General features: G+C 41.0%; 1 protein-coding gene and 2 long non-coding RNA genes across 3 annotated transcripts; 2 read left to right on the top strand and 1 right to left on the bottom strand.

The window, feature by feature from the left end:
• Positions 1–27,268: 27,268 nt before the first annotated feature.
• Positions 27,269–36,650, bottom strand: LOC131403844 (uncharacterized). Its single transcript, XR_009219566.1, has 3 exons — positions 36,591–36,650; positions 29,705–29,752; positions 27,269–27,369 (listed from the first exon to the last, which is right to left on the bottom strand). It is a non-coding gene; the product is annotated as an uncharacterized LOC131403844 (long non-coding RNA).
• A 5,105-nt stretch (positions 36,651–41,755) lies between these two features.
• On the top strand, positions 41,756–109,813 carry LOC131403834 (centrosomal protein kizuna-like). Its single transcript, XM_058538097.1, is given in 9 exon segments — positions 41,756–41,761; positions 44,632–45,235; positions 45,680–45,867; positions 91,720–91,893; positions 92,520–92,571; positions 92,574–92,678; positions 93,807–93,872; positions 108,508–108,612; positions 109,737–109,813. Coding segments are annotated over 9 exon segments (1,323 nt in total). The 3' UTR covers positions 109,760–109,813.
• On the top strand, positions 45,935–83,760 carry LOC131403832 (uncharacterized). The gene is made up of 4 exons (XR_009219556.1): positions 45,935–45,995; positions 53,452–53,590; positions 75,831–75,944; positions 83,648–83,760. It is a non-coding gene; the product is annotated as an uncharacterized LOC131403832 (long non-coding RNA).
• Positions 109,814–141,305: the final 31,492 nt, after the last annotated feature.

Genomic DNA, 141,305 nt, shown 5'->3' with positions numbered 1-141,305 from the left:
TAGCTGCAGACACACAATGACAGCCAAAGGTAACGTTCAGATTTTCATTATCAAATTGGGTTTTGGGGTTCCCAAGAAGACAATAGTCTTGAAAGCAAAGCCTTACAAGATGCATATATTTTGGGAGTCTAATGTACAAAATGGTAACTATAGTTAACAATAGTGTACTATATACTTGAAAGTTGCTAAGAGTAGATCTTGAATGTTCTCACCACAAAAAAAAAATGGTAATTATGTGAGGTGATGAAGGTGTTAGCTAATGTTGTGGTGGTAACCATTGTGCAATATATAAGTGTATCAAATCAACATGTTGCATGCCTTACATTTGCACAATGTTATATCTCAATTCTATGTCAATAAATGTTTTTTTCAATAGCCAGGCTTGGAGGACTGGAAGATAGAGATTTCATTAAGCTGTGGCGTAGAGAGGACTCAGGATATGATGTAAGGGAAATACCTATTATATAGGAAGGGTGAAAACTGAAGGAAGCTAAAAGAGAGCTAAGACGAAGAAGACTCACCAGGATTCCTGCTTCTCTGCCATCTCCCTTCAAGGCTAAATATAAGTGGTGATGGGTCACCTGAGAGATTTCCAGATAGGAGTGGGTGAATTTAGAGGCATCAAGGCTAAGGGTTAACTTCTCCCAACAAAAGCTTTCTTTCTGCTGTTGCCACATCCAACGCGGTGTGGGAGCCAAGGATTAGAACAAGCAGACGGAGAGAGCTGGTAGGTGACCCAAGAAAACTCTTATGGTTTCTGTAGCCTGGACATGGAAACCAGGAGCTACTGCATGGACCCCTTGGAGATGCTGAGCTTCTGAGAGGATTGATGGACAAGCAAGAACCAAGATGGGGCCATGCTCCATCTGTAGACAAAACACCGCACCTGGAGTCCACAGTTCACAGCTACAAGATCCCATAAGCTGCCCCTATGCCAATACCCAGACACCGTCTTGGGAGGAACAAGGGTAGGGTGGGAAATTTTGAAAGATTAAGTCTTCATACAATATAAACGGGGTTTCCCAAATAAGCTAAACCAAGAAACTGAGACACTGAGAACACTGAGAAAACTAACACTGTTTTCCTCCTCTATCCAGTAGGAGCTTATATGGAAGATGAGAATACTTAATGAAACATTAAAAAAATGCATTTTTTTCCACATTGAGTTGTAGTTTGAGTAAATTTCATGCCCATTCCCACCACGCTACCATTTATGAAGCTCTTATCACGCACACCAGGTGGTTTAGAAAGTTACCCCTTTTGACTCAAGCTTCACAACATCCCTGTGGGATAGGAACCTTGTTATCTGTACTTCATAGCTGAGGAAACTGAAGATCAGAGAGGCAATGTGACTTGCCTGAGGTCACACAGCAAGTCCAAGGCACAAAGGAAAGAGCCTGGAGTGGGAACCAGGAGACCTGGAAGTTATCCCTTGTTCTGCCACTAACTAGCTCTCAGCAAGTGACCAGCTGTCAGCCTCTGAACAAAAGAATCTCCTCTCCAGAAGACGTCCTCCCACCACATTGGACATATGGATTCTCTTGGACCAACTTACGCCATGCCACTGATTCCAGTGGGGTTAATGTGACTGTTTCACAGCTACATATACCACAACACCCTGTGTAGAAAGAAAAGAAAAATACCATGAAGCAGCAAGAAGCTTTTTGGGCTCAACCTTAAAAATTACTCCTGGCATGGCCTCAGGTTTGATGAGCTTACATGAGAGACCCAATTGAGTGAGAAACATACATTACTGCACATAATCTTCACAGCCACCATTCCTGCTTTTCTGCACTTTATTTTGGTTTTTCATTTTGATTGTATTCATTTTCTTCTCAATTACAAAAATAGCTCCAGCCAGTTTTCAAAGATGTACAATAAAACACGCATTCTCAAAAGGAATGACATCTCCCCCAAAAGGGCAAAACTTGGTTCTTTTGGGAAAGATGAAAAAAATCTTACTCTTTTATGTATAATACACATATAGATATACATATAATACACAAATAGATGTACAGTCTATCTGTGGTATTAAAATTTCATGAAATGGTAGGGCAATTAGTTTTTTTAAATATCTAAAAGGCAGTGTAGTCCTCCAGCATTTAGCTCTTCTCCAACATCATCATCATCATCATCATCATTATCCCTCACCACCGTCATCATCACTATCATCACCACCACCATCATCATCATCACCACCATCATCACCTTCATCACCACCACCATCATCATCTTCATCAGCACCACTGCCACCACCACCACTACCATCATCATCCTCTTCATCACCACCACCACCACCACCATCATCATCATCACCACCATCATCATCACCACCACCACCATCATCATCTTCATCATTACCATCACCATCACCACCACCACCACCACCACCACCATTATCATCACCCTCACCATCAACATCATCAAAGTCATCATCACTACTCTTTGCTGGTTGACTTCAGGGCATAACGAGGGGTGCTAATGGCTAATACCAGTGCTGACACCCCAAAGCAACAACTCTGCATTCCTGCATTTGGAGTCCATGACTTATCTGCTCCTTCTGATGAAGCCTTCCAGTCAACCAGTTCCACAGACCCAAACTCCCAACACTCCAACTCACCATCACTAACTGAAATTCTCTTGCTCATGAATTGTCTTAGAGGCAACCGAGTATCGTATTTAAGCATACCAAATCTGGCATCAAAATATGCGGGTTTAAAAATCTGGCTTCACCAATTACAGACCATGTGGCCTCAGGGAAGTTATTTAATATCATCATACCTAAGTTTCCTCCTTCATAAAATAGGAGAAACTCTACAACAGCAGAGGAAACCCACACTTGTCACTTAGAAAAGATCCCTCATTCTTAGATTTGAACCCATGACCCAAACTCACAAGACATGTCAAGGAAACCACAACATAGAAGATAAACAATACCAAGATAAACTGACGCCTAAAGAAGAAGCAATAAGAGGACAGACAGAAAGTCTCCATCTCATTGTTCTGATCTTAGCACAAATATCACCCCCTCAGAAATGTCTTTCCTGACTTCCACCTTCAATACAACCCCCAGTCACACTCTATAACAACTTCTTTCATAGCACTTATTATTACCTGAAATGCTTTTGTTTATTATTTGGGGTAGCATAGTGTAGCGATAAAGCATACAGACTCTGGACCAGACTGCCTGGTTTTAAATCCTGGCTCCACCCCTTACCAGCTAAGTGGTCTTGAGCAAGATATTTAATCTCTTTTGCCTCAGTTTTCTCCTTTGTAAAATGGAGCTATTGATGACCCAATATCAGAGAAATTCTGTGGAGGTTGAATGCATTCTATATTTGAGGAACTTAGAACGATGGTAAGTGAGTGGTTGCTGTTACTGTTAGTAGATTCTTTTCTGCCCACCCCCTCTCACTAGGATGTTAGCCCCACGAGAGTAGGAACCTCGTCTGTTTATTCACTTCTCTATCCTCACTACCTAGAACAGCTCCTGATACATAGTAGGTACTCAGGAAATACATGTCAAGTGAATGGCTATAAAGGAATTCTGCTCTGACGGATGGAATTCCCTGAGCTAGAGTGATTTTTGTCGACGGTCCCCCAATAAAGGTGTTTGCAGTGTCCAACCTACATTTATGACCTCTTGGCTGGACGGTCCATGGCCCTCCCTTTTTCCTACAGCCTGTTTCCAGCCCAGGCTTCCCCGAGTGCCCCATTCAGCCTCACACTCACCCCAGAAGAGGAGCAAGCTGAAGGTCCACATCGTGCTGCGTTTCTGTCACTCAAAGAGGGGAAACTTTTCTCTGTTCTCCGAGTTTTCAATTACAGGAAGTGTGGGAAGAGGGCAAGGGTGGAGCTGGAATTGCTCAACACTGTGAGAATATCATGACCCTTTTTGCTGAGTTGCTCCCACTAAATGAGGACAGGGTGGCAAACCCCTTATTTTCTCCTCTCATCACCGTGAAGAAAAATTGGTCTGGCTGCTGTCTCACCATGTTCTCTCTCTCCTTCCCTCCTGCTCTCTTTTTCCTTTCCCCACCAATATCTACCTCCCATCTCTCATCACCTTCCTCCATTGCACCCAATGATAAATGGGCTTCCACCACTTGACTCCAATGAGGCAAGCCCCAACTCAAGGGTCTCTTCCCAGCCTGCTCCATAAAAATAAGCACCATAGCCATCATGTACCAGGCACTGTGTAGACACATTGCCAACAAAATTTAATTTCATCATCATGTCAACATCATAAAGTAGGGATTCCCACCCCCACCTATTTTACCAAAAATTACAAAAGGAAACTGAGGGTTGGAGAAGAGATGTGACTTGTCCAAGATTACTTGGACCTGAGATTTGAATCCAAGAGCCTCTGAATCCAAAGTCTAGAGTTTACTCATTTCATGTGCCTTCAGCTCTCCACTATATCTGATCATATCCATCATCACCTCAATGCACAACAACGCTCCCATCCCATTCCCAGCTCCCCAAGCCAACCCAACACACACACATGCACAATCTCATAAATATGGAGGTCTAGTAACACCTTAGTTCGGGTCCTCCAGAAGCAGAAGCTGAGACAAGAATTCTGGTAAGGGTAGTTCTGCAAAGAGGGCCACCAAAACTCCAGCTAGTGAGGGGGGAAGTGAGATACGGAAGGGAAAGAGCCCACAGCAGGTGTGTTATCAAGCAGGTTACACAGTGAGAAACTGGATCTTAATCTCCCTGGCACCTCTGGAAGGCAGCATAGAGTGCACTCTTCAGAGTTATCCCAGCTGAGGGGCGAGGGAACTGGGGTGTTTATCCACCAGCTCCTGTCACTCACAGATTGAGGCTCCAGAGTGTAACCCTCTTGATAACAAAATGCAGTGGCTGGCAGATGTCAGTCTAGTGTGTCCTGAGGGGTTGAGGGTCACGGGGGTGGGCAGGCATCAAGAGTATCTGCTAAAAAATGAGATGGAAAGACCAGCCCCAAGTTTGTGGGAAGAAAAGCCCCACTTGTCTTTGCATTCTCCCTTTTGATCTGTGCAAGGCAAGATACCCATCCTGGAGTTATGATCACTGAAGCAGATTCATCAAGGGACCCTGCCCCAGTGAGGCTGCAGTTAAGAGCCAGCATGAAAATGCAGCAAATTCCACCAAGAAGGAGGATAAACAGAGCTGTGTTGTGTTTGAGAAGCACTGGAGGGTAAAAGCAGGCTCTGGAACCAGCTTGCTGGGGGGTTCAAATCCCATTTCCACCGCTTGCCAGTCATGTGTTGTCCTGGGCAACTTCTCAATCTCTCTATGCCCCAACATTCCCATCTATGAGATGGGCCCAGTAATGGTAGGATCTACTCCGTGTGGCTGACATGAACATCCGAGGAGTGGTCATATGTGACGTGCCTGGAACAGAGCCTGGCACACAGGAAATCCCCCAGCGTTGGCTATCACAGTGATAGGGTCTGAGGTCAGACAGACCTGGGATCAAATGCTGACTCTGCAAGATATTCCCAAAGTGACCTTGGGAGATGATTTGCCTGTCTGGGCCTCAGTTTCTTCATCTGGAGAATAGGAATAGCAATAGGTCCTGTCCCAAAGGATCGCTGTGGAAGGGATGCAGTAATGTCTGGTAACATTGCTACCTGGGAGGGGATGCTGGGACTTGCACTTTCTTCTATAATCCTTGTTCAATGCATCCAGGAGTATGGACCCTAGAGGCAGAAAGACCAACGGGGTAGCTTTAACAGATGTCCACAAATTCTCTGATACTCCTGCGTTCAAGAGGGGGAGCCTAATTCCTCTCTTCTTGAGTGTGAGCTGGATTTAGTGACTTGCTTCTAATGAACAGGAAAAGGAGGATGTGACATTGTGTGACATCTGAGACACCTGAGGTTGTAAGAGTCATTGTGGCTTCCTCCGTGTTCTCTCTTTCCAGGATCACTCACTGAGGTGAAGCCAGTCACCATGCTGTTATGACACTCAAGCAGCACAGTGGCGAAGCCCCTGTGAGGAGGAACTGAGATCTCCAGCCATCTGTTTGACTGCCACCTCATTAGAGACCCCAATCTAGAACCACCGAGCTAGGCCACCTCCAGATACCTGACCCTGATACAGTATAAGAAAATAAAAATATGTTGTTTAAAGCTGTTAAGTTTTGGAGTAATTTGTTACACAGCAAGAAGTAACTAACACACTGAGAAGCAACGTTTCCCCATCAGTAAAATGACGATAATAACTTCATAAGGTTTGAGGTTTCATGTGATAAAATCAAAAAATCCTGCATGACAGATTAAATGCTCAAGAGTATTAGTTACTATTGTCAATATCATTATCCCACTATGCCAAATGGCTACAGCTACTCATAGGAGGCATGGTACCAGCCACAATTGAATTGAAGAGGTCGCCAAAGATCATTTCATCCAGTATCTTCTGAAGTGGGTGAAAGGGTTGAGGCTTTATCCTCAGGACAATTTAAGGAGGTTCAGGAAGGGAGTAATGGGCAGGTTGGTGTTTTACAACACTTGTGCTGTGTAGAGTGGGTGTTGCACAGGATGTGGTCATGGGTGGGGAGACAGGGAGAAAGTGAGGCTGATCCAAGAGAGAGAAAAGAGTGGTGGTGGTCTGGTCTAGGACAGGGGCTGTGGAGATGGAGAGGAATTTGGGAAGTAGGAAGAGAATTGGGGTAACATCAGGATGTGGGTGGGGAGTCTGAGACAGAAGGAAGAGTTGACTTTTGGAGGTTGCATTAAGGAATTGGAAGGTTTTCTGATCAAGCCCAGATTCCTCCTGGGGATGGGAATGGGATGAGGTGATGAATGAGTCTTCTGCTGCTGCCATAATGAATCACCACAAACTTAGAGGCTTGACACAACACAAATTTATTATGTCACAGGGCTGGAAGTCAGAGTCCCACATGAGTCTTATGAGGCCGAAATCAAGATGGCAGCTGGTCTGTGCTCCTTCTGGAAGCTCCAGAGGAGAATCCGTTCCTTGCCTTTTCCAGCTTCTGGAGGCCACCTGCATTCTTTGGCTCAAGACCCCTTCCTCCAGCTTCAAAGCCAGCAGTGTAGCCTCCTCAAATCTCTCGCTTCAAATCTCTCTCTCTCTCTTCTTCTTCTACCTTTTCCTCTTTCTCTCTCTCACCCTCTCGATAGATAGACAGATAGATAGATACACACATATATACATACATACATACATACATACATATATAGATACATAAATACGTAGAAACATAGATACATATATAGATACACAGACACATAGATCCCAATCTCTCTCCCTCTCTCTCTCTCCCCCTCCATCTCCTTCTCTTATTCTCTCTCTCTGACCCTTGTGCCTCCCTCTTAAAAGGACCCTTGTGATTACATTGGACCCGCCTGGATAATCCAGAAAAATCTCCCCATCTCAAGATCCTTCACTTAATCACATCTGCAAAGTCCCTTTTTCTGTGTAAGGTCATATATTCACAGATTCTAGGGATTAGGATGTGGGCAACTTGGGGTGGGGAGCCACATTATTCTACCTACCGCAGATGGGGTCTGGGGTCTTAGTGAGTGATTGAGCACACAAGATGCCATTCACCCTTCAAACCCAAAAGAGGTGACCAAGGCTATACAATCTGGACCACAGAGGTTCTGCAAGGATGAGGGAAGGCGTAAGGGGAGAAAAAGGGGAAAGATGGGATGGAGGAAATGAACCATTCTAGTCAAGCGATTGCAGAAACCTAACCCCTTGTGACTTTCCCAGCAAAGGGGAAATCTAAGGACACTCAAGACGGAAGAGGTCAGCCTGGAGGAGCCCCAGAGATGTCACTCATCCTCACACTGTGTGTGGGGGGCTCCAGGGAAGCCCTGCCCACCTTGACTATGCTCCTTCTGTGTTCTAAACCCTCCCATGGCTCCCTATTACCTTCAGGATGAAGTCCATGCTCATTAATATGGCACTCGAGACCCTCCCTCATCTTACACTGGTCTCCCCATCTAGCCTCCCCACTCCCCCAAAACCCCAGTCATCCTAAACTAATTGAAGCCCCCTGTAGCAGACACTGTTGATGCCTCCCTGTCCAGCCACCCTTGAGCAGCTGGTGCACCCATCCCCCAGCTTCCGGGGGTGTCGCCTGCTCACAGCTCACAGCTTCCGCTTCCCCAGAGGACTGCTTTCCAGTCCAACAGCTGCACAAGCCCTCTGACCCAGCCCACAGCCAATAACTGGTGGTCACAGAAGTACAAAAAGCCAGCCCTCGCCCCAAGGTGAGATCAATTCGGTGGTGTTGTTCAGGCTACAGGGCTCCCCATGGGATTAGGCTGAGGCTAGATTCCAACTGAGACCACCTCCTTGCTCAGCTCCTCCCTCTGTCCTACCCTGCTCCCCTCACTCCTCCTCTGCTAAATGTCCTCCCTCAATAAACCCAGTGCACAAGAATCCTCATGGCAGGGTCCAAGTACCCAGACCCCAACCAATGGCCAATTATGTTAATATTTTTCTGCACAGGTGATATTCAAAGTATAGGATTCCTGGTCTGGGCAGGGCACTGACCATACAGAACGGACACTGGCTATGAGCCTCAGACAAGATCCTAGGGGCCACCCCTGGTGCCAGCCACTAACTCATCAGTAGCTGGATTGTGGGATATCTTATGGTAAAAGCTAGATATGCAGCTGGACTGAAGTCGTGATTTACCAACTAGAATGGAAATATATCCATACACTTTTTTAAGTTTAAGATGTACAACGGGTTGATTTGATATATTTACATATTGTAACATGATTACCACTGCAGCATCAGTTAACATCTCCATCATGTCACATGATTATCAATCCTTTTTTGTGGTGAGAACATTTAAAATCTAGTCTCTTTGCAACATTAAAGTAAACAATACGGTATTGTTGACTATAATCACTATGCTGTGCTTGAGATCCCAAGAACTTATTCATCTTATAACTGCAAGTTTGTACCCTTTGGACAACATCTCCCCATTGCACCAACACCCCAGCACCTGGAAACCACCATTCTACTCTCTGTTTTTACAAGTTCAGCTTTTCTTAGATTCCACCTATAAGTGAGGTCATACAGTACTTGTCTTTCTCTGTCTGACTTATCTCACTTAGCATAATGCCCTCAAGGTCCATCCATATTGTCACAAATTGCAGGATTTCCTTCTTTCTCATGGTTGAATAATATTCCATCATATATATGTCACATCTGCCTTATCCATTCTTCTGTTGACAGACAGGTTGTCCCCACATCTTGGCTATTGTGAATAATGATGCAATAAACATGGGGGTGCAGATATCTTTTCAATATCCTGTTCTCATTTCCTTTGCATATGTACCCAGAAGTTGGATTACTGGATCATATGGTATTTATCCAAGAGAAATAAAAACATACCTCCACAGAATGACTCACACACAAATGTTCACAGCAGCTTTATTCACAATCACTGAACACTGGAAAGAACCCAAACGTCCATTGATAGGTGATATATCTACACTATGAAGCGCTGACTTGCTCAATGATGTGGATGAATCTCTAAGACATTATGCTGAGGAAAAGAAATCTGACGTAAAAGACACAAAAGAGTAAATGCTGGAATAGTTCTGTACTAGTCAGGGTTCTCCAGAGAAACAAAACCAATAGAAGAGAGAGAGAGAGATCTTAAGGAATTGGCTCATGCAGTTGTGGGGGTTGGCAAGTCCAAAATCTGTAGGACAAGCCAGCAGGCTGGAGACTCAGGTGAGAGTTGATGCTCTAGTCTTGAGGCTGAAGGCCAGACACTCAGGCAGAATTTCTATATTTCTACATTACTGTCTGGAAGAAGAATTCCTTCCACTCTGGGAAACCTCAATCTTTGCTCTTAAGTCCTTCAACTGACTGGATGAGGCCCACCCACATTATGGAGGGCCATCTGGTTTTCTCAAAATCTACTGATTTAAGTGTTAATCACATCTGAAAGATACCTTCACGGCAACACCTAGACTGGTGTTTGACCAAACAACTAGTCCCCACAGTCTAGCCAAACTGACACATAAAGTTAGCCATCACACAGTCCAACAATAGGAAATTTTAGAGGTTGCAAACCATATATAGGGGAGAGAGGAGGAACAAATCAATGGTGGCCTAGGGTGAAGCAGAGGGAGGGATGTATCAGAAAAAGCCTCGAGGAAAGTGAGGGGGATGATGGAAATGTTATCTTGATTGTGACAGAGGTTGTCAAAACACAGCAAATTTTACATTGTGAAAGGAAGCCGTGTGTTGTATGTGAATCATCCCTCCAAAAGTTGATAAGATTGGCTCCAAAATAAAGAGTGCCCACCATTCTGCCAAGTTATTTTATTGCCCATTCTATATAAAGGGACAAAATTATTTTATGCTATACAAAGGGACCAAAAGACATGAGTTTTGAGTTTCTCCAGAGAATCGCGGTCTCTTAAATTTGTTTTCATATGGGGCTTGATCTCATTTCACAAAGATAAATACATTTGACCTTAGAAAGCTAAGATACAACCTCTAGCTATACTTCCTTAAAAATCAAGATAAAACAATAAAAATGTGTACAGTTTCTATTTCCTAATTGCACACTGACTGATAAGAAATATTTCTTGGAAACCCCTTCCTTAGCAATAATTAGAGCTCGGCCACACTCTTTTCAATCTACATTGTGTGCTGTTCTGTGAATGTGTCACAATTTGCTTTCCCACCCCCTTGGAGCAGATTCCTGGTGTTTGCAAGCCCTGCTGGACACACACGCTCCCTCTGCAGATTACTGCAGAAACTCAGATCCACGAATGCTCTTACTTATCATTCCATCTCAAAGGCAGAAGGAACAGCTAGAAGAACTGTCACCCTAGACCTTCAGACACTCCCAGAAGTAGAACCAGAGGAAGATGTGAAAGTGCAGAAGCTTGGAGAGGAAAATAATACATCATCACATTTGCTCCCCAAGCACAGGGCCCATGGGCCAGAATTTCAGGGAAGTGGATCTGCAAGAATCTAGAGAAGAAAAAACATGAGCCTCCAGGCCTAAGCCTCTGAGAAGGAAGAAATTCTAGAAGGAGAGGGACGTCTGAAGGGTACAGCCCAAATCAGGGACAATAAATTCTGTGAGCTTAGAGGACTGGCTTTTCTGGCAGATAGCATGAGTTTCACAGTATTAGTTTGCTAGGGCTGCTGTAACAAAATATGACAGTCTACGTGGTTTAAACAACAGACATTTATCGTCTCACCGTGCTGGAGTCTGGAATTCTGAGATAAGGTGTCAGTGGGGTTGGTTTCTCCCGAGGCCTCTCTTCTTGGCTTACAGACGGTCACCTTCTCCCTGTGTCCTCATATGGTCTCCCTTCTGTGCATGTCTGTGTCCTAATCTCCTCTTCTTATGAGGACACCACTCATATTGGATTAGGACCCACCCTAATGACCTCATTTTACCTTAATCACCACTTTAAATGCCTTGTCTCCAAATACAGTCACATTCTAAGGTCCCGGGGGGTTAGGGCGGCAACATACCAATTTGGGGAGATGCAATTCAGCCATAACATCCGCATTCCAGATCCAACCATGTAATATGTGACCTTAACAATTGACAGTCTCTTTGACCCTCAGTTTTCTCATCTACTAAAAAATATTTGTCTACTTCACACAGTTATCTTGAGGACTAAATGAAACAATGCACGGAAAGCATTTGGCAGAGTAGGATGTACACAGTAAATATCTATCAGCTACTATCACTATTACTATACACTGCATACAAATATGTACATATATTATTTTTACAGGATATTACAATGAGGCTCTCTCTTAATTTGTCTGCAGCCCGCAAATGTGGGAGAACATAATAAGAGGAAACAAGAGAGCATTAATATTTCATCCAAGCAGAGCTTGCAAAGGAGGTGACTAATAATGAACCTTCTGATTCCTTCACCGAAGGTTCAGCAACTGTTTCTGTAAAGGGCCAGGTAGTAAATATTTTCAGCTTTGCAAGCCATAGGGTCACTGTTGCAACTCCAGTGTTATAATGTGAAAGCAGCCATAGATGTTGTGAATGGATGTGGCTGGGTGCCAATAAAACTTTATCTGTGGACAACAAAATTTGAATTTCATACACTTCTCATGTGTCATGGAATATTATTTTTCTTTTGACTTTCTTTCACCATTTAAAAATGTAAAAACCATTCACAGAAGCACTATTCCCAATAGCCAAAAGGTAAACAGAGCCTAGATGTCTATCAATGGATGAATGAATAATCAAAATGTGACATAGCTATATATTGGAATATTATGCAGCCATGGAAAGGAGTGAAGCAATCCACAAACAAAATACAGGAAGATTGGCAACAGATGTTAGCTCAGGGTGAATCTTCCTCAGAAAATGAAAATATATATATATATATTTGTTAAATGCCCAATAATCTAAAACATTCTAGTTATTAGAAAATTAGTTAAAAGTCACAGCTGTTACCAACAGGTATCTGATTATCTCCAGACTTCATGCTCCTTATGCAGGGAGAATTGTAGTCCTGGATTTAGGAAGAGCCCTCAGGAGAGAGAGGCTTTCTGTTGTTTTCACTGCACTCCCTGCCCAGAGAATGAGATTTCCAATGAGACAGGTGAGTATATGCCTTACAGAGACTTTCTCTACCTCTCTGTTATGTCCGTTATTCATCCGAGGAAATATTCTGGATGAGAACTGCAGAGTTGAAATGCTTCCTTAGTCAATTTAGTAATTGACTATTATAACAGGCCACTCTCCTTCTTGAATTAAGTTCATGTATCCTAAATAAAAATCAAATCAGCATTCCAAATCCAGATATATTTTATAAGAAGGCCATATCATGACTAAGCTTGGGTCATGCCATGTAATTCAGTACTCTAGTCCCTGAAAAGGGAGAAATAATAACCTCGATAACTGCAGAAAAGGACATTTAATTAAATTCAACACCATTCGTGTATTAAAAAATAAACAGCAACAACAAAAACAACTCTTACAAAATCAGGAATAGAAGGGAACTCTGTCAATCTCATAAAGAGTATTTACAGAGTCAAACTTTATGGTGCAATGTTGAAATCAAGGATAAGAGAAGAACGTTCATTATCATTGCTACTACGAAACACACACTGGAGGCCCTGCTTAATGCAATATTGGCAGGAAATGATACAAAAGGAATGATTTATTGGAAAGGATGAAATAAAACTGACATTATCTTCAGCCGCTCCTCGGCTCAGCGGTTCGGGTTCGTCTCTCTCCGATTTCGCGGCCACAGTTCGGCTCTTTCCGTCTCTCCCCGCCAGGTCCCGGGCTCCGCCCACAGCCTGGTCCCGCCCACAGCCCCGCCTCTAGAGCTGGTTTCCACCCACAGCCCCGCCCCTAGACCTGGTCCCTGTCCCTGGTGCTGACCCAGCCCGCGGCCCGGCCTCACATTAACTCTAGAAACTAGACACCTCCCCCGAGGCTGGGGTGCGCGGCCCCGCCCTGCCCCGCCCCTCACGCCGCCTCAACCCGGAGCCCCCAAACGTCCGTCCTCCCCGAACTTCCCTCCTCCCAGAACGCCCACCCGAGACCGGAAGCGGAAGCGCGGGCGGCGCCGTGGATGGAGCGGGAGGTCTGCGCGGTGTGTCCAGTCTTCTCGGCGCGGACCGCATTCCCGTGGCCCTTCGGCCGAAGGGGCGAGGCGCGGTGAGTTGCGGGCGGTCCCGTCTCCGGTCGCGGTCCAGGGAGGGGCCTGGGCCGCGGGCAGCCCCGTCACGGCCCGGCGTCCCTCTGTCCCCCCGAGCCCCGTGTCCCCCGGGCTGTTCGTCAGGGCGCCCGAGGCTTCTGTTCCTCCCGGCTCCGGGCGCCGCCGGCCCCTCCTCAGAGTCTCCGTCACCGTCCTCCGTGTGATTTTGTCCCCAGGGGTCTTATCCGCGTCTGGAGGGTTAGACTGGAGTGAGGGTGTGGGAGTGTGTTCAAGAGAGCGTTTCAGACAGAGGGACCCGCATGAGGACACCCCTGAAGCAGAGAGCCTGGTGTGTCCATGAACTGAGAAGAGGGATGGCTGAGCCGAGTCAACACAGGGGGAGGGGTGTGAGCCACGCCGGCGAGGGGGGACAGGCAGGACCAGATCAGGGGTGACTTGGGATTCTGTTCTAAGACCAGTGGGAAGACTCTGGAGAGATGCGAGTAGAAGGAGGATGTGATTAGCGTTTGGTCTAAGCACGTTGGTTCAAATGGACTTCATGGTTAAGAATGTAGACTTAATAGGCAAGATGGGAGGTGCTGGGAATAAGATTAGGAATAAGATGATTGTTCCCTAGGCCTGGGTGATGGCTGTGGAGTAGGAAAGAAGTAGAAAGAAAAGACCTCGGAGTGGAGAACCGAGAGAACGTAACGGTACTTTCTTGCCTGGATGTGTCAGATGGCACAGGGCAGTGACTGTGCTCCTCGCTGCTGTCCGTGCAGACCTGCAGGCGCCCCCTCACCCAGGTCTGTGTGTTCACCCATCTTTGTCACTCACAGGCCCCCCTCCACATCCTAAAGGAAGTCAGGCCTTATTTGTGAGGGGGTTGTCTCACATGGGAGACACCGAGGAGAGCCTCTCCAGACATCAGAGCAGCCCCTTCAGCCTCTCCCTCAGCCTCCTCCCTTCCCCTCTCTCGCTTTCCACACCCAGAAGGACCCCTGCTCAGTATTCCATGTCCCCAGGTTCTCCCTCCCCCAGGCTTGAGAAGGGTGGGGCAGCCACTAGGGAGGACATCGTCTGCACCTTCCACTCTGACCCCCACTGGTCCCGGGCTGAACAGAGAGTGACTCTACTGTGAGCTGAGCCATGAGACCCAGGGCGTCACCCACCTGGGCTCCCTCACCCTGGACGGGGACAGCCTCTACGTCAGTGGTGAGGGGCTGGGCTACAGCCACACTCTCTCTCCCAGTCAGAGTTCTGTGTTGCCTCCGTTGCTCTAAAGTGAGCTATGATCCATCTCTCTATGCTCCTGGTCTGGGATCAGTCTTCTCATCACTGTGTGATCACTGGGTCCAGCCACCTTCCACCTCGTTGCCTCCCCCCTGAACACCACTCCCCACTTCCCCTCTGCTTTCCCCACAAAGCTCCCTACATCCACCCTCTCCCTTAATCCTTTATGTTCACCCCAGCTCTTGCTCAGCTCCTCTCGCCTTCTCTCCACAGATTACACCTATGGAGCCGCAGCCCCGACTACCACCAGTGAGTATTCCTGGCCCTGACGTCCTGGGTCCCGTCCGCATTTGGGGTTGGGGAGCACTTGTTCTCCTTCACCCGCTGTCCTTGGTGAGGGAAGCACCTGGAAGGGCCCTAATTCATCCCTTCTCTCCCTCCCGGGTTCTGGTGGAGAGTCCCAGCCCAGGGTGAGAAAGCCTTAGACACAGACGTGTTCTCCACCACATTCTGACCCCACGTGGTTTTCACTTTAATTCTCCTGAAGCCCTGCCCTTGGTCCTCCTTTTCCAGGTGTCCCATCCGTCTGTCCAGTTTTCTGCCCGTCCATCTGCCTCTCCTCCGAGTTCAGTCTCTCTTGTTCACCTATCTCTCTCTCTTGGGCTCCTCTCGTCCACAGGCTTGCTCATCCCTCTACTCACACAGTCACCCGTCCCCTCACTCTCATGTATGCTTCACCTGTGAATGGTGGTCCTGGCACAGCCACTGCTGGAGCCCGGGTGAGCCTGGGGGCTCCTCCCACTCTGTCCCTCCCTGAGACAGCCCTCGCCACAGCTCCCGAGCCGGCCACCACGTCCCTGCATACTTCATCATCACCTGTGCCACCAGAAGCCACCACAGGTATCTGGGGGCCCCTTTTCCTTCCCAAGAGAAGCTCTCCGGCCCCACTCCTCCACCAGCCAGTTGTGATCCAGGAGCTGGGAAGCCAGGGTGTGAAATTCTGGTTTTAGGGCAATCATGCTGATCACAAAGATTATACCGACGATTCAGTCTCAGGCCAGCCCTCAGAGAGCCCCTAGTCTTGTGAAATTAACACACCATTATAGTACAATGTGGGATGTTTCGGGGAGAGGCGCCTGGCGTAATTTGGAGGGGAAGAGCTTGCTAGAGAAAGTTTCACCAGAATGGAGTCTTTAAGAATAAGTAGGAGGGACCCTGGCAACTAGAGGATGAAGGGTTTTCCTGGCAGAGAGGATTCCATGATCAAAGGCTCCGGCCTGAAACAACATGCCGTATGGGGAGAATTGAAATGAATTTGGGTTGCGTGAAGCATGGAGTTTAACCCGCAGTAGATGGATAAAATGAGACTGAAAGGTCAGCAGGAGCCAGATTGAGTAGAGCCTTGAGTGCCAGGTCAAGAAGGTTGAACTAAACACTGAAGGCCATAGGGAGCCACGGGTGGTACTAGAGCAGTGGTGGTCCTAGTGAGGTATTCATTTCAGAAAGATTCTTCTAGTGGTGCATGTAGAACATCCTTTAGACAGAGCATCCAGTGAGCCTGCTGGGGTGTTGATCCGGGTGAAGGAAGTTAAGACCTGAGCTGGGACAGGGCTGGAGAGAGGGAGTGTATGTGAGGACCAGTGTGCAAGTGGAATTGGTGTTACTGGGAGGGAGGAGGAGCTGAGCAGATATGCTGGTTCTGACCTGGGTGACCACACGGGTGGGTGGTGGTGCCCCTGGGAGAGAAGACGACAGATGATAATGAGTGCAGGACTCTGGTGTGGTCTCAGGCCAGCTCTCAGTGCTGGCCATCGCTCTCCCTCTCGTCTTGCAGCTTTGGGACACAACCTGAAGTCCCTCACAGTCACCTTCCCCATCTCCACCCTCCAGTATTCATCAGATAGGAGCAACAGCTCAGCCACGTTCAACTCCACTGAGAGGGTCCTGCAGAGCCTGAGGAGACCCTGGTTCCAGCAGCTCCCACCCAGCCCCTCCCCCACTCCCTGTCCCTCCTGCTCCTCCTCCTCCTCCTTCCTCCCCAGCTGGATCCTTGTTCAAGAAGAGCAGCCTGGGCCTCTTCTCCTTGAGTTGCAGACTGGTCTCCCTCAGGTGAGACCCTCCTCTGAGTATTTGCCCCTAATGACCACTTTTGTGACCACCCCTCTCTCAGTCTCCCCCCTGTCCTCCCATTTCCTCCTTCCTGTTCTGGCCCCCACCCCAGAGGTTTCAGGACCTCTCTCTAGAGTCCCCACGTCCCTCTCTCCCCAGGCCTGAAAAGAATGGGGAAGCCAGCAGTGTGGACACCGTCTGCACCTACCATCCTGACCCCGTGGGCCTCCATGCCTCTGTGCTGGGAGTGGAGAGTCTCCACCTGTCTGCTTTTCCTCTCAGTGGCTCCAGGCTCTGCAGCCCAGAGTTTATCCATCCAGAGAGAGCACCAGCTACATTTCCACATCATCAGCTGGAACCTCAGCAACCCGGAGCCCACATCCTCGGAGTACACCGCCCTGCTGAGGGACACCCAGGACCAGGTGGGGTCTCCCCTGTCCCGTCTCTCCTTGCCCTGAGGGCACCCTCATTCCTCCGTCGGACTTACATCTGTTACGTGATTGTTTCAACCCTTCACTTTCCCTGTGTGCCTGGGTTCTCTCAGTGTCCAGAGGTGATGTCCTAGCTGCCTTCCCCATTTCTCACATGGGTAAACTGAATCTCAGAAAGGGGATTTTCGTGCCTAAGGTCACACAGTGAGTTAGGGGCAGAGCCAGGATTTGAAGTCAGGTCTCCCTTGCCCCAAGGTCTGTGATCTTTCACTGGCTCCAGTGGCCCCCTGCGTCTCCAGGAGACCTCCATCTCACCCACTCTCCCTTGCGTTTGTTCTAGGTCACCAAGCTCTACAGAGGCAGCCAGCTATGAGACATATTTCACTCCTGCCTGGTCACCGACTTGATGTGGGTTGAGGAGATTGGAAGCATTGGCTGAGCAGGTGGCTGATGGCTCTGAGCTCCTGTGACACATCCTTGATCTGGAAGTCACTGACATGGTGCCCATTCTGCCCCACATCCCTGTCAGCTAATCCTACCATCTCCTTCCATAGATTTTCGGGGGTTGAGAAAAGCATTAACATTTGGGGCCACCAACCTCCAGCATCCTCCTCCTCCTCCTCTTCTGGAAAGGTTCAACAAATATTAGCGGTCTAACTGTGCTCTCCAATATTGGAGCCACTAACCAGATGGGGCAATTTAAATTTATTATACACGTATTGGGATACGATGCACATATTGTGTGTGGGGGGGTGGTATTTTTTAGGTTTTTCTAGATACAATATCTTCTCATCTGCAAAACAAATAGTTTTACGTCTTCCCTTCCAATCTGGGTTTCTTTTATTCCTTTTTCTTGCCTAATTGCCCTCATCAGAGCCTCTGGTGCCTGTGATTAACATGTGAGATGAGGGAAGACATCAATGTCTTGTCCCTGGTCTTAGGGGGAAATTTTCAATCTTTCACCATTGAATATGGTGTTAGCCGTGGGTTTTTCATCGATGCTGTTTATAGGTTGAGAAAGTTTTTTCTATTCCTAATTTGTTGAGTGTTTTCTTTTTTAGGCATGAAGGGCACTGTATTTTGTGAAATTCTTTTCTGTATATGTGGTCGAGATTGCGTGGTATTGGCCGTTATTCTATTAATATGGTGTATTACATAATCAAGTTTTCAGATATTAACCCAACCCTTCAACTAGAGGTGAGAGATTAAGATGTTCTCAAGTCTTTCCTGGGCGTGCCACAGGCCTGAGCCCTTGTGGCCTTCTGGATGCCCGGAAATACCCTGGAGATTTTCAAAGCCCCCTGTGGACATCTCATTCCCCCAATTTTTCTTCTAAGTTGTTGGCTCACCTCTTGCCTGCCTCAGCTGGTATCACTCCCTCAGGCAACTACAATAGAAAACAATTAGCCCTGATTGTTTTTAGCAAGTGCCCTGGGGACAGACTTTCCTCCCTGGGCAAGCTCTGAGTCTAGTAACAACAAGCCCTGAACATGGGGCGTTTTCGGGGAGCTGCCAGGCAGGTCAGCTAGTTGCAGTTGGGTGGGGAGGGGTCTTTTCAGAGCTCCACACCCATTATGGCTGCTGTGCTGCGGGTTGTCTCAGCCACCATGGTTCTGAGACTGACGGTTTTCAAAGTTATGGAGGATATTGTGAGAGCAGGATGGGAATAGTGCAAGTTATAATGCCACAAAGTTTGCTCCCTTTATCAAGATTCCACCATGTTTCTTCACTAAACCCTCCTCAGATTCTTGCAAGCCTTTGATTAATTTCTAGACTTCTGAAAAGTTGATTTCGACCATTTTTACCAGTGTTCTCATTGTTTTTATGCATTTGAAGACGTCCTTACTCCAAAGTTTCAAAAATGTTCTCCCTGTGGTTATTTATTTATCAATTAATTACTTTAAATGAAATTACATGAGAAATTCAGTTCCTCACTCACACACACTAGCCACATTTTAAGTGCTTGATAACAACATGGGGCTAACAATGAGTGTATTTGGTAGTGCAGGCAAATGTTGACATTATTGCAGAAAGTTCTCTTGGACAGGACCCAGAATCAGGGAATCTAGAATCAGGGTAGAATTCCAGACACCCTTGTTCATCCCTTGTGTCCTTCCAGGTCGGTCCCCCATGGTAACCACACTGCAGTGGACTCACTGTGTACCCAGCCGCCTTGGCACAGAGACTGGATAGAGTTGCCATCTATGAGGAATTCCTGCGGCTGACCAGAAGGGTACCCAGCTGCAGAACTTGACCCTGGACGGAAAGAATGTCCTTGTGGATGGTAAGGCTCCCTGGTCATTGGGGAAGAAAGTGAGGCCTTTCTAGGGACTCTGGAGGCCTGGGGCTGAGAGAACACTGAACTTGCTCAGGCTGGCAGGAGGTGGCATAGTCCCCCAGTCTTTAGCCACCATTGAGAGAGAGAAAAGCACACCAGTGTAGTATGGGAGGCCCTCAACTTCTCCTAAACAGCTCAGTGACCTCAAGCTAGTCACCTCCCCTCTCCGGACTTTTGTTTCCTTATCTCTGCACTGAGAGCCACTGGGCCCGATGGTCAATGAGGGCCTCCAGCTGTGTGTGAAGCAGACTTACAGGTTTGGGGGTGGATGTGGTTTCTGATCCACAGGCTATAGTTTGCCAAGTCCCGCTCTAGATGAGCACCAATGCACTAGAACTTTCTGCAGTGGTGGAATGTTCTGTATCTGTGCTGTCCAGTGCATAGCTGCATGTGGCTGTTGAGTGCTCGAAAGATGGTATTGTGACTGGTCTTTATTGTTACTGATTTTTAATGTTACTGAGGTTAGAATTTTTATTTTATTTAACTAAAATTAATTTTAATTCAAAAAGAGACTTGTTGCTGCTGCATATCAGACAGCACACCTCTAAGAGGTTGTCTGGGTAGAGGCACAAGTAGGGGGACCTGCACCCCTCCCCCCATGCCCACTCCCTCCTGGAGTTTATGTTGTTGCTGGCAATAACAAGAATAGAGAATTGAAACTTATCAATTATTTGATCTGAACAAACTCATATTTTTAGGGGGTAACCAGAGAAGACTTCCTGCAGGAAATTACATTGTAGGTTAATCCTAGAAAATGAATATTAAGCAAATAGATAAAGGAGAAGGGGATGATGTGTTTCTAGGCACGGAAGAACAATTTTGAGTGGGAATTTACGAATTTAGAGAGATCACATAGGCTTGCCAACTGTGATGACCCATTCTCCCCCCAGCCATCATAAGATAGTCCAACCCAAATTCAGTCCTCTGTGCCCAGAGGTATTAATTTAGTTTAATTTATTACACTTTTGTTCTGTGATAATGGCCTTGAATTTTGTAGCAAAGTGTGCTCACTTTTTAGAGATGGAAAGTAAAATGGGGTGAAACATGATGATGTCTACTTGACTTTAATATTTCATTGAAAACATGGGATGAATCAAGGGCGGCAAGTGTTAATAATTTATACATTGATGAAATATTGTTTTAATTGGATGGAATATGCATTGTTAAATCTAGATGATGGATGTTTATGAGACTGTTCCCTTTATTTTTCTGTGTCTAAAAAGTTTTATTAAAAAGAGTGAAACACACTCACATGCATTCTCCATTTCATTCACTTCCAGAATATTCTCCCAACAGAAATGACACCTTGACTGAGAAGCATGGTAAACCTGCAGAAAACCCAGGCCCACGGTAGGGGGCGAGTATCTTGATGCTGTGCCTCATCGAAGAGAACTATGCGCACAGGGTCTTGGATGATGAGGAAAGTTGGCCAACCCTTGTCAAGGACGGTTGAGGCACAGTGGGGTCAGCAGGAGCCCTGGGGCGATGACAGGAGGTGGCTCACCCCACCACTTGTCTCCCCAGACCTCTCCTTCTGGGCCCTCATCCTCATCTGCTGGCGGGCTTCCTGGTGCTCATCACAGGCCTGATCTGCTGTCTCCTGGTAAGCCATGACGTGTTGATTGTCTTCTTACCATTGGGTTGTAAGAGCTCTTTATATATTATAAGTACACGTCCTTTTCTAGGGATATGTTTTGCAGATGTTTTCTCCCAGTCTGTGTGTGGCTTGCCTTCTCCTTCACAACATGAGTCATTGGGGAAATATAAGTGACAGTCATCATGAGATTCTACCACACTTGAGAATGGCTAAAATTAAAAAGACTGACTATAGCAAGTGTTGTTGAAGATGTCAAGTCACTGAAACTCTCATAGAGTGCTGGTGAAAAATAGCTTGGATGCGTCTTTAATAATTACATACGTCTATCCAGCCATTCCTCTCCTAGGAATCCATGCAAGGGAAATAAACTCATATGTCTATACACAGACTTGTACACACATGTTGATAACAACCTATTTATTCTAGACAAAAATGGAAAACAAACAAAATGTCCATCTACTGGTTAACAGATACACAAAGTGTGGTATATCCCCATGGTGGAATACTATTCAACCATAAAAAAGAATGAATTATTTTTTTTCTTTTTTAATTATTTTATTGAAATTATAAAGGGTTTTAACATTGTGTAATTTCGGGTGTTCATTATTATTTGTGAATTTCTTTATAGACTGCATCATGCTCACCACCAGTAGTCTAACTATTATCCATCACCATGCATATGTGCCCCTTTAACTCTTTCACTCAATGCCCAGCCCCCATCCCCTCTGGTAACCACTGATTTGTTCTCTTTATCCCTGTATATGTTTATCTTCTGCGTATGAGTGAAATCATGCATGTTTGATTTTGTCTGGCTTATTTCATTTAACATCCTACCCTCAAGGTCCATCCAGGTTGTTGCAAACACGATGATCTTGTCTTTTTTTTCTGGCTGAGTAGTATTCCATTGTATATAATACATACCACCTCTTCTTGATCCATTCATCTGTAGCAGGGCGCTTGGGTTGCTTCCATGTCTTGGCTATTGTGAATAATGCTGCAGTGAACACAGGGCTGCATAAATCTCTTTGAATTGTTGATTTCAATTTCTTTGGATAAATACCCAGTAGTGGGATAACTGGAAGGTATGCTATTTCTATTTTTAATTTTTTGAGAACTCTCCATAGTGTTGTCCCTAGTGGCTGCATCAGTTTGCATTCCCACCAGCAGTGTGTGAGGGTACCCTTTTCTCCTTATCCTCTCCAACATTTCGTACTTTTTGTCTTGGGAATTATAGTTGTTGTGACAGGTATAAGGTGATCTCTCATTGTAGTTTTGATTTGAATATCCCTAATAATTAGTGATGTTTTACATCTTTTCATGTGTCTGTTGGCCTTCTGTATATCTTCTTTGGAAAAATGTCTGTTCATATCCTCTGCCCATTTTTAGATTGGATTATCTGTTTTTTTATTGTTGGGTTGTATGAGTTGTTTATATATTTTGGAGATTAACCCCTTGTCAGATATATGATTTGCAAATATTTTCTCCCAGTTGGTGGGTTGTCTTTCCTTTTTTTTTTTTTTTTTTTTTGGTGAAGAAGATCAGCCCTGAGCTAACATCCATGGTAATCCTCCTCTTTTTTTCTGAGGAAGACTGGCTCTGAGCTAACATCTATTGCCAATCCTCCTCCTTTTTTTTTCCCCCAAAGTCCCAGTTGATAGTTGTATGTCATAGTTGCACATCCTTCTAGTTGCTGTATGTGGGACGCGGCCGCAGCATGGTTGGAAAAGTGGTGCGTTTGTGCGCGTCCGGGATCCGAACCTGGGCCGCCAGTACTGGAGCGTGCACACTTAACCACTAAGGCTCGGGGCCGACCCTGTCTTTTCATTTTGTCCATCGTTTCCTTTGCCTTGCAGAAGGCTTTTAGTCTCATGTAGTCCCATTTGTATATTTTTTCTTTTCTTTCCCTTGCCTGAGTAGACATGGTATTGGAAAAGATGCTGCTAAGACCGATGTCAAAGACTGAACTGCGTATATTTTCTTCTAGGAGTTTTATGGTTTCAAGTGTTAGATTCAAGTCTTTTATCCATTTCGAGTTAATTTTTGTGTATGGTGGAAGATAATGATCTACTTTCATTCTTTTGCATGTGGCTGTCCAGTTTTCCCAACAGCATTTATTGAAGAGACTTTCCTTTCTCCATTGTATGATCTTGGCTCCTTTGTCAGAGATTAACTGACCACAGATGTGTAGTTTTCTTTCTGGGCTTTCAGTTCTGTTCCATTGATCTATGAGTCTGCTTTTGTGCCAGTACCATGCCATTTTGATTACTATAGCTATGTAATATATTTTCAAGTTAGGATTGTGATGCCTCCAGCTTTGTTCTTTCTTCTCAGGATTGCTTTGGCTGTTCGAGGTCTTTTGTTATTCCATATATATTTTAGGATTCTGTGTTCTATTTCTGTGAAGAATGTCATTGGAATTCTGATTGGGATGGCATTGAATCTGTAGATTACTTTAGGTAATATGGCCTTTTTAACTGTGTTTATTCTTCCAATCCATGTGCATGGAATATCTTCCCATTACTTCAGGTCATCATTGATTTCTTTCAATAATGTCTTATAGTTTTCATTGTATAGGTCTTTAACCTCTTTGGTTAAATTTATCCCTAGAGATTTTTTTCTTTTTGTTGCAATTGTAAGTGGGATTGTATTCTTGAGTTCTCTTTCTGTTAGTTCATTATTAGAGTAGAAATGCAACTGATTGTGGTAAGTTGATTTTGTACGCTGCAACTTTGCTGTAGTAGTTGATTATTTCTAATAGTTTTCTGATGGATTCTTTATGGTTTTTTCTATTTACAATCATGTCATCTGCAAACAGCAAGAGTTTCATTTCTTCCTTTCCAATTTGGATTCCTTTTATTTCTTTTTCCAGCCTAATTGCTCTGGACAAAACCTCCAGTACTATGTTGAATGGGATATGTCCTCTTGGTGGAAAGTCCCCTTTAGCATTATATACTGCCCCTCTTTGTCTCTCATAGTCTTTTTTATCTTGAAGTCTGCTTTGTCTGATATGAGTATGGCAACACCTACTTTCTTTTATTTGCCATTTTCTTGGAGTATTGTCTCCCATCCATTCATTCTGAGCCTGTTTGTTTTTAGAGCTGATATGTGTTTCCTGGCAGCAACATATCATTGGGTCTTGTTTTCTAATCCACCCCACCACTCTGTGTCTGTTGATTGGAGAATTCAATCGATTTACATTTAGAGTGATTATTGATACATGAGGGCTTAATCCCACCTAATCTATATTTCCATTGTTCCTCTTCCTTTGTGTTTCTGACTACCATTTCATTTTGGGGGTTTTCTGTGGTAGTTTTCTCTATTTTTACGATCTATGGCTCTGCTCTGATTTTTTGTTTGCTGGTTACTCTGAGGTTTGTATGAAGATCTCATAGATGAGACAGTCCATCTTCTGATAGCCTCTTATCTCCATTAGCCTAAGCAGGTTCCATTCCTTTCCTCTTCTCCTTCTGAGTTATTGTTGTCACAAGTTATTCATTTTTGTGTTGTGCGGTTGTGACTAAGTTGAAGTGTTTATAGTTACTTTTGATGCCTTCCTTCCCTTCTTCTTTTAAGTTATAATTAAGTATTTGCTACCCTGTTGTGAAACAGAGCTGTAGCTTTCTGATTTTGTCTATTTATCTCTTTGATCAAAGCTTTGTAGACATTTGCCTTCTTTTTGTTTCAGGTATGAGGGCGTTCTTGATCATTGCTTGTATGGGAGATCTCGTGGCGATGAATTCCCTCAGCCTTTGTTTATCTGGGAAAACTTGTATTTCTCCATTGTATCATAAGGATCATTTCACTGGATAGAGTATTCTTGGCTGAAAGTTTTTTTCTTTCAGTATTTTTAATATATCATTCCATTCTTTCCTTGCCTGTAAAGTTTCTGCCAAGAAATATGCTGAAGGCCTGATAGGGGTTCCTTTGTAGGTTATTTTCTTCTGTCTTGCTTCCCTTCAGATTTTTTCTTTGTCATTGTCTTTTGCCAATTTTACTATTATACGCCTTGGAGAAGGTCTTTAAGCATTGATGTAATTAGGCGTTCTGTTGGCTTCATGTATTTTTAAGTCCGGTTCTTGCCCAGGGTTGAGAAGTTCTCAGCTATTATTTCTTTGAACAAGCTCTCTGCTCCTTTCTCCCTCTTTTCTCCCTCTGGAATACATATAATTCTTAGGTTGCTTTTATAATTGCGTCATATATTTCTCCAAGAATTCCTTCATTTTCTAAAAATCTGAGTCCTTTCTCCTCGTCCACTAGAAGCATTTCTATATTTCTATCCTCTAAATCACTTATTCTTTCAACCTGATATCAGCTCTATTTTGTAAGGATTCTAGATTCTTTTTTATCTCATTAATTATGTTCTTTATATCCAGAATTTCTGCTTGTTTTTTTTTTTTTTAATAGCTTCAGTCTCTTTGATGAAGTATTCCTTTTCCTCATTAATTTTATTCCTGAGTTCATCGAACTGTCTGAACATTCTTGTAACTTGGTGAGTTTCTTTATGACAGTTATTTTGAATTCTCTGTCATTTAGATTGTAAATTTCTGTGACTTCAAGGTTGGTTTCTGGAGATTTGTCATTTCCTTCTGCTCTGAATTGTTACTATAGTTTCTTATGGTGTTTGATGAACTTATCTTTTGCCTGCGTATTTGTGGTAGTATCAGGTCGCAGACTGGTGAGGGTGGGCCTCTTTACATAGTCTATGGAATTGAATGCTAATCTCTTCCACAAACAGCCATGTGAACACATCCAGAAATAATGCTTAACTAGCTTTCTGGGCATCCCTTAGCTCTGTCAAGTTGACACCTGAAATTAACCAAAAAGGGTCAAGTTACAGAAGTGAGATGGGGGGATCTTTCACTGGGTCAGGAAGGGAAAGGACTGAGGTGGTTTTGGAAGGATCTGGAATTTTCTGGACTTTCTTGAAGAGCTTTGATAGAGCAGTCTTAGCAGTCATGGGGAAGGAAGCCTATTTCAGAGGGTCAAAGAGTGACTGAGAAACGGAAGGGCAGAGAGGGAGTGGAGGTGGACAGCTGTGCCTTGTGCCTCCTGACAATGGCCTCTGGATTTAACACAGTGATGGCTCCCTCCCGGATCCCACAGCTTTGGTGTGGGGCTGACTCCTCCCGAGGACTAGGGTGTTCTAATTCCTCAGTGTGAGCTACTCTGCATATTCCAAATCCCCAATGTCCTAGCAATGGGGTGTCAAATGGCCCTCTCTGGTCCAGCAGGATCCAGGCACAGGACCCTTTATGGGACAGGAGGAGGAGCCGGGTGTACACGGGGTTCTTACCTGCCAGACCTGGGGTTCTGGGGAGTGGAGCTGAGCGAGGTCACAGCATAGGAGCCGCTGACAGGGTTTGAGGCCACCTGGGAGGAGAGCAGAGTAGGGTGGGCATCAGGGACGGTCAGGACAAGACCTGCCCCCTCATTTGTATGCTGCATCTCTGTGCCTGGACACAATCTGCTCCTCAAGTCTCGTTACCAAGAGCTGATTTCTTCCCTCATCGAATCTTTTCTTCCTTCTTCTTATATTGTTAAATTATTTTAAGTTAAATTTCGCTGGGTTTTCTCTCCCATACATTTAAAATTATTCCTTACTGATTCTTAGATGGAGACTATGATTTCAGTGAGTTACAATGAGAAATGAAGGAGTTCAGGGGTGATAACTGTGGACCTGAGAAATTTAAATGATGGCATCGGGCATGGTCCATGATCTTCAGGACAGCCATATGATAAGCCACATGATAATCAGAATTTTTAAGACAAGGTACTGTTAGGTTTTATGGTTTGAGTGAGAACAAAGGGAGAGGCCTACAACTGACACACAGTTTACCAACAGCAGAGAATCCTCCCTCACCTCTTCCAGCTCCTGATGGTTCCTGCTTCCCTGTCTTGTGGCAGCAGATCTCCAATCTCTGCCTATGTCTTTCACATGATCTTCTTCCCTCCATGTCTCTGTGTCCTCATCTCTTCTTATAAGGATGCCAGTCACTGAATTGAGGGCCCACTCGTTTAATCTTCTCAGCAATCCTGGAGGTAGATACTGTTGTTATCCTCATTTTATAGGGAGCCTCAGAGGGGTAAGTTAACTTGTCTAAGACTGTACAGCTAGGCAGAGGCAAAAATCAAACCCTGACCATTTGGCCTCAGCTGCCATACTGTTAGCCATCTTGCTGCACTGCCTTATAAGTGAGCATGGGTGAAAGGCTCTTCAAAAGTTGGGAGGAATTCCTGATCAGATAAAAACATCCTAGCTACATCATGTGAAATATTTCAATTATTTATTTAGATTCTGCATTTTTATCTAACTCTGGGAGCTAGTGAAATGGTCTCCCTTAGTGCTGTAATATTCCAGCTGAATCAGGTGAGCCATGAAAAGCAGAGTGCCCATCTCTAAACTGCTCACATTTCCAATAAAAGGAGCATCCATTTGAGTTGGCTTTTTTGGAGAGAAGAAATACCTTCAAGCTCCACTGAAGAAAACTTCAAGCAAGAAGACAGATGTGTGCCTAGTGTGCAGTGGCTTTGGCTGTGGATTTGAGCCATGTCAGGAGAGGTGGTGGAGCTGTGAGCGGAAGAAGCCCCACGGCAGGAGAGGCACCAGACGAAGACACCCCAGCGTTACACGGTGGGAAGAGTTCCATCCTGAGAGGGCAGCCTGCAGCTCCCAGGATCTGAGTAGTATTCATAAGACCAAGGCAGCCACTGTAGAGCCCAGGCTTATCTCCAAGGGGTGAAGTGACCCGTGTTCTGGAGGGGACACCTGGTTAAAATAAACATCCTAGCAAGGGGAAAGGAGTCATAAGACTATCCTGAAGTGCCCATATTTAAAGAGGAAATGACTTAGGTTGGAATTGCCGGGAAGCAGATCCTGAGACAAGGATTTGAGTATAAGTAGTTTATGTCGGAGGTGGTCCCAAAAATCCCAGATAGAGGAGAGAGGAAAGTGACAGGGCCGATAAAGAGTGTGACTGAGTAGGTTACCTCTGTGAGCAGCTGGAGCTCAGTCCCCTTACGGAACCTTGGAAGACTGTAGAACATGCCTCAGAGTTATTGCACACGGGGGTGGGAAAGGGAGGCGTTTACCGTTCCCCTCCCGTCTGTCACTGACTGAGTGTTGTGCCTGGCTCCACTTCTGGCAGCTGCACAGCAGCGAGGGAAGTGCTCCGGCCAGGAGGCATGGGTGCTTGTAGGAGGACACTGTGGGCATGTACTGGGGTGGTGAGGGCCCCAGGGATTTGGGCCTGGCCCTGTCATACTTGCTACAGGAAAGAACAGTAGGGGAAGGGGGTGAAGGAGTTGGATTCTTACTTAAAGTGGTCTGTATAAGCCTCAGTTTCTTATCCTTGCTAGCCCACAGTGCTTCCTTCACCAACAGTCCCCTTGAATCACTGCTCAGTTATACACAGTGCACAAGAATCTCCCTAATGTGGGGCTCTGAGCGGTTGCCCAGGTTTCTAATACCAAGCCATTGTGCCTTCACGGGGATGGTGACCCCTCAGCTCTGCCATCCTCAAAGATGTGACTTCATTTGACCCAGAGCGATGACAAGTCGAAAGGTAGTCTCTCTGTGTTCAGCTGGACCTCTTTTATCTTAATAGCTTTTAATTCATGTGTGTTTCTATTCAGAAAACAATTAGAAATTAAACTGAATACACAAACAGTTTTTCAAGTCCTGGCCCTAAAACTAGATCTGCAGGCCTGTTTTCAGGAGAGGGTAGTAACTGCTCTTCTCTCCAGGCTCGCTAGACCATGAGCTCCCGTGGGGCAGGGCCCAGGGCCCCTTCCCCTGCTACACCTGGTGAATGAGAATGGCCCGCTGACTTCAAAGAGGGAGAGGAGACAGCTGTTCTCTTTGAGCCAGGTGTGCATGCCTCCCATTTCACATGGAGTTAGAGGGCAAATGAAGTTTGAACTCTCCACATCCTGCTTCCTTTTAGGGGTGCCTTCCAGGTGGGTAGTGGGGAATGTGGCTCATATTTACAGCTAACACTTACATTGGTCTTACTGTGTTTCAGGTACTAAGGTCTTTATATATGTGTGTATATAAATATTTATAAATATACACACAAACATAAACATATACACACTCTCATTGCAACAACCTTACAAAGTAAGAACTATTTTTGTACCCATTTTACAGATTAAGAAACAGAATCCAAAGAAGTTAGGTAACTTGTTCCCAGGTCACACAACTGGTTGGTAGAAGAGCAAACCTCAGCAGACGGGTTCAGAGCCTTAATTAATAAATATATCTACTCACTTTTCAGTTACTGGAAGAAAGATTTCACTTAGGAAAATGATCTTTCTTTAAGGGATTTAGCTTCTCTCGTAGTCAAGAAAGAAAATAACAATAAAGTCTTACCTTTTGTGGAAATGTTTGGCTACCCAACTATCGTTCCTTTCGCCTTCTCTGTGGTGAAATTATGGGACAAGTGTGTTAGGTGTCAAGGCTCTTACAAGCGAGAAAGCTGTGTTCATACATATAGGTGCACATCTTACAGTGGAGTGATGGGCAAGAGAGGAAAAGTGAACGAGAATGGGAAAAGGAAACATAAGTCGATTTTGCATGAGGCAGATAAATTTTGTGAGTAACAGTTTCTTTTCTCCTTTTGATAGTACAAGGGATTACAGAAGCCTCCACAGGAGAACAAATATTGATTTCTTGTTCCTTAGAAGACGTTCCAAACTTTGTGTACTTATGTTCTATGAAATACTGTATTAGTAGAAAAGGACAGCCTGCTTCATATAGTCTGAAAAAAAATGTTAGTGCCTAGAACTTTTTTTGGAAAGGAATCTAGCAATAACCATCACAGTTAATAGCCATATATACTTTATCCCAGCAATCCAACTTTTGGTAATCTATGCTCTAGGAATAGAAGCTCTAGTTAATGTAATAATGTTAATATAGTGAAAAAAAAATTAAATATATGAGGAAGGAATGGACAGGTGGTTAATCCATTTTAGGAAAAAGGAGCCTGCCTGTGGATGAGATTGCTTTTTTAATTGTGGTAGAGTATGAGTTGCTTTTATCTTTACTCAGGTCTCTCAGAAATAGAAAATGGAGTTGGTGTTCTGTCTCTCTGTGGTAATTCTTTAGTGAACAGGGAACTCTAAGAGACGTAGTTATATCCTGAGTCACCCTATTTGGGAATTTCCGAGCAGATACAGGGCATATTAAATTGTATTATAAAAGAATGAGCAGTTGCCTTGATATTCTCAGACACTTGTTAAGCTTCTGTTCTTTACTTGAAACCAAGACTTAACTTGTATTGTTTTGATGAAGGCAGTTGCTTTGGCCTAGAGGTATTGGGGAAAATGTTGAACAAAAAATGTTCCATCATTTTTTGAAAATCACCTACTGGTACAATTTAGGAATGCTGAATTTCTCCTGAAGCTTCTGTCTGCTTTTCTACTCTTCCCATTTACCCTACAGGGACTTGGTTTTATTTATCAGGTACAAGTTCCATTTAGAGTCTATTTTAGTAGATCTGGTTTTGTACTGGTTGTATTTAGTAAGAAATTAGACATAGACTTCAGATTCATTATTAGGGATTTTTATTTATTTTTTTCAAAAAAGCTATGGTTCAGTAACACAATTTGAGTTTAAATGATTCAGTTTTGAGAATTGTAGCATAAGAAATGGGCACTTGAGTGCTTGTGTCTGGGTTTGAATCCTGTGACAGAGAGCAAATTGTTCAACCTTGCTAAATCTTGTAAGAGTGGGGATAATAATAATGGTTGTTTTGAAGATTAAAAAAGGTAATAGATATCTGCTTGACATCTGGTAAGTGCTTGACAAATGTTCACTGATCTTGTCACCACCACTCTTACCACTGTCACCATCATCACCATCTTTGTTCTCCACTAGGTTAGCCATACTTTGGTCCTGGCTTCTTGCCGCTGATCTAGGATAGTGGAGAGGCCAGCTATGGGGGTAGAGAGGCTAGCTATGAATTAAAGAAATGGGAGGTAAAGCCCCCTGGTGGTAACAACTCGTAATATATTGATTTTATAGTGATTTATCCTACAAAATAACTTAGAATACATCCTTTGAAGCCTCAATTTAATGGCTCCATTTTAAAATTTAGATAGTTCCAATGACTATTGGATTTAATGGCCAGAGACATCTCTTTGTGGCCTCAGTTGAGAAAATTTGGTTGTGTCTATAATCTATCACAGTGGCAAAAAGGAAAGAACAGTTACAAATCACATTGGTGTGGTGTCTTAGTTGTGTCAGGCTGCCATAACAAAATACTACAAACTGGGTGGCTTAAACAACAGAAATGTATTTTCTCCCTCTTCTGGAGGCTGGAAGTCCAAGAGCACGGTGCCAGCAGGGTTGGTTTCTGGCGAGGCCTCTCTCCTTGTGTTGCATGTGGCCACCCTCCTCTGTGTCCTCATATGGCCTCTCCTCTGTGCCTGTGCGTGGAGAGAGAGCGATCTCTGCTGTCTCTTCCTCTTCTAAGGACACCAGTTCTATCAGATTAGGGCTCCACCCTTATGACCTCATTTAACCTTAATTACCTCCCTAAAGGCCCTGTCACATTGGGGATTGGAGCTTCAACATAAGAATTTGGGGCCAGCACAATTCAGTTTATAACACATGGTAAAGTAAACTAATTCCTTCAGGATTGTTATATGTGTTTTTATTAAGGGATATTTTTGAAATCTTCTTAATGTAATTTAAGGACTTGTTTATGTGGAAACTAAAAAGTGATAATTATACTGTGTGAAAAGCTGAAAATTTAGTCTGACAGCTCTGTTTCCATTCTACATTCACCTTGATGCTTCCCAATTCCCTTGTCTGGGGAAAAAATATATTAAGAAAAATTAAAATTTCCTCAGCATATTGTAAAACGAAGTATAACAAATATTTTTTCAAAGTACAGTAGTGGTCAAGATCCTCTTGCTTTGAAAATTCCGGTTAGTAATTATTAACCGAGACATCATTACAATAATTCTAAACTTGCTGATATCTCCTTATATATGTCCCCTCTTTTCCTCCAGCAAAGAGGAATGCCTGATTGAAGAAGTTACCTTCTGTTCCTTAATAAGTATTTTCAGTTGTGTTTGTTTGCTTTGCTATCACTTTCCCCAACTCTCAATATTTTTTAAGAAATTGCAGATGGGTAACTGTGACAGGAAAAGGAAGAACTGAACTAAAATCTTTGATTATAGATTTACCTCAAGCACTCAACTACAGAAAGTAATAGGAAGGCGTAAAAAAGTTGATCATTATGTCAGATCCTTAAATTCTGATACACGGTCCTTCTTTCGGCAATAACATCTGTCTCTCAAAAACCTGTCAATTCCTAATATTATTCTAGTGTCAACAATAATGTGAAACGTGACATTCTCTCTTCAGCTTCCCTGGTTCAGAAACTGCTTTGAGAAGACACATAATTATGTTCAGAATTTTAAGATTCAAGACCACCCTATTTCCTGTTGCTAAGCAAACTGACAGACTATTTTAAAAAAGAAAAGAGACACCTGTCTTTGTGCCTGTTCTCGGCAAGTGGGAAATCTGCCAACCTGCAAAAGCCCAGCTTGTATTTTACTAGAGCCAATATTTTACTTTGCAAATGTTGAGCCCGTTCAAATGTAGCATTACCTTATGGTGAGCAGGAGTTAATTTTTGCAGATTTCTTGTACATTTTTTGTTATAAAAGTTTAAAGTATTGCTGGTGGGAATGTAAAATGGTACAGCCACTTTGGAAAACAGTTTGGCAGTTTCTCAGAATGTTCAACATAGTTACCATATGACCCAGCAACTCCACACCTAGGTATATACTCAAGAGAGGTAAAAACATATGCACACAAAATCTTATGTGCAAATTTCAAAGCAGCAGTATTCATAACAGCCAAAAAGTGGAAACAACTCAAATGTCCATCATCTGATAAATGGAGAAACAAAATGTGGTATATCCATGCAATGGAATATTATTTGGCCGTTAAACGGAAGTACTTATAACTGCTACAGCATGGATAAACCTTGAAAACGTTATGCTGAGTGAAAAAAGCCAGTCAGGGGCTGGCCCAGTGGTGTAGCGCTTAAGTACACGCGCTCTGCTTTGGCGGCGCCGGGTTCGCAGGTTTGGATCCCAGGCACAGACCTACGCACTGCTCATCAAGCCATGCTATGGTGGTATCCCATATACAAAACAGAGGAAGATGGGGACAGATGTTAACTCAGGGCTAATCTTCCTCAGCAAAAAGAGGAAGATTGGCAACAGATGTTAGCTCAGGGCCGATCTTCCTCACCAAAAAAAAAAGAAAAAGAAAAAAGTCACTCAAAAAAGACAGCCTATTACACCTATTGTATAATTCCATTGATATGAAATGTCCAGAGGAGGCAAATCTTTAGAGACAGAAGGTAAGTGGTTGCTAGGGCTGGAAGTTGGGGAGGATGGGGAGTGATTGCTAAAGGGTATGGAGTTTCCTTCTGGAATGATGAAAATGTTCTAAAATTGATTGTGGTGATAGTGGCACAGCTTTGTGAATAAACTAAAAAACTGCTAAACTATAAGTTTAAAAAGATGAATTGTATGATCTGTGGATTATGTCTCAATAAAACTGTTTTTAACAGTTTAAGTTAAGTTAAATTTGTTAAATTGGAAAAAAAAAAGCCAAGAAGACAATGTTCATTTTCCTGGCATAATCCTGTACAAGCAGATTTTGGGTAATTTCTTTTTCCTGTGTTTAGATTGATCTTTACATAGGTATAAGCATACTGAATATATAATTTTTTTTCATTTACCATATTTAAGCATTTCCCTTGATGTGACATAGTCTTCATTTGCCTCATTTTTATGACTTCCTAATCTTACCTATTTCATTGTCATATAGGTCGCTTCCAACTTTTCATGATTATAAATAATGCTGCAAATGAACTTGTTTGTCCACGTAGCTTTTTTTTTCTGTTAGGTTTATTTCCTTACAATGTTTCCACGTAGAATTACAGAATCAAAGGCAACAAGGATATTTAGGACCCTTAATGTCTGACTCTTTTCCAAGAAGATTCTGCCTGTTTATTCTGCTACCAAGAATGCAAGAGCTTCTATTTTACCTATCATTCATCAATACTGGGGGTTATAATTTTTTAAGTGAACTTTTCATTCTAGAATAATTTTAGGTTTGCAGAAAAGCTGCAAAGATAATATCAAGATTTCCCTTGAATCCCTTACTCAGTGTCCGCCATTGTTAACCTCTTACATTATAGTGCCACACTTGTCAAATCTAAGAAACCAACATAGGTACATCACTATTGACTAAACTCCAGACTTTATTCAGATATCACCAGTTTTTCTATTACTGCCTCTTTGCTGTTCCAAGACCCAGTCCAGGATTGAGTGTTATAATTTTAATTTTAAAAAATTTAATGTAATGGGTATAAAATGATATTACATTGTGGTCAGTCTTGTTTTTTGTTTTTTTAAGCCAAGTTTTTAAGGGAATATTTCTAACTATTTTGTTTGATAGGAGAAAGATTGGAAGTTAATTTCCCTCCCAATAAACTTAGTTTATCAGGGCTGGCCCGGTGGCACAAGCGGTTAAGTGCGTGCGCTCCGCTGCAGTGGCCCGGGGTTCCCTGGTTCGGAGCCCGGGCGCGCACGGACGCACCGCTTGTCAAGCCATGCTGTGGCGGCGTCCCATATAAAGTGGAGGAGGATGGGCATGGACGTTAGCCCAGGGCCAGTCTTCCTCAGCAAAAGGAGGAGGATTGGCAGATGTTAACTCAGGGCCCATCTTCCTCACAAAAGAAAAAAAAAAAACTTACTTTATGAAAGTATTATTCCTGTCACTTGAAAACTAGAAACACACTTCTGTGGTCTTCCTGCCAAAAATGGGTAACCAGAATGTAACCATGAGGAAACATCAGTCAAACACATATTGAGAGACAGTCTACAAAGTAGCCAGCCTATATTCTTAAAAAGATGTCAAGGTCAAGAATGACAAAGGCAGACTGAGGAGCTGTTCCAGATTAAAAGAAATTTAAGAGACATGACCCTAGATTGGATCCTGAACCTGGAAAAAAGTTGGCTACAAAGGAGATTATTGGGCCAATTGACAAAATCTGAATGTGGACTGTGGAATGAAAAATAAGATTGTATCAATGTAAAATTTCCTGATTTTAGTCATTGAACTCTGCTCATGAAAGAGAATGTCCCTGTGGACATTTGGAAATACATACTGAACTGTTTAGGGGGAGAGAGGGAAGATGTCTGTAACTTACCTTCAAATGGTTCAGGAAAAAATAGTATGCATATATATAAACATACTCACATGCATGTATGTAGAGGGAGAGAGAATGATAAAACAAATGGGGCAAAACATAAACAATTGTTAAATCCAGCTAAAGAGTATTAGGGAAGTTTCTTGTATGATTCTTGCAACTTTTCTGTAAGTTTGAAGTTATATCAAAATAAAAAGTTACCCTTCTCCCCCTCCAAAAAAGTAGAACTTTTTTCCCTATTGAGTCTCCTAAATAATTTTCTATTTATTCCTATTGGGTCTCAGCAGATCCTCAAATACAAGTTGCCTCCTTTGATCCTTATGGGGGAATAATGCAGCAGACTGATTTTTATGCATAATTAAGGGTAATCTTTTTATAACTCCTGATTTATTACATGCCACTAAAATATAATGTTCTCATTAATTAGTGTATTACTAGAGTTTGTTGAGGACCCAGAGTTCCATATTCTAAAAAGTCTGGAATTCTTGGCAAAATGGCACTTAATAACTACTTGCTATCACAGAGAATTGTAACTTCTCCTGTTTTTAGGAAGTACCCACTGTTAACAGTGCTTTTTTGAATTGGTCATTGTTTTCAGTTCCTGTGGTTACAGAAGCGTTTACTGTAAGTTAAATCATGGTTTTGTGCTACTTTTGTTGATCGCACAGGTTACCATTTAGACTCTTGTTGTTTCTCTCCGCTTCTTGGCTCTCTGCATTCTTTGTCCAGTGGAAATGGGCCTGGAGTCTTCTGCCTCTCTTAGTGGGTCAGAGGAGTTTGAGAACTACTGGTTGCAAGGAGTAACTCAAGGCACTTCCTTTGGCCCTCCCAGGTGGCTTTCTCATCTCTGAGACAGGCCTACACCTTTGCTTTGTCTTGGCCTTTAACAGACCAACAAAGAGGGAGGGACTGCTGTGTACTCCCTGAGCTGGGTTAGTAATTTCTCTGGTATTGGTTCATCAACACTCCCTAAATGGGTCTTGAAAGTGAAATATCAAAGGCCTTCCAAACTCACAAGTCTGGTCACTGATTTGCCTCAGGTCTTCACTAAATGACCGCTATTGTGTACCTACTCTGAGTCCTCACATGCAGCCAGCTGAAGCTCAAGCACAGTAGCACGTCACTTGGAGCCATCTTTATAAATAACTTATTTTGAGAACAGGAAAAATGAAAGTAGTTGTTACATTAGGGTACTGGTAATAGGTGATTTTTGCCTGTTTTAAAATTTGTCTTTGTTATTATATCAGCTTTTCAATTACAAAAGGAATAGAAGACACATTGTATCACAAATACTGTTCATATTGATAAATCAGAATGTTGATTAGTATAATTTTGCTAATTAAACCATATGGTATAATGGAAAACTCTTAGGAATGACGTAATGTCCTCTTTGGATGGTGAAATTGCAATATCCTCTAAGGCAATCTTGACCCAACAATTTTATTTCTAGGAAGCTGTCCCACTAGTATTGTCATGTTTGCAGATAGACATACACTCAAGGATATTGTTACAGCATGGTTTGCAGTGGTAGATGGTGGGAAACAAACCAAGGTCCATCAAAATGAGACTGGTTAAATAAATTATGGTGCATCTATAGAACAGGATAATATGCAGCTGTTAAAATTGCAATATAGTCTCTTTGCCAGTCCAACAAGTAAGAAACTTAGAAGTCACCACTCCATCCTAACAAGTAAAAACACAAACAAACCAAAAAATCAGCAACTCTTCTTCAGTCTGTCAGAGAAGTGAGATCATAGGGCAGTCCACTACTCCTAAAATTGGAGGGACCGCCAGGTGCATAGAGAAAACACAACTTACCAGAACAGAGCTGAAACCTCTACAATAACCAGTGCTGAGGGAGAGAAACCTCAACTGTAACTGACAAATTGCTGGAGGCTCAGTGTAAATAGTTTCAAGAGATTAAAAACTCCAGGGGGACTAGTCATAGGGAGACTCCCCTCTTTTGTGAGTTTACAGGTCCTCACAGTGAACATCGGAGAAAAATTCCCTCATAATTCAGGTAGAGGAATGGGGAAAAGGAACCATTTTTGAAATGCACTAGAGCATTCTGTTCTTAGCAGTATCTGCCCTTAGGAGAAGCTATTTAACCAGAGCCTAACTGATCTAGGGAAAGGGAAATACCCAACTCCAGAAGGCCCTAGGCTTCTATGTGGAGAAAAGGAAATAACCAATTCCAGCCCCTTTTAGCCTTGAACCTAAAATTGCTCTAAAAAGATGATGTCTTAAAAATCAATTGACTTAGATGCATGGATTTATTTCTGGACTCTCAGTTCTGTTTCATTCATCTGTATGTCTGTCCTTATACCAGTACAGACTAGAATTACTCTAGTTTTGTAGTAAGTTTTGAAATTGGGAAGTGTGAGTCCTCCAACTTTGCACTTCTGTGGAAGATTTTTTTGGCTATTCTAGGTCCCTTGTATTTCCATATGAATTTTAGTATCAGTTTGTCAATTTCTGCAAAAATACCAGCTGGGATTTTGATAGAGATTGCTTTGAATCTGTAGATCAGTTTAGGAGTATTGTTGTCTTATCAACATTAAGTCTTACATTGCTTGTACACAGAATGTGTTTCCATTTGTTTAGGTCTTCTTTAATTTCTTTCTTCAATGTTTTATAGTTTTCAGTGTATTTGTCTTGCACTTCTTTGTTAAATTTATTCTGTTGTATTTTATTCTTTTTGATGCTATTGTAAATGGAATTGTTTTCTGATGTCAATTTCAGATTGTTTATTGCTAATGTATAGAAGTACATTATTTCTATTTATATATTGATCTTGTATCCTACAACCTTGCAGAACTTGTTTATTAGCTCTGTTTGTTCCTTGTGGAGTCCTTTATATAAGATCTCGTTATCTTCAAATAGAGATAGATTTACAGTGATGCATCACTTAACGATCGGGATATGTTTTGAGGAATGCATTGTTAGGCAATTTCACTGTTGTGCAAACATCATAGAGTGTACTTACACAAATCTAGATGGTATAGCCTACTACACACCTAGGCTATATGGTACTAGTCTTTTGGAACTACCGTCGTATGTGCAGTCCGTCATTGACTGAAACCTCATTATTCAGCACGTGACTACTTTTTCTTTTGCAGTTTAGATGCCTTTCGTTTCTTTTTCTTGTCATACTTCCTGGCTAGAATCTGCAGTACAGTGTTAAATAGAAGTGATGAGAGCAGACATTCTTGTGTTAATCTGAATCATAGGGAGAGAGCTTTCAATCTTTCACTGTTGACTGTGATGTTAGCTGTGGGTTTTTCTTAGATGCATTTTATCAAGTTGAGGGAGTTCCCTTCTATTCCTAGTTTGTTGAGTGTTTTTTTCTTATCATGAACACGTTGGATTTTGTCAAATGCTTTTTCTGTATCTATGGAGATAATTATTCAGAGGGATTGTCTTTTATTCTATTAATATGGTATATTACATTACTTGATTGTCATATGTTGAACCGACTTTGCATTGCTAGGATAAATCCTCCTTGATCATGGTGTATAATCCCTTTTATATGTTGCTGAATTTGGTTAGCTAGTATTTTATTGAAAATTTTTACATCTATATTCATAAGAAATATTGGTCTGTAATTTTCTTTTCTTGTGACATCTTTGTCTAGTTTCAGTGTTAGGGACTGGCCTCATAGAATGAGTTGAGAAGTATTTCTTCCTCACCTGTTTTTGGAAGAGTTAATGAAGGATTAGTGTTAATTATTCTTTAAATGTCTGGTAGAATTCACCAGTGAAGCCTTTGGTCCTGGACTTTTCTTTAGGGGAAGTTTTTTGATTACTAATTCAATAGCTTAACTTGTTATAAGCCTATTTAGATTTTCTATTTCTTCTTGAGTAGGTTTTGTTAGTGTGTGTCCATCTAAGAGTTTGTCCAATTCATCTAGGTTATCTAATTTGTTGGCATACAATTATTTTTAGTATGCCTTTATAATCTTTTTTATATCTGTAAGGTAGGTAACATAGTACCCATTTTCATTTCTGATTTACTTAGTAATTTAAATCTTCTCTCTATTTTTTTTTTTTTTTTGGTCAGTCTATCTAAAGGTATCTCAACTTGTTGATCTTTTCAAAGAATCAACTTTTGGTTTTGTTGATTTTCTGTATTGCTTTTCTCTTCTCTAATTCATTTATTTCTGCCCTAATCTTTATAATTTTCTTCCTTCTGCTTGCTTTGGATTTAATTTGCTCTTCTTTTTCTAATTTCTTAACATGGAAGTTTAGGTTACTGATTTGAGTTCTTTCTTCTTTTTTGATATAGACACATACAGCTATGAATTTACCTAGTCTAAGCACTGCTTCTGATAGGTTTTGGTATGTTGTGTTTTCCTTTTCATTCATCTCAAACTATCTTCTAATTTCCCTTGTGATTTTTTCTTTGACCCATTAATTATTTGAGTGTGTTTTTAAATTCCCACATATTTTTGAATTTGCCAAATTTCCTTCCTTTATTGATTTCTAATTTCATTCTATTGTCAGCAGAGTTCATACTTTCAATCCCTTTAAATTTATTAAGACTTCATTTATGGCCTAACATATAGAATGTTCCATGTGCAGTTGAGGAGAATATGTATTCTGCTGTTGGGTGGGTTGAGTCTTCTGTATATGTCTATTGGGTCTCATTGGTTTATAGTTGTTCAAGACCTCTGTTTCCTTATTGATCTTCTATCCAGTTGTTCTATCCATTATTGAATGTGGGGTATTGAAGTCTCCAACTACTATTGTTGAATTGTCTATTTCTCCTTTTAATTCTCTCAGTTTTCGATGCAGGTATTTTAGGGCTTTGTTGTTAAGATATGTGTAGATATATAGATATAGGTATAGATATCTGTTTCTCATTGTTATAAATTTGTCATAAACTGATCCTTTTATCATTATAAAATGTCCTTTGTCTCAAGTAACAATTTTGTGTCTTAAAGTCTATTTTGTCTGATATTAATATAGCCGCTCTAGCTTTCTTTTGGTTACTGTTTGCATAGTATATTTTTTCCATGAGGCTTTGTTCATATACCCTTTTCTGTCTCTTTGCTTGGAACCTCTTTGTGTCTTTGAATCTAAAATGAGTCTCTTTAGACAGCATATAGTTGGATCATGTTTTTTATCCATTCTACCAATCTCTTACCTTAATGGTAGTATTTATTCCATTTAAACTTAATGTCATTATCGAAAAAGTAGGATTTGCATTTGCCATTTTGCTCTTTGTTTTCTATATATCTTTTTTTGTTCCTTTAATCCTCCATGCTGCCTTCTTTTGCACTAAATATATATTTTCTAGTATACCATTTTAAATCTCTGTCATTTATTTTGCTGTGGGTACCCTACTGTCATAATTAATATCTTAGCTTATAATAATCTAGTTTGGATTAATACCAATTTAATTTAAATAGCATACAAAAACTTTGCTCCTATATAGCTCCATTCTTTTCCCACTCCCTTGTGATGTTATTGTAATACAAACTATATCTTTATATCTTATATGCTACTCATCAACATAGATTTATAATTACTACTTGATGCACTTGTCTTTTAAATTATATAGGAGAAGAAGAAGAGTTACAAACAAAAAATATATTTATGCTTTTTTTATATTTCCCAATGTAGTTACCCTTACTAGTGCTATTTATTTCTTACTGTGAATGTGAGTTACTGTGTAGTGTCCTTTCATTTCAGCCTGAGGGATTCCCTGTAGTATTTCTTGTAGGACGGGTATGGTAATGAAAATTTTCTCTGTTTTTGTTTAGCAAGGGATACCTCAATTTCTCCTTCATTTTTGAAGGAAAGTTTTGGTAGATATAGAATTCTTGATTGACAGTCTTTTTCTTTCAGCACTTTGAGTATGTTATCCTACTGCCTGCTGGCTTCCATGGTTTCTGATGAGACATCAACTGCTAATCTTATTGAGGATCCCTTATATATGAGGAGTCACTCCTCTGTTTTCACTTTCAAGATTCTCTCTTTTTCTTTGGCTTTCAATAGTTTGATTATGATGTATCTAGGTAAGGATCTCTGAGTTTATCATACTTGGACTTTGTTGAGTTTCTTTAAAGTGTAGATTAATGTTTTTCGTCAAATTTGGGAAGTTTTTGCCATTATTTCTTCAGAATTTCTTTCTGCACCTTTTTCTTTCTCTTCTCCTTCTGGGACTTTCATTGTGCCTATGCTGGTATGCTTGATGGTGTCCCACAGATCTCTCTCTGTTCATTTTCCTTCATTCTTTTTTCTTTCTTTTCCTCAGTCTGATAATCTCAATTGACTTATATTCAAGTTTGTTGATACTTTCTTCTGCCTATTTATATCTGCTGCTGAACCCTTCTAGTGAATTTTTTATTCTGGTGATTGTACTTTTCAACTGCAGAATTTCTATTTGGTTCTTTTTTTTTTTTTTAATAATTTCTATCTCTTTATTGATAATCTCTTTTTGGACATTGTTCTCATACTTTCCTTTATTTTTTTAGACATGATTTCCCTTAGTTCTTTGAACGTATTTAAAATAGCTAATTTAAAGCCTTTTTCTAGTAAGTCCAACATCTGGGCTTCCTCAGGGATAGTTTCTTTTGACTGCTTTTTTTTTTTTTCCTGTGTATGGGCTTTATTGTCTTGTTTTTTTTCATGTCTCATAATTTTTTGTTACAATTTGGACATTTGAAAATAATAAAATATGACAACTCTGAACATCTGATTCTCTTCCTCTCAGAGTTTGTTGTTGCTGTTTGTTTACTGACTTTCTGGACTAATTATGTAAAGTATTTTTTTGTCATGTGTGGTCACTGAAGGTTCTATTCACTTATTGGTGATCAGCTAATGATTAGACAGAGTTTTTTGAAATGCCTAAAACCAGTAAGTTTCACAGTCTTTGCCAAGGGGCTTTAAGTGTGTCTTCGGGCACACCTTCAGCCCTCATCCAGGCAGTTTACAATTCCACCTTGACCTTTACTAAGTGCTTGCACAGAGCCTCCGGGCAAGCCTGAGGTGAGAGCTTAGGCCCTTCTCAGGACTTTTCCTGAGCATGCCCAAGGCCTGAGCGTGCAGGTGGCCATCTGGATTTCCAGGAGTGTGTTGGAGCTTTTCAAAGCCCCCTATGGACATCTTGTTAACCAGCTTTTCCTTTTAAGGTTTTTGGTTAGCCTGTTGTTTGCCCAACTCTTATCTACTGCCCAACTTTTATATACAGCCTTGATGTTAAACAGTTGTCTCTGATTATTTTTTTTTTTTTTTTTTTGTGAGGGAGATCAGCCCTGAGCTAACATCTGATGCCAATCCTCCTCTTTTTTCTGAGGAAGAGTGGCCCTGAGCTAACATCCATGCTCATCTTCCTCCACTTTATATGGGACGCCGCCACAGCATGGCTCGACAAGCAGTGCGTCAGTGCATGCTGGGGATCCGAACCGGCGAACCCCGGGCTGCCGCAGCAGAGTGCGTGCACTTAACCGCCTGCGCCACTGGGCCGGCCCCTGTCTCTGATTATTTTTGACAAATACCCCCAAGGAGAAGGCTTTTTGCACTGTGTGAGCTCCAAGTCAAGTCAAAAAAAGACAGTCTTGTGAGTGTAGCCTTCCAGGAAACCACCAGATAAGTCACGTAATGACAGTTCTCTGAGAATGGGGCGTTGAAGGAATTCCATCTCTTTTCCACTCCTTCCAGTAGCTGTTAGACTGCTGGGTTACAGGCTGTGGATTTTCAAAGTTACCGCAGACCTGAAGAGTGGGAAATGAGAATAGGACAAGATAAAGCACCATAAAGTGTACTGTTCCTACCAAGATTCAGTTGTTTTTCTTGAGTAAATGCTCCCCTGATTGCTGCAAGCCTGTGGTTAATCTCCGGAATTCTAAGTTATTTTCCAGTGTCGAAGATGTTTTCCAGTGTCACTGTTTCTTTTATGAAACATAGAATTTTGAGAGGTTCTTATTCTACCATTTTCTCTGACATCTCTGTTCATTTGTTTTTAACATCAAAGTTGTTTCTTTTATTTTTTGGAATAGAAGAGATGGTATATTTGAAGAGAAGCAACACCTGATTCTGTTTCAGCTGTGTTTATGGCATTTTCTGTCTGAACATTTGGGCCTCAGTTTTTCCATATGCAGAAAAGGGGTGCAAATACGTCTCCCCATCTATTCTGTAGGGCTCTGTGAACTAAATGCTACTGTATATGTGGAGATGCTTTGGTCTCTTTGGAAGAAAAGCACTTAAATTCCTCAAGGCTTCAGGGTTGTTACTTCCAGTTCTGCTTCCCACTGTGCGTCCTTGATCAAGCCACTGAACCAATTGCTTCTGTTTCTTTTTCCACCTCTCCCCTCCCCTCTCTCTTTTCAAGGAAGAGACAATGTTCATTCTCCTGATAGACATGCCAGTAAATTTAAATTGCTTTAAATGTATTTAAAATTATTTGAAGATGTTCAGGAAAAACTGTTGTTGTTATTTGAGGTTGACTAGAAATTATGGCTGTTTGCACATATGCAGAATATTATAATGCAATCTTGAATGTGATTATTGGAGGGTTTTTTATATCACACATAATACCAGAAATAGAGTTTTGAAACCTCTGGTAGTCCTTTGTATGCATCTCTTTCTCTCCCTCTCCCTTTTTTTTTTTTCATCAGGTACCTTCCTAGCTCCATCAAATCTGAGCATCTCTGAGGAAAGTGGCTAGAACTCACAGCTTTTTTTTTTTGCTTGTGCTAAAATGTACATAACATAAAATTTACCATTTTAACCACATTTAAGTGTACAATTCAGTGGTGTTAAGTACATTCACATAGTTGTGCAATGTATGCATTTCTTTTTGAAAAATATAGATTCCATAGTTCCTTGACAATATTTGCTTTGTGAACCAACACTGTTTTTAAAATTAAAGAGTATGGACTATACCAGTTTTTTGCTCATTCATTTTGTAGGAAGCCATGAGTTTTATAAACATAGTAGCTGTTGATTTCAATGGTGATGCTTCCTTTACCTCATTTCATTTCTGAAAACAACCTAAACAACCTAATTGTTCATACACAATACATTTAACTCACGTCTCTTTTGGTGCTGCAGGTTGCAATGCAGGCAGGGATTAACTTGGGGACAGCTGTATCAAGAGGATTGTATCAACCAGCAACAATCTTTATGGGCCGCCAGATGTCAGCCATCTCAAGCGCTGGAGATGTTAGTACAGAGCAGAAATCTCCCCAACCCACGAAGAACTTCAGAACAATTCCTGACCCACGTTCACAGCAACAGACAGCCCAGAGCAGTGATGTGACAGACAGCTATGTAGTCTGCACTAATAGTGGCACACAGTGCTTAAATAAGTCTGACAAAATAGATGGAAGGACATCTCTTCAGATTGGTGAGAAAACGCCAGTCACAGCCAGCCCATTGTCTGAGGAGGAACAGACTCATTGCTTGGAGATAGGAAGCAACTCACGTCACGGCAAGAGTAATTTATCTGAAAGCAAAAAGTCTGCTGAACTCCATTCCCTGTTACGGGAAAGATTACGTCCAGGGAGCAGAACCACTGATTTAAAGTGTGACAGTTCCAGCAGATCAGGGGCATCAGAGGGAGAAATACTGACACGGGAACATATTGAAGTCAAGGAAGACAGTGCCAGACTACCAGTCGCTCCGATATCCGTCTCAGAATACTGTGCATCTGAAAGTAAGTGTTCTCAAGAGAAGCATTCTGCTCAGGAAGGTTTCTCAGGTGGGGTGAGAGGCTGAGATTGTTTGCTGATTTTTGTTGGTATTTAGTTTTTCTGGGTGGTAGTGGTCTTATGTAAGAACAAAGTGTACTCTCTAATTTTATCTTTTGTCAAAAAACAAAGTACAGTGGTGACTTTGCCAACAAATTCCATTCTAATGAATTCTTAAATATGTATGTGGAAATATTCTTACAAGCGAATTCTCTGATTTTTAAACTCATTGTTATATTTTTAATATATTTAATAAAATATTTTTAATGAGTTTTTAAATACTGTAATTAATCATGGATTGTTTCTACATGTTTTAACTGATGAATAATCCCACTCCGTGAGGTGGAACGTCTTACCTCGCTTCTCCCTGCACTTAGTGATCAGTAGTCTCTTCATATCCCCTCTTCCAGATCATCCTCCTCACCGGGACCCCGAGGCACAGAAGCCCTTCAGGAAAATGCAGCAACAGCAGGAAGAGGAAAGTCTGAGCAGCATCAGTGACCTCACAGTTGCCGTAAGTGAAGATGATCTGATTTTAGAGAGTCCAGAACCACAGCCAAATCCGAGTGACAAGATGGAGGGAGAAGATGGAATAGAGGCCTGAAAATTAATCCACTCTGAGCAAGAAAGAGGTGCCCTATCCACCGAAAAACATAATTGTATTTTGCGAACTCTAAGCCCTCCTGATTCAAAAAAGGAATCCTCCACTAACTCACCAACAAGAGAGTAAGCCATTGAATTTTTTTTTACTATTCTATAAATAATTATAGACATTTTTAGAGATCATTCCACTGGGAATGTATTGTCGAACACTCAGTCATGAATGTATAAGTTCCTTACTCATAAATAATCTGTTAGCAAAGGTCTAATTTGCTTTCTTTTCTTTTTTTATAAAATAGCTTTAAAAGTCTGAATATCATTGAAATCATGGTGATTTGCAGTTTATAATTATATCCAAACAATCCCTGGTTAATTCATAAGTCATTCCCCCCACCCCTACCCTCCAGCCTTTTAAGAAAACAAATCATTTTGAAGTTGTGGTAACACAGAAGGTGACAAACGGTTAAACTTACTAGGAATTCAGCTTTAGAGGCTAGGAACTTTGTATCTAATTAATTTGCTTAATCCTAATATCCCTTGCCATGGTGTCATTTTTGTCATACGATTAAATATGAGTTAATAAGTTCTTCTAAGTGTATATCTAAGACAGCTTTCCTTTTCTGAATGTAAATATGAGGACACTGGAATCTTTAATGTTAAATAGGAACAACATCAGTGTTATACATTTTGAGCACTTATTATAATATCCAACTCATGAAAGCTCATGTATAATTTTTTATTATTGATTGGAGGTACTAGGTGGAATTGTGTAGAAAACATGGAAACTGTTGAAAACCAATTCTGCAATGAAAAATAACTCTAATAGCATCAAATCTCTTTTAGGAGTGGAAGGAACCTACGTAACAAACTAAGGTAGATCTCGCCTTTTAAAAATGAGGAAATCAAGGCTAGGGGCATAGGAATGACACGGAGGCCGTTGGGGCAGACCTTCCATACAGCCTGCCTCCCCAACCCACATGCCACCACTAGAATTTTCTGTTACACTGTGATGCCGTCACTCTTTCGCTCCAACAGTCCCAGCAACAGTGAAAAGCCAAGTGGGCATCCTTGTATATGAGGGGATATGTTCTCTTTTAGAGCAGCGTTGCACCTTTAATGTATTGCCTCTTACCATTCATTATCTACTTATGGTGAAAATTTTAATTTATAGTCTGATTGACTTTAAAGTGATGTTCAAGAAATATTTATTAATAGCACATCCAAGTACAAAGTACTTGTACTGTGGATGGAAGAACCAACATGGTTCCTGTCATTGGGAAATTTGATTTATTAGAGTGGCAAGCCAAATGGATTTTTTTGTGCGTGTGTGAGGAAGATCGGCCCTGAGGTAACATCTGCCAATCCTCCTCTTTTTGCTGAGGAAGACTGGCCCTGGGCTAACATCCATGGCCATCTTCCTCCACTTTATATGGGACGCCGCCACAGCATGGCTTGACAAGTGGTGCGTCAGTGCGCGCCCGGGATCCAAAGCAGCGAACCCTGGGCCGCCGCAGCGGAGCGCATGCACTTAACCGCTTGTGCCCCCGGGCTGGCCCCCCATTGGATTTTTCTAGTAAGAATACTTCTCTCGTCAGAGAGGTACAGGTATTATATACTACATCATCAGAAACTTTATTACTAGAGATAGAATGTATCTGTTTTGGGTTTCGTATTTGTAGGCTTCTTTTTATAGCAATTCATTGGACAAGTAAGTAGTTTGGTGGATTAACTGGGGGACTAGCGTGCTTACCCAGGACTCAGGCTTTTTCTGAGATGAAAAAAGTTGGGTATGTGTATAGAATTAAGAATGTTCTCTCTCTCCTTCTCCTATATGACTGACTTTTTCCTATGATCTTAAAGCCAAGTTCCTCAGAATTTTGGGATATAGTTTTCCAAAATTTGTTAGAAAATATGGGCATTTGGGGAATTTTTGAATAGTTTGTCCTAATGGAATGGTCCCAGAATGAAAGGTCAGTCAGCAATAGTTGTTTTCTGTCTGTTACCAAATTTGAGCCCTTTGATTTTCTGTGGTAAAAGTACTACCCAGGGGCCGGCCCTGTGGCTTAGCGGTTAAGTGCACGCGCTCCGCTGCTGGCGGCCCAGGTTCGGATCCCAGGCGCACACTGACGCACCGCTTCTCGGGCCATGCTGAGGCCGTGTCCCACGTACAGCAACTAGAAGGATTTGCATCTATGACATACAGCTATCTACTGGGGCTTTGGGGGAAAAAATAAATAAATAAATAAACAAACAAACAAAAAAAGTACTACCCAGGAATAGGTTGAAGGTGGTTTAAATGATCCTGGTTAACCTGCTGACATCCTCACCGCTTTTGAGGCGCTGCGTTCTCTTATTTCCTCTTTAGCATGAGCTCTTCTCCTTGCTCTGAGGGTTAATTATTCATCTGAGACTATAGTGTCATATTTACAGAGCTAATACTATGACCTCAAAGGTTCATTATCTCAGTTTACTTTAGGGTCTGTTGGGGGCCTGGAGAAAAGTCACTTGAATGAATTTTAGTTAACAAAGATCGAGAGATGGGACAAAGGAAGACACATAGAAGGATCTGAACAGGAAAGCGGAACCTCTGATTTGATGAGAATGATGATAGATACTATGTTTGAGCACATCTATGTGCCAGCTGAGTTGCTGACCTTGAACATAAAACTTGGTCTTAAGCTTCCTGGCAGTGAAGGGAAAATAGATGTGCAGTATGCAGCGTAGTTTCCATCTGAGGAGAAAAGTGAAATCAAGGGTGACTTTTGGTGGTGTTTTCTCTTGTTTTTTGTTTGTTTTATTTAAAAAAACTTTTTAACAGCTTTATTGAGATATAATTCACGTACCATACAATCCACCCATTTAAAGTGTATAATTCAAGAGTTTTTGGCATATTATATTATTAATATTTAAATGCTGTGTTAAAATGTATATAACATAAAATTTTCCATTTTTAAGTGTACAATTTAGTGACGTTAATTATGTTCATGATATTGTACAACCATCACCACTACCTATTTCCAAAACTTTTTTGTCCCCCTTATATATTTGTCCTTTTGGTCTATTTCAATTCACATAACATTTTCAAGATTCATCCATGTTGTAGCAGGTATCAGAACTTCATTCCTTTTTAGGCTAAATAATATTCCAGTGTATGGATATACCACATTTTGTTTATCCATTCATCTGTTGATGGACATATGGATTGCTTCTCTGTTTAAAAGCCAAGCATCTTTGAGAAGGTTCATGACCCACCCCCATGGATATTTCCAGATAATTGAAGACCAGCTTGTGCTTCCTGCACAGTTCCCTCATTGCAAGCTATAATTCACATTTCTCACAAGAAAGCATATTAGAATGAAGCTGAGTAAAAGCAATGTTGTTAAAAAGGAGGACCTTGAATCTCATTCTTAAAGAGTAGTTTGCTGCAAACATTGGTACAAAGCTCCATGACCTAAAACACCAGACATTTATTATTTTTCAGGTGCCAGGTGGTTGGCCCAGTGTCATTTGGGGCTACAAGAATTATTTGGCCAGGTGTCCCTCATCGTCCAGTAGAGTAGTCCAACCTCAGTCACCTGGTGGGGGTAGCAGGGTTCCCAGCACAGCAAGAGGGCAAGCCCCAGTGCACAAATGCTTTAAAGTGTCTGCTTGTGTCAGGTTTGCTCATGTCCCATTAGTTAAAGAAAGTCACAGGACCCAGCCTAGAGTCAAGAGGTGAAAAAATATAATCCACCTCTTGATGGGATGAGTGGCAAAGTCACATTGCAAATGATTGCACACAGGAATGGGAAGATTATGGTTGTTTTTTGCAATCCACCACAGTACTTGAGGACAAATTCAAATGAAGATAACCTCAGTGTGAGTCAAAAGGGTCAGGAAAGGTTTTATCCCGGTGTTGATGCAGCATCTTGAAGGCTGTAAAGGCTTGAATAAGGAGCAGGGAAAGGGGTGAATGAGCTCTGGAGGAAGAGTGCAAGAAGGAATGCAGATACAGAGAACACAAAGGGCATGTGAGGGCAGAGCAAAGCGTGTGACTAAGGGCTCATTGAGCAGGGCTTGTTGGAGTAAAGGTTTAAAATGTTGCCTGGGTCATGTTTGAGAAAGACCTTGAATATCAGGGTAAAGAATTTAAAGTTCCTTCTCTGTGTTTTCCAGAACTATTGAAGGTTATTTTAAGAGAAGAGTGGTATGGTGAGTAACTTGATTTAGGAGAATTAATCTGACATCATTAGTTTCATCAGGATTAATTGTATACACTGGTGGGCAGAATTCTGAGATGGCCCCTGAGGTTCCTGCCCCCTGATGTACACTCTGTATAATCCCCTCACTTTGCGTGCGGGCAGGACTGTGAGTTTGAAGGATTTCCTTTCTGTGATTAGGCTATGTTATGTGACAGAGATGAAGAATTTTGCAAACATAATGAAAGTCCCCAAATCAGTTGACTTTGAGGTAATCAAAAAGGAATTGTTAGGAGTGGGCCAGACCTAAACAGATCAACCTTTAAAAGGGACTGGGCACTTACTGAAATCAGGTTCAAAGCAGCTGAGATAGTCTCCTGTTCACCTGAAGAAGCAAACTTGCCATCTTGTGATGAAGGCCACATGGCAGACGATGGTATGTGCCCTGTGGGAGCTGAGGGCCTCAGTCCTGTAGCCACGAGGACCTGAATTCTGCCAACAACCAGTGAACTTGGAAGAGGACCCTGAGCTTTAAATGAGATTGCCTATGAGGAGATGATGAAGATTAAATGAGATCATAAGGGTGAACCGTTATCCAATAGGGCTGATCTCTTAAAAGAAGAGGAAGAGACACCAGAGCTTTCTTTCTCTGCCATGTGAGGACACAGTGAGAGGTAGCCATCTGCAAGTCTCACTAGGAACCAAATCAGCTGACACCTTGATCTTGGACTTCCCTGCCTCTAGAATTGCAAAAAATAAATTTTTGTTGTCTAAATCACCCAATTTGTGATATTTTGTTATGGCAACCTGAGCAGACTAATAAACCTGGCTAGAGGTTTATCCACTTTGTTGGGTTTTTCCCCAAAGAACCAGCTTTTTGTTTTTTGATTTTCTTTATTGTTTGCCTATTTTCAATTTCATTTATTTCTGCTCTAAGTTTTATTACTTCTTTACTTCTGCTCACTTTGAATTTAATTTCCTCTTCTCTTTTCTAGTTTCCTAAGGTGGGAGCTTAGATTATTGACTTTTAGAGCTTTCTTCTTTTCTACTGTGTGCATTCAGTGCTATAAATTTCCCTGTAAGCACTGCTTTCACTGCGTCCCACAAATTTTGATAAGTTGTATTTTCATTTTCGTTCAGTTCAAAATATTTTTAAATTTCTTTTGAGACTTCCTCTTTTACCCATGTGTTTAGGAGTGTGTTGTTTAATCCCCAAATATTTTGAGATTTCCTAGCTATATTTCTGTTATTGATCTCAGTTTAATTCTGTTGTGGTCTGAGAACATACTTTCTATGACTTCTGTTCTTGTAACTTTGTTGAGGTGTGTTTTATGGCCCAGAATGTGGTTTGTCTTAGCAAACGTTCCATGTGACCATGTGTATTTTGCCGTTGTTGGATGAAGTATCTTATAAATGTCGATTAGATCCAATTTAATGGTGCTATTCAGTTGAGCTATATCCTTGCTGCTTTTTACCTGCTGGATATGTTAGTCACCGACAGAGGTGACTAAATAGTCAACTATAATAGTGGCTTTATCTATTTCTCCTTGCAGTTCTATCACTTTTTGCCTGTGTATTTCAATGCTCTGTTGTTAGGTACATACACTTTAAGGATTTTTGTGATATTCCTAGGTGTAGATTTTTTGGGTAATTATCCTACTTGGTGTTCTCTGAGCTTCCTGGATCTGTAGTTTGGTGGTATATGTTGTTAACTTTGGAAAATTCTTAGCCATTACTACTTCAAATATTCCTTCTGCTCCTTTCTCTCTTTCTCCTCCTTCCGGTATTCCCATTACTTGTATGTTAGACCCTTTGTAATTATCCTACAATTCTTGGATGTTCTGTCCCATTTTTTTTTCATTCTTCCTTCTCTTTGCATTTCAGTTTGGGAAATTTGTACTGACATATCCTCAAGCTCACTGATTCTTTCCTCAGCTATGTCCAGTGTATTGGTGAGCCCCTCATAGATGGTCTGTTTTGAGTTTGATGTTTAGTTTTTTGGTTTTGAAATTATGTAGACCATTTAAAATTAATTATTTTTTATAAACCCCTGTATTAAAGAACCAAACTGTTCTCTCTTCTAGTTATAGTACTTTAGTTGAAAATCTCATTCTATAATTCCATTTTGAGTCAACCAAAATTTCCTGAATACCTAGTAGGCCCAAAGCTGTGTACTGTGAGGTATGGGGTTGTAGCAATCTGAAATATGGCTACAAATTCTTCAACACTCCTCTTATTAAAAGATGGGATCTCTCTCCCCTTCCCTTGAATATGGATGGGCTTATGACTGCTTCAACCAAGTAGAGCATGGTAGAATTGATCCTCTGTGACTTCCAAAGTTGAGTTATAAAAGGCCATGCAGTTGCCACTCTTTTTGCTGGAACATGTGTTCTTGGAACCCTGAACCACCATGTAAGAAGTCTGACTATTCTGAGCCTGCCGTGGTAAAGAAATTATGTGTAGGTGCTCTAGACTGTGGTCCCAGCTGTGCCCATCCTTGCAGCTATCCCCTCCAAAGTACCAGACATGTAGGCGAAGCCTTCTTGGACCCTCTACCAAGTGCATCCACCAGCTGATATCACTGAATAACCTCTCTCAATAATACCTAAAACAGAAGAATCCACTCAGCCAAGCCCTGACTGATTTTCTGATCCACAAAGTCATCAGATATAATAAAATGGTGGTGATTTTTTTTTTATTATTATTGTTTTGTGTGTGTGTGTGTGTAAGGAAGATCAGCCCTGAGCTAACATCCATGCCAATCCTCCTCTTTTTGCTGAGGAAGACTGGCCCTGAGCTAACATGCATGCCCATCTTCCTCTACTTTAGATGGGATGCCGCCACAGCATGGCCTGACAAGCGGCGCGTGGTGCGCGCCCGGGATCCAAACCCAGGCTGCGAGCAGCGGAGAGCGCACGCTTAACCACTACACCACGGGGCCGGCCCCAAAATGGTTGTTGTTTTAAGCTACAAAGCTTTGGGGTAGTTTGTTACGAGTCTATAGATAGCTAGTATAGGACTTTGTTCATTTAACATTAAATATTTACTGAGTGCCTACTCTGTCCCAGGCACTACTCTTGCTCTTATGGTATTTATGATCATGCGTGTGGAGGGGAGGAAGAAAACACAAACCAATAAACAATCTGTGTGAAAATATTATGACAAAGAACGAGCAGGTTAAGTGGATAGAGAATGCATAGATGCAATTTAGTGTAGGATACTCAGGGAAAGTCTCTGTGGTGATTTGACATTTGAGAGGAGATCTAAAGTGAGTGAGAGTAAGCCACATTAAATTGTACCCATGCCTTCTCTGTCTATTTAACCTGATTTATTCTTTGTTACCTTAATTTTCACCCTGGTATATTTGTTTGTTTATCAATTTATGTTTCATTTCTCTCCTTCAGTGTCTTGGAGATGAGTGGGATATATCTTGAGGAAGAGAATACCATGCAGCAGGAACAGCAAGTACAGAGGCCCTCTAGTGGGAGCATACGTGGTGTTTCTAGGAACAGCAAAGAAGCCAGTGCAGCTGGACCACAACAGGTGAGTGAGGAAGGTAGGAGATGGAGTGAGAGAAATATCAGTGGGCCACATCACAAAGGGTCTTGTAGGCTGTAGGAAGAACTTTGGATTGTGCTTCAAGGGAGGTGAAGAACCACTCTGGCTGCTTAATGGAAAATGAACTGTAGGGGACAGGGTGGGAGCAAGGAGACCTGTTTAGACAGTATTACAGTAATCTAGGGAGTAGGTGGTGGTGCCTTGGTTCAGGGTGGCAGCAGTGAGAAGTGTCAAATTCTGGATATACATATATTTTTTGTGTTTAAAAAAAAATACAGGGCCAGCCCCGTGGCTTAGCGGTTAAGTGCGCGTGCTCCGCTGCTGGCGGCCCAGGTTCAGATCCCGGGCGCGCACCGACGCACCGCTTCTCCAGCCATGCTGAGGCCGCGTCCCACGTACAGCAACTAGAAGGATGTGCAACTATGACATACAACTATCTACTGCGGCTTAGGGGGGAAAAATAAATAAATAAAATAAAATAATACATAACATGAGATCTATCCTCTTAACATTTTTTAAGACTTTATTTTTTGGAACAGTTTTAGGTTCACAATAAAATTAAGAATTAGGTACAGAGATTTCCTATATACCGCCTGCCCCTACACATACATAGCCTCCCCCATCATCAATATCCTACACCAGAGTGGTACATTTGTTACAACTGATGAACCTGCATTGACACATCATAATCACCCAAAGTCCACAATTTATATTACAATTCACCCTTGGTATTGTACATTCTATGAGTTTGAACAATGTATAATGACATGTATCCATCATTATAGTATCATAAAGAGTATTTTCACTGCCCTAAAAATCCTGTGTGCTCTACCTATTCATACCCCCACCCCCACCCCCTGCTAACTACTGATCCTTTTACAGTTTATAGTTTTGGCTTTTCCAGAATGTCATATTCTTGAAATCATATAGTATGTAGCCTTTTCAGATTGGGTTCTTTCACTTAGTAATATGCCTTTGAGGTTCCTCCATGTCTTTTTGCGGCTTGATAGATCATTTCTTTTTAGTGCTGAATAATATTATGTTGTCTTGATGTACTGCAGTTTATCCATTCAGCTACTGAAGGACATCTTTGTGCCTTCCACATTGTTGGCAATTGTGAATAAAGCTGCTGTAGACATCCGTGTGCAGGTTTTTGTGTGGATGTAAGTTTTCAGTTCATTTGGGTAAATACCGAAGAGTGCAATTGCTGGATTGTTTGGTAAGACTATGTTTAGTTTTATAAGAGGCTCCCAAACTGTCTTCCAAAGTGGCTGTACCATTTTGCATTCCCATCAGCAATGAATGAGAGTTCTTGTTTCTATAATCCTTGTTAGCATTTGTTATTGTCAGTTTTTTTGGATTTTAGCCATTCTAATAGGTATGTAATGATATCTTCTTGTTTTAATTTGCAGTTCCCTAATGACATATGATGTTGAGTATCTTTTCATATGCTTATTTACCATCTGTATATCTTCTTTGGTGAGGTGTCTGTTCAGATCTTTTCCCGTTTTTTAGTTGGGTTATTCGTTTTCTTATTGTTGAGTTTTAAAGAGCTCTTTGTATATTTTGGATATAAGTCCTTTATCAGATGTGTCTTTTGCAAATATTTTCTCCCAGTCTGTGGCTTGTCTTCTCATTCTCTTGATGTTATCTTTTGCAGAGCATAAGTTTTTTAATTTTAACGAAGTCTAGCTTATTAGTTATTTTGTTCGTGGATCATGTCTTTAGTGTTTTATCTAAAAAGTCATCATCAGGGCCGGCCCCGTGGCTTAGCGGTTAAGTGCGCGCACTCCGCTACTGGCGGCCCGGGTTCAGATCCCGGGCGTGCACTGAAGCACTGCTTCTCTGGCCATGCTGAGGCCGCGTCCCACATACAGCAACTAGAAGGATGTGCAACTATAACATACAACTATCTACTGGGGCTTTGGGAAAAAAAAAAAAAAGGAGGAGGATTGGCAATAGATGTTAGCTCAGAGCCGGTCTTCCTCAGCAAAAAGAGGAGGATTAGCGTGGATGTTAGCTCAGGGTTGATCTTCCTCACAAAAGAATAAAAAATAAATAAATGAATAAAAAGTTATCACCATACCCAAAGTCATCTAGACTTTCTCCTATGTTATCTTCTAGGAGTTTTATAGTTTTATATTTTACATTTAGGTCTGTGATCCATTTTGAGTTAATTTTTGTGAAGGGTATAAGATCTGTGCCTAGATTCATTTTTGTTCATGTGGCTATCCCGTTCCAGCACCATTTATTGAAAAGTTAACATTTTTACATGTACAGTACAATATTGTTAACTGTAAGCACACTGTTGTATAGCATATCCCTAGAACTTTTTCATCTTGAATGACTGAAACTTCATACTCATTGAACAGTAAATCCTCATTTCCCTCTTCCCCCAGCCCCTGGCAACCGCCAAGTAGAAGTAGAATGCTACTTTCTACTTCTATGAATTTGACTACTTCAGATATCTCATATAAGTGGAACCAACCAGTGTTTGTCCTTCTGTGACTGACTTATTTCGTGTAGCATGATGTCCTCAAGGTTCATCCATGTTGTAGCATCTGACAGGATTTCCTTCTTTTTATGGCTAAATAATATTCCATTGCATTTATATACTACATTTTTTTTATCCATTCATCTGTCGATGACATTTAGTTTGTTTCCCCCTCTTAGCTATTGTGAATAATGCTGCAGTGAACATGGGAGTGCGGCTATGTCTCTGAGATCCTGATTTCAGTTCTTTTGGATAAATACCCAGAGCGAGATTGCTGGATCATATAGTAGTTCTATTTTTAATTTTTTGAGGAACTTCCATGCTGTTTTCCATAGCGGCTGCAACATTTTACACTCCCACTAATAGTGCACAGGGTTCCAGTTTTTCCACATCCTCAACAATACTTGTTATTTTCTTTTCTTTCTTTTTTTTTTTAATAATGGCCATCCTAAGTATGAAGTATGAAGTGATATCTCATTGTGGTTTTGATTTGCATTTCCCCGATGATAAGTAATGTTAAGCATCTTTTCATATACCTGTTGGCCATTTATATATCGTCTTTTGAGAAATATGTATTCAAATCCTTTCTCCATTTTTTAATCAGGTTATTTGGTTTTTTGCAATTGAGTTGTTAGAGTTCCTTTTGTATTTTGGATGTTAACCTCTTATCAGATATATGGTTTGCAGATATTTTTCCCATTCTGTAGGTTGCCTTTTCACTCTGTTGATTGTTTCCTTTGCTGTGTAGAAATTTTCTAGTTTGATGTAGGCCCACTTATCTATTTTTGCTTTTGTTGCCTGTGCTTTTGATGTCATATTTAAGAAATCATTGCTAAGACCAATGTCAGGCAGCTTTTCCCCTATGTTTTCTTGTAGGAGTTTTACAGTTTCAGGTCTTACGTTTAAGTTGATTTTTAAGTCTATTTTGAGTTGATTTTTGTGTATAGTGTAAGATAAGGGTCCAATTGTGTCCTTTTGCACGTGAATAACAGCACCATTTGTTGAAGAGACTATCTTTTCCCCATTGTGCCTCCTTGATGCCCTTGTCAAAGATCAGTTGACTATATATATGTGGATTTATTTCTGGGTTTCTATTCTGTTCCATTTGTCTGTGTGTCTGTGTTTATGCCAGTACCATACTGTTTTGATTATTGTAGCTTTGTAATATGTTTTGCAATCAGTAGATGTGACTCCTCCAGCTTTGTTCATTTTCTCCATGTTATTTTGGCTATTCAGAGTCCTTTGTGGTTCCATATGAATTTTAGGATTGGTTTTTCTATTTCTGTGAAAAATGCCATTGGGATTTTGATAGGGATTGCATTGAATGTGTAGCTCACTTTGGATAGTGTGAACATTTTAACAATATTAAATCTTCCAGTCCATGAATATGAGATATCTTTCATTTGTCTGTGTCTTCTTTAATTTCTTTCAGCTATGTTTTGTAGTTTTTAATGTACAAGTCTTTTGCCTCCTTGGTTAAATTTATTCCTAAGTATTTTATTCTTTTTGATACTATTGTAAATGGGATTGTTTTCTTTGGATTGTTATATAGAAATGCAACTGATTTTTGTATGTTGATTCTGTATCCTGCAACTTTACTGAATCATCAGAGTATAAATGCACTTTAAAGCCGTGGACCCTGAGAAGAACATTAGGCAATGAGTGTGAATAGGAAAGCAGCCCAAGGCCTGGCTCCACATTCAAGGTCAGGAAAATGAGAAGGAAACAGCAAAGGAGTTTGAGGCGAAGCTGCAGGGAAGAATCAAGAGAACCAAGAAGAAGTTGTGCTGCAGATGCCAAGTGGAGTATTTCAAGTGAGGTTTAGAAGGATTAAATAACCTTAGAGGTGCAGCTAGCATTCGAACTGACAGCCGGATGCCAGAATTCATGCTCTTAATTTCTGTGCTCTACCATGCAAATCACAGTCATAATGGTGATGTACCCTTCAATAGCACCCACTCTGTGCCAGGCACTGTTGTGAAGAGCTTTGTTTATAATAATCCATTTAGTCCTATCATCATTACCCTTTTACAAAGGAGAAAACTGAGACACAGAGAAGTTATGTTCAAAGTCACAAAGTGGCTCAGTGTACTTTGAGCTCGGCCGTCTGGGTCCAGAGTCTGTATTCTTAACTGATACCCTGGGCTGGTTCCCAGTAACTCTCTACTGCCTAAAAAACTGGAATATCAGAGATAATATTTCATTAGGTTGAATAAGGAAGCTCCAGAAGCAAATTAGATTATTTAATTAGGAAAAGAAAAGAAAACTAAGCGGTGGCAATTTGACCTTTTGCTCTGTCCGTATTGATTTTTGTGCCTTCCAGCCTCAAATAAGCTGAGGAAGTGCTGTGTGCCCTTCTTCAAGCTGAGCAAAGCACTCGCAGAGTTGCTTTGTTCCTTCCCCCCTGGAGTATGGCTGACAGCAAAACGTAATGCTGCCTTTTACACTAAATAAATGAAAGCCTTGGTTTCTCAGGGTCATAAAAATGTGATCACATGAAGTGAATCTCCTCTAGTGATTTTAATTTAGCCCCTCTTCAAAGTTAAATATGGGAAGGAAGTTCTTGCATCTGAAATTCTTGCATAAAACTGTGTTTCTTGTAGCATTTACCCGCAAGTCACTCTAAGCGGAGCTGGAAGCATGTTTATGGATTCAGTGTTCCTTCAGATGTGATGACGCCTTCAGGTGTCTGCTTCACTTGCTTTTTTTCTTCACCACTGTCTCTTGTTTTTCCTGGACCTGACCTCTGCCCCTCAACAAGTGGCCCCCTGAGCTTTTTCTTGCTGCCCCACAAATGATCGCTTTTGTTCCCAAAGTAAGGTTGTGCATTACACTTTTGAAAAGATAACCTGGTGCCAGCAGGTGGGGCTGTCAGCGTATCCCCTTCCTGTTCTGCCTGGCACTTCATGCCCCAGTCTTGCCTGTGCCTCTCCTGTTAGCTCACCTACTTTGATCTGAAAAATCTAAGACTTTCCTTATCTTTATTTTGGTTTAAATTTTTACAAGTCCAGAACCAGGCTTCCAAGAGGGCAGCAGTCCTCAGACCAGATGGTCAGCGAAGTAGGCATTAACTGTCACTCAGTGTCTGTACGGGAGATGTTAAAAGAAGTCTCCATTGACCGACCTGAACCTGGTTCCCCAGCCTTTCCCACCCTTCTCACCATAGGCTTCTGGCCTCAGTCAGAAGAGGTGGGTGCCCTAGAGCAAAGGCAGGAGTCGGGGATACCGAGAACACTCGCAGAGGTTAAAACCAGAGGGACTTTTAACATTTCTTGCAAGACAGGTGCACTGATGAAAATTCTCTCAATTTTTGTCTACTTTTTCCATTTCTTAAATGCTTATACGTATATTGATGTTTTCATTCATCTTGAGTCAATTTTAAAAATGTAGAGTGTACTAGAAAAATTTTCTAGTTTCTTAATACTTTTCTAAGTTTTCAAATTTGTGGGCAGCTTTTATATTTTACAATTTTTTTCTTTTTTTCTTTTTTTTTTTTCTGAGGAAGATCATCCCTGAGCTAACATCTGTTGCCAGTCTTCCTGTATCTTGGGTGTGGGTCACCACCACAGCACGGCTGCCGACAAGTGGTGTAGGTCCACGCCCGGGAACTGAACCTGGGCCGCCAAAGCAGAGCATGCCAAACTTAACCACTAGGGCACGGGGCTGGACCCTATATTTTAGAATTTTTACCGTGTCAATAATTATGTTTCTTTTTCATTCATAATTTTATGTCTGCCCAACTTTTTCATCAATCAATCCTGCATGAGATTTGTCTATTTTATTAATTTCTCCAAATAATCAGATTTCATCCCATCTGTTGCTTTTTAAAAATCTCGTTTGTTTCTGTTATTATCTTTATTATTCCCTTTTTACTTTGCTTGGTTTTACCAGGTGGTTTTTTCTAACTGAGTTGAATGCCTAATTTTCAATCTTTCCCATTTTAGAACATATACTTTTGAGGCTTTAAATTTCCAGGTAAGTACTGCTTGACTTGCACCCCACTGGTTTTGACAAATAATGCTATCACTCCCATTCAGTTTTAAGTATTTTAATTTAATTGTCTAAATGTTTATAATTATTATATCTTTTTCTTTGACATAGGTATTATGTAAAATGATTTTTGGTTGTTTCTAAACATATTAGGGGAAAAGAGGATTCTCTTTTCATTATAGATTTCCAATTTTATCACATTGTTGGCAGAAAATGTGTTCTGAACAACATCTGTGCTTTGGTCTTTGTTGATTGGCCATAGTAATGGCCAATGTTTATAAATGCCCATAATGCTTGAAAACATGTATATTCACTCTTCATTGGGTAGGGTTCTGTATGTTTCCGTTAGCTCGAGCTTAATAATTACATGATTCTAATCACCTATATATTTACTAATTTTTGTTTCATCTATAAGTTTCTGACCTTTCAAAATCTATTGTTAATTAATATTTTTACTTTCTTTCCAGACAGTATAAGTACCTTAGAGACTGGATCTCCATTTCTTCCCCATGGGTCTGCTTCTGTTTTCTTTTCTTTCTCTCGCTTTTTAATCACTCTTGTCTTGTTTTTCTCAAATCTCTGGCAATTTTTGAATGGATATTGTGTAGGAGCATTTTGGGAGTGATTTGAGGACAAGGAAGTTTTCCTCCTCTAAAGAGGATTTGCATTTGCTTCTGGCAGGCGCCTGGGGCAGAAGTGATCCTGGGTCCCTTTCATCCAGGTTGAAGAATTGAGACAGTGTGAAGCCAGGCCTTGGTCCCTTTGAGGGCCAGACTCAGTTTCACCATTATCCACAGGAAGCAGCCCTTTGAAGTTCCAGTTCAAAGTGTGGGTGATTTATTAGGGTTCCCCTTCGTTGGTAGACCTGGACTTCAGTTTTTATTCTCCCACTCTGTGGGATTGCCTGGAGCTCCACTCAGCTTCTCAGACTCTCAGCTGCCTTTTCTGGAATTGGCACATGCCCTTCAAAGAAAAATTGCCCCAGATGTTAGGCTTATCTCTCTGAATTTCCTTTTTTTCTAGGTTTTGATCCTGTAATTCATCACTGCCTTATCTCTCTAAGCTATCAAAGAGATATTTTTTATACTTTTTTTTGTTCTTAGTGCAAGGATTGGCCTGCATTACCTAGGATGCCTTTACAAGAAGCAGAAGTCCTTGTCATGTGCTCTTTTTAAAATGAATTTTATTATTGAAGTATAGCCTACATACTAGTGAACAAATCATGAGTGTACTGCTCCATTAATTATCACAGAGTGAACACAGCTGGTAACCCCCACCCAGTCAAGAAATAGTATCAGCACCCTGAAGCCTACCTGGTGTCTCTTCTTCCCTTCTCCCTCATAGTCGCTTCCACTTGGCTGCTGCTTCCTTTCTGAAGGCCGGGGAAACCAGATATCGTTTGGCCACTTTCAGTTTTAGTTATGAAATGCATAGCTTTGACAAAGTCATTTCTAATTTAGTTTGTCTTTTACCTTTTAAATCTATTGGTGGAACAGTTTTCTCCCCTTCCATTTCATCTTTCTTTCCTTGTGATGAGCCCTCCCAAGTCTTTTAACAATTTGTCCTTTTAGATTATACACAGTACTTTCTTATTTTATTATGTGTGGTTACTAGAAAGCCTTCCAAACTCATAACCGTCTGCTGACATGGAGAATATGTGATTTCAGAATATTATGTTTTGTACACATTTATGAAAAATTATCCAGAATATGAACCTGTTCCCTTTTATTTCTCCTGTCAGGCTAGCCCTGTCCCTAATTCCCTTTCTTTAACTAGAGATGATCACAAGAAACAAATCAGGAACTTAGTGATTTGTTTGGAATGTTCTCTTTCTCTTTCCCTGCTCTAGACCACAGGAAGACTGGCAGAGCCATGACCTTTTGTGATTATAGTCTTGGATCTCCTTTTGACCAGTATCATCTTTTGACTAATTAAATTTGACTTCAAAGTTCTAGTTTACTATCTTCATCAGATTGATTTTTTCAGCTAAAGCACCCGGTACAGTGGCTGGCACATGTTGGCATTTGATAGTTAATGGTAATCTGATAGTGTGGTTCTGGAAGTCAAGATGCAGGGACATACATGACATATAAAGGGAATGGCCAACCTCTTTTTTTTTTTAAGTCAGAAATGAACTTGGCTTCTGTCTCTCCTACTCTGACTCTTAGCAATTTGATAAATTTAATTTCTAGCATCAATGAATCAGAATCCTGACAAAATGGACAGTTTGTTTTATTTAGCCCTTTTCACTGAGAAGTGTTGGATATGATGCACCGTAAGTAGAGCTTGTGCTTAGCATCAGTACATGAGGTCACCAGCGAGGCTCCAGAAGTCTGCGAGTTCAACCAGGAAATCATCATCCAATTGGGTGTGATCAGAAGTTTTCCTAAAACCTGAGATACCTTCCAGAAACAAGATAATCAGGGCGGAAAATTGATCATAAAGGAAAATCGTAGACCAGGGAGCTGTAAGAGGCTCTCTGAAGCAAGGATGTGTGAGCAGCTGGAAAAGGGTCAGCCTGCAGCTGGGGAAAGGGAAGGCGAGAGGCAGAATTGAGCAATTATGTACTGGGTAGTACTGTTCTGCGGAGGAGGGTGCTGAGTCCGGGGTGGACAACTTGGAAAATGTCCTCTGGAGTGGGACAGTGGTGTTTTACCACACTTCACTGTGGCCTAACTGAAATCTTTAATCTTTTGTTAGAGTTAGGCTTGAGGTTGTTATATAAACTTGATATGCTAATGTTTATAATAATGGTAATAATTTCGATCATCTTTGAGTGCTTACTGTGTACCCGATGCTGTGCCAGCTGCTTTACATACATTATCTCATCTGCTGCCGCAGCCCTATGCAGTGGAGGTGTCGTTACCTGCGCTTTACTGATAAAGAGACCTGGAATCTTTTCTGGGCCTATGTCTGGTGAGAGGAGTTCTCCTGCACTCAGGAGGGGCAGGTGGGCCAGGCTGGCTTTCCTAGTTTTATGGCTCCAGAGCTCCCTCTTCTGTTGTTCTCCCAGAATGTTTGTATGTGACCTCTTACTTTCTTAGATCTCTTGGCTCTTTTCCCCTCCTCCACTTGAAATGGGAAGATTCTTCCTCTGCCGTTATTGTCCCAGTTAAGTTCAATTTAGAGTTCACTCCCAGCAGCTTCTCCTCAGTGCAGAGCTCTGCTGAAAGGGCACTTAGACTGGTAAGGTTCTGGAGTGGTAGGGCCCGGATTGCTCCTGCACCTACCGCAGTCCCTCTGTTCTAACCCTTGAAATGGACCTGCAGCCCCCTTCCAGATGGGCTGCCCTTCTCACCTCAGCCTGCCAGTGAGTACCGCTTGACGATGTGGAGGTTCTTGCATTCTCAGGAACGTCATTCATACTTTTGCTGTCCCTCCACTTCCTTCTGTACAATTGCAGATATAATGGGGGTTTAGTTGCTATCAGTAGTTTGTTCCACTCACTCATATTTTGTCACATAATTTTGTCATAGATATTATGCATGAATTTTTGGTTTGCTCTCCTAGTTGTTCTATCTTTTTTTTATATTTATATAAGGGAATTCAGGGAGATTTTTAAAAATAAAGGCTGTGCTGCCACTGTTTTCCTAGAATCCCTCTTATCATTTGATGTTTAAGTGAGTTACAACATTTTTGGGGAGATGTCTCAATGGAGTGTTAAGAGGCCCTATCCCAGCACTCCGGGAGCCAAATAAGAGATGTAGAGGGAGAGGAGGGAGGAGGCGATTGGGGAGAGGGAGAAAGGGAGGGCAGGGGGAAAGAGAGACTAGGGAGGCTGATGAGAGAATATAGCAGGCCTGCATCTCTGCTAGGGAGGGAACCAGCAGCCCAAATTCCACGAGGGCTGCAGAAAAATGAGACCTCTTTCAATACAAATTTGAGATCTAAAAGTAGTTTATTCTGAGTGGAACAAGTTTACCTATGGTTTCAAAAGTTGGAGAGGAGACTCTAGGGGTCAAGTCTTGGTTGTTTAAGATTCAAATAAGGTAGGAGAGACTGGAATATGGCCAGGTTTCCAAGAAAGTGGGGCTAACAGCAAACAAGCCTCAGGGAGAGGCCGTGTGTCAGTGTTGCAGTCAGCAGGCCCAGCTGAGCCTGATTTTAGTCCAGCCCAGGCTCCAGATGTGAGTGTAGAAGCCTCCAGATAATTCCAGTCACCTGTGTTCCACATCACCCCATGATATTCAGACTGAGGTCCCTGACATTGCAGAGCAGAGACAAGCCACCTGCCCTGTGCCCTGTCCAAATTCCTGACCCGCAGAAGCCATGAGCATAACAAAAAGTTGTCGATTGTTGTTTTACACCACTAAATTCAGGTTAGCTATTACAAGCAATAGAAAACCAGAATAGCCATGGTGATTGGTTTGGCTGATGAAAGGAGATTAGCCATTCCAGATTTTAAGAGAGGAATGGCTGGAGCACAGGCCTGAAGACAGACCAGCATGGCCCATGTCTAGGGAACTGTTGGTCACTCCAGCTGAAGGAGTGGCTCATGTGGCAGAGTATAGCACCACTGCAGGCCAGGGGAACACATTCAGGGGCTACAGGGGTCTTTTTCTTATCCCTCCACACCCAGCACATGAACAGCCCCTCGATCCTGCTTTGTGCTGGCCCAGCCACACCAAGAGCAAAGATTCTGCTGTTACTGGTATTTATAAAAAGGAGACATGGTAGGGGAGCAGAGTGACAGGGGTAGGATCGTCATTTTAAGATACCTCCCTTAAATTCTTTTCAATGAAATGTAAATTTGAATTATGGAAAAGCCATCCATCAGAGTTCTTTTTTCAAACTTGGCTTTCTGGCCTTGTTGAACATTTACCTATTAATTATCTTGATATACCAGGCTACAAATAACGGGAACACTGTCTCGAACTGCCTTAAATAATAAACACATTTTTGTTTATTTCTGGAAGTCCGGGAGTAAAGCAGGCCCTGGGATTGGTTGATACTGCCCTTCACTTTTGTCATCAAAGACCCAGGTCCTTTCCGTTTCCCTGCTCTGTCATCCTCAGTGCTGACCTCATCCTTAGGCCAGGAACAAGATGGTGGCAGCGGTGTTCTTATGGACTGAGTTGTGTCCCTGCAGAATTCATATGTTGAAGCCTGAACCCCCAATGTGATGGTATTTGGAGATGGGCCCTTAGTGGGTAATTAAGGTTAGATGAGGTTATGAGGGTCAGGCCCTCGTGATGGGATTAGTGCCCTTATGAGAAGAGACCTGAGAGAGCTCTCCTCCTCTCTCTGCCCTGTGAGGACACAACAAGAAGGCAGCCGTCTGCAAGCTAGGAAGTGGGCCCTCACCAGGAACAAAGCCAGCCAGCGCCTTGATCTTAGACTTGATCAGTTCCTTATGGCTCATCTTCCCTTTTATTCTCTTAAACTTATATTTCTCACCTTTTGAAGAGCAGTTGTTGAGCTATTGGTGATAGGCTTCTAGAAAAACGAAACTTATTTTAAGGTGGGATTTGATAAGGAACATTTGAGCTTGATAACTGAGTGGGAAAGCTTCCATTCAGTGATGGCTTTTGTGAGGGAATCTGTGCAGATAGGCCAAGCAGATAAGAAAAACTCAAAAAGCAATAAGTGAGACCTTGATATGTTTTCTTGTGCTTTTGTACTGAATCTCACTATTTTGAGTCCCAGTTAGGAGACTTACAGTATTACTTTAACCTACAAGAGAGATGTGAGGAGCACTTCTGAACACCTTGTGTTTAATGGCCTTCAACTAGTTGTCTAACTTTTTTCTATTTTCCTTTGTCAGTGTAAATTCATTTTAATTTGCTTGTCATTTTTGTGGACTGGAAGTGTGTTTGAATCTGCTGCTTAAAACAATGCTAGATTCGTTTTCTTTAGTGCAGTGATTCTCAGATATATTCCAGTAGAATTCTCCTGCTATTGAGTCAAGTGGTCTTTTCCAATTTTTAGGAAAATAAATCTTTGTAATTTTGAGAACTTCCTCAAAATTATTTTAATAAAACTTTGGTTACCTGCTATAGCTTGCCTACTGGAAGAGAAAATGAATGAGAGTACCAAATGAATAATAATGAAAAATGTGAAATCAGCTGATCCTATTAGGTTTGATAGATTGGTTTTTCATCATGGGTATTTGTGTTAGTGGTTTGATTTTTATATTGTATACATATATTCATTGTCCGTTAGTAAAAATGTTCCTAATTTGTGTGATGAAATGACGTATATCAGTACTTCATGATATTTTACAGAAAGTTCTAAGAATTCCAGGTGTTCTGCCACCTTAAACATTGAAAAGCACTACTTTCTAGGATAATTGAATCCCTAAAAGAATTTCCAGTGCTGGGTCTGGGATTGATGGTGCTTGCTGATCAGATGTTATATATTACATGGATGTATGCTGGACATGGTTGTTTTGGAGCATTATTACATCTGTAATCATGGGCACAGCTGAAACTGGTTTCTGCTGTTTTGAAAGGTGTACTTACCTGGAATTGGGGATGTGCTTGTCTTACATCCCCTGAACTTCCACACTGACGAGAAGCCTTTTCACCTGGCTCCCAGGGTCTACCCAGGAGGGCATTATTTCCTAGCTTGCATCCCGCCTGCCTTTCCTCCCGGTTAATCCCCTTTATTCATTCATAATGATGGTTTGTTATCATTCACTTTCTTGTTTCTTTTGGCTTCCTTTTAGCAGCTTCTTAGGTGAATGAGCATTTGAATAATAAATTGATTCAGCTTCTTCATTTTAATACAGTATTGGCCCTCTGAAGGAGCCAGCAGAAAACCAGCACAATTTTGTCAGTAATTCTGTCTTTGATTTCTACCATACTCACATAGCAGGAGGCAATCATTAATAGCCAAGTGTTCAGTCTCCTTCCTGCTGGTGCCCTCCCAGGGTGCTGCCACTCCCATCTCATTGTCATCATGGAGGTGGGCCCCGAACACTGAGTCAGAACCCAGGGAGGGACCTGCCCTACAGGTCTGAGCTCTCCCTCAGTGGAGGGTGACTGCCCTAGACCCCATTCCCATTCATCAGAGTTAATTGGCTTCTAAGGAGACTCACTTATCCCAGAGAAGTGACATACTAACTTATTTCAGAGTGTGAACGTTGCCTGAGCCCTCAGTAAGCCCATCCACCATCCCATCATGCCTTCTGATTTGCCTTCTCCCTGGATCCCCTCACGTAGCATAATCTTTGCCAGCCCAGTCTGGTCCTCCTTGTCTCTTCTCTTACAGACGCACGTACACCCGCACCGGCACATACACACATGTGGAGACAGACGGAGAGACGTGTAACAGCAAAAGTCTGGTGTTTTGTTTTATGATCCTCTGTTAGTCCTTAAGCTCCAGCAAAGATGATTCTACCCTGAAAATATCAGATGCCCTTTTACAAAAAGCGCCCTCTAGAGTTTAATTATAGAACCAATTATGATAATGTCTAATAAAAAAATTTATTATGTTCATAGTATTCTTTAAATTTAGTCAAAATACAAGGCCTAATTGTATTACATTTCTGAAAGGTGTCGGGGGAAGAGGGGGAATCTCGCTCTGTCCTTTTCCTTAAGGTTCTTATGGCTGGCCAAATAACAAGACAGGTTAGCAGGAGAAAATAATACCAAGTTTAATAACATGTATACATGGGAGAAAGCAGGGACACTGCGTTTATCAACACAGTAGCAGAGATTCTCGTCTTAAATACCATGTCCAACCAAAGACAAGGAGGATGTTGGGGGCGGGGGTGTTAGTTACAGGAGATTATCACTAAAGCACTATAAACAAGAGTAAGGTTTATTATGCAGTTTTAAGGCCTCACCTTCTACATTGATAAGTCTCTAGAAATGAGGTCATCCCCTCTCTTCCCAATACAGAGAGGGAGATACCTTTACAAATGGAGACTTCCCTTGTAAATGATTGTCTGGTAACTCCTCGCAGGGCCATCTAGAGCATGTGGCCAGAGAGACAGAGCTTCCGATAAGATGGGCTTGTTGGTGCCTTTTCTATTGTAACCTCTATCCTACATTATCTTTATAGCAGTCATGATAATAACTCCTTCCTGAAACAGATCTTTTGTTTTAAATTCTTTAGGCAGTTTGGGAGGGGAAACTCAAATATTCTTCCTGAGTTCTCTGAGTCCTTATTGTCTTCAGCTCGAAATAATCCGCATACCAGAGTGGTGCTTCCTGGGGTAGCTTGCCCTGAGCACCATCAAAGGCATAAAGTTGTACGATAAGACATTTACCCTCCATGTTCTTTTTTGCAGCAGATATTTAAAGCTAGGTCACTTTAGGTGACTGGCTCCATAAATCCGTTGTGTGCACCTCAGATTGGAGGGTGCAGCCAGCACCCTAATGACAACACCCCACTGGCGACACATCTGTGCTGATTTAAAGGAAATCCAGGGAGCAAGAGTAAATGTTTCCAGTGTTCACCTTCCCAGCAAAGAGGATTTTTATCAACTCAGATGTTGTTTGGGATCCACAGACCTATCAAAGAGCAAATTAAGAACACATCCATTTCAGGGCCGGCCCCGTGGCTTGGCGGTTAAGTGCTCACGCTCCGCTGCTGGTGGCCTGGGTTCGGATCCCGGTTGCGCACCGACGCACCGCTTCTCTGGCCATGCTGAGGCCGTGTCCCACGTACAGCAACTAGAGGGATGTGCATCTATGACATGCAACTATCTACTGGGGCTTTGGGGTAAAAAATAAATAATAATAAAAAAAAAAGAACACATCCATTTCATAAAGGAACCATCCTTTATGCAGCCATCGCTAATGACTCGGCTGCTAAAATCTCATTATGGGTTCAGGCTGGTTATCTCTGTTTAAGGGTAGAGGGAAACACCCTATTATAAATTCTCTCAGGCCTCCCAGCACCTCAGTAAGCAACTTAAAAAAAAAAAAAAGGAAAGGTGATATGGGAGAAGGAGTAGTTCTGAAAATTAAAATGGAACAGAATGATGTTTTGAAGCCAAAGAGGGGGAAAAGGCAAGGGTTTTGCTTGTGAGGCCTCTGCTACAATAAAGAGGACCTTAACGCAGACGGACCATACCCTACAAAATGCAGCCCATAATTCAAGCTGTCAGCTTAATCACGCTGTTTCCAGGTATAGAGAAGGAGCCCTTGTTTCCAGGGCTAAACAGAGAGCCTTGTTTGCTGACCCCTAGTCTGCAGCCTGCCGCTGCAGACCGCCCCGCTCTGTTGGCCTTTGTGTTGCTGTCCCCTCCTTCCCTCATTTTTGGCATTGTGTTCCCTTCAAGTGGCCCCCTGGAAGGGACCACCCAGGGGGCTGCACAATGGGGACCAAGGGAGCCACCAAAACATAGGTTTTGTAAGACAGCCCGTTAAAAGAAAAATACTCTTTAACTATGTATGTGTTTGTCCTTTCTACAACTGTTTTGTGTGGCAAACAAAACCCCGTATACAGACTTCACTGTGGCCGCACATACAGCTGTTCCAGCCATCGGGTGTCAGGCTTGAGATAGTTCCTCCCAGTTTATTTTCCCAGGGCACTAATTCTCGATGTGGTTTATATTTACATGTTTGGATTTATGGTCAGGAAACTTGATATCAGAGTAAACAAATTGCACTGGCTTTATGAAACTATTTTATCAATAGTCTTCAGAATTGGTGGCATTGCTCTTGGGTGAAACTTGTCTGTAATGCTACTTAACAAAAGCTAGCAGCCGGAATTCAGTTCTCAATAGCCATTTACACCTCTGTAAAAGGATTAGCTCTCGCCAATTGTTACACTGTTTAAATCTTAATTTGCATCTTTATGGAGGTAGGGCTTCTACAGACCTCTCTGGTTCTCTGTTGTATTTGTGTACCTGTGGGTGGGAGGTCACTGGAGGTTTTCTCTTATTGGTGAAGGTGCTAAATTGCTTCAGGATGACCAGTAAGCTACATAAATTGAATTAGCATATCAGGGTTTGACTGACAACAGCCCGCTTTGGCTCGTTAGTTATATTTTGTAGCAGTTGTGGTCTTTAAGTGTTGGGTGCATGAATGCATTCTGTTACTTCTGTTTAAACTTAACAATTCTCATGGGTCTTAGGAGGATTTTAAATGTTGTTGATTGTAATCAACAAATTTCCTTGGGAATTAAATGTGAAAAACAGAACCAGAACATGATCAAGTGATGGTTTTATTTATTTATTTTTTTAATAGAGATAAAATATGCAACTAAGACTTTATTTATTTATTTATTTATTTATTTATTTATTGGTGAGGAAGATTGTTCCTGAGCTAACATCTGTGCCAGTCTTCGTCTGTGTTGTATGTGGGATGCCACCACAGCATGGCTTGATGAGCGGTGTGTAGGTCCGTACCCGGGATCAGAACCTGAGAACCCTGGGCTGCCGAAGCAGAGCGCTCCAACTTAACTACTATGCCACCGGGCCAGCCCCAAAGTGATGGTTTTAAAAGTAATCTTTTCTATCCAGGCCATGTGTTCTTAGTTTAAAGATCAAAACCTTCTTATGTTTTGGAAGGAGTGTAGGGTCAAACCCATGAGAAGGAAGAAGTTGAGTGTGCAGGCCAGTGTTCTGCAGGCACTGGAATGGGAAGCAAAGGCCGGTCGTGTTGCCCTTTGCCCACTGTTCTGTATATGGGATGTTCCTAAACCCTACACTCAGAACTACAGACCACCTCTGCAGATGATGCCTTTTTGTTGTTGCTCATTTAGCAATACAATTTCCTTCCCCAAAACGTTGTTCTGGATGTGACCAACTATGGTGCTGTATTATTCTTCAGTCTCATTAAAAATACAGTAAATGTATAAAACTTTTTAAAAGTAACATTATATTATGTAAATTATGAAGTAAACTCATTACTAGTTATGGGCAGTGATTACCACACCATTTTGAGACTGTTGTTCCCTAGAGAAAATAAAACCTGAAAGTCATGCCTTTAGTGCTGCAACTGAAACATGTCCACTCTGATAGAACACCCACGGGAATGTGTGGAAGTTACCTGGTGGGGTTAAGGAAAAGTTTATTTTCTACAGCCCTAATACAGGGTCATTTTTGCCAAAAAGTAATTCTCAGTTTGCAGTACTGAAAGGAAAAGCATGGCACTTTTTCTCTCTTCCTTGCTTCCAAAAAAAATTGTACCTTCCTTTGAGTGTTCCCATTAGCCTGGAGTGGAGTTGTTTTCTTTTAAATTCTCTCTTAAATTCTGTATGACTGAAAGATGAAAATGAAGCTAGAAAGCAATTACTTTAAATTTGGCCAAAAAAATTTATTTATTATCTGCCTGCACTGTTGGGTAAAATAAAATATACCTCTTTAAAGTGCCTTTTGTGCTTCTAGAGATTACTTGTCATCCATCACGTTTGTCCACTTGCTGGAGTTCACAGAGACAAACTGATGGTAAGGCCCAGTGTGTTAGTGCCAGGCCCGTCTACATATTCCCCAGGAAGGACTGGGCATGGGCTGGTCAGACTGATGCCCCTCCAGCTGGAATTATTTTGATGGGAATGCAAATAGAAGACATGAAAGAAATTGAGGTCTTGAATTCTAGGATAGTGTTTTTTATAACACATAGTCTTTAATCTTTAGCTCCATAGTGTTTGAATTCTTTAATAGAGGTTTTTTCAGCAAAGGACTGATGAATATTTTGTAAGCTAAAGTCAGGTATCACGTGGAGAAATAACTACTAGAAACCCTCAGCACAGACCAACTTGTCTTTTAGCCAGAGAAGGTTCTGAATTAATCTAGAGTAGACCATAAGCTCTGTGCAGACAGTACTTGTGGCCGTCTTATTGATCGCTCCTTGCCAAGCCATGGACGCCATGGAAGCCCTGGACTGGTCTAACAGCAACCGTATAAAAACATACTGTAAAAATAGGTGTCATGGATTTCTCTAATCTAGGTTTAAATCTTGGCCTGTCATTCAACTCGTGGTGTTAAGTATGTCTTCAGTATTGTGCTGAGTGCAACATGAAACTTCAAGTAAGATAAAAATTCAGAAGTCCAATTGTTGTTCTCAACAAGCTTTTGGTCTTGTTGAGAAGACTAGACAGACATGACATAACTAGAGAACAGTACAATGTAGGATGTGGTCTGTATTGTGCTAAAGGAATTCAGGGATAAGAAAGATCCCTGTGAATGAGGTAGTCAGAGAAGCTCCTAGACAAGTATGAGAAGAGCTAGTCTAAGTAAGCCTGATATTTGGATTGATCAAATTGGAAAAGAACAAAGGTTATCTGGCATCTGTCCTGACTGGACAATCAGGTATTATTTAGCACTGGCATACCATGGTGGGGGGGTGGGGGATACAGGCAACAAAGGGTGCATTGTCTGTAGAGCATTTATAAACAGTAATAAAACCACTAAAACTGTTTTCTCTTATCACCATTCCTAAGAATGGCAGAGATAAAATACTCCTCCCTGGAGGGAGGCTGCTGCCACCCGAACACCCTGCCTATACCCCACTGTGGTACCCCAGCATTGGTGAGCGTCTGCTAACTTCCGCCATTGTACCAGCATTTCAGAGGAGGTGCAAAAACATCAAGCCCTGGTCCTTGCTCAGGGTCTACCACCTGGGGTGGGAGGTGAGACTAGAGGCAGTCTAAGCTGGAGACCCCAAGCCTGCAGACCAGCTCTGTTTGTCCAGCATAGTATTTAACCTCCTTTTGAATTAGCTGCCAGATTTTTAAATTTGGGAGATGTCACGTAAAAATAAAACTAGCAATTGTGAATTTCCAGCTTCTCTTGAAAACTAGGAAGATCGACGTCACTGAGACACATTCCACTGCGAGAGCTGGGAGTGACTGGCCCTTTGAGTGAGGCACACACCCCAGTTTTTCGCGAGCCCACCCCACCAGCTGTAGGCGCTTGACTTCCCCCCAGCTGAGCCGTGAATGACTGTTCTCCCTCTCTGCCACCCCCACCACTGCTCTCCCACTTACACACTCTTCCCCTGCCATCTAGAGCACAAGTTCAGTCTCCTGGCTGTGGTCTGGGTCTCGTGTCTGTCCCCTCACCAACTGCATCTGTGCACGGCTGCCAGGCTAACCCTCTCAAAAACACTGCTTTCAAGAAACCAGCCATAGCTCAGAAATCCGCAAGATTTATTACTATTTTCTCACCCGAGTTTCATATTGAATTTTATTTCCCATTACTATCTTATCACCACAAACAGCAACCCCCACCTGGCCAGACTTGTGTCCTTGCTGGTCCCGACACCCCTCCTACCATGGCATTTCCTCTCACCTTTGCCTGTGCCGCCCCTTAGCTTAAAGGGTCATCTCCCCTTCTGTCTAAATCTTGCCCAGCTGAAGTTCCTCCTCCATAGTCAAGCCCTTGTGATGCCAAGGAGCTCTCTGTCTCTCTACTGCCTCACAACTCCTGATTGCCTTCCCAGTGATTATGTGCTCTCCTTTGCTGCTCTGAAATTGGCTTACCTCCGATGGGCCTGTCTTCCTTTTCTTAAGGGCAGGTGTTATTTTGTGAATTGAGTGGTGACGAGATAAAGCCTTCCAGGAAGAATTAGGAACCAGATTTTGCCAAAGGAAAAAGAAGTATTATAGGTACTGTAAGTCATATAGGCCAGGAGTCTGGAAGGTTTTTTGTTTGTTTGTTTTTTAATTTATTTTTTAAATTATTTTATTGAGGTCATATTGGCATATAACATTGTATAAATTTCAGGTACACAATATCATATATCAGTTTCTGTATAGATTGCTTTGTGTTCACCACCAATAGTCTAGTTTTTATCTGCGACCATACATATGTGTCCCTTTACTCCTTTCACTCTCCGCCTACTCCCTTCCCCTCTGGTAACCAGTAATCTGTTCTCCGTATCCACGTGTTTATCTTCCACATATGAGTGAAATCATACGGTGTTTATCTTTCTCTGTCTGGCTTATTTTGCCTGGTATAATACCCTCAAGGTCCATCTATTTTGTCACAAATGGCATGATTTTGTCTTTTTTATGGCTGAGTAGTATTCCACTGTATCTATATACCATGTCTTCTTTATCCATTCATCCGTTGATGGGCACTTGGGTTGCTTCCATGTCCTGGCTGTTGTGAATATTGCTGTGATGAACATAGGGATGCATAAATCTCTTTGAATTGTTGCTTTCATGTTTTTGGATGAACACTCAGTAGTGGGATATCTGGATCATATGGTATTTCTATTTTTAATTTTATAAGAAATCTCCATACTGTTTTCCATAGTGGCTGCACCAGTTTGCATTTGCACCAGTTATGTATGAGGGTTCCCTTTTCTCCACATCCTCTCCAATATTTGTTATTTCTTGTCTTGTTAATTATAGCCATTCTGATGGATGTAAGGTGAAATCGCATTGTAGTTTTGATTTGCATTTCCCTGATAATTAGTGATGTTGAACATCTTGTCATATGCCTGTTGGCCATTCATGAACAAAATGAAAAAACAACCCACCAACTAGGAGAAAATATTTGCAAATCATATATCCAACAGGGGGTTAATTTCCAAAATATATAAAGAACTCATACAACTCAACAACAAAAAACAAAACAACCCGATCAAAAAATGGAAGGTTTTTGGCAGCAGAGCTCAGAGGTGAAGGATCCAACACAGGATGTGGCCCAGAAGGACTAAGAATCTTAGGCTTAGAGTTTAGACAAGAGCTTGAGACACGGCAAGGAACTGGAGCGCCCATAGGGTGGCCTAGGGTCCAGAATAGGGCTTGAATGGGGGGTGGGGGGGGTGGGGGTGGGGGACGGACATGACACGACATTTGTATTTCCTGCCCAGGATAAAAGCCTGCTTCAGAGTCAGGGTGCCTGAGCCTACTCTTGTCACTCACCCTCTAATAGACAAACAGAGCACATCTCTTTCATCCTTTTGATATTAGGCACATGGCCATCAAGTGGATCCAGTAACTTAACCCACTGTTGTACTAACTACAAGTTAGTAAGATGTTGCTAATTAACACATTGCTTTACAAGTTGCTTCATTTTCTTTTTGGAGTACATGTTGAATATTCCCAACTACGTATGTCATCAGCTTCTTTAAAGTAGAAATACTGTTTTGTCTTTGATGTCTTCTCCTATAGCTTTTTAGAATCATGCTTTCCCCCAAATAGACATGTTTTTAAAGGAAGTTTCTAATCAGTCTCTTTGGAAGCTACTATGATACCGTGACAGACCTAACCTAAAACAGTGGCCAAATTGTTAGACTAGACCAGTCCCCCAGTAGACTGGAAATAGATAATGAAGGCTAAATCCCTCTTTCCCTCCCTTCCTCTTCTTACTAAAAATAAAGAAAATTGTATTGCAGTGGGATCTGAATGGAGAAATAATAGTCATTTTTCTGCGTTCAGAAATAGAGGACATAACCAGTATCCAGCCAGCAGTTTTCAATTTCTTAGCAGTGACGATTTAAGTAAATTTCACATGAGTTGTGGAGATCTAACTTTGTTATGATTGACAATAGAAAATTAGCCTTTTCTGCTGTTAAGATTATCTAGCATTCCTATCAGTCAGGTGGAATGTGGAATGAGATTGCATAGCTGTCGATTTGAAGGTCATTAAAGTCTTCAAAGGGTTAAAAGTTTCTTCCACTGATGGATTTAAAACTGCCACATACACACAAACAAGGTTTTCAAAATGCCCCATTTTACATCTTTGTCGAGAGATAGTCTGGTTGCTGCATTTTTGTGTCTAGATTATATTACAGATATGTCAATAAACCACGAAGAACCTCCGTAGATTCTAGAAGCTGGGCCATCTGTGCTTAAATAAACATCTCATGCAGCACCTGTTTTATTTTATAGGCTCTATAATCACAGTGACATTCTGAAAGAAGACCTTGAAGCCTGTGGAACAGCTGTCCTTCACCAGCCTCCGAGACTCTTACCTGGAGGTGGCAGCCATGAAAAGCAAGTCAGGTATTATTGGGATGAAATTGCTGCTGTGGAAGGATGGCCATTCTTGTTCCCAGATGCTTCCAAATGAAAACAAAACACTAGTCCACACGGTCACCACTGGGATAGACACTTGTAGTTGTCAGTTTAACTGTTTTATGGACTTGACCATTTACTTCTTTGTAAATGTATTTGTTTCTAATTGTTAATTGGATATATCCACTCAATCCCTACTCATAACAATGTTTTAAGGGCTTACTTGGGGGGAGGGAGCACAGGTAGCCTTCATCTGGTATATTAGCATACCTTCGTGAACAACCCAGGATATAATCTAGTCTAGCCACCACCCTAGAGGGATGTCATTGGCAAGTCCAAACCCCAGATGGATTCCTCAATTTCCAAGGTCATGCTGGTGATACAGGCCCCCAATCTAGAAGATACAGGCCCCCAATCTGCAAGTATGGTCTCTGGACCAGCAGCATCAACAAGACCTGGGAACACGTTTTCCCCGCCCAGGCCTCACTGAATCAGGAATCTGGGGGTAAGACCCAGCCACCTGGGTTTTAATGAGCCCTTAAGGGAACTACCCTCCCTCAGGTTTGAGAGCCACCACTTCAAGGATATCCCTTAAAGGCCATAAAGCTAGGATGAGAGAGAGAGGGGGTTAATTATTTGCAGGGTAGTTGGCCATGTGAACCATGATTCTTGTACATCCTTCCTGAGTCAATCAGAAATCTGTTCTGTACCCTCTACCCACCTTTTAGGTAGTGTGGGTTTCTTTTCATGGCCTCAGAAGCTTTGTGGCATCTGAGCGACTTATTGAGGTCATAGAATTACATATGTGTAATTTGTGTAATGGTTTGTCCAGTGTTGGCACCTGGTCGGTGCCTAATTCATGTTGCATAATTGTTGCCAGTGACCTAACTCTGATTTTTATTTTGGGGACTGACTATATTTCCTTTTATTAAAATATATCCCCACTATTTACTAGCAGAGAACAAATTATTTCTCGAGCATGGTCAGCAGATGAGTGTCTGTGAAAGCCCACCTGAAAGGACCTTGTTTCGCTGAGAGTGAGAGGGGCTTTGGGTCTGGTTATCTTATATCTAACATCATTTTCTCTACCTTCAGTGTGCCACATAGGCTGTTTTATGTTAATGATTTTCTTCAGAGTAGAATTCAGCATAAATCCCACGAAAGCGTGAGAAGTCAAGATGATGGTTTCTAAAAGGACCTTGGCACAAGAAGACTTGGCCAATCATATGTTCCATTTAACAGAGCACAAGATGAGGTTCACAAGTCCTGAAAGTGTATACATTACCTTCTGCATCTGTACTAGTGATCTCCAAACTGTGGAAAATGCTGGAAATGACCTTCCTGGTCAGTAACTTTTCAACCTGAAGCAGTAAAGGGCAATGCAAGAAAATCCTTTTTCCTGTTTTTTGTTCTTTGTTTTTTTTGTGAGGAAGATCAGCCCTGAGCTAACATTCATGCCAATCCTCCTCTTTTTGCTGAGGAAGACCAGCTCTGAGCTAACATCTATTGCCAATCCTCCTCCGTTTTTTCCCCAAAGCCCCAGTAGATAGTTGTATTTCATAGTTGCACATCCTTCTAGTTGCTGTATGTGGTACGCAGCCTCAGCATGGCCGTTCAAGCGGTACGTCAGTGGGCGCCGGGATCCGAACCTGGGCCGCCAGTAGCGGAGCGCGCGCACTTAACTGCTAACCCACGGGGCCGGCTCCCCCTCTTTCCTGTTGTTTTATCATGCAAGATAAAAAACAGCAGTCTTAAATACTCCTTTACAAGGCGGTGGAAGAAGCTGTCTGGGGCGGAGTCTTTCTGCACTCTGTAGGTCATTTGGTGATTATGTGTTGTGAGGCTCTGTAACCAGGCCCCTGTTTCTTTCTCACTGCTTTTTGTATCTGTTGATATACTATTTTGCATAAACCACAGTTGTGGTATGTGGCATAGAAAGCATATATGCATTTATAATTCTCTGTGCAAACTGACTTGTTAGACTAAATGATTCATTGTGTGACTCTCTCAACCTACGCTGCCAAACTGTGATTGTGGGTGATGAGATAAAATATCTACATCTACTAGACTAGAGATTTGTATAGTTTCTCAACATGCATAATAGAGCATTGATTTCCATTATGAAAGGTTGCATTTTGCATGACTGTTGGTCTACAGTTATGTATAAATCAGCTTTCCCTAAGAAATGATCCTTCTTTATGACCAACACAAATTTTAAAATTAATATCTGGAGGCTGCAAGACTGCTTCTTTACCACAATCATTTTTTTAAGCCAGATAAAGAAGTCAGGAATGATTACTAATGTCAGTGTTATGTTCTGTTACGATTAGGATTGCCCTTTTATGCCCCATTGTGTGTTGTGACTGGGGGTGCTGTTTAATGCACACTGATTGTCACTGGTTCACTGTCTAGCCTTGGAAAAAGTGCCAAGTGTTTATATGACCTTTGAGAGATAAGCAGTCAGGTCTTTAAATACAGATTCTTTCTAAAGAGTTTTATTTATTTATTTATTTTTGCTGAAGAAGATTAGCCCTGAGCTAACATCTGTTGCCAGTCTTCCTCTTTTTTTGCTTGAGGAAGTTTAGCCCTGAGCTAACATCTGTGCTAATCCTCCTCTATCTTGTATGTGGGTCACTGCCACAGCATGGCTGATGAGTGAGTGGTGTGGATTCACACCTGGGATCCGAACCCGTGAAGCAGGGCTGCCAAAGTGGAGCACGCCAAACTCAACCACTAGGTCACCAGGCCAGCCCCTCTAACAAGTTTTAATCATGGCATCGGGCTGCTTGCTGCTCTTCTTGCTCTAGCCACCCTCTGTGCCCCTCAGCACCCAGGAATTATTGTTGGACACTCCCCTAAGTGATATATTCCCATCTGCTTTGAGATCTCCCCTTGACCAAAGCAGTCAACTGGTCAACTTGATAAACTATTTCAGAAACACAGATTTGGAGAGAATGATCTACTTTTGTTCCTTAATTGTTAATGACACTGATGTCATTAGAATTCTAAGCCAGGCAGAGTAGGAAGGCTCTAATGGGTTATGAACTCCTTAAAGCCTGTTGAAGAGAACTGTGTTTGGTGTGGCGGCAGCCCTGCTTGTGCCCCTGACCCAACCATGGCTGTCGAGGTCTATCTCTTTACTATAATCTCATCTGCAAAATGGGGTACCTGCCCCACAGCGTACTCTAAAAGATAGTGAGAAGACTTCTGAATTCCTGCTCACAAAGTGAAGCATCTTAAAAGGAAAAAGAACAAAACCGTTCCTATCATCATTATTGATTTTTGTTATATCAGGGATTAAGTGTTCAAAGACCTTCATATGAAAGGTTTACTGTTATTAGGTGGAAGACCAAGTTGTTATTTTAGACAATCGTGAATTATTAAAATATAATTCATGTCATTTGGGGTAATTGATAAAAAATTTGTTCATTATTGCCTTCTGGAAAACATATTTTAACATAAAAATGATTACTTAAGTAATTTTATCTTATATGAAATCCATATTGAGAGTACTCATTATTTTATTTTTTTTCCAGGTGCAACTAATTAATTGTCTCTTGTTAGTGGCTACTTTCAGATACAGTTGCCCAATTGTGCTCTCAAACTCATGCTGAAAAATTGAGTCAGCTTTATATTATTTGGATTACAGTATGTAAAAACCTCTTTATTTTATTCTGCCTATTATGTTCAGAATAAAATTCAGGGTACTTACTATTTTGTCTGCATTTAAAACTTTGGTCAAGTTACCAATCTGTTGTAAATCAGTTGTAATTAGGAAATGTTGGTACATTTACTTAAATTGCAGTTTTCTGATTGGAAGCCATTCCAAGTGTATGAAGTTAATTATAGACTGTTTAAAGTCTATTCTTTTATTATCTTTTTAATTAAAGGAGTATATAATTTAGCTGACATTGAACTTTGTTTCTTCTCTGTGGCATTGATGTTATAAATTTTCCAATGTAAAGTAGACGAAAGAGAAAAAAAAAACTCCTTTAAATCCTTTGTACCTTGGGCCGGCCCAGTGGCACAAGCGGTTAAGTGCTAGCGCTCCTCTGTGGCAGCCCGGGGTTCGCTGGCCCGGATCCCAGGTGCACACCAGCGCACCGCTTGTCAGGCCATGCTGTGGCGGTGTCCCATATAAAGTAGAGGAAGATGGGCACAGATGTTAGCTGAGGGCCAGTCTTCCTCAGCAAAAAAGAGGAGGATTGGCATTGGATGTTAGCTCAGGGCTGGTCTTCCTCACACACACATACAAAATCCTTTGTACCACTTTGCAAATTTTCTGATTTGGTGTGTTTATGTAGAAACATGGGCAAGACTCCATGCAAGGAGAGCCATGGCTGTTGTACTCCTCACCCAATTTGTCCTGAAATCAATCTGCATGAAAGCCTGGTTTTGTGCTGTAAGTGTTGGCTTAACTGTTCAGAAGTCACAGAGTCTAGATGCTGTACCTCCTTCCATAGCTCATTTGCTATTTGACCCCATGCAAGTCAATTAATGGGTTTTGTCCTTTTGTGAGGTATGTATAATAATTATAGGAAACCTTAGCTAGTTCTTTCATACCAGAGCCCAAAGGATGGTTACAGTTGGTGGGGACATTAGTAGCCTCTTGCCTTGGCTTTGCCTCTGCAGAAGTCACGTGTATCAGTCACCAGCGAGACGGTCTCTGATAATTCAGTCCATCCCAACTACTTGAACTAACTTAATTCACCCTACTTCAACTTGTTTCCAGGTTTAACTCAACCTAAGTAAACATCTTTTCAGACCAGAAGCACAATTGATTTACTCATTATGAGAAATGAAACGGCTGAATGGACTAGAATTTGCTGGTAGCCTGTGATTGCATTTTCCCGGTAGGGAAATCTCTTGTGAAACCAAATGTAGAAAAAGGTTGCTTCATTTACATAGAAACAGAACAAAGGAATTGGGTGCATTATGACATTGGTGAGGTCTAGACAGAACCAAGAAAGGCAAGTTGCTGAAGGGGCTTTCTACCAAACCAGCCAGAAACCTTAGAATCATTCTGGGAAGTTTTTAAATAAGTTCAAGGATTCTGATGACCCATCCCACTTTATTCAACTCTTGGGAAAAACTAGAGTTAGGTCAGGCAAAGATTATAACAATTAAGATTTATTAAAGAAGGTTCTGAATTGTACCTAGACTTACTTTTTTTCCAAATATTTTCTTATGAAAATTTCCAAACATAGAGAAAAGTAAAAGGAACTGTGTAATGAGCATCCATATACCCACCACCCAGATTCTACCATTGACATTTGATTGCACTCCCATATGTGTGTCTCTTCATATTTCCATCCATCCATCAGTCACAATCTCTTATTTTTATGCATTTCCAAGTAAGTTGCAGACATTAGTATACTGTTTTTTAACTTTTTACTTTTAAATTTTTAAAACATTCACAAAAGCCGCTATAATAACATAATGAAGTCCCGTGTACCCCTCACCCAGATCCACCAGTTGTCAACATTTTGCTAGTCTTGTTTTATCTTTCCCTCATCCACACTTTTTTCTTTGAGTAGTTTAAAAGAGACAACATATTTTACTTATAAATACTCACAAATACTTATATCTCTAACATATAAGGATGTAATACATTACCATTTACCAAGATTCTTTACTTTATCTGATACCTATTTCTTGTGAGTTTGTCTTGATTATCTCAAAAAAGTCATTTTACATTTGCTTTGTTTGTATCAGGATCGAAATGCTATCACCTGTAAACTGCTGGTTCAATCCAGATACATGATGATACTCCAGCCCAGTTATTTTGGCAAGACAATGTCATAGGTGGTGCTTGTACTTCGTTTTTTTTTTTTTTTTTTTGTGAGGAAGATCAGCGCTGAGCTAACATCCGATGCCAGTCCTCCTCTTTTTTTTTTTTTGCTGAGGAAGATTGGCCTTGAGCTAACATCCATGCCCATCTTCCTCTACTTTATACGGGATGCCGCCACAGCATGGCTTGACAAGCGGTGCGTTGGTGCACGCCCGGGATCCGAACCTGCGAACCCCAGGCCACCAAAGCGGAGTGCGTGCACTTAACTACTGCGCCACCAGGCTGCCCCAGTGCTTGTACTTCTTATTACACCCCCCTCAGGCCGCATGTGATGTCTGGTTGTCATGTTGTTAGGAAGACTGGTCTGTGGGTTTGAACATTGATAGACTGATGCTTCAGTATAAAATTTACTGTTATGCATTTTCCACAAAATTATGATCATTTCCTAGATGCATTCATTAATTTGGACTTACAAAATGGTGACTTTTCTAATTTGTTAATTTCTTCTGCATTTATTAGTTGGAAGAACTTTTCCCATCAACTACTTGTTAATTGTGAAATGCATTTTTTGACCACAAAGGCAGGATAAATGCTTGATTCTCTCCCTTTACTTACCAATTTTCAGAATATCAAGTTGTTTCCCTAGCAGCCTCCAAAGGTTTGTTTATTTGTTTATATTTTTAATTTTGGTGAAACACACATGACATAAAATTTACCATCTTAACCATTTTTGAGTGTACAGCTCAGTAGTGTTAAGTACATTCACATTGTTCTGCAACAGATCTCTAGAACTTTTTCGTCTTACAAAACTGAAACTCATATCCATTAAATAGCTCTCCATTTCTCCCTCTCCCAGCACCTAGCATCACCATTCTGCTTTCTGTTTCTGTGAATGTGACTGCTCTAGGTGTCTTATGTAAGTGGAATCATGCAGTCTTTGTCTTTTTGTGACTGGCTTATTGTACTTAGCATAGTGTCCTTAAGATTCATCCATGTTGTAGAATGTGACAGGATTTCCTTCCTTTTTGAGGCTGAATCCAAAGATTTTTTATTATTTTTAAAACTTTTTATTATTTATTTTTTAAATGAACTTGTAGATTTTTATATATTTGCTGTGTTTAAGTCCATTGCACTCATTGTTCTTTTTGGTGCTCAAATTGTCCCGTCCTTGGCCAGCAGGAACCCTTTCAAGATGGCCTCTGAGGCCTTTTGACATGACTCAGTGGTCTTTGATAGCTTCCGTACTTTCTAGTATGACAAGGTTTTCCAGGCTCGTCTTGTACATTTCCTGCCCCAGAACTAGAACAGGGCATTTCCCTAAGGGAACCTGGTTCCTTTTAGTATCTAAATACCGTAGTCTAGGCAGCAATATAGGCTTCCCTTTAACTCTTTCCTAATAATACCTTAATTTTTAAAAAATTTCATAGTAAGTATATAACAGGAATCAACTGTTGTTGAGATGGAAATGTGATCTGTTTCTCTTAACTACACTTAAGAGGAGGGTGACTATCTGTGCAGTGATTTGAAACCATGGCCGCGCATTAGAATCGCTCTGTGAGCCTTAAAAAATCCCAATGGCTGGACCACACCTCAGGCCAATTTTATTAGACTCTGTAGGGGTGGCATTAGGCACCTGGATTTTGCAAACCTCCCCAGGTAGTTCCAGTATGCAGCCAAAGTTGAGAATGCTCATCTAGCAATGAAATCATAACCAAAATAAAATTAAAAAAGAAATACCAAGACTCTGGAAATTCCCTTAGTCCAGAATATATTAGGTTCTAGACTTTTCTGGATGAACTATCTTCTACCACCTTGATTAAGGGGCCTTTGAAAATATGGGAATCTCATAAGTAACCCAATACTACAAATTTCTAATGTGTCTCCTATTTCTGTGTTACAGATCTGAACAAGCGTCAGCCTCAGGCTTGTTGAGGGCACAGTTGGGTCAGCACATGGCCACCTTGAAAGAACGTGATAATTCTATCACAGAAGAGGTAGCTAAGAAGTCTGAAGTTTTCCAGTCAAAAACGTGGACCAGAGGACAGGGGTTAGTAATTTTTATTTTTTTTAATAAGTTTCAAGATGTACAAATTATTCATTTAAGGAAATAGTCATGTTCTTAACAATGGTTAACATAGTTGAAAAAATATTAAATAATAGTGAGGGTTTATGGTTGGTTTTAACTTTCTGCTCTCAGGCCTTTTGCATAGTGTTTTATGTAGGAATCTCAACTCCTTACATAACGTTGATTCAGGTTTTGGAGCTAACCTAATTAAGCATATCTACCACAGCATTTTCCAAGGAACTTAGAAGCCTCTTGTGGCGTCCTGGTTTTCTTTCTCCACTCCATCCAGACCCGGGAAACAGAGCCGTCTTCCGTGGCTGACGTGTGGGCTGGGGGCGAGAAGGTCCGAGGGAGTGGAGCCTTGCTGTGCCGGGTCCAGCCTAGGCCAAGGAGTTGGTGTTTATTGAGTAGATTCTGAAAAGCCGGCAGAGCTTTGCGAGCGGGGCTGTCATGAGGTCTCTGCTGCGCCTTGGGGAGTTCTGTCTGCTTGGAGTGGGACTGAGACGGGGAGGAGCGGGCCCTGCTGTGGGCCAGACAAGACAGCGAGGGGCCTGACTCAGGAGCTGGCGCAGAGGGGAGCGTGAGCTGCTGAAGAGACCAGGGAACCCATGGAGCAGACTCCCAAGGAAGGCAGGAGGGGCCTGACTCAGGAGCTGGCGCAGAGGGGAGCGTGAGCTGCTGAAGAGACCAGGGAACCCATGGAGCAGACTCCCAAGGAAGGCAGGAGGGGCCTGACTCAGGAGCTGGCGCAGAGGGGAGCGTGAGCTGCTGAAGAGACCAGGGAACCCATGGAGCAGACTCCCAAGGAAGGCAGGAGGGGCCTGACTCAGGAGCTGGCGCAGAGGGGAGCGTGAGCTGCTGAAGAGACCAGGGAACCCATGGAGCAGACTCCCAAGGAAGGCAGGAGGGGCCTGACTCAGGAGCTGGCGCAGAGGGGAGCGTGAGCTGCTGAAGAGACCAGGGAACCCATGGAGCAGACTCCCAAGGAAGGCAGGAGGGGCCTGACTCAGGAGCTGGCGCAGAGGGGAGCGTGAGCTGCTGAAGAGACCAGGGAACCCATGGAGCAGACTCCCAAGGAAGGCAGGAGGGGCCTGACTCAGGAGCTGGCGCAGAGGGGAGCGTGAGCTGCTGAAGAGACCAGGGAACCCATGGAGCAGACTCCCAAGGAAGGCAGGAGGGGCCTGACTCAGGAGCTGGCGCAGAGGGGAGCGTGAGCTGCTGAAGAGACCAGGGAACCCATGGAGCAGACTCCCAAGGAAGGCAGGAGGGGCTCCCACCCAGGAGCCAGATTTAGAGCGTTCCCGTCGTGGTCCTCGTCATTCCCTGGAGAAGCCATACACTCAGAGAGGTGGCCTTTCCTTTCCTGAATTTAATGTCTTGTGCACGTGTCTAGTTTCATGTATGTTTTCTCATCCTTACATGCAATATAGGGTTTTCTGGCTTTGATGCTTTTCATTTTTATCGTGCGCAAAGTTCGAGGATTCTGCATGTGCCCCTCCCGGAGGCGCGGCTTGCCATCTCTGCACTGAAGTCACACACCTGTGTCGCTGTGCGGTCCAGAGCCTCGGCCATCACCCCTCAAGCCTCTCAGAGCACCTTCAGTCCTTCTCAAGCCCCCCTTTCTTTGCCTCTTTGATTAAAAGAGAGTAGAAGTACTTTTTTTAAGCATTTCAAACGTACAAACAGAGAGTGATAAAATGAACCCAGGAATCCCACGCCTCCCAGCCCAGACTCACATGTGTTGTTACCATTGCACCCTATTTATTTCAGACCTGCTCCTCATCTTCCTTCTCCTCATCTTCCTACCCCTCCTCCTTTTCCCCCTCCCTCTTGGCTTCTCTCTCTCCCCCTTTCACGCACCTTCCCTCCCTTCTTCTGCTCTTTCTCTCCTCTTCTTCTCCCCTCCTTTTCTCCTTCTCCTCCTCTCCCTCCTCTAACCTCCTTCCTCCCCAATTTCTTTCTCCTGAAATAAATTATTATGGAGATACAGCCCCTGTGCGCTTCTCCTCAAGCCCATGCCCCTTTTCAGAGGTAATCTTGTGCTATCCTTCCCACACATATTTTCATTTCACTGCACTTCCTGTGACTCAATAAATAACCTATAGTTTTGTTTTGTTTCAGGTATGATACCACTTGTGTGAATGTTCTTTGAGAAAGAACCATGTTCTTGAGGAAAAACAGAACCTGTGTTTTTTAGATCCGTCCCACACCTATTGATAAATGTAGATCTTTTTTTTTTTTAGGTCAGGAAGATTAGCCCTGAGCTAACATCTGTTGCCAATCCTCCTCTTTTTACTGAGGAAGATTGGCCCTGGGCTAACATCCGTGCCCATCTTCCTCTACTTTATATGTGGGATGCCTGCCACAGCATGGCTTGATGCACCTGCCATGCACATGTCCACGCCTGGGATCCCAACTTGTGAACCCTGGGCCACTGAAGCGGAGCAGGGGAACTTAACCACTCTGCCACTGGGCTGGCCCAATAAATGTAGATCTTAAGAAGGATTTGTTTTCCGGTTTTGTTGTCCATTTTATCTAGTACCATTTTGTAACAACATTGTATTCCATTCTTGTTCACTCAAGTAGGTCACATCTCAGCCGTGTCAAGGCTGAAATAAGCAGTGGTCTACTGCCCTTTCCTATCTAGTCATCTTTTTTTAAAAAGGTGTTGTTTATATTAGAAAACGTATTCCCAGTTCCAGACAACCAATCCACTCATAATTTTTCAAATAATAACTCCATTTTTTTTTTTAGAGGATCTCTCAGTGTTGCTTGGTTTTTTGTTTTTTTTTTTTAATTTTATTTATTTATTTTTTCCCCCAAAGCCCCAGTAGATAGTTGTGTCATAGTTGCACATCCTTCCAGTTGCTGTATGTGGGACGCGGCCACAGCATGGCCGGAGAAGCGGTGCGTCGGTGCGCGCCCAGGATCTGAACCTGGGCCGCCAGCAGCGGAGCGCGCGCACCCAACCGCCAAGCCACGGGCCGGCCCAATAACTCCATTATTAATGAGAAGGGGCTGCCCAATTAATAACTTATGAATCAAGTGATATTCTGCCTCCCCTCGTAGGTTTTTTGTTCCCTTTTAAATCATCCTGATCTCATCTTAGTGACAATCATAAAAATTACCAATAAATTAATCACAAAATCTGTCCTTAAAAATCGAAGTAAGCAGGCAGTTTCTGAAACTGTTAGGTTGTGACTGAAGAAATGCACAGCCGTAAAGAACAATGTTACCAAAATGACCTGGGCAGGGCAAGCCTTGCAAACTTTAGAACAAAATGCTTTTGTGAGTTCTAGGACTGTTTTGATTTACATGTCATGCTTTTACTATTAGCAAAATCAAGTATCTTTGGTTGTTTCCCTGTATTGAAACAATATACACCTTTAGTAAATAGCATGAGTTACATATTTCTCTGTAGATAAAAATCTTAAAAATAAGAGATTTTCAAAATTTAAGAAAGTTCTACTAAAAATTACTTGGCTAAGAGTCTAATGAAGCTCAGAAATATTTACTTTGATCTCTTGGGTAAATGGCTAAGTAAACAGTCACATGTAAATGATGTTTACCTGTGGGTCCCCTTGCTGTCAGCTAGAGTCAGTCCTGTCTCTTGAGTAAATACATCATTAAAGCCGCTGCAACTCGGATTATGTCCCCTTGAGACCAGATAAGATCCACAGCACCCGCATACCCTATTAGGCAATTACATATTTGAGCTGCAGGCTTTTAAATCAGAAAAATTTATAATTACTTGATGTGGGAAAAAAAATGAGTTGGGTGCTTCATTAAAACACAAAGTGACTTAATACTCCTTCTCTCCTAAGTGATGTCTGTTTCCACCCAGGAGAACTTCTCCAGGGAAAGCAGAGTGGCTTACTGGTGGCACTCATAGAGTGCCCCCATCACACATACCAGAAAGACACATGACTAGTCACAGAGATCCCTTCATCTCTCCCTAAGGATCGACTGTTCTCTTGATCTTCTCTCTTGAATACTCATTTGCTGGCTCATATGAATACTTTCCCCTTTCTTTTAATTGCTGCACAGATAAAATCCCCTTCCTGTAACTTAGACATACCTTAGGTGATGATGCTTGCATTTCTCTTTAAACATTGAAAAATTACTTCTGGTGTGCAAGAGGAAGGTTCTTGAGGAAAAAGTCAGTTAAATCTGTGTATTAGGGGAAATTGTCATCTACTGTCTACATCCGTGGTTTTTAATTCTCTTGCTTTTCTGTATCTGCATTAATAGCACTGATTTACATACAGAAGGAAATGTAATTTTATTAAATGCTTTCACATTCGCTTTCTGTTTGTATTTGTACCATCCATCGCAGAAATCAGATTCCTTTGGAGCTAGCATGTGTTTTTCTTAAAAAACTAGCAGGAAAAAAAGAAAACCAAACTTGGAATATTAAGGTAAACAAAAAGGAGAAAATAAAATTGCCTGTTGACGTTGTGGTGTATGGTTTTTAATATTTAATATATTGGCAAACATAGGTTGTACTGTTTGTGTCCATAGCTTCTTTTTTTCCCACTTGTCACAAGTGAACTTCCTTTCATACCATCACATATTCTTCTACATCATTCCCAACAGCTGTGCAGAGACCCCTGTGTGGCTATTCCACTGTCCCTTTAACCAGCCTCCTGTTCAACATTTAAGTTGTTTTTAATTTTTCCTGTAGTAAAAAAATTTCAAAGAACATCTGAGCAATTCAGTTTGTACAAATATCCATGCTATTTCCTTAGGATGAATTCCTAGATGTAGAGTTGTTAGGTCGAAGGGAATGTGTGTCTTTCAGCCTTTGCTCTGCACTGCCAGATCTCACTCTGGAGGGGTCATCAAAGTCACAAGGAATGGAGGAAAATATATATATATATATAATCTGAGCTCTTTATGAAACTGGGTGCTATCAACTTTTTTTTTTTGAGCACCAAATTGAGAAGTGCAAATGACATCCAATTTTTTTGTTCATTTGACCTTTATATTACCATTGAGGTCAAACTTTTCCCTTACCTATTTGTGAGCCATTTGTGTTTCTTCTTTTATAATTTGCCAGTTCGTGTCCTTTGCTCATTTTTCTATTAGGTTAGTAATGTTTTTTCTTGTTGACTTGTAAGAATTGTTTTTATATAAATTCGTACAATTTGTTGCAATATTTTGAGCAGTTTGATTCTTGCCTTTCATTTTTCTTAGTGATATTTTGGACACAAAGTCTTTTCTGTTATTATCTTCATCTGTCTATTTATACATTTGAATATCACAGTTAAGTTTCTGGATATAAATTAAGAGGCAGCCTAGATGCCTCTTGGGGTTCTAGACCTAGCAGGAACCATAACTGACCTTTGAGAAAAATTCTGGTAGAATTGAGCCAGTAATTCTAAGTGTCCTGCTAAGTGTAAATCATAGGACGATTTGTTTTTCTAAGATGTGAAATATGACCATCAGTCATTCTACAAATAGTGTGTGCCTTGGCATTGAATTTCTAAGCCTTTTCTCCTGGCTCCTGGGAAGGCAGAAAAGTGAGGAACTAGTTTGTTCTATTGACTTAGGCTTCAGACTGCTGAGAACAGTGACACAGTCCCCAGTCTCCCTCCTGGGCTCCAAATGTATGAAATCAAAGAGAGCCTTTATTAGCTAACAGATAAGTTGAAACCCAAGCATAGTCTATTCATAAGCACCATCAGGAGGCCCATGGTAAAAGTGTTGTCTGGTGGCATTTTTCAGATAGAGAGCTCCAATTTGCAGAGCCCATTCAGTCCCAGCATGAGCTGTGTAAAGCAGCTTGTTCCCTCTTCTCTGGGCTTTTGTTTCTTTGTAGGTATGGGTTAGTGTTGTCAGTTTCAGACTGCAAGCTCCTTCAAATTGGGGGCTTCCTTAGAAATATGCCTGGCTAAAGCATCTGCAAACAGTACATCCTGAAAATGTATTACAGATGTTTTTCCTGACTCTGCAGAAGTTGTTTTTGACTAGAAACCTCTAACCATTCCTTGTCTGAGATTGACTTTTGTTTCTGTCCCTGCTTATCATTATTACCTGCTTATTAGGGATTTATATTGTGGGTTCCCTTATGAATGACCCATTGGGCAGATCTGCTGCTCTCTTTGTTGGCTCTGTGGTCCAGTAAAGTGAAGCCAACCATTCTCATGTAATTTGACCATCCATCAAAATCCTTATAAAATAAAAGACTCATCTTTGAGAAATTATCTCTAGGATTATCTTAAAAGATGAGTCCTTTTATAAACATCTCTATCAAAAAAGTAAGAGAAATCCTAGAGATAAGAGTATTGAGTAGTGAAGATAAATGGGATAAAATATATGAAATAAGTGAAAACCTGCAGTATGCCCACTACTTTATTTACCTCACCATGGTAAAAAAAAAAAAAAAAAAAAGAGGGCAGAGTGTAGAACTAGTAGCAGTGGTGGTATTCTTATCAAGTATACAAGGACTTATTAGAAAGACATTTGCAGGATTATTATAGCATTTTATTCTGTGTTCTTTTGAAACCCACTTGGAACCCAGCTAAAGCAAAAGAGGGTCTTAATATGAAAGAGGTGCACAAAACAGTGAGATAAATTGTGCGTCATCATTGAGGGCCCAGTTCCAAGTAATCTGAGTCATTGACAATCCAAAACAGTTTCCATTATCTGCAAATTCTACAGTAAAAAGTGTATAAAGTCCTTTAACAATTTTATTCTTAAAATATGTGTTAAAACAGTGGCTATTACGAAGTCATGCCAAGAAATTATTAGTTACAGCTATTGCATAAGGTAATATGACGAAGAAATACATATTTGAGGCTCTCTCAGAATGTTTGAATTATTTTAGGAAAAGAAAATTATAACTTTCACTTCAGAATTTGGGTCAGTTCTTTTTGTTCATATTCTAAAATGCTTTTCATATATCCAGGATGATTGGGCACACAGAATAGGAGCTTATCTCTCTGTGGAAGCAGACAGACTAGAGCAGGAGAGGTGGAGGTCTGGAAATGAGACAGGCCACAGTGGTCCAGCTTGCGCACTGACAGTTGAGAGATGGCAGGTCAAGGAGGTGACACTATTCTTCACACCTGTCTTCCTGGACAGATTCTGGAAGCAGGTGCAGTACAGTGGTCCATGTAGGCAGCTGGAATTGAGGCATTATGGCAGCCAGTGATGGGAACCAGCCCTGGCCTGAGCTTCGAGGGCAGGACTCTACACCTGAACCCCAGTATGCAGAAACAGGGATACAATGCAGGTCATCCCAACAGAGAATTATCACAACTCGAGTAAAATTCAGGGACTACTTTATGTAAATAAAGGAAGAGCTCCTGGTTACTAGAACTGGACCACAGACAGGTGCTGGCTACAAGGCTAACTTGACACCAAGTCCTTCGGCCGAGGAGACTAGAATTCCTTAAATCCCCTAAAATCAGCTGCTCCGGCCCCTAGGATAGGCCATGGATCCAGGTGGCCAGCTGGTCCAGGGGAGGGCAGAGGGCAGGAGCCTTGCAGGGATATCAAGGCCGATGGCAGTGGCCTTGTATGTTCAAAGCCAAACTTACAAGGCAAGATCTTCCATATTCTGCCTCTGTGATTCTTCCTGTCAGGGCATCTTCATGGGAAGAGATGATTATCTTCCCCCTTGTTCACTAGAGAATTATGTTGTTACCACTTCGCTCTCAAACTAAAGATGACCTATGAGGCTTTGTCCAGTTTTGCTCTTCATATTAACTTGTAGAGTCTCGTGTCCATTCTACAAGTTGAGTTGGACATTTCCTTGTATTTACTACTGTTGCCAGAGACCAGGGAAAGGTCAGCACCACCACCGAGATTTCCTCTCCCCGCCGCCTGGGCAAATCACCACTTCCAAGTAGGAAATGAGAGAGAAACACACTCTGGCAGTGGGACAATGTCATCATTGATTGTTTAACTCTTGTTACCAGTATAGTTTTATTTCTTGGGGGAAGAGTGTTGACCTAGAAATTAAGAGACATGGGTATTTACCTGTCCTGTTAATTTTTACTTTTTCTCTGCCTCTCAAGTTGGCTGTGATAAAATCTGTGCCCACCTCCCTGCCCAGGACACATGAGGCGATATGGGTAAGACAGTTTGGTGCCCTTTGAAAACAGATAGGCAGTGTGGCTAGTAAGTTTCCTGAGCTCCCCAGCAGACTTAGCAGCAAAGTGCAGAGTGTGTTTATCCTTGATTGACAATTATGTTTTAAAATAAGGGCAATTCTCTTTTTGCTTAGTGTCTCCTTCTCAGCCACCAAGTTTTTCTACAGTCTTCTCATTTGGGGGAAGTTCAGGGGTCATTTCTGGAAGGATGGGGATACTGCAAGGTCACATTTTTCCAGATCTCTTTCTCAATCCAAACCAACAGCATTCATGCAATGAGAGAGTCGATCTTGGATAAACCAGCCCAAGTTTACAAGAGTGGTCACATTTCACATACGTACTTCACAAGCAGAACACTTCAGCATGACATAAGATTCAGGCCACAAAAAAATGTATTATTACAAGTGTAAGTTGTTGTAAAGAATTAAATTATGCTGCAAAATAATCAGATGTTATTTTATCTTGAAGACATTTTAATTTCAGTTAAATGTCAGGAAGCAAATTAAATCCAAAGTAAAGCTTAACCTAAAGTTATGTCTGAAGGCTGGGTCTTTGAGACCAACGGGAATGTGGCTAGAGTTTATTTTTATTTCTTTTAAACACTGTAGGCAGCAGCGTTATTGAAAAAAGCCCCTACAGAAGAGTGTGACGATAGTTCGGCCGTTCTGAATCATCTTGCAGCTTGCCATCTATTCTGAATGACAGTAGTGGAATAAAGGAAGCGAAACCCACTCTATGGCTCAACAGTGTTCTTACAAGGGAACAAGGTAACTGTTGTTAAAGGGTCTGTCCACAGCAAAAACGCATTCAGAGTCAACGCAAACACCCTTTCTCAAGGTGTACCTATAAAATAAAGCAGACTCAAGAACACTTCTAATTTTAATATGTATAATATGTTATTTGTTTTATACCACCTTCCAATAAATATATGTTTTCATTTAGTCTAACAGGAATAGGAAACCTAATTGTAGATCTGCTGTCCTGCTGAATTTCCAATAAAATTAGTTTTTATAAATTGAAATCTTAACAGAACTAACAGCACTTGGCAGTAGATAATTATTATCATCCCACAAAGATGAAGATGATTCTATGAAAATGAGTCCATCAAGTACTTCACATAGAGTACTGTGAAATTTTTGATATCACTTAATAGAATTTACTCATAATTGGTAAACATTCTTTTTAATTATATTAGAACCTTTTATAAGTTTAAACAGATGATCAAGAATCAGAGTTTATGCCCCCCAAAACTTAATAACCAATTTTTAGTATCCAGAAATTGTGATTATTATTATTTTTTAAAGATTTTATTTATTTATTTTCTTCCCCCCAAAACCCCAGTAGATAGTTGTATGTCATAGCTGCACAGCCTTCTAGTTGCTGTATGTGGGACGCGGCCTCAGCATGGCCGGAGAAGCGGTGCGTCGGTGCGCGCCCAGGATCCGAACCCGGGCCGCCAGCAGCGGAGCGCGCGCACTTAACCGCTAAGCCCTGGGGCCGGCCCGAAACTTGTGATTATTTTAACGTTATTGTTAAGACATGCCAATAAACCGCTATAATGTATTCCCAAGAGAGCTATGAGTTGCTCAGGATATATTCAGAAGTTGATACACATGCACAGGATTTGAGGCTCGCTTGTTTTAAGCCCCAGTCAAATTTGATAGATGTCAGGCTAAATCATTTTGCATGAAAGCAACATAGAGATACCTTAGTTTTAGAATAGGTTTCTTTTTAGGAACAGTACTATTTCAGACAAGAAATAAACTAAGCAAAGAAAGGAGGTGGGGAAGCAGTGAAAATAAAAGGAATGGCAGTTAAGAAAAAAAAAAAGCAAAGGCCTATTCCGTAAATATAACCTTGAAATACACTTTTATTATCGTGTGTTTGATTTTTAGACGTTTCAAGTGGCTGCGGAGACGAGAGCAAGGAAGAGAGCATGGCAGCAAAGATTCCAATCACAGGTAAAGTTATGGTTGCCTAAGAGTTTCAAACACAGGATTCAACCTTGTTTTATAATCAGAACATTCTAGGTTAGTGGTGTGTGGACTCTGCTAAGAGCAAGTATATTCAACTACTACGTGCTGGAGGGGACGATTAATTGTAAGAGCATGACATGTGCGCTTACATTAACATAAACTGAGGTGGAAAATAACCATGCCTATTGAATTCTTCATGATCATTTACACAGTTACACGTGTGAGCACCCCATCACATAGCCTTTCAGCACCTGCGTCTGTGTGACAAGGTCAGTCTCCATGGGGAACACCAGTCATTGTGTGGCCAACTACAGCTGTTTCTCATTTTACTCTTTTCTTTCCTGTGATAATTGAATGTGTCTCATTAAAATAAGAGCAGGAAAAAAAAAATGCCAGACAAGAAGGTTGCTTGTGCCTCAGTTACAAAGCCCATGTGATAATTTAAAAATTTTAGCAGTAACGTTTCATCAAGACCTATTAAGATTTCTGCACATGTATTACGCTTGTTTAGCTGGAATCTGAATATCATTACGTTTTTAGTTTTAGAATATCAACAGCAGTAATGAGTATTCTGAACAGAGTTCTATTTGTCATACATCTAAATTTACTAGGATCTCATTTTGTAAAGTGGTACACTACTTCATTATAAATTCAAAGGTCTGACTTTAAATATTTATACAAGTAACCGCACCACTGCACTGCGGTACTGAGGCACGCATCTGCACATGTGGTCGTTTTGTTGTTTATAAGCGGAAAAGAATGGCTTTCTTTTATGACAATGCAATTCATAGCCTGATGATTAATTTTTTAAACTCATGTTTCTGTGATGAACTCTGGTTTTGAAAAAAGAGTTTATAGTAGAGCAATTATTGTATATATTCTGCATCAGATAATATTTCATTCCGAAATACAGAGGTTTTCTTTTCTTTTAAACATTTTCCCAGTGATATGTTTATTGCATTTTTATTCTTCATTTTGAGAAAACTCTGGTAGCGTTCCCTCTTTATTTTTTTATTAGTAGAAGTGTAGATGATCCCAAATTGCGGATAATCAAGAAGTCATTTGGAGACTTTTCTCTTGCATTTACCTTTGAATGCAGAAGTATCTAATGACCTCTGAATTTATTTCAGTTAAAATTATAAAGACTTATTGGAGAGAAACCAGGAAGTGATCTCGTTGCCCATTCTTGCTTCTCTTTTCAGTATTCTTTCCAGTCATTCCTTGCTGTGAGAAGATGACTGTCCTCAAAATTAGTGCAAACGTTATTTTCTCATAGACTTTCTTTATAGGAGAAGAGATAGTCAAGTACTGGAGTTTCAAATCTTTCTTTTTTTCTTGCAGAAAGAGGTGTGATGTGCCTAGAAATAATAAGGGCTATTTACCATTAAGACTTTTAAAGAAATTTTAATTCCAACAACCTGCCATCAGTCAATTAATAGTTGGCAGTTTTAAAAAAATGCTTTGTGGGGCCAGCTCGGTGGCGTAGTGGTTAAGTTTGCACGCTCTACTTTGGCGGCCCGGGGTTCATGGGTTCAGATCCTGGGCGCGGACCTACACCCTGCTCATCAAGCCATGCTATGGAGGCATCCTACATACAAAATAGAGGAAGATTGAGAAAGATGTTAGCTCAGAGACAATCTTCCTCAAACAAAAAGAGGAAGATTGGCAACAGATGTTAGCTCAGGGCCAATCTTCCTCACCAAAAAAAAAAAGAAGAAATAAAGAAAAAAATGCTTTGTGCCTGTTGCATGCCAAAGTTTTAGACATATAAAATAACTTGGGAGATATAAAAATAAACTTTCAAAGCCATTTACTTTGAGCATTTCCATTCTGTCCTCGCCACCATACTCTCTTTCTTCCTTGCTCCCCACCCACTGGACTTCCCATGAAATTAATGTTTGAGGGCCTCATGTGCCTTGACTCTTTAATGCTGTTGTCATGTCTGTCATTGAAACTACTTTGATCTCTAAGTTCTTTTTTTCCCCAGTTTTTTAAATTGAGATATAATTGACATATAACATTGTATTAGTTTAATCTCTAAGTTCTTGACCATTATCTCTTTATTAAATCTTTGTGTCTTTGGCATAATTATTTGGAGATTTGGCCTTGGTAGAGTAAAGCAGGTATATAGTTTGATTTAAGATAGAGTCTGGGGCCAGCCCGGTGGCGCAAGTGGTTAAGTATGCACGCTCCGCTGTGGCAGCCCAGGGTTCTCAGGTTCAGATCCCGGGAGTGTACCGATGCACTGCTTGTCAAGCCATGCTGTGGCAGCATCCCATATAAAGTAGAGGAAGATGGGCACGGATGTTAGCTCAGGGCCAATCTTCCTCAGCAAAAAAAAGAGGAGGATTGGCATGGGATGTTAGCTCAGGGCTGAGCTTCCTCACAAAGAAAAAAAAAAAAGGATAGACTCTGCCTCCCCCTTTATAATAGTTTTATTGAGACTTTCCTGTTTTATGGGCTGCATTCCTTCTAGAATATTCCAAAGAAAAGGAATATTCCAGAGGTTGTTCTCAGGGTTGAGGGGATGTTGCAATTGAGCCTGGGCTTTGGCATCAGCCGTCAGTGTCAGCATTTTACTCCCTGCTCTATTTCTCCACCTCTCTGAGCCTCTGTACTGGGAAAGCAGACATACCACCTGGCAAGATGGTCTTAAAGTTTACATGAGATCGTGTGTGTGCAAGTGCCAGGCGTGTACTAGACACTCAATACATGTAAGCTGCGATTCATAATAATAATATTCATGTGAATGTTAGTAGTAGTATTGATCTTCTGCACTGGCCCCACAGTCCCCAGTTTTTCAAGCCAATGCCATCTAGTTAAAAGGAATCTCACAAAGCAAACTCAAAGAGGAAAAGAAGCAGGGGGCTGGGGGTGCAGTGCCATAGAAAGCATAATCCTGAGACGAGTCTCGGAAAGGCATCTGAACACCACCTCCTGAATTGCGGTAGCCACTTGGGACCAAGACTCGCCCAAGCCCTGTGCTGCCATAATTCCTCCTAGACAGTGCTTCCCAGTGGTACCGCTAAATTAGTTTCTGCAAGAAATTTCCGCTTAAGAACTCAATTGATGATTTGAATCCAGAAGGATATTTACCCCATCAAAAAGGAATCTTGAGGAGAGTTGCATGATATTTTTGGAACTTCTAATTAGTCCCGTGGAGAAACCCTTAGAGAAGAATCACAACCTGGTGCAGTGGCTCCTGGGGCTCTCACTGGTCAAGGCCCAGCATCTCTGCCTGTGAGTGCCTGTGTGCCATAACTCTTACAGGCTCACAGGTGAGGGCGTTGCAGGGCACACGGTTCCCAGGCGACAGTCCTCCCCTGCTGTGCCGCCTCACCGTGTGGATGGGCGGATGCAGCGTTTCCCCAAGCGTGTTCTGTGCAGGCTCCACCCCGAAAATGCTTCAGGGAATACACATTCTCTGACCAAATCCCGCATAATCGCTCTCTCCCTCTGCAACATGCACAGTGCAGGGAGCACGTTGAAAACTTTTAGACTTTCAGTAAATGACCCATTTAAAGGTGGGAACTTAAAGTTTCAAATAATTATCTTCTATTTGAAAATGGAATCCTTCCGATGAACAGCCAACAGAATTAATATTCTGTGGAACATGTTTTGGGAAATATGCACAGATATACACAGAATGTTTTTTAAAACCTTGAGTCTAATGAGGGCACCAGTATTCTTAATACACTAAAATTATCGTCAACCTTTTCCCATGAGTCCTTTTTGTGGGAATCTCCCTTGTGGATGAGATTGCTTTATAATGAAGCTTTGGCTACTTTAGTGTAACTAAACCCAGTTGATGTTATGATTGAAAGTTACTTGTTAAAGCTGCTTCCTGAATTGACGAATTGACGACCAGCATGTTCCAGTAGTGAGTTTGGACAGTCCAGAAGTGCTCTTCTTTAGTGTGGGTCCTTCTGCATGACTATTTGCTTTACAGCCGTCTCAGAGAAGATGTAGTAGAGAAAGACACCGAAGTGAACCCAGGCAGGCACCAGGAGTTTGGGCAGAATGGAGGGGAAGCTCTGAATGATGAGGGCCCTGGGGAAGTTTAACCTGAGAAGGGTACAAAAGCTATCTTTAAATATTTGCGAGGCCTCCACGTACAAGACAGAACGTTGATCAAGCGTAATTTTAGAGTCTAACTCAGGGGGCTCTGTGTGTGAGTGGTGCAGGGAAGGAATTCACAGCTCAGTAATGGAAGAACTTTCTAGCTCTTCTTTGAGGCAAAACCAAGCTGAGTGTCTTCCAGGTATAAGATTCTGTGCTGGGTGCTTGAACCATGGCAGGAACCTACTCTCTAGAGGGACACTGTGGAAGGAATTCTTGTTTCTGGAACTGACGTTCCTTCTAATGCTAAGAGACTGTGATTCTCATTCCATATGAAAGAAATCAAATGTGCCAATATTCTCATTTCTTTATTTCCCTTTCTTATTTGCTTATCACTTCCAAACATAGGTCTCCTTGGCAGAGGGGCTCATCCTTAAAGAGTTTGCTGTCACTCTGAAGGCATCTGCTTTGTTAATCATTTGCAGAGTGTTGGTTTCATAAGTTGAGCTCCTGCAATCTGTGCTAAGATTTACATAGAAACCCTCCCGTACACAGACCCACACACACAACCAGAATAAATATTCCCACAGCCTGTATGATCTGTTGTTGTTAACACAATCTACCCCTTTTATTAGTCTGGTTGTTCACACTGAAGAATTAAGGTAGAAATGAAAGAATAATTTTGATGTCTATGAATGTGAGGTTTTCTCCCTATAATAGATAGTATATCATTTGCATGTATATTACACCTTTACTTTGGCTAAGTCCTGGGAATAAGACTGGGTCCTTGCCCCTCCTAAGTCTTCATCATCTCTGATCCTCACAACAGCCCTGTGGGGTAAACATTAGGGACTCATTCTACAGTCAGTCCAACAGAAACTTAGGAAGGTTGAGTCCTGCTCAAGGCCATATAGCTAGTGTGTTGGATCTTGAATCGAACTCAAACTTCAGGATTTAATCCCTGAACTCCTTCTGTTCCACCAGCCTGCTGCTTTCGTTTTACAAGAGAGGCGACTGCATCAAGGTGTCTGGATTAATTAAACATCAGTGTATATCATCACAAAAGATGAGCTCCACAAGGATGCTTTGCGAGTGATGATGAGCGAAGCTATACCTTTCCTTCCTCTTGTGTTAGGCCTAGAGAGGTGGGCACTTGCAAGGATTTCCGAGTATGGATTTTGCCAAGAGGTGTGTGTGCCCTTTATAAAGCGGGGCGAGCCTGAGTGCACGCGCAGGACTAGCATACTCAGGTCAGTGCTTCCCTGGAACACTTAGACCAGGATTAAAGCCATGCTTGTCCAGATTATGAGAGAAAATCTCATCTGAACTACTTACACCCCCAAGTGAAATTTCCCACGTTGGCAATTTTGTTTGTATTCATACTGAATTTACCTCTGAGAGTGAAGTGAGTTTTAGTTTTAGCAAGTGACACAGGTTATGCTAAATGTCATAGAAACCCGTCACCTGACACGGTATCTGGCACACAACACAGTGGACACTCAGTTTGTCAAACGAATGAATAAAAATGAGTTGGAATCCAAAGATTAAGGAGTTTCCTTAAATGCTTGTTGATTCAGGCCAGAACGCTGTCTCTTTCACTCAGTCACTCTACCAATGCTTTCCCCACCCCACGTGCCCATCCTGGCAAACTCATCTCCTTAAGCTCCATGTGAAAAGGGCTCTCAGCTTTTATCTGAAGAGGATTAAGCCTCTAAGAATGTCCATTCAGCCTCTCATTCTTTTGACTCCTATTCTCTCGGTCAAGCTGTGTTGAAAGTGGTTGCCTGACAGTGCCATTTCTCACTGATATTCTTTGGCAGGCTGAAATATTCAATGTCATACTAAGATATGTCCATTTAGAAGCTGTGAGGGAGGTCAGCCACTTGGGGTTCTGGGCAGTGCTTCTCAAAACGTTATTGCTTGAGTTTTACATCAAATTGGAAAAGGCTGGAAACATACAATAGCCAGGTTGTCATTGGTGACTGGATTTACCCTGGGAGAGAAGACTGTGGTGACAACGTTGGACGCCAGAGTACAGTGGCGTAACACTCCACTAAGGAGACTTTACTAAGAATGTGTCTCACCTGTCCTGTCCCAGAAATGCATGAGAATCAGGAAAGACGTGTTACCTGCCAAGCCTGGGAGCCCCAACTCGTGCAAAACCAGGGGAACCATCTCATGCTGCTGGATTGTCCATTGCAGTCCCTGTGGCCCTGTCTCTGTGGTAGATGTCAGGCTGCTGGGGCTTCCCCTTTGCTGCTACAGCAAAGCGTCTTCACTCATGACATTGCAGGGCGGTGGTGTTTGTTTAACATGGTCAGTAAAGAATGAAAGGCACCTTTCTGAAGAGTGTTTTCGATTGGTTGCTCCTGCATTCAAGGAAATTAATTCATAAATGCCTAGAGAAATTCTCCTTGGTCGTTGACAGTAGAATCCTGGGTGGATACCTATGCCCCAGCCACACCCTTGACCAGTTACATCAGAACCTCTAGGGGTGGGGCTCAGGCATCAGTCTTTTATAACACCCCCAGGTGACTCCCCAGGTTTGAGAACCATGGAGCAGGGGGTCTCAAAGCTGAAAGAGCCTTTGTAGGTCATGTTGTGAAACACCTTCATTTTATGCAAGAGACTCAAGTGGGGAGAGAAGAGGTTGGGCTTCAGATATTTTAATAAAATCGAGGATCACGAAGTGTATTATTTTCCTAGGGCTGTTGTAACAAAGTACCACAAACTTAAAACAACAGAAATGTATTCTCTCCCAGTTCTGGATGCCAGAAGTCTAAACCAAAGGCCAGCAGTGCCGTGCTCCTGAAGGCTCTAGGGGAGAAGGCTTCCTTGCCTGTTGCAGCTTCTGGTGGCTCTCAGTTTGTGACAGCTTGACTTCAGTCTCTGCCTCCATCAGCACATCACCTTCTTTTCTGTCTCTGTGTCCACTCTTCCTGTCAGGATGCCTGTCATTGGATTTAGGGCCCACCACAAATCTAGGATGATTTCATCTTGAGATCCTTAACTAATTACATCTGCAAAGAACCTATTTCCAAATAAGGTCACATTCTGAGGTTCTGGGTGGACATGAATTTTAGGGGAGACATCATTCAACCCACTGTAGGGGGCGAAGAGAGATTTCTTCATATTTTACCTTTCTAACATCTAGTTCATCTTATACATTGATTATTCCTGACCCTACTATAATGCTAATGATAATATTATTGTCTTTATTTCTGATTCTTCTCATTATATAAATCATTGAATGCAAATTGCTAAAAATATTGTTTTTAAAAATATTTAATTATGCCAATAAAATATAGCTTCCTGATCAAGATTACTCAATCTTTGAAAAGTTCAAGATTGCATGACTTGGAGAGTTAAAAATTCCCCTCCCATGGCTGAACAATGTTAAGTGGCAGGCACTATGGTTATAAATTTACATATGAAGTAATACCAGCAGAACTGTTCAGTTCAGTTTTGGAACATTCGTTAAAGTTCAGTTACAAGCCTGACATTTATTTTCAAGTGTAATTGTTGAATTACTCCGTAGAAATTAAGAATGTGATGTAAATTTTTTTTTTGTAACTGAGGAAGATTCACCCTGAGCTAACATCTGTTGCCAATCTTCCTCTTGTTTTTGCTTGAGGAAGGCTAGCCCTAGGCTAACATCTGTGCCAGTCTTCCTCTATTTTGTATGTGGGTCGCCGCCACAGCATGGCTGACAAGTTGTATAGGTTGGTACCCAGGATCCGAGCCTGCGAACCCAGGCTGCCGAAGCGGAGCATGCCGAACTTAACCACTATGCCATAGGGCTGGCCCCTAAATATTTATTTTCTGAAGCAGCTTCAGGCAACTCATGTGAAGTAGGAGTTTCTCTTCTCTGTACATCAGCAGTCTCTGAGAGCACAGAGAAACCTTGGCAATAGATTTACAGGCCCACAACACTGGGGGAGTGGAGTTTATTGCAGAAAGTCTGGACATGAAAAGTGATTCTCGTCATGGATCCAACCTATGTATTTCAGGTTCACATTGACTTATGGCCTTTGAAAAAAATCCTAAATATAGATGAGTTTTCTGTATTTTCAGAATTGTGAAGGCACCCATATCCTAATATTTTCTTGTTTTCATTTGAGCAGATTACTAGACAAATGACTTCTGGATTTTCAGTGATAATATTTATCTTTAGAATTAATTTTAGAAATATATGTCACAATTTTTATTTTATTTTACAAAAATGACTATGTTTGCTGCATCAGCAACACATCTAGTAACAGTGTGGAAAAAAATTTTCATGGGTGTAGAAATATGTGAAAAGTAACAGCACTGGGAAACTCAGTGTACAGAAAATACTTTCCAAATTTAATTTTTAAATTTCTACATACTTCCTATAGGAATAGTAATTCCCCTTCCTTACTCAAAGATGCCCAGTTCTTTGTTGGTTCAAGGTTGTTTTTCTATTTGTAGTGATGGTATTGTTTGCATCTCCCTTTGTTACTCCTTTTCCGGGCCCAACTTTTCTTTCTTTCATTAGGGATTTCTGCGCAAGCCAGGGGCAGATTCTCTGCCTGGAGACACCCCTAGGGGCTGGTGAACCCTGCCTCTCTCTGGTTCTTGTAATGAGTTGTTAAAAGCACTTGTTCATCAGATATTTTCTTTTTCTTTTTATTTCTAGATTTAGAAGTATTTTAGCAGGTGTACATTTGCATATAAAAGAGAATAAAAGATAAGAAGTTGAGGCTTTTTCTTTCTTCCCTCCTCAACATCATCTCTCTCCTATCCCCCTTTATTCAGCATGTTTTTGCTTTCCTTCTCTGGCTGTTTCCGTTTTCTAGACACGAAATGCATATCAAAAAAAAAAAAAAAACAATCTCAGTGATTCTTCACCACTTTGTAGGAAGATAGATGATTGGGTTTGGCTGGCTTATGTAACAAAGTAGGGAAAAACATATTTATCTCTTTGTGTCATCAGTCTGGAATTAATAGCCAAGGATGGATTTTAACCCCTTAGACTCCTTTATTTTATGTTTTAAATTGCAATATTTTCTACTTTTTAAATTAAGTCTTGACACAGATTTGAGTGTATAATAGATGCTTGACTGAGAGATCCAGAACTGAAAGCTTGAGCATGCATATATATCTGTTTCTGTGTGTACCAGAACATTCTAATTGACAATAATTGTATTCTTTAGAAATATTTGTTTTATCTAATTATACGCACTTCTCAATAATTTTCTGAGAGTTTGACATGACTAATGAGCGGAAATGTTGCTCTGGAGTTCTCAGTCACAGGCTGGAAAGTAAAGCCTTAAGGGGTTAAGGGGCTACCTAGTCCTCGAATTTGCAGACTTAGGGTTTACTTGCAGTTGAGAAGACTCAAGTCTTTTCTCCTTGGAACTGGAGGAACTTGGCCCCCACTTGTCTATAGCAGGCTGATTTGAACTCTAGACTTGTTACTTTTGCTCTTTTGTTCGTTCCTTCATTTCGTAACTATAAATCTGCAGGGCAATACAGTGCAGCTTTGAACTGCTTGATTCTTCACTATCCTTCTTCCTTCTAGGAAAGCCTGGGCCCGAGTTACCAGAAACCTCACGCCCGTAGCTTTGCCTCCTTGACTTATGAAGTTGGCATCCTGGCCAAGATCTCTAGGCTTTTCCAGGAGGAGGTCTGAATTGTTCGAGTACCCCTAGCAAGACGTAGACTCTTGCCTCCAAAGAGTCTGAAACCTGGTCTATTTGATACAAACAGCTACTTAAAAACCTCCACACAGCTGTTGCAGCCTGCCTTGATAGTGTGTTCCGGGTCTCTCAGCTCTGCAAACTACGAAAGCTTTTGCTAACATCTAGCTTATAGCCCTTGGCTGAAGTTTTTCTCCGAGTGTTCTTGTGCCACTTTTAGGGAACACAGAAAAAATTGCTCACCACCATCTAGTTTTGAGGTTTCCAGTGTGTTCTGTTTGGCCTGTGCAGTGTTGTATTTTTTTTTTTAAGAAAGGCAGGAGTCTGGCAAGACTAGGCCCACTTTCCCACCTGGCAGCAGTTGGCTGTAGCCGGAGAACAGCTGTCCCCCTGACCAGGCATGTGCTCTCCAGCTGGCCAGACTCACTTCTCTGTGCTACCTGCTTGGCCCCAGAGCATCTGCATTTATAATCCTGTCCTGTCCAATCTATGCAATTTCTGTTCTTAAACCCTCTTCCCTTGTTTCTACGCAGGCTATGTAGCCTTTATCCTCTCATTGTTATTTTTTAACCAAACTTTAATTTTGTTTTTCCTTTTTGGGTTGTTTCCCAGTCCTTCAAATGTTTTGTACAGCTCTTCTGACTAAAACAGGGGTGACTGAGGGTGTGATACATGCCATGGGAGAATGACCACAGCTCTGAGCATCTGCTGCCCGACACAGACCTCCTGTTAGACAGCAGCACCTGCCGCCTGCTCCAACCCCTCTGGCTGGTTTGGTGTCTTGGTCCTGTCTCAGTTAGTGTTTCTTCCTCCAAGTGAATACACTTAATCCTTTCACCTTTTAAACTTCACTTTGCCCTTAAACCACACGAGGAATCATGCATCGGGGATGGGAGCAGGCCATGTGCCCAGCAGTCCTCAGCTTGATTTTGCCAACCCTCTATTACTTAGGTCAGGGCGGCTATGTCCCAGATAAAAATTGTCCGGGTGAGCTTCACTGACTTTCCGCTTAGAGAAGGGCTACAGAAGGTTTAAAGATCAAATACCAGTAAGGAGCTATGGCTGGGAAGCGGGGTGGGCTCTGGGAGAACGAGACTGGAGAGACAAGCTACATCCCTCCAAAACTGTGTACGGTTGAAAGCAGACTCAGGGCAGCCTTGAAGGGAAAGGCCAGTTACAGAGTCCAAGTCCTTCAAGAAGCAAGGGAAGGGTAGATCCTACAATTCCTCACCCACAAGAAAAGAAACTTTGTAACTATGTATGGTGACTGATGTTAACTAACTGTGGTGATCATTTCACAATATGTACAAATATTGGATCATTATGTTGCATACCTGAAACTAATATAATGCTGTATGTCGATTATACTTCAATTAAAAAAAAAGAATAAGAGGAAGGAAGAGAAGGAAACCAGCATGGAAAGTGTGTGGAACATGGAAATGGCCTTTCTTTTCCAGAGTGGTAAAATGGTCCCTTGCTGCTAATGTGAATTCACTTCACATTCCTCCCTTGCTAGACTCAGACCAGTGATAATATCCGTACTGTCCTATATTTGGACAGAATACTTAATCCTCCCAAATGTGAAATTAACTCACAACTACTAGCTTTATATTTTTCATGAAAATCTTCTCCTAAAAATAAAAGGCACGTGTTTTCTGAGGAGCAGGAGAGCCAGCTCACTGGAGTCAGATGATTTACCTCACAACAATAGATGAGAGGAAAGCCTAACTCCAGCTTCCAGCTGCCAGGAGCCTTTGTTTACCAAGAAGCTACTCTTTTTTTCTTTTCCTATTCTTTTTTTTTTTTAACTTTTATCTTTGCTCTCTTTTCCTTGACCAAGTCAGTATAATTGAGTGCAGAAATAGCATATGGTCATTATGATCTGGACTTATATCCTAAAAGCTGAAAAACTTTTTGGTTGATCTTTATAGAATAAAAACAAAACAGAACATTTTTACCTCTTTTACAGTGATTCCTTACCTTTTTAGAATTCTTTGATTTTATTGATACTTCTCCTCTCCCAAAAGTACCTTACCACAAATCTGAAGTAATATAGGTAGTAGGACTGACAGGAGAGTGTTATGATGCTGTCCTAGGACAGTGGGACTAATCTACAGCAAGAAACACTTTCTGTCATAGGCCAGTACCCAACACATATACACAAGTTATGCAAAACAGTACTTTCCCCTTCTGCATGCATGGCATCTGGTGTTTTCTTTATTAAATTTGTCAAAATACTAGTTCAGGTTTGCCCAACTAATATCACAATCCAGCAATGTTAAAAAGTGTTGCCTTAGGATTTATTATTTTCAGAGTTGAGTCCCTGATCTGTACATATTTTAACTATATAGCATTTAATATTTCAAAATATGATGCTCATTTTAAGTACTTATTTTTATCTCGATTGATTCTCAGTAGGGCAAGATAAGTTACATTTGTATTCGTCAGTGTGACGGTAGTTTTAATCCAGTAATAAGGGGCTCATGGTTAAGTTCTTAAATTGAACCAGCAAAAGCAGGAAAGCAGTGATTGCCAGCCTCCGGTGCTGACAGCAGGAGTCCTTTTGTTTGTGGCCACGTTGGAGATGTGGACGTGGATGCTGTTTTGTTATGTCTGTGCTAAAACTCTGTTTCTCCAGCCTCTGTTTCATCCAGGCATCCTTGAGACTTGAGGTAATGGGAAAGTTGTGTCCCTCAGGTTCTTTACGTGATCATTATTTATTGTTTTTCCCAACAGTCTTCCCCACTTTAACTTACAGCAGACACTGTTAACAGTCCTGCAGGGTAAGGGTGTCCTGTGGGTGCCCAGGCTGCTGCTGACCCCTCTGGGGCACCTGGCTTTGCTCCCTGCAGATGCTCTTCTCTGTCCCTACGATGAGCCTGGTTAGATTTTCTCAGCGGTGGGTCTCCCAGCTCATCCTGCTGCCGCCTCCCCTTCCTGACCTTCCCGCCCCTCACTCAGCCCAGAGACCCCACACTCAAATGTGCAAGCCTGAGGGCCAGGGCAGCGAGTGCTCCAGAGGACCAGCTGACCAACCAAGGCAGTCAGTTATGTGTCCTCTGATTCATTCCTGTAGCTGCTTCTGCAAGGCCTGGACTGGAGAGAAACCATTTTACTGTGAGTTGAACCTATCCACAGACCCACTCAAAATAATGACTAGAATTTGGCCACCTCAAATACATTCATACAACTTGACTTCGAGTCTTGAAACCTGGGTTCAACTAAATTGTTTTTTGTTTGTTTGTTTTCAGAGTTTCTAAAAAGGGACAGTTCAAAAAACTAATTTGCATGCATTTGAAAAGTGTTAACATCGTAGGAGGAATTCAAGAAACTTGTTTCTAGGTAGTAGAAAATTCAGTATTTCTGTGTATTTTTTTCACACCTAAAGCAGTTAATAACAATTTAGCAATATCATATATCCAATCAGTGTTCAGTCAGGAGCCAAGCAAATATCTTTTCAGTTGATGTTTTTTGATGAGTAGCCAAACTGTGCCATTGCATTGCATTTGCTTCATATGTCTCTTAAGTAGCATCACCATATAATTTATTGTCTAAATTAGGAAACTTTTGATTAACAAAAGACAACTCTATTAATTATTATGCTGGGACAACAGGCAGAAACCTGAATTGTCATGGACAAATTCTACTTTTTATTTTAATTGTGGTAAAAAATACATAACTTTAAATTTACCATCTTAACTGTTTTTAAGTGTGCAGCTCAGTAGTGTTAAGTATATTCACAGTGTTGTGCAACAGATCTCTAGAACTTTTTCATCTTGCAGTACTGAAACACTATACCCACTAAACACTAATACTCCCTCCCCCTTCTTCCCAGCCCTTAATAACCACCTTTCCACTTTCTGTTTCTATGATTTTGACCACTTTTGTTACTTCATATGAGTGGAATCATACAGTACTTGGCCTCTTGTGACTGGCTTATTTCGCTTAGTATAAGGTCCTCAGGGTTCATCCACACTGTAGTATGTGACAGGATTTCCTTCTTTTTAAAGGCTGCATAATATTCCATTGTATGTATATGCCACATTTTCTTTATCCATTCAACTATTGATGGACATTTGGGTTGCTTCCATCTCTTGGCCATTGTGGAAAATGCTGTGATGAACAAGGGTGTGCCAATAACTCTTTGAGATCCTGTTTTTAGTTCTTTTGGATATATACCCAGAGTGGATTGCTGGATCATATAGTAATTCTATTTTTAATTTGTTGAGGAAGCTCCATACTGTTTTCCCTAATAGCTACACCCACCAGCAGTGCACAAGAGTTCCGATTTGTCCACATCCTCCACAACGCTGATTTTCTGTTCTTTTGATAGTGGCCATCCTGATGGGTGTGAGGTGATATCTCATTGTGGTTTTGATTTACGTTTCCCTGGTGATTAGTGATTTTGAGCATCTTTTCATGTGCTTATTGACCATTTGTATATGGAGAAATGTCTATTCAAGCACTTTGCCCATTTTTAATTGGGTTATTTGATTTTTGTTATTGTTGTCGAGTGGTAGAAGTTCCTTATATATTCTGGATATTAACCCCTTTTCAAATATATGATTTCAGTTATTTTCTCCCATTGTGTAGGTTGCCTTTTCACTCTGTTGATTGTTTCCTTTGACATGCAAAAGTTAAGTTTGAGATAGTCCTGTGTGTCTATTTTTAATTTTGTTGACTGTGCTTTTGGTGTCATATCCAAGAAATCGTTGCCAAAACCAATGTCCTGAAGCTTTTCTCCTATGTTTTCTTCTGGGAATTTAATAGTTTTCAGTCTTATGTTTAAGTCTTTAACCCTTTTTGAGTTGATTTTGTGTATGGTATAAGGTAAGGGTCCAACTTCATTCTTTTGCATGTGGATATCCAGTTATCTGTGCCTTTTTTTAAATCTGTAGAAACAAAAGCCTACCAGTTGCTGAAGTGGTCTACCCTTCAGGATAATACAAATCAAACTGAAGACAGGTTCCAAAAGGCAGATGCTTCTGCATCACAACTGTCAGGTAAGTGAGCAGATTCAGCACTCACAGCCAGTGTCTAGGTGACCCAAGGCAGCAGCTAGTGCTGTGCTCAGGGAAGGGTGGTCATTCCTTGAAAGTTTCTGGAGTTTGCTTTGTAATAAGCTATCACTGGATCAGAATCAGCCAGTACTTTTTCAGTCCTTAACAAACAAGAGTTTGGAAGAGTCTTCCCTCCTGGATATGTGCCAGCCCTGGCATGGCGATGGTCCTTACAGGCCCTTGGATTATACCTGGCATGTCATGATAGTAACTTGTTGCTAAGTACCACAGGAGACACCCCAAATTCTTTCTTTTCCCACATCTTCCAGTTGCTTAATCGTCAATGGGGAACATCATCCTGGGCTATTTTCCCTCACCAGAATGTTGGAAAACTTTGGGTTTTTTAAATGAAAAGACTGTAAATCCCAGTAAAGCTAAATTTTAAGCTTAAGTGTAGTTCCTTCAATCTAGGATTTTTGTTTTAATTGTAATTTTGTTTTCGTATACTTTATTGCATTTTTATTATTTTCATTGGTTTTTATTTTATTACACCTTTTTTTAGTATGTCACTTCAGCTCCCTTTGTGAAAGTAAATGGATTCATACAGAAGGAAGTACACCTTAGTCACTTCCTTATCCTTACATAAACCACCATTCCATAATTTCACCCATCAGAATGAACAGTGATCTCTTAACATCACATAATTCCCAGGCCATATCCAGATTTCCCAATTGTCTCAAAGATGTCTATATCAGACAGGCATTTTTTCGAGGGACATATGGTGCATTAGACTTAGCTGTCTGTCTTCAGAGAGCTATTTCCTAGATAATATTAGTGTTAGAATTGGTTGCTGCAAAATTCTGTTATTTTGGTTGTTTTGAGGATTCAGTGAGCCACTGCAGGCGAAATGCCCAGCACAGGGTCTGTTAGAGAGCAGCCCTCGGCGACTGCTGACCGCGGTGGTGCTGGATGTTATGTGAACTATGCGAATGTGAGACATTGTAGTTGGCTGAGGTATGAAGCAGGGCCTCTGCCCCAATGGAGGGCTTCATCACTTTGGAAAGATGTAGCACTCATGAGCCCTTAACCATTTGCTTTTCACCACTTTCTTCACATTTGAGTCACAGAATTAGAATCCAGAGAGATTTAGAAAGTATTTATCCAACCCCCTCATTTCACAAAAGGAGGCGACAAGAGAGTAGCACCTCCCTCAGAGCCTTACAGCCAGTTAGCAGGCACATGTGGTTGGAAGGTGACTCCACACATCTGTGTTTGGTAAGTTTATTTTATATGGATAGTTAATTGGACAAGTTCAAAGGATGAGTAAATTTGACATAAGTTGTAGTCCCTTGGATGTATATCAAAAATGTTGGGGGCCGGCCTCATGGCTTAGCGGTTAAGTGCACGTGCTCCGCTACTGGCGGCCCGGTTCGCATCCCGGGCACACACCGACGCACCGCTTCTCCAGCCATGCTGAGGCCGCGTCCCACATACAGCAACTAGAAGGATGCGCAACTATGACATACAACTATCTACTGGGGCTTTGGGGGAAAAAAAAGGAGGAGGATTGGCAATAGATGTTAGCTCAGAGCCGGTTTTCCTCAGCAAAAAGAGGAGGATTAGCATGGATGTTAGCTCAGGGCTCATCTTCCTCACACACACAAAAAAATGTTGTTACTATTAATATACTAATGATTAATGTATTTGTTTATTAATTTATTCATAAGTGAAGTGATACTTTATAGGTTGTATAATCAAGCACCCCTAGATTCAGTTCCCTCCACACTCAAATTTACACTATGTGCTTTGCAAGATTCCACATTTTCCTGCGTTGGGATCATAGAAGTCCTTCTGGTGGTGTCAGCCATCTCTGAGGTCAGATACGGCCTCTGGCGTTTAGTTTACGTGTGGTCACACAATACTTTTCACTCTCACTCTCACTCTCTCGCTCTCACTCTGATCCTGGGGACTTCTCTGAGCTCCAAAGAGAAGCAGGAGGCAGGCTGGTAGGGTGGAGGGAAATGGAAGCCACGTACCCCGTGGTTAGCATACCCCGCTACTGCTGTTACAGGTAGTGGTGAGGATGGGCATCCTGAACTCAGGAGCCACCCCAAATCTGACTATTGAAGAAGCAGTGCATGTTTCAGTTACTTTCTGCATCAGATGTGTTAGGTCTCTGCCTCTGGACCTGTCACTAAGGAAAGCCACTGCAACCTTGTGCCTTCCTTTCCATGTCTGAAAAGGCCTTATGCTGTTAAGCACATGGAAGCCCTCTTCAGGCTGAGCACGGACACATTGTTAAGAGAATGGCTTGGCTGCAGAGGTTACATGCAGGCAAGCAGGTTACAGGATAGAAACTCAGCAAATGCCTTTTGCAGAGACACCCATGCACTCTCTATCTGTGATCTCAGGTGAATGCCAGTTAAGAATCAGACTTGAAGCAGAAGCATCCAAGGCTGAAGTCACCCAGGGGGCAGAGGTCAAGGATTGCCCTGCACGCTGATAGCATCATGGGAACAGTCTGGTTCCCCTGGCTCCAGGAAAGAGGTGGATTGTGCATCTTCCCCATCAACTTTTTCAGGCTGGTTAAAGAGTGGCCTTGATGGTTTTCAATGGAGATTCAGTCTCTCCTGGGAGATGGAAAAACAGAGGATTTGGCAGAGGGCTTAAGGGTGGGTGGGGTGAGTAACTGTCATCCAGCGGTGTCAGTTATTTCTGAGACCTGGTTCCCAGCACCCATTATTTTGATGATCCCTTGCTGCCCATGTGTTATAACAAGGTGAATTATCCAGTGCATGGTGCTGTAGTAGAGACCCGTGTGCTCACATGTGCATCGTGGTCATTTGGAATAGAGCTCTTCGAATGATTTTATTTTTTATTTTTTGTGGCTTCTAAGTATCACCGGAAAACACTCCACTTCCTTTCAGAGTTCTATCAACATGTTCCTTGCCTCAGAAGCTCCCTGCCTTCTGTGGCTTGAGCAGCATCTTCCCCTGTTGACTTTTGTTTCACCAAAGTTATTGTGAGCCCTCTTCTTCACTCGTTGCTGCGTGGTGGCTGACACTCCCTCTCCATGTTTGTGCTTCTCACAGGTTTGAATATTGGCAGTGGTACATTCAAGACAAAGACAACTAACAAAATCGCTTCGGAAGCTAGTTTTTCATCTAGTGAAGGAAGTCGTTGGTCAAGGTAAAGTCGTGAAAGCCTGTCTAAATAGTGGCAACAAGATGAGAAATGTCGCTACGCAATGAATTAAACTCCGGCTGCGTGTTATTTTGTTTTGTGACTTGATGGAAGGTTATGGTTTGGGGTTTTGTTTATCTAAAATAACAGTTGAAACTTTAGTCTACCTTTGAAAATATTTGCACCAGAGTCAAGTATTGTTTTGCAGCTGTTGTTTCCTTGGTTTAAGACTCAATTGACACCTCAGTGAACCACGAATTAGCGTCTACAGCTGCTCGCAGTAGGGCTGCTTAGAGACCACACAATGGAGGGTGTCGGAAAAGGGCAGAGAGAAAAATGTCAGGCCTTAAAGGAAATAAAATGGCCTGTTTCTTCTTTCTGAGATGGCTGATACATATACTAGCAATTTCTGGTTATTTGTTTTTGTATTCCTATTTCTTACCAAGTATTTGGGCTAAATTATTCTTTCCTTTCCTGATACTTTCTTCCTTATTTTCCATAAAGGACAAAATGTATTTTTTCAGTTTTGTTAAACAGTAGCACTTCTTGTAAGTTTTTCAAGCAATGATAAGTGAGTTGTGTGCGAGATTTGTCATCAACATAAAATACTGATCAGGCAAGGGCACTGAGTCACTGGGGAAGAATTTATAGATGGGAACGGAAGCAGTCACCTGCTGAAATACCTCCCTTGTTGCTTTGGGCTAAATATCATTTAAAACAGCCCAAGTCTCCTTTAGTAATAGCATTTCTCATTAAAAAGATGTCCTTTAGATGACTGCATTCCATTTGAATTAGTTGCTTGCCCCTGATGAAATTTTAAAGCAGGAACTTTACATTTCTCATGTTCCTTAATTTTGATGATGAAGTTTAACTCATTTATTCATTTATTTAGTTGCTTCTGCTTTTGGTGTCAGATCTGAGTCCATTGCCAAATACAAGGTCATGAAGATTTATGCCTGTGTGTTCTTCTAAGTGTTTTATAATTTTAGCTCTTCAATTTAAGTGTATGATCCATTTTGAGTAAACTTTTGCTTATGGGATAAGGTTAGGGTCTAACTTCATTCTTTTGCATATAGCTATTCAATTGTCACAGCACCATTGGCACCCTTGTGAAAAATCAGTTGACCATAGGTGTATAGGTTTATTTCTGGTCTTTCAGTTCTGTTCCATTGATCTGTATGTTTGTCCTTGTACCAGTACCACACTGTCTTGACAACTGTTGCTTTGTAGTAACTTTTGCAATTGGGAAGTATGAGTCTTACACTATTTATTCTTCTTTTTCAGAATTGTTTTGTTAGCTGTAGCTTGTTGCCTTAGAATTCCGTATGAATTTAGAATCAACTTCAGAGTATAAGTTTTGCATTTCTTTGGTTATTTATTCCTGGTTTTGGATACTATTGTGAATGGAATTGTTTTCTTAATTTTACTTTTGGGTTTTTCAATGCAAATGTATAGAAATTAAATTGGGTTTTCTATATTGATCTTGTATCCTGCAACCTTGCTGAACTCATTTATTACTTCTAATAGTTTTTTGGTAGACTCCTTAGGATTTTCTATATACAGGATCACTTCATGCAAATAGAGATAGTTTTACCTCCTCCTTTCCGATATAGATGCCTTTTATTTCTTTTTCTTGCCTAATTGCCCTGGTTAGAACCTCCGCTACAATTTAGAATAGAAATGGCAAGAGTGGAAATCTTTGTCTTGTTCCTAATCTTAAAGGGAAACCATCCAGTATGTCACCATTAAGTATGATGTTAACTGGAGATTTTTTGTAGATGCCCTTTATATTGAGGAACTTCCCTTCTGTTCCTAGTTTATTGAGTTTTTTTTTAAATCATGAAAGCGTGTTGGATTTTATCAAATGCTTTTTCCTACATCTGCTGAGATGGTCTTGTGATTTTTTGTTTTTCATTCTATTTGTATGATGTATTACATTAATTATTTTTGGATGTTAAACCAACTTTGCATCCCTAGGATAAATCCCACTTGGTCATGGTGTATAATTCTTTTTATATATTGCTAGATTCAGTTTGCTAGTATTTTGTTGAGGACTTTTACATCCATGTTCGTAAGAGATATTAGTCTGTAGTTTTGTTTTCTTTCTTTTTTTTTTTTTTTTTGGTGAGGAAGATTAGCCCTGAGCTAACATCCGTTGCCAGTCTTCCTCTTCTTTCGGAGGAAGATTGGCCCTGGGGTAACATCCGTGCCCATCTTCCTCTATTTATTTTTTTTCATATGGGACACCGCCATAGCATGGCTTGGCAAGCGGTACATCAGTCCATACCCGGGATCCAAACCTGTGAACCCTGGGCCGCCACAGTGGAGCATGCAAACTTAATCTCTACGCCACCAGGCTGGCCCCTGTAGTTTTGCTTTCTTGTGACATCTTTGTCTGATTTTGGTATCGGGGTAATATTAGCCCCATAAAATGTGTTGGAAAGTGTTTCTTCCTCTTTTTTTTTTTTTTGTAAGAATTGGTTTTAATTCTTCCTTGAGTGTTTGGTAGATTTCAGCGGTGAAACCATTTAGGCCTGGGCTTTTCTTTGCGCATAGTTTGTGGATTACTGATTCAATCTCTTCACTTATTATAGGTTTATTCAGATTATCTTGAGTCATTTTTGTAGTTTGTGTTTTTCTAGTAATTTGTGTATTTCATCTAAGTTATCTAATTTGTGTACTATTATTCATAGTATTTGTTTATAATCCTTTTCGTTTCTGTAAGGTTGGTAATCTTGTCCTCTTTTTTTTTTTTTTCCTCCAGTTTTGTCTTTTTATTTTATTGATGTTTTAATAGTTTTTAACATTGTGAAATTTTGGGTTGTACGTTTTTGTTTGTCCATCACCATATATATGTCTCCCTTCACCCCTTGTGCCCACCCCCCACCCCCATTGCCCCTGGTAACCACAATACAGTTTTCTCTGTCCATGTGTTGGTTTATATTCCACATATGAGTGAGATCATACAGTGTTTGTCTTTCTCTTTCTGGCTTACTTCATTTAACATAATACCCTCCAGGCCCATCCATGTTGTTGCAATAAAATTAGAAATCAATAGAAAAATTAGAAATCATAAAAAGACAATTTTGTCTTTTTTTATGGCTGAATAGTATTCCATTGTATATATATACCACCTTTTCTTGATCCAGTCATCAGTCGAAGGACACTTAGGTTGCTTCCACTTCTTGGCTATGGTGAATAATGCTGCAATGAACATAGGGGTGCATAAGGCCCTTTGGATTGTTGATTTCAGGTTTGTTGGATAGATTCCCAGTAGTGGGACAGCTGGATCATAGGGCATCTCTATTTTTAATTCTTTGAGGAATCTCCATACCGTTTTCCATAGAGGCTGCACCAGTTTGCATTCCCACCAGCTGTGTACGAGGGTTCCTGTTTCTCCACATCCTCTCCAGTGTTGGTTGTTTTTTGGCTTGGTGATTATAGCCATTCTAACGGGCGTGAGGTGATATCTTAGTGTTGTTTTCTCTCTTTTGTTTTTGATTCAAGTAATTTGAATCTTCTCTCTTTTTCTTGGTCAGACTGGACAGAGGTTTGTCAATTGTGTTGATCTCTTCAAAGAACCAGCGTTTTCTGATTTCCCTTTAGATTTCTTCTTCGACTCATTGGTTATTCATGAATGTGTTGTTTAATTCCCACATATTTATGAATTTGCCAAATTTATTCCTACTATTGATTTCTAATTTTATTTTATTATGGTTGGAGAACATACTTTGTATTATTTTTATGCTTTTAAATTTATTGGGGTTTGTTCTATAGCCCAACATTTGATCTGTTCTGGAGAATGTTCCCTATGTACTTGAGAATGTATATTCTGTTGTTGGATGGAGTGCTCTGTAGAAGTCTGTTAGATCTGGTTGGTTTGTAGTGTTGTTCAAGTCGTCTATTTCCGTGTTGATCTTCTGTCTAATTGTTCTATACATTATTGAAAGTGGGGTATTGAAGTCTCCAACTATTGTTGAATTGTCTGTTTTCATTTCTATTAAAAGTTTCATGTATTTCAATGCTCCATTAATAGATGCATATGTTTTTAATTGTTATGTCTTGAACTATTGGCCATTTCATCATTATAAAATGTCACTGTCTCTAGTATTCTTGTTTTACAGTCTGTGTTGTCTGATGTTAGTGCAGCCACTCCAGCTTTCTTGTGGTTGCTGTTTGCATGATATTTTCCCCATCTATTTACTTTCAGTGTTTTTGTCTCTGTGACTCTCGTGTGTCTCCTGTAGACAACATATAGTTGGATCATGTTTTTTTTAAATCCAATCTAACAATCTTTCCCTTTTGATTGTTCAATCTATTCACATTTAATGTTACTGATATAGTTGGATTTACATCGGCCATTTTAGTTTTTGTTTTATACTCATAAATGTAGCTGGAAGGTTGAATTAGATGCTAAATGCCAGCTAGATCCCATTTTATAACTAAAGGGAGTTCCGCAAACCAGCCATCATTCGTGTAAAATACCTAAAAATATTCCTTTTCATAGTCCAAGTACGTACTGTGGCACAAAACCGGGAGAAACCAGGACATAGAAATAATGAGTGTGTTTAGATGCTTTGATTCCACTCTGAATTGAGATGGGTGAGAAAAAGGAGGTGATCAAACCGGCAAGGAAGACCTACCTCCCCGGGCGCCTGCGGAGCACGGGGATCCCGCCCCAGTGGAACCCGAGGGCTGGGGAAGCAAGACGCCGGCGCAGCCCGGGATTCCCCGCGACTCACATGAGGTCGACCTCGGGCTTCAGGGCTGGCACCACTGAAAGCTAACGCCGCAAGCGAGGCAAGCCGCAGCCCCCACCACCCGGTCAGCCGCAGAACCCCGAATCCGACAACCAGCCCGGCCCGGAGCCTCCTTCCCGGCTTCCCCTGCGGCGGCGGCGGCTACGTGACATCACTTCCCGTCGACGGCGCGCACGTGGGAGGAAGTCCCGGTGCCGCGGCTGCCGCTCCCGCCCCTCTCTCTGGTTACGTTCGTCGAGGGCCGCGCCGCTGCTATGGGAGGCCTGGCTTTCTCTCGCTGGCTCAGCCGCAAGTCCCCGTCCATCCTTGTCAACTGCGTGGAAGAGAAGGTGAGGAGGTGCCTGGCGGCAAGCCCGGAGCCCCAGCGCGTCTGGGCCGCGGCCCTCGGGACCCGCCGCCTGTCCCCGGGGTGCCGCGCCGGGGCCCGCGCTGCTCTGTCGGCCCCGCGAGCGGCCGCGGCCCGACCCGCGGTTGGTCGCCGACACTCGTTGTCGGGGCCCTGGCAGAGCGGCCTCGGCGGGGCGAGGGCCGAGCGGGGTCTGAACTCGCTGGAGGGCGGCTCCTCCCCTGCCCGCTTTTTCCCCGCCGGAAGGCCCCGCCCACGGCTTTGTTTCCTCTCGGCGCAGCGCGTTTCGGGTTTCAGAACAGGCTGGAAGGTGTTGGGCTGCACACGCCTGGCCCGCTGAGTTAGCTGGGGAGCGAGGCGCACGTGTTGATCCCAGCCTCTCACAACCTTGTAAAGTCACCCCCCGCGGCGAGCTTTTTGTTGTTTACTGCCCGTGCTCGAAAGGTTTTCTCCTGGTGTGAAAGGACTGTTGTTGCTGTTTTAGATCCTACGGTGAAAGCAGCATCTTAGAAACGTCTAGGACGAGACAGAAGTCTCATAAGTGCCCCCTTCTCTAGGTGCCCCGACTGCTGGACAGAAGGCTTGTTGAAATTTTCAGAATTCCTGGATGCACTTAAATACTTGGTTGGTTGTTTGTTAATGTATGTGTCGACTTCTGGCCATTATTGAGTTTTCTCTTTATCGTTCCGTGATCCCGTCCGAGTTCGATTTTGTGCTTGGAATTTCTGGATTGGGAAGGTTCAGCGGCGCTTCATGCCCCTCGCCCCTTCGTTTTTGAAGGAAGTGCCCGTCAGTCACAGTGAACTGCATTCTTTTGCTGAGGTTGGTGAGATCTTGATTTTTACTTAGCTCCTATCCAGGAGGAACCGAAAGCCTGGTTTTGACGGCAGTTTCAGTATTCCTTGTGTTTTTCCCAAAGAGAAAGTGTTAAACTGAATGCTGGTTTCCTTTGTTTTTAAAACTTCCATCAAACTTGACTTGCATCTCATCCCATTTCTACTCTGTAGAGATAACCATTTTTAACTGTTTTGGTTCTGTCTCTAGATATCATGATTATGCCTGATTTATTGGTTTTGGATCTATCTATTGAATTCTAGCTATGATGGAAGAGGATTGCGTCACTTACGCGGCATCCCCTGCCCCATTCCTAATAGTAAATCACTGTCTTTATTTCTTCTCTTGGTAAGCTTTATAAGTTTGAGTAATGTGTCTTTTTTATTATATTTTCTATTTAAAGTATCCCTTGACTTCTCACTTCCTAAGGTTAGGTATTAGCTTTTCTACCTCTGCTGCTCTTACTCTTCACCCCAAGCTTGCCAGCTGTACTTTTGCCTTGTTGGCATCCCAAATTAAATTGTCAGGGCTTTGGCTATATATGGGATTGTTTTAAAAGCTGAAAAATCAAATAGTATTGTAAATTCTTGTCACTTTCCAGATTCAAGTTATGCTGTGATACTGTTTCTTTTCTTGTGCTACTTTTGTCTTTTTCTTGGTGTTCTCTTTCTGTTTTCCTCTTTATACGGTTCCACATCCAAACTCGCTGTTTTATTAGGTATTCTATCAAGTCCTCTTTCTTCTTGGAGACTCCTTCTTGAGGTCTTTATTTCTGTTGCTGTCACACCTGGTTCTTTAGGCTTGCTGGAAAGCTGCTTCCTGAGATTTTTAAAAATTCCTTTCTTCAGTTGAGGGTACTATTTTCTGATCATCTTTCTTGGCCTAAATCCTTCCTTGGTTTTTATTCTCAATTGAATTCTTAAGAAATGCCGTGCAGGGTGTGAGTTTTCTGAATCTGTTCTACCCTTGTACACGTGAGTGGTCATTAGCTAGGCATCAAGTTCGAGTTTGCAAGTTAGTTTCCCTCAAATCTTTGAAAGTGCTGTTCTTTTGACTTATGTCATCCAGTATTTTTGATGAGTTTTTTTTTTTTTTGGTGAGGAAGATCGGCCCTGAGCTAACATCTGCCAATCCTCCCCTTTTTAGCTAAGGAAGACTGGCCCTGGGCTAACATCGTTGCCCATCTTCGTCCACTTTATATGGGACACTGCCACAGCATGGCTTGCCAAGCGGTGCGTCGGTGCCCGCCCGGGGTCCAAACCGGCGAACCCCGGGCCGCCGCAGCGGAGTGCTAGCACTTAACTGGTTGCACCACCGGGCCGGCCCTGTGATGAGAAGTTGAATGTTAATGTGATTTATTTATTTAACTGATACTTATGTAGTATTTAACACATACCAGGCACTGTTCTAGGCACTTTATAGATTAATTTATTAAATTCTCATAACAACCACATGACTACTACTCCTTACTATTATTACTATTACAGATGAGAAAACTGAAGCACAGAGGGGTTAAGTAACGTACTCAGGGTCACTTGGCTAATACATGGCAGAGCCATTGTCAAAATCAGGAAGGCCATGCGCTTAATTTCTATGTTCTGCTTTCGTTCTTTTGTAGTTGATCTATTTTTCTTTCTGAATGTTTTCAAGATCTTTATCCTCGGTAGTGTAAGTGTTCATGATTGTGTACTTAGGTATAGATTCTTTTAAAATTTGAGTTTATTTTTATCGGTGCTTGGCTGACTCTGAGGCTGAGGACTTGTGTTCTTCAGTTCTAGGGAATGCTCCTTGATTGTTTCTTGACCTCCTTTTTCACTGCCCTCTCTGAACTCTGGATCCTGGTCCTCCTAGGCTGATTTATTTTTCTTTCGTCTCTCTGTTCTCCCCCTCCTCTCGCAGCTTTATTGAGGTATTATTGACCTACAACAAACTGCACATATTTAAAGTGTACAGTTTAATACATTTTGAGATATGTGTACATCCATGAAACCATCACCATAATCAAGATAATGAGCGTCACCTCTAAAACATTCCTTCTGGCCCTTTGTTATTCCTCCCTACAACTGTGTGCTGCCTGTCGTTAGTCAACCACTGATTTATTTCTGACTCTGTAGATAAGTTTTCATTTTCTACAATTTTATATACATGGAATTATATAATATGTACTCTTTGTTTTACCTGGCTCAGTTACTTTCATTCAGAATAATTATTTTGAAATTCGCCCATGTTCTTACATATATCAATAGTTCATTTCTTGTTATTTTTGAGTAGTAGTCTGTGTTGTGCATGTATCACATTTTGTTTGTTCCTTCACCTCATTGAGGAACATTTGGATTGTTTCCAGTTTTGGGCTATTAAACAAAACACTTCTGTGAACATTGGTGTACAAGTCTTTGTGTGGACATGTGCTTTCATTTCTTTAGAGAAAATACTCAGGAGTGAAATGGTTGAATTGTGTGGTAGGTGTGTGATTAGTTAAAAACTTGCCAAGCTGTTTTCCAAAGTGGTTGTACGATTTTACATTGCCGCCAGCATGTGTGCAGGCTGTAGTTGCTCCACTCCCTCTCCAGCACTTAGTCTGGTTAGTCTTTTTGAGTTTTAGCCGTTCTAGTCTAGTGTTATCTCGTTGTCGTTTTAATTTTCATTTGCCTGATGACAGATGATGTTGACCATCTTTTCAGGTGCTCATTTGCGTGCTGTATATCTTCTCGAGCAAGGTGTCTATTCAGATCTTTTGCTCATTTTTAAGTTGGGTAGTTTGTCTTATTGAATTGTAGAGTTTCTTACGTGTTGATATATCTTTTGCAGGTATTTTCTCCTACTCTGTGGCTTACCTTTTTACTTCTTACCAGTGCACAGAACAGAAGTTTTTAATTTTAATGAAGTCTGTTTTATATATTTTTTTATATTTCCGCTCTTTGTATTGTATTTAACGATCTTTGCCAAAGCCAAGGTCACTACGATTCTCTCTTGTGTTTTCTTAGAGATGTTTTATAGTTTTAATTCATCCCATGGTTTCTGTTTTAAGTTTTTTAATATGATGAATTACATTGATTTTGAAATGTTAAACTCGCCTTGCATTCCTTGGGTAAATCCCACTTGGTCATGGTATATTATTTTTATATACTGTTGGCTTCAATTTGCTAAAGATTTCTTCATTTACATTTTTACATTTATGTTCAAAAAGGATATTTGTCTGTAGTGTTCTTGAAATGTCTTTGTCTAGTTTTAGTTTTTGAGTAACCTTGGCCTCAGATTGAGCTGCGCGGTATATACCCTCCCCAGTTTTCTGGAAGGGTGTGTCTAGAATTGGTGTTATTTCTTGCTTAAATATTTGGTAGAATTCACCAGTGAAGCTTTCTGGGCCTGAAGTTTTGGGGGAAGGTTTTTGTCTACAAATTCAATTTCTTTAGTAGATATAGAGCTATTCAGATTATCTATTTCTTTTTGAATGAGCTGTTGTAATTTTTAACTTTCACAGGTTTTGTCCATTTCATCTGAGTAGTCAAATGTGTTGACAAAAGTTGTTCATAGTATTCCTTATTATCCTTTTACTATTGATAGAAAATGTGGTGATGTCACCTCTCTTATTTCTGATACTAATTTTGTCTTTTCTCTTTTGTTCCATTAATAGTCTGGTTAGACTGATCTCAGAGAACTAGCTTTTGGTTTCATTGATTTTTCTCTGTTGTTTCTCTGTTTTCTTTTTCATCAACTTCTGCTCTTATTTGTTTCTTATGCTCACTTTGTGTTTAGCTTGCGTTTCTTGTCCTTATTTCTTAAGGTGGGAACTTAGGTCATTGCTTTGGTACATTGCATTTTCTCTAATAAAGGTGTTGAGTGCCATAAACAGCCTTCTAGATACTGTTTCAACTCTATGCCACAAATAATGACATGTTGTGTTTTCATTTTCATTCAGTAACAAATATTTCCTGATATCCTCTTTGACTTCTTCTTTGGCCCATTGCTTATTTAGAAGAGTATTATTTAATTTTCAAATATTTGGGGGATTTTCCAGACTTTTTTTCTGTTATTGATTTCTAATTTAGTTCCCCTGTCAGAGAACATGCTTTGCATAATTTGAATCTTTTAAAAGCTTATCTGATTTGTTGTATGTCCCAGGATATGGTCTTGGTAAATGTTTCATTTTGACTTTAAAAAGATATATGTGCTGCTGTTATTGGGTGGAGTGTTCTATAAATGTTATCACGTTTGTTGATAGGATATGAAAGACTTGAACAACATTTACTGATTTTCTGTCTCCTTGTTCTGTCAATTATTGGTAGGGGTGTGGAAATCTCCTATTATAATTTTTTGGATTTGTCTGTTTCTTCTTTTAGTTCCATTGTTTTTTGCTCCTTGCATTTTGAAGCTCTTTTATTAGGTACATAAATGCTTAGGATTGTTATGTCTTCTTGATGAATGTACTCCTTTATCGTTATAAAGCGGTCCTCTTTATCCCTGGTAATATTCTTTGCTCTGAAGTCTACTTTGTCCAATATTAATGTAGCCAGATCTTTTGACTAGTGCTAGCATGGTCTATTTCCATCCTTTTACTTTTAGCCTGTTTGTGTCTTTATATTTAAAGTGTTTGTTTTTGTAGGCAACATACACTTGGGTCTTGCTTTTTTATAGTTTGATGATCTCTGCCCTTTTTTTTTTTATTGTGGCAAAATATATGTAACATAAAAATTGCCATTTTAACCATTATAAGGTTTAGAATTCAGTGACATTAAGTACATTTACAATATTGTGAAACCATTGTGACTCTTCATTTCTGTAACTTTTTCATCATCCTAAACAGAAACTCTATACCCATTACACAATAATTCCCCGTTCTCCCTTCTCCCCTACCTTCTGTCTTATGAATTTGCCTATTCTAGGTACCTAAGATGAGTGGAGTCATATAGTATTTGGCATTTTGTGTCTGGCTTATTTCACTTAGCATGTTTTCTAGTTTCATCCATGTTTAGCATATATCAGAGTTTCATTCCTCTTTAAGGTTGAATAATATCCCATTGTATGTGTTTATCACATTTTGTTTGGACACTTGGGTTATTTTTACCTTTTGACTGTTGTGAATAATGCTGCTATGATCATTGGTGGACAAGTATCTGTATGCCACATCAGTGCTTTGGGTGTATACCTGTGAGTGATTCCTGCTTTCATTTCTTTGGGTATATACCTATGAGTGGAATTGCAACATCATATGGTAATTCCGTGTTTATCTTTTTGAGGAACTGCCACACTGTTTTCACAATCTCTGCCTTGTAATTGGGGCATTTAGAACATTTACGTTGAATGTGATTATTGATATGGTTAGATTTAAATCTATCATCTTACTGTTTGTTTTCTGTCTCATCTGTTTTTTGTTTCCCTTCTCCATTTTTTCTTCTTTTGGTGTAAGTATTTTTTATGATCTCGTTTTATCTCTTTTTTTAGCCTTTTAACTATTAATTCATTCAACCATCAATTTCTTCACTTTGTGTCCTTGGCTCATACAGTCCTCCATTCGTTAGCTTTCTGATCTTGGGAAAATGACTTAAACTCTCCTAAACTCGAAAGAACTGGAGCTTCTTGCATTACACCACACTGCTCCCTACCATCTCTATCCTCTGGTCATTTCTGTATGAGAGCTGAAGTAAGGCAGAGTGTCACCTTGTTTGACCTCAACTGGAACGTGTGTGTTGATAGACTGAAATTTTTCACTGCTCTGCTCATGTTTGCGAATGACCATGAGAATGCTGCAAATACTGATTTGGGATTCCAAAAAAATTTTAGTGAGTAGGTGAATTCACAAATATGGAACTTGTAAATAATGAAGATCAGCTATATATGTACCACATAGGGTGGTTGTGTGGATTAAATCAATTAATACAAGTTAAGTTCTTCAAACAAAGCCTTACACAGACTCATTTGATGTTTCAGAAATTTATTTGGTAAGTGAGTTTTTAGTAGTTTGTATGTCCAGGTATAAGTGAGGATATTTTTATGTCTAATTTTTGGTGACATTGCATAGTGTAGAATTGTGCTCTTTTCATGTGGTGAAATCCAGGTTTCCTACCCTGCTTTTTTCCTGTCACTCGTCTACTTCATTTAGTCCTTTTTTTTTTTTTTTTTGCAAACATGCAGGCATGGCTTTAAGGGCAGGAAGGATTAATGATGAACAAAAGCGATGTTGCTCTCTGACCCTACATTCTGCTTTCTTCACTATGATGTTTTTTTTTGGAGCTGGCTACTACATTTTTTAGGCAGCTTTATTGAGATATGATTCACATACCATACAATTCACCCATTTAAAGTTTATAATTCAGTGGTTTTTTAAAATATATTCACAGATGTGTGTAACCATCACCACAGTAAATTTTAGAATATTTTCATCACCTCAAAAAGAAGCCTGAACCCTTCAGCTACCATCCCTTTATCCCCTGACCCTGTTTACCCCATCCCTCAGCAACCACTAAGCTACTTTTTTGTCTCTATAGATTTCCCTATTCTGACTTTCCTAGGAATAGAATCATATAGTATATGGGTTTTTTTTTGGCTGGCTTCTTTCACTTAGCATTATATTTTCAAGGTACATTTATGTTGTAGCATATGTCAGTATCTCATTCTTTTTTATGACCAAATAATGTTTCATTGTGTGGATATACCACATTTTGTTTATCTGTTTGTGTGTCTTTGGACATTTGGGTTGTTTCCACCTTTTGACTATTATGAGTGATGCTGTTACATTCATGTACAAGTTTCTGTGTGGACATGTTTCCATTTGTTGGATATATACCTAGGAGTAGAATTGCTGGGTTACATGGTAGCTCTATGTTTAATTATTTGAGAAACTGCCAGACTATTTTCCAAAGTGGCTGCAACATTTTACATTCCTGTGGCAGTGTTTGAGGGTTCCAGTTTCTCCACATTCTCACTAACACTTGTTATCTAACTTTTTTAATTTTAGCCATTCTAGTGGGTATGAAGTGGTATCTTATTGTGGTTTTGATTTGCGTTTCCCTTATGACTAATGATACTGAGCATCTTTTCATGTGCTTATTGGCCATTTGTATATCTTCTTTGGAGAAATATCTGTTCAGATTCTTTGCCTATTTTATATTGGGTTGTCTTTTTATTACTGAATTGTAAGAAGTTTTTTTGGGGGAGGAGGTGGGGAAGATCAGCCCTGAGCTAACTTCTGTTGCCAATCCTTCTCTTCTTGCTGAGGAAGATTGGCCCTGGGCTCACATCCGTGCCCGTCTTCCTCTACTTTATATGGACGCAGCCACAGCATGACTTGATAGGCAGTACGTTGGTCTGTGCCTGGGATCAGAACCCATGAACCCTGGGCCGCCAAAGTGGAGCGCGCGAACTTAACTGCTACACCACCGGGCTGGCCCCAAGAGCTTTTTAATATATGTTCCAAATACAAGTTCCTCATTACATATATGATTTGCAGATATTTTTTCCCATTCTAGATTGTCTTTCCACTTTCTTGATAGTGTCTTTTGAAGCATAAAAGTTCTTAATTTTGATGATGACGTTTAACTTATTTATTCATTTATTTAGTTGTTTCTGCTTTTGGTGTCAGATCTAAGAGTCCATTGCCAAATACAAGGTCATGAAGATTTATGCCTGTGTGTTCTTCTAAGTGTTTTATAGTTTTAGCTCTTCAATTGAAGTGTATGATCCATTTTGAGTAAACTTTTGCTTATGGGATAAGGTTAGGGTCTAACTTCATTCTTTTGCATATAGCTATTCAATTGTCACAGCACCATTGGCACCCTTGTGAAAAATCAGTTGACCACAGGTGTATAGGTTTATTTCTGGTCTTTCAGTTCTGTTCCATTGATCTGTATGTTTGTCCTTGTACCAGTACCACACTGTCTTGACAACTGTTGCTTTGTAGTAACTTTTGCAATTGGGAAGTATGAGTCTTACACTATTTATTCTTCTTTTTCAGAATTGTTTTGTTAGTTGTAGCTTGTTGCCTTAGAATTCCGTATGAATTTAGAATCAACTTCAGAGTATGAGTTTTGCATTTCTTTGGTTAATTTATTCCTGGTTTTGGATACTATTGTGAATGGAATTGTTTTCTTAATTTTACTTTTGGGCTTTTCAATGCAAATGTATAGAAATTAAATTGGGTTTTGTATATTGATCTTGTATCCTGCAACCTTGCTGAACTCATTTATTACTTCTAATAGTTTTTTGGTAGACTCCTTAGGGTTTTCTATATACAGGATCACTTCATGCGAATAGAGATAGTTTTACCTCCTCCTTTCCGATATAGATGCCTTTTATTTCTTTTTCTTGCCTAATTGCCCTGGTTAGAACCTCCGCTACAATTTAGAATAGAAATGGCAAGAGTGGAAATCATTGTCTTGTTCCTAATCTTAAAGGGAAACCATCCAGTATGTCACCATTAAGTATGATGTTAACTGGAGATTTTTTGTAGATGCCCTTTATATTGAGGAACTTCCCTTCTGTTCCTAGTTTGAGTTTTTTTTTTAAATCGTGAAAGCTTGTTGAATTTTGTCAAATGCTTTTTCCTACATCTGCTGAGATGGTCTTGTGATTTTTTGTTTTTCATTCTATTTGTATGATGTATTACATTAATTATTTTTGGATGTTAAACCAACTTTGCATCCCTAGGATAAATCCCACTTGGTCATGGTGTATAATTCTTTTTATATATTGCTAGATTCAGTTTGCTAGTATTTTGTTGAGGACTTTTACATCCATGTTCGTAAGAGATATTAGTCTGTAGTTTTGTTTTCTTTTTTTTTTTTGGTGAGGAAGATTAGCCCTGAGCTAACATCCGTTGCCAGTCTTCCTCTTCTTTCGGAGGAAGATTGGCCCTGGGGTAACATCCGTGCCCGTCTTCCTCTATTTATTTTTTTTATATGGGACACCGCCATAGCATGGCTTGACAAGCGGTACATCAGTCCATACCCGGGATCCAAACCTGTGAACCCTGGGCCGCCACAGTGGAGCGTGCAAACTTAATCTCTACGCCACCAGGCTGGCCCCTGTAGTTTTGCTTTCTTGTGACATCTTTGTCTGATTTTGGTATAGGGGTAATATTACCCCCATAAAATGTGGTGGAAAGTGTTTCTTCCTCTTCTTCTTTTTTTTTTTTTTTTGTAAGAATTGCTGTTAATTCTTCCTTGAGTGTTTGGTAGATTTCAGCGGTGAAACCATTTAGGCCTGGGCTTTTCTTTGTGCATAGTTTGTGGATTACTGATTCAATCTCTTCACTTATTATAGGTTTATTCAGATTATCTTGAGTCATTTTTGTAGTTTGTGTTTTTCTAGTAATTTGTGTATTTCCTCTAAGTTATCTAATTTGTGTACTATTATTCATAGTATTTGTTTATAATTCTTTTTGATTCTGTAAGGTTGGTAATCTTGTCCTCTCTTTTTTTTTTTTCCTTCAGTTTTGTCTTTTTTTTTTTTTTTTTTTTTTTTTTTTTGTGAGGAGATCAGCCCTGAGCTAACATCCGCCAATCCTCCTCCTTTTTTGCTGAGGAAGACGGCCCTGGGCTAACATGGGTGCCCATCTTCCTCCACTTTATATGGGACGCCGCCACAGCATGGCTTACCAAGCAGTGCGTCGGTGCGCGCCCGGGATCCGAACCAGCGAACCCCGGGCCGCCGCAGCGGAGCGCGCGCACTTAACCGCTTGCGCCACCGGGCCGGCCCCTTGTCTTTTTTTTTTTATTGATGTTTTAATAGTTTTTAACATTGTGAAATTTTGGGTTGTACATGTTTGTTTGTCCATCACCATATATATGTCTCCCTTCACCCCTTGTGCCCACCCCCCACCCCCCACCCCCATTGCCCCTGGTAACCACATACAGTTTTCTCTGTCCATGTGTTGGTTTATATTCCACATATGAGTGAGATCATACAGTGTTTGTCTTTCTCTTTCTGGCTTCCTTCATTTAACATAATACCCTCCAGGCCCATCCATGTTGTTGCAAATGGGACGATTTTGTCTTTTTTTATGGCTGAGTAGTATTCCATTGTATATATATACCACATTTTCTTGATCCAGTCATCAGTCGAGGGACACTTAGGTTGCTTCCACTTCTTGGCTATGGTGAATAATGCTGCAATGAACATAGGGGTGCATAAGGCCCTTGGGATTGTTGATTTCAGGTTCGTTGGATAGATTCCCAGTAGTGGGATAGCTGGATCATAGGGCATCTCTATTTTTAATTCTTTGAGGAATCTCCATACCGTTTTCCATAGAGGCTGCACCAGTTTGCATTCCCACCAGCTGTGTATGAGGGTATTGAAGTCTCCAACTATTGTTGAATTATCTGTTTTCATTTCTGTTAAAAGTTTCATGTTTTTCAATGCTCCATTAATAGATGCATGTATGTTTTTAATTGTTGTCTTGAAATGTTGACTATTTCATCATTATAAAATGTCACTGTCTCTAGTATTCTTGTTTTAAAGTCTGTGTTGTCTGATGTTAGTGCAGCCACTCCAGATTTCTTGTGGTTGCTGTTTGCATGATATTCTTCCCCATCCATTTACTTTCAGTGTTTTTGTCTCTGTGACTCTTGTGTGTCTCCTGTAGACAACATATAGTTGGATCGTGTTTTTTTAAATCCCATCTAACAATCTTTCCCTTTTGATTGTTCAATCTATTCACGTTTAATGTTACTGATAGAGTTGGATTTACATCTGCCATTTTAGTTTTTGTTTTCTATATGTATTTTCTAATGTAGCATTTTAATTTCATTAGTGATCTTTTTTTTAGTTTTTTTTTTTGAATTTTTTTAAGTCATTGCTCTGGGGTTTACTATACACGTCTCATCAGCTTTAGATTTGTACGAGCTGAATTTGGGTAATATGCAGAACCTTTACTGCTATGCAGCTTGATTCCCATTTTCCCTTTTTTTTTGGTATTGTTGTTATATGTATTATATCTGTTAATGTTACAAACTCAACATTGCATTGTTATAATTATCATTTTACCATCTGCAGTCATTTCCTTAGCTCATTGCAACTTTGCTTCCATCCACCTCCTTTTGGGCTGTTATAGGAAATACATTACACTTACATTAAATTGTGCGTTTTAAGCCCTGATACATTGTGTGATATTATTTTATACAATTGGTTTTTAAATCAGTTAAGAATAGAAAGGATAAACAATATGTATAATTACCTTTCCTGGGGTCACTTGTTTTCAGCCTGAAGAACTTTCTTTAGTATTTCTTGTAAATCAGGTCTACTAGCAATGAATTCTCTCAATTTTTATCTAGCAAAGGCTTTATTTTTTCTTCATTTTTGAACAGTACCTTTCCTGAATATAGAATTCTTAGTTAACGTTTTTTCCTTCAGCACTTTCTATGTGCTATCCCACTGCCTTCTGGCCTCCCCTGTTTCTGCTGGAAGCCAGCTGTCAGTCTTATTGGGTTTCCTTGTAAGTGACTCATCATTTTTCCTCTTGATTCTTTTAAACATTTTTCTCCTTGTCTTTTACCTCCAGCATTTTTTACTCTGATGTGTCTGTTTGTGGGTCTCTTTGTGTTTATCTTACTTGGAGTTCTTAGAGCTTCCTGCATGTATAAGTTATTGTTTTTTAATAAATTTGGGAAGTTTGGGGTTATTATTTCCTTGAATATTTTTTCTGCTCCTTTCTCTCCTCTCTTTTCAGTACTCCAGTTCTGTGTATGTTCGTGCATTTAATTGGTCCCGTATTTCTATCAGGCTCTGTTTATTTTTCATCATTCTTATTTCTCTCTGCTCTTCAGCTTGCATAAATTCTATTAATGTATCTAAGTTTGCTAATTCTTTCGCCAATTCAAATGTACTGTCAAGCCCCTCTAGTTGAATTTTTGATTTCAGTTACTGTAGTTTTCAACTCCAGAATTTCCACTTGTTTCTTTTTTGTAATTTTTATCTTTGTTGATATTCTCTATTTGATATAAATTGTCATCATAACTTCTTTTATGTACATCTCTTTAGTTCTATGAACATACTTATAATAGCTACTTTAAACTCTGTTCTGTTAAATCTAACATCTGGATGCTCTCACAGGCAGTTTCTGTTGCCTGCCTTTTACCCAGTGTATAGGTCATACTTTTCTGTTTTTCTACATGCCTGGTAGTTTTTTGCTATAAATAGGACGTTTTAGATAACATATTGTAGCAACTCTGGGTATTGGCCCCCCACCCCCAGACTCTTTCAGGGCTTGGTACTGTTATTTGTTTATATACCAGCTGGATTATTTTAGTGAGATGTATTTCTTCCTCACTGTGTTAGACCTCTGATATTGCTCTCTGGGTGGTGCAGTTTGGGGCATGCCCAGAGCCACCCTAGGATGACAGGTACAGGTAGGACTCTCTCCCACTCTTGCCCTCATTACACCCAGCAGTTAACCTCCACAATTGTGGCCCATTGCTGTGTTGTTTTCAGCAGTGCCCTGGGGCATAAATTCCTCTACAGACTAATCCAGTCAAATTGTGGCTCCTGCCGGGGATTAGTTTCTGAGGTTAATGTTTGGTACTTGTACAAACCCCAAGAGGGCTCTTCCCAGCTGTCTCATTCCCTGGTTCTCTCCTACAAACTAGCTGGCCTATAGTCTGGGCTGTATCTTCATTAGATCCAGGATTCTCTTCCCACTTGCTTTTCACTACAACTTGCACTGTTCTTGAGAGTGTCTTTAGGTTGAAACTTTTCCATGCTCTGTTGTATTGTCAATGCTGAATTTTCTTAGGTTTTTGTGACTAGATTGCTGTCTTGCCCTAGGACCGTTTCCAAGGGCTGTAAATGGTGTTATTTTAAAAAAAAATTCACTAGTTTCCCCGAGAAGCAGGTGAGCAGAGCTACTCACGCTGTCATGCTGGAAGTCGATCTCTCCAGTGTTATCTTGTGTCTTAGAGAGCGAGGATCAATTTCACACGTTTTACATGTTTTGTGTCCTCTGTAGCACTGGCTGTAGTCCTTGATGCACATTATAAATGTTCAATAAATTCATGTTGAGTCTAGTGAAATTATAATCAGTCAGTCTAACATACTGGTTAAGATCCCAGCTCTGATTCAAACTGCTGGGTCTCTTGGCAGTAGTGTGACTTTGGAGAAGCCACTTAATCCCTCTCAGCATTTGTGTTCTCATTTATAAGTGGGCTACTCTGTACCTCACAGGGTTCTTGTGAGGCGAGAGGGGAATAATCCATGAGTAGAATCCCTTAGAACAGTGCCTATCACATTTTAAGTGCTTTGTAAATGTTAGTGATAATTAATAGTCTTTGTTGACTAACACGGTATAAAAATGAGGACCTAAGATACATACTACTTGAAAAAATACTAATCACTAAAGATGTTAAAATTTTCTATTTGGCAACTGTATCGGTATTTATGGCCTGAATTTTTAACCAAAATGCTGCAATTTGAAATTTTCCTTAGCCTTTTGACCATTTCTCCCCAAAATATCACCCATGTTTTGCAGTTCTTGAGTTCCAAGCTGCTTTAAGGGAAATCTAAAACCCAATGCTGTAGTTTGGCATCTGACTTCCAGAAGTGAGAACTCAGTGTTACAGTGGAACCTCAGGCGTGATTCATGGTTTTCTAATGCTGCTGTTAAATACTGTGCAGGCTCACACAAAAATGCATACGCTTAGCTGTCACTGACAGGAGTGGCTTCAGCTTTACGTTTGAGGAGCCGGAAGCCTTATTATAAGATTGGAAGAGGAAGGTGGTGGGAAACTCATTTTGGGGGTTTATTTCAAAACCTGTGGAGTGTATTTTTATACAGACTCACTATTTGCATGTTTGTACCATCTTTAATTCTTTAAATATCTTCTTTTTTTTTTTTAAACAGTTTTATTTACTTATTTTTTTGTGAGGAAGATCAGCCCTGAGCTAACATCCGTGCTAATCCTCCTCTTTTTGCTGAGGAAGACCGGCTCTGAGCTAACATCTATTGTCAATCCTCCTTTTTTTTTTTTCCCCCCCAAAGCCCCAGTAGATAGTTGTATGTCATAGTTGCACATCCTTCTAGTTGCTGTATGTGGGACGCGGCCTCAGCATGGCCGGAGAAGCGGTGCGTCGGTGCGCGCCCGGGATCCGAACCCCGGCCGCCGGTAGTGGAGCGCGCGCACTTAACCGCTGAGCCATGGGGCCGGCCCTTAAATATCTTCTTTATCTTGATTCCTTGGCATCTTTGTGTACAAATAGGATAATTTCCCAACTGCCTATTAGGGATAAATAGATCCCTTTCTTTTTCCGTGAAGTGGAGGAGAAGTGGGATTGCTGCTTGGCGGAACTGCTGGACGGCCAGCCCTCTGGGCAGATGTGCACCCTGTTGCTCTGGGGAACTGCTAGAGAGCCAGCGTACTGCGCTGCTTTTCCTACTCAAGCGCCCGTGTTTTCTGGGAATCCTGTCTCCAGTTGCCTGCTGCACGTGGGACCTGAGGGGGTGAGAGGAGAGTGCAGGGGTTGACCCACCTGGCTCTCCCTGCTGCTGGTGGTGATGGATCATCCAGAGACTATCCCTTGAGCCCCCTCTCTGGGCCTGGAGCCTTCTTGTGTTCTCCCACTTCTCGGCTGCCAAACTCCTCTCTGCCTGTTTTAGGCTGTGTGCTCCATCTTGTCAGATCTAGTTTTCCACATTTCAGGCATCCCTCATGGTTTCTCAGCCGCAGAGGGTTCTTCTGGTATTCCAGTACAGTTATGCAGTTGTGATTATTTGTTTGTTTTTAGTCTTTCATGTGGTCTTGGAGTAAAAAGGGAAGGCTGCAGTGTGTGCTCAGTTTATCATCTGGTAAATCCAAGAGATAGTGAAAAGTTCTTTGAAATGAATTGTTTTTAGGGTTCAGAGTGGCTCTCCTTTTAGCTGCCCTTTGATTGAGGATCTCTTTAATGCAGCAGGAGACACGTTGGCTTGTGTTTGGCAAGGCTCTTGAGGAGTGAGTTCCTTTGGTGAGCATCAAAATCTTCTCTTGAAGAAAGAAACTCTAAGTTTACGTAATTAATGTGTTGACTATATCTACAGTAACTCCTGAGAGGAAAGTATGTTCAGTTTTCTTATTGGGAATGCCTGGAGCTCTTTTCTCAAAGTTAGGACCTCCCCATGCACCCTTCCCCGTGCTATACTTTCTAGGTAGTGGAAGTAGAAATTCTCATGTAGCTATACGCAACATCCGTGAAGAGCTACAATATGCCTAGTGGTGTGCTAGGCGCTAGGGCCGAGGTTAGCAAGCCAGTGTACAGTTTTTGTAAATAAAGTTTTACTGAAACACAGCCATACCCATTCATGTCTGTATTCTTTATGGTTGCTTTCACTCTACAAAGGCAGATATGAGTTGTTGCAACTAAGGTCATATGGCCAACAAGTCTAAAATACTAACTATCTGGCTTCCTGGGGAGCATAAATAAAGTGGGTGTGGATTCTCCTGAGTCTGGTGTCTATTTGGTGCAGGAGAGAGGAAAATGTGGACTTTGGAGTGTAGAGGTTAGTTGGATAGGCAGAGAGCCTCCTGCCTTCATAGAATTTGTTTTGTTATGTTTGGGGGTCATCAGGTTATCTTTTTCAATAGACCCCCCAAAAATTGACCTCCTGCTTTCCTTACCAGTTATCCCATTCATGCTTCTGATTGAACCCCTCTTTCCTGATTCATAGCACGGAGGTATGGAACACTGTCTGATAGCTTCTTCCCTATTCTTCCCTTAAATCTCTTTGATATCCTTTTCTCCCAATTATAAATCCAAACTGAAGCTCAATCTCATTCCTTTCCCTCTCTCTCAAAGATAACCACTGTCCTGAAATTGGTGTTTATCATTCCTTTGCTTTTCTAATTTTGCTTTCATTGCGTATGTATTCATCCCTGAACAATACCTAATATTGTTTTGTCTGTGTGATGACTTTGGATAAGTGGTGTCCTGTATGTGTTCTTCTGCAGCTTGCTTTTTTGTCTTAGCAATATATTTGTGACCATCCAGCTCTATTTTTTGAATCTCACTTCTATTTGATATTCTACTATATGGACATATCACAGTTTATTAATCCATTCTTTGGGCTCTTTTTTTTCCCTAATTAAGTTGACCGTTTATTTATCTATTTTTAATAGCTTTATTGAGATATAATTTATATACCGTAAAGTTCACCCATTTAAAGTGAACAATTCAGTGGTTTTTAGTATATATACAGAGTTGTACAACAATCACTATTATCTAATTTTAGGACATTTACATCACTCCCAAGAGAAATGTTGTACCCACTTGTGGTTACTTCCTATCTCCCTTCCCTTTCCTCTACCCTCAGATTAAAGCTAATCTATTTCTGTCTCTATAGGTTTGTCTATTCTGGATCATATAAATGGAATCTTTTGTGGTCTTTCATGACTGGCTTTCACTTAGAATGTTTTTGAGGTTCATCCATGATATAGCATGTACATAGTGGGCTTTTAAATTGTTCACAGTTTTTTGCTGTTACAAATGATGCTTTGCATGTGTTGGGGAACTATTATTTTTTAAGTGACTTTTACTATTAGTAACAGTAAAAACCTGTCTCATATTTTTATCATCTGCTGAAGCCTTGGGAGAAAAAGACAAAGGTAATGTTTATCACAAAAGTATAATTGAGTGCCTCCAGGAGTGAGTAAGGCACAGTCCTTACCTTTTGAAGAATGCACAGTGTAGCTGGGTTAGAATGACAAATTAATTATAAAACCATGGAAGTGCTACAAGTGAATAAGCAAAATTCTGTGGAAATGCAGAAGGAAGAGCAGTTAATTTCTTAGGAGATGTGTACAAAGCGTTATAAAATGAACGACATTTGATCTGAGTCTGACCCTGGAAAATTACTAAGATTTCAGGAAGTGGGTGTTGAGAGAGAGAAAGCAGTGTGCAAAGACATTGAGAGATGAGAGCGTTTTCCAGGAACTTAGACGAGATGGGCTGGACCTGAACAATATCGTGGTGGGACAGGAGACTAGGGTGGGTCCAGGCTCATTGGTTTACACCCGCTATGGGAATCACTGGGAGAATCAGGCAAGATTAAGATGCAGCCACATTTGTATTTTAGAAAAAAAAACTCTGGCAGCATAGAGGGCAGGCTGGAGACAGGAGAGTCTAGAGGTGGGCAGTCCACACGAAGACCGTTCCAGTCTTGTAGGTGAGAGATGATGCCCTGATGCTGTTAGCGTTTTTCATGTTAAATTGACAGGACTTATTGGAATGGGTGGTAAGGGAAAAGAATTCTAAGGTGACTCCCCTGGTCTCTCGCTTGGACAACTGAATGATTTGGAAATTTGATAACTATCCCCCACATAGAGAAGATTCACTTGTGTTGGAAGCTGTCTGCTTTCTACAAATGAAATATCTACTTCAGTTTGCTTTAAGGAATAAGATAACTTATAATTTAAAGATTGCTTAAAGTGTTTTATTTCCAATTCAGAAATGAAACACAGGTACTTACTGAGCCTAGGTTATATCAGTTTCAGACTTGAACAATCAAACTACTATTAATTATCATTTCCTCATAGCCAAAAGAATGCAATGGTGTCAAGATTCCTGTTGATGCCAGTAAACCTAATCCAAATGGCGTGGAGTTTGGTAATCTGTATTTGGATATGAATGGAATCATCCATCCCTGTACTCATCCTGAAGACAAGTACGTAACCTGTTTTTGTCACTGACATCACCAGTTACAGAGGAGTACTATATTATATTACTCTGTTTGCTTATCATTATAGACCAGCAGCAAAAAACGAAGATGAAATGATGGTTGCAATTTTTGAATACATTGACAGACTTTTCAATATAGTAAGACCAAGACGACTTCTCTACATGGCAATAGATGGAGTGGTAAGTGCTAAAATAATTAACTTAGAGCCCTCCGTTTTTGTTTTTGCTGTGTTCCCAGTGTCTAGAATGAAAGTCAGCTAAATAAAGAAAAATATTGAGTGTGGTAAATTTGAGAAAGCAAGCCTCATCCTTCAGTCATGCATTCAAACACTTTTTATGCCTGCTTTGTACCAAGTACTGTGAAATGCTGGGGATGTTGGTGACTGCCCTTGCTTTTGAAGGGCTTACCAGTAAAGGGACAGAGACTTAGATAAATGAGTGAGGTTAGTTATTTATGGACTTTATAGGCACTAGATAACACATGCAGCATGTTGAGGGAAGAAGGTGTCAGTGCTACTAAGAGAGTTGGAAGATAGAGAGGAGGTGACTTTTGTCCCATTTCTTGAAGGATAAAGAATAATTGGAGATTGGTGGGCAGTGGAAGGGGATGGATGGGACAGATATGGGGAGGGAGGACCTTATGGACTTCTCAAATGTGGCAGGTAAACACACTCTCCATGCCTGTGATCACACTGACATATTTGGGCAACTGTAGGAGTTTTAGATTGGAAAGGGAAGTAGAGTGATGACTTGAAGAAGGCCTCACCTGTCATACTCAGGAGTTTGGATTTTATCCTATAGGCGGTGATTAGTCATCACAGGACCTTAAGAGGGGAATAACTTACTGACCTATGATAATATCATCAAGTAGCTTAGGTTATAATTGGTTAGCAAACTATATACCAGGGTTCAAGGAAAATTAAGGTAAATAATAAGCCTAAATTTATTTAGCCATATGCAAATAGATTCTCTTTTTCTTTTAGATTTAGCAATTGTAGTAGCTAATGGAATGATTTTGAAAATCCAGAAAACTTTGGGTCCAAGAAGATTAACTTTTCTGTGAGGTTCTCTTTACTCAAAGAAAAATCTTAGCTACCTGATAACTTGTTAAGTTGTAGTTAAAGTGGAGTAAAGAATAAAGGGAACAGGAATATGTCTTATTTGGAGCATATTCCAATTCACATTAGCTAAGTTTCTTGAAGAAAATTTTTAACTTTACTGCAGTATGCCCTTATGCTAGATCAAGTATAAAATATGTACATATTTGTGTGCGTTGTGTACGTGCTCATGTCTGTAACATGTTTTTTTGTTAAAATATAAATGTAGATCATAGAGCTTGGTGCTTGAAAGAATTAGATTAGGTGGTCTCATTTTACAGAAAAGGGAACTGTTTAAAAGAGAATATAAAAGAACTTATTTTTTGTAGACAGGATACTTTAGAGTCCCTTCCAACCCCAAAACTCAGTTCAGTAACTTCAGAACCTTACAGTCCAGTTCACTTCATTCAGGTTTATCCAGTGATTTAAATTTCACTTGGTTAGAGTGATTTAAAAGTACTTTTGGTAAAAACCTTGTTCCCTATCTCCTGCTGTGCTTGTAGAGACAGAGTGGTGATTGTGAAGCTTATTGTGGGAAGTACAAAATGGAAGTGCCTTGGGGTCCTACAGATCAAGTAGTTTTCTTTTGCTTTTATAGGGCATTGTGGATCTCATTTGGAGACCGTCCTTCCTCTTAGGCAAGGGCAGAAGGAAGCTCTTCCTGAACCTGGTTCTGTAGTCATTGTCTGCTGGCTGAGTCTTTGAGTCAAGTGAGCTTTCTTCTTGGGTGCTTTGAAGCACCATAACCCAGTGGAATTGGCATTAGGTCGTGGGGCCTGCACTGTTAAGTGCTGTGACTTCATAGGATATTTGTCCATTTGATATGTCACTCACTGAGCTCAGCTTTTAGGTTCTTGGTCCAAATTTAAGTCCTCAGGATCTCCTGTCTGTGGTGAAAGGATTATTAGACATATTACTTACCTTTTCCATTTTAGTGTACTAGTTTTATAACAACAACTGATTCAAAATAATGTGCAGATTTAGTTGCAAATATTTTGAATAATATTATGTGAATGTGAAATACATGTTTTTCAGGCACCATGTGCTAAAATGAACCAGCAGCGTTCGAGGAGGTTCAGAGCATCAAAGGAAGGAATGGAAGCAGCAGTAGAGAAGCAGCGAGTCAGGGAAGAAATACTGGCAAAAGGTAAAGAAAATGAGTCTTGAAGGTGGACTTTTTATAAGATGTATGCAGAAGGGGGAGGGGCGGCAACTTTTTCTTACAAATAGATAAGGTCTTAATTTACTTAGGATCCCAGAATATGCAAGGAAAATTTATGTTCACTGTTGAGGAAAAGTTGTTAATGGAGTTCTTCACTATTTGTTTCCAAACTCTGTAGTAAAAGAGAAACTTGGGAATACAAGGAGGGAATTCTGGTAGGGAGAGCAGATGGTCAGTCCCTCTCAGGACAAGTGCAGCTCTTCTGCTAACTTTTCTATATCTGTAAAATAGAAATATTTTAAGTGCTTCTTACTTCTTTTTTTCTAATGGGGGCTATTAGAAAGCTACCATTCTGTAAAGATTTTCCTCAAATCAGTCTTGGTAGCTTGCCTGTTGCTTCCTCTTAGAACTCAGAGGTCTACATGAGGAGGCCTGGGATGATGTGATCCATGTTCCAGGCTTTCACCAAGTCACACACATTGTCAGTCTAGATTGATGTAGCAGGAACCGAGGCAGTGAGGTACCCAGGGTTCTCTCAGTTTTGAGGAGGGGAGGGGTGGGACGTGGCCATTTTTGCAATTCTTCAAAGCCTTGAAATTCCTGATGGGTACATAGGTAGGAGTTGGCTAAAGCTCAGAGAAGAGAAAGGTCAAGAGGTCTTCATGCCCACTCTGACTGGTTCTTTCCCAAGACACCTGTGTGTGAGGTGGGGTGTGGTTGTAGCAGAGTGATTTGTTTGGTGTTTTGTTACATAGGGCAATATGATAGACCAGGAAAGCCACAATTTATTGGCTCAGGATATTACACTTGGAAGTTGAAAAAAGATACCATAGTGTAGTCAGGTCAAGCCTGCAATTATGATACATTCTATGTTATTTTAATTTGCTAGAAGTATGCGAGTATATAGTTACTTTTAGCTGTAGTTTATACTAATACTCTAAAACCTGTTTGTATCTATAACAGATTGTCTTTGATTTTAAAGATATCTTCTTTCTTGAACATGTTATGAAATATGTTTGTGTCTTGAGAAAAAGCTAATCAGTGATACAGAGGGAAAAATAGGATTTTTGTATCCCTCTAGCTGATATTTTTATTTTTTATCATTTATTTCTTATCATAAGCTGTGATAAATTCAGCATTTTAATTTGTTTTTCTTGTTTTTTTATAATTTTTATTTATTTATTTTTCCCCCCAAAGCCCCAGTAGATAGTTGTATGTCATAGATGCACATCCTTCTAGTTGCTGTACGTGGGACGCAGCCTCAGCATGGCCGGAGAAGCGGTGCCTCGGTGCGCGCCCGGGATCCGAACCCGGGCCGCCAGTAGCGGAGCGTGCGCACTTAACCGCTAAGCCACGAGGCTGGCCCTAATTTTGTTTTTCTAAGGCACCTTTATTTTAAGAACTGGTATCAAATTAGAACCCCTAACCCGTGTGTGTATTCTGCTGCAGAGGGCCTTAGGAAGAACATCATAATTTTTATATTTTTATATAACAGTATAGTATCTTTTGTGTACTATATATTGTTTGACACTTATGTTGAAGCTTTATTTAAATTTGAGGAGAGGAATCTTATTTTCTTCCCAGAAAGGGGAACATTGTTCCTCAAGTGACAATACTTCTCATTTTTTTTGTATTTGAACTTACTGTGTTTGTTGTTTGGGCTTAATATTGAGTAGTTTACCTCACTTTTTATGGGGATAACAAAACATTGCCTCTTTTTCTCTAGGTGGCTTTCTTCCTCCAGAAGAAATAAAAGAAAGATTTGACAGCAACTGTATTACACCAGTAAGTAGTCTCAGACTTTGCTGGCTATTGCTAACTCTTAAATGATAGCTTAATTTATTTCCTTCTATCATTTTAGGGAACCAGGTTCATGGACAGTCTTGCTGAATGCCTTCGCTATTACATAGCTGATCGTTTAAACAATGATCCTGGGTGGAAAAATTTGACAGTAAGTTTCACATTTTGGTACTTCAAAAAGATGAAGGTGATATTTGAGTCTATACTTTGATATGACTGATGCTATTTTTTTCTTTTTTCCCCCCTGTGAAATCCTAGTTGACTGTCAGAGGAAAGGAGAAGCTGCCAGGGTTATTAGAAATGGGGTGTCTTGCATGATCCAGTTTTAGACAGTCGAATTTTCTCTCCATGCCAATTTTTTGTCCTCTTACCGTCACTATGAAGCCATAAAACGGTACTCATGATTTTAAAAATATCTATTTATGTATGAAAGTAATTTTTAAATGAACATTTCTATTTGAAATCAAAATATAGCAAAGTTAAAGTCGTGGGTCTGCCTTGAAAGAATCACTGTGTTCTCCTAAGTATTTACGTAAAATTTAAACAGACTGTTGTGTGATTTTAGGGTCATAAGCTTATTTCCCTGTTATTAGGTGTGGGAAATTGTGTTTGCTGGGTGTCTTTATTGATTGCTCCCAGGGTTTGTGTACTTCAGTGCTGTGTCCTTAGGTCGCAGTGAGAATGGTGGAGACTTGTGACTGGTCGGTTTTTCTAATGGCTAAGTTTAACCCAGACATTTGATTTTCTATTCCATGCAGTAAGTAAATAGTTTTGGTGTTTAATACACACACACCTTATTAAGAAAAATTTCCAATTAATAACATCTTAATAGAATTATCCCAGTTTATTTTAAGATACTCAGTTCTGTTGATTTTTGTCCTAGAAAATTGGAGATGAGCTGAAAGTGTTAAAAAGTGTCTTTTATAGGTTATTTTATCTGATGCTAGTGCTCCTGGTGAAGGAGAACATAAAATTATGGATTACAGTAGAAGACAAAGAGGTAAAAATCACTTATGAATATCTGATTGACAAGCCATTATATAGAAAATGGTAAAATGTGGTATTCCTCTGGTATAAATATAATAAATATATGTTTCCTCCTCCTTTAGCTCAGCCTAACCATGACCCAAACACTCATCATTGCTTATGTGGAGCAGATGGTAAGTTTCTTCTTTGGAATTTGAGTCTCTTGGATTAAACCGTAGCAAGTTGATGAGTTGGTGTATAGTAATGAATTATTCATGATTGCCTGGAAATTCTAAAGTGCCTTGCTGATTTTATGTTTGAGAGGAAATTAGTACTGAGCTATTTAATCTGTGATTAATGTTTACCTATCTTTAATTTTTTTTTTTACATTTTTCTACCTTTTAATATGGCTGCACATACCTTTAAAATGGACGAGTGTTGACTCCTGAGTGGTAGTCTACACTCTAGGCCCATGTATCTGGGGGACATCTTGTTGACTGAGAACTACTAGGAAGTTTTAGGCATTTTGGCTTTGCTGCCTCTGTTTGTGTGCTCCTTTGGGCTTTTCTTTGTGTTGGTGTCTTGTGGTATGGTAATGTCTTATGTCTTTGGTTATGGTAAAGATCTTCTGAAAGTGCTCACGGTTCAGTGTTTTGTCATTGTTGATTGGTAGCTGATCTCATTATGCTCGGCCTTGCTACACATGAACCCAACTTTACCATTATTAGAGAAGAATTCAAACCAAACAAACTCAAGCCATGTGCTCTTTGTAATCAGTTTGGACATGAAGTTAAGGACTGTGAAGGTTTGCCAAGAGAAAAGAAGGGAAAGGTAAGAAATTTGAGATGGTAGTTGCCTCATTTTTTAAAAATTTTATTTTTTTTGTGATAAAATATATATAATACAAAATATAC

This window comes from Diceros bicornis, unplaced genomic scaffold, assembly GCF_020826845.1.
Source record: "Diceros bicornis minor isolate mBicDic1 unplaced genomic scaffold, mDicBic1.mat.cur scaffold_92_ctg1, whole genome shotgun sequence".
Classification (NCBI taxonomy): Eukaryota; Metazoa; Chordata; class Mammalia; order Perissodactyla; family Rhinocerotidae; genus Diceros; species Diceros bicornis.
The sequence above is the reverse complement of the archived record's forward strand: the minus strand, read 5'-3'. Positions and strand labels throughout refer to the sequence as shown.